This window comes from Phascolarctos cinereus, unplaced genomic scaffold (assembly GCF_003287225.1).
Source record: "Phascolarctos cinereus isolate Bilbo 61053 unplaced genomic scaffold, phaCin_HiC Scaffold_8;HRSCAF=390, whole genome shotgun sequence".
In the NCBI taxonomy this organism is placed as follows: domain Eukaryota; kingdom Metazoa; phylum Chordata; class Mammalia; order Diprotodontia; family Phascolarctidae; genus Phascolarctos; species Phascolarctos cinereus.
Genome location: NW_027556291.1, coordinates 74534575 through 74676167, shown reverse-complemented (window position 1 = coordinate 74676167; position 141593 = coordinate 74534575). Strand labels below are relative to the sequence as shown.

At 46.0% G+C, this 141593-nt stretch overlaps 3 protein-coding genes and 1 long non-coding RNA gene across 16 annotated transcripts; 2 read left to right on the top strand and 2 right to left on the bottom strand.

Moving 5' to 3' along the window:
- Positions 1 to 9894: 9894 nt before the first annotated feature.
- EMD (emerin) lies at positions 9895 to 15711 on the bottom strand. 2 transcript variants are annotated; one of them, XM_020975665.2, is made up of 7 exons: positions 15604 to 15711; positions 15397 to 15487; positions 14715 to 14813; positions 14541 to 14600; positions 13521 to 13693; positions 11623 to 11672; positions 9895 to 10971 (listed from the first exon to the last, which is right to left on the bottom strand). In XM_020975665.2, the coding sequence occupies exons 2-7, from the start codon at positions 15476 to 15478 to the stop codon at positions 10608 to 10610; spliced, it is 828 nt and encodes a 275-aa protein (XP_020831324.1). In that variant the 5' UTR covers positions 15479 to 15487; positions 15604 to 15711; the 3' UTR covers positions 9895 to 10607. The 2 variants fall into 2 exon arrangements, with proteins under 2 accessions (XP_020831324.1, XP_020831325.1); XM_020975666.2 differs by having other exon boundaries at positions 15397 to 15710.
- A 57879-nt stretch (positions 15712 to 73590) lies between these two features.
- LOC110200371 (uncharacterized) lies at positions 73591 to 80991 on the bottom strand. 6 transcript variants are annotated; one of them, XR_013483706.1, is made up of 5 exons: positions 80906 to 80991; positions 80049 to 80180; positions 79560 to 79656; positions 77051 to 78600; positions 73591 to 73986 (listed from the first exon to the last, which is right to left on the bottom strand). It is a non-coding gene; the product is annotated as an uncharacterized LOC110200371 (long non-coding RNA). The 6 variants fall into 6 exon arrangements; XR_013483701.1 differs by lacking the exon at positions 80906 to 80991 and having other exon boundaries at positions 80049 to 80822; XR_013483704.1 differs by lacking the exon at positions 80906 to 80991 and having other exon boundaries at positions 79563 to 79656; positions 80049 to 80822.
- Positions 73983 to 79221, top strand: LOC110200344 (uncharacterized). Of its 3 annotated transcripts, none has more exons than XM_020975626.2 (5): positions 73983 to 74686; positions 74770 to 74806; positions 75195 to 75270; positions 76478 to 76576; positions 79099 to 79221. In XM_020975626.2, the coding sequence occupies exons 1-4, from the start codon at positions 74012 to 74014 to the stop codon at positions 76545 to 76547; spliced, it is 858 nt and encodes a 285-aa protein (XP_020831285.1). In that variant the 5' UTR covers positions 73983 to 74011; the 3' UTR covers positions 76548 to 76576; positions 79099 to 79221. The 3 variants fall into 3 exon arrangements, with proteins under 3 accessions (XP_020831285.1, XP_020831283.1, XP_020831286.1); XM_020975624.2 differs by having other exon boundaries at positions 78658 to 79221; XM_020975627.2 differs by lacking the exons at positions 76478 to 76576; positions 79099 to 79221 and adding an exon at positions 76265 to 76320.
- Positions 80992 to 81161: 170 nt separating the features above from the next.
- On the top strand, positions 81162 to 137457 carry FLNA (filamin A). 5 transcript variants are annotated; one of them, XM_020975619.2, is made up of 48 exons: positions 81162 to 81253; positions 86990 to 87479; positions 94579 to 94827; positions 95265 to 95362; positions 95734 to 95881; positions 96339 to 96457; positions 96642 to 96719; positions 96820 to 96982; positions 97845 to 98045; positions 98877 to 99014; positions 100812 to 100935; positions 101473 to 101609; positions 102040 to 102233; positions 102915 to 103028; positions 103115 to 103258; positions 104419 to 104542; positions 104949 to 105109; positions 105582 to 105672; positions 105934 to 106103; positions 106685 to 106802; positions 107080 to 107342; positions 109579 to 110176; positions 112140 to 112313; positions 112460 to 112622; positions 112756 to 112916; positions 113533 to 113703; positions 114557 to 114680; positions 115127 to 115283; positions 116669 to 116858; positions 117136 to 117159; positions 119961 to 120208; positions 121177 to 121269; positions 121936 to 122035; positions 122166 to 122306; positions 122543 to 122671; positions 124505 to 124678; positions 125059 to 125220; positions 126551 to 126754; positions 126892 to 127044; positions 127423 to 127545; positions 128057 to 128323; positions 129208 to 129345; positions 130318 to 130433; positions 131225 to 131357; positions 132155 to 132331; positions 134372 to 134590; positions 134685 to 134888; positions 136642 to 137457. In XM_020975619.2, exons 2-48 carry the CDS (start codon positions 87083 to 87085, stop codon positions 136827 to 136829), a joined length of 7962 nt encoding a protein of 2653 aa, XP_020831278.1. In that variant the 5' UTR covers positions 81162 to 81253; positions 86990 to 87082; the 3' UTR covers positions 136830 to 137457. The 5 variants fall into 5 exon arrangements, with proteins under 5 accessions (XP_020831278.1, XP_020831281.1, XP_020831282.1 ...); XM_020975620.2 differs by lacking the exon at positions 81162 to 81253 and adding an exon at positions 86580 to 86701; XM_020975622.2 differs by lacking the exon at positions 117136 to 117159.
- Positions 137458 to 141593: the final 4136 nt, after the last annotated feature.

Genomic DNA, 141593 nt, shown 5'->3' with positions numbered 1-141593 from the left:
CCTAAAGGGCAGAACCCAGAATGGATACCTTGGTAGCTTTGATTGCATGAATACAGAGAAAAAAGAGAGATCAGATGATTATAGGGGTGAGGAATCTGAGAATGAGAGTAAACAAAAAGAGAAGATGGAAAATGAAGAGAATGAGAGAAACATGTTTTGGAAAAGGGCACACAAAAAATGAAATTTTAAAAAAACTATTGAACAAGACTAGCTGAAGGGGAGGGGAGGAAGGGGGAATCTACTTGACTAAGAGGAAAAAGGAGGAGGAAGAATTATATAACCAGATAAAAGCAGGAGAAAAAAAATGAACTAACAAAGAAAACACCAAAGGGAAAGAGGTAACAAAAATGAAGGGGGGATTGGGATGAGAGGAAGAGAGCCAGTGGGAATAAAGTAATTGAAGGAACATGATATTGTGTTTACAGCAGAAGAGGAAAGAAAATCATAAATCAAAAAAAATTTAGACAGATGGAGGAAAATATAAGCCTAACTCTTATAACTTTAAATGTGAATGGATTAAAAAATTAAGTAAATCCAAAAAAAAGTGACAGATTGGATGAGAAAACAAAACCCAACAATCCATTGCTTACAAGAAATATTTAAAAAAATAAAGACATACACAAAATAAAAGGGATGAAAAAAGTTTGTCATGTATCAAGTGAATCACAAAAAGCAGGAGTTGCTATCATACTAGCAGATAAAGCAAAAACAAACATTCGAAAACTTAAAAGTAATAAACAGGGGCAGCTAGGTGGTATAGTGGATAGAGCACCAGCCCTGGATTCAGGAGGACCTGAATTCAAATCCGGCCTCAGACACATAACACTTAACTAGCTGTGTGACCCTGGGCAAGTCATTTAACCCCATTGCCTAGCCAAAAAAAAAAAAGTAATAAACAAGGAGACTACATTTTGCTAAAATAGACAACAAATCAATATGAGCATATATATGTATGTGTGTATGTATATATATATAATATGTGTGTATATATATATATCATACATGTGTATGTATATATATCACATGTATATGTGTATATATATAATATATATTATATGTATATATATTATATATACACATATGTACTCCAAATGCCTTAGCATCCATATTCATAGAGGAAACATTACCTGTGCCATAAGAAGACATAGACAGTAATAAGACAATGACTGGCAACTTTAATATCCCTGAACAGCTCTGAATAAGTCTAACACAAAGATTAACAGAAGGGAAAATATGGACAAATTGCTGGAGAAACTAAAATTAAAAGACTTGAGGCATCTTCTAAATAAGACTGCAAAAAAAGTAAAAATTTCTCTGTACTACAAGGAACTGTCAAAAAATTTAAATATTTGTTCTTTTTCAAGTTCCAAATTGTCTTCCTCCTTAATTGTCTTCCTCCTTTCACTATCTTTCCCACCCATTGAGAAGGCAAGTAATATCATACCCATTATATAATCACATAGAATTTTTACAAAAATTGGCCATGTAATATGGCACAGAAATATTGCAAACAAATGAAAAAAGACAGAAATAGTCAATACATCCTTTACTGAAATAAGAATAGAAATTGGTTCAGGAACTACAAACAAAAATACAGACTCAAATTATTTAATAATATAATCTTAAATGATGAATAAGTCAAAGAGCAAATCATAGAAACAACAATGGAAAACAAAATGATAATGATGAAACAACATTCCAAAATTTCTGGGATGCAGCTAAAACAGTCCTCAGAGAGAAAATCATATCCTTACAATCATACATTAACGATACAGAAGAGAAGATTAATGAACTGAATATATATATATTTTTAAATTAGAAAATCAACAAATGAATCTAAAGTAAGTATAAAAGAGGAGGTATTAAAAAATAGAAGAGAAATAGAGAAATAGGAGACAAAAACCATAGAAATGCTCGATAAAACTAAAATCTGGCTCTTTGAAAAGATTAATAAAATTGATAAACTCCTTAGTTAATCAGATAAAAAAAGAAGAGAGCAGAAAATCTAATCAATAAAATAGCAAATGAGCTAAAACAGCAAGACCAGAATAAAAAAGAATAATCAGAACATATCATGCACAGTTATATGTTAACAAAACTGAGAACAGAAAAGAAATAGAGGAATACCTTCAAAAATATAAAACACCCAAACTATCAGAAGACCAGATGGAGATCTTAAATAACCTGATCTCAGAAAAGGAAATAGCTCTAGCTGTAAAGGAACTACCAAAGGAAAAAACTCCTGGTCCTGATGGATTCACAAGAGAATTCTATCAAATTTTTAAAGGACAGATAGTACTCATCCTTCACAAATCATTCTCAAAAGCTGAGAAAGAAAGAACCCTACCAGACTCCTTTTAGGAGACAAATGCAGTCCTAATACCTAAACTAGGGAAAAAGAAAACACAAAAATAAAACTCTAGGCTATCATTAATGAACATTGACTCCAAAATGTTAAACAAAATCCCCTCAAACAGACTACAGTGATTTATCCAAGAAATCATTCATTATGATCAAGTAGGATTTATACTGGAGATGCAGGGATGGTTCTACATTAAGAAAAGGATCATCATCATTAATCATATTAAAAACGAAAACATCTAAAACCACATGATCATCTCAATAGATGCAGAAGAAGTTGTTGACAAAGTACAACATTCTTTTATGCTAAAAGCCCTACAAAAGATAAGCATAGGGACCCTTCCCCCATCTTTTGTTAAACATAAAAAGCACCTATCTAAATTAGCCAAAAGCAAGTATTACATGCAATGGGGATACACTAGCACCTCTTCCACTAAATACGTGAATGAAGCAAGAATGCACACTCTTCCCAGTATTCTCTGATATAGTTCTAGAAATGCTAGCAAGAGCAATAAGACAAGAGAAAGGGATTAAAGGAACAAAGACAGGTAAGGAGGAGATAAAACTCTCCCTGTTGTTAATGATATGACAGCTTAGTTGAAAAATCTCAGGGAAAGAGCAAAGATACTAATTGAGACAATTAATAGTTTCAGCAAAGTTGCAGGCTACAAAATAATTTCTCAGAAATCAACAGCATTTTTATATAACAAAAAGACACAAGAAGCAAGTTACTCTCCTCTGAGCTTCAATTCCCTATCTGTAAAATGAGGACAATAAATCAATACTACCATTACCGTACAAAAGGGAGTTTCAGTAGATGACCTCTTCTTAGACTCACCCAATGACTTCCCAGACCAAAACTGGTGGCCCTTTAAACTCTACTCCTCTATATGAGCTTACAGTTTAAAGTCCTCAAGGACAGAAACTGTCTCACTTTTCTGTTTGTAAGCTTAGCATATAGTAAGCATGCAAAATGTACTTTTCAATATGCTTAATAGGAATGTATATGTATAGCCTATATCAGGTTGCCTGTCTTGGGGAGGGAGGTGGAGAAGGAGGGGGAGAAAATTTAAAACTCAAAAGCTTATGGAAGTGATTGTTGAAAACTAAAAATTAATTAATTAATTTTTAAAAAAGAAAAGAAAAAATGTACTTTTCATTAAGTCATTTATCCAATCATGCTGTGGGATTCTAATGAGATAATGGGTGGAAAGTGCTATAGAAATGTTAGTTATTTGTATTATATTGCATCTCCAAGCCTCCCCATCCCCACCCCATATGTTGTAAACTTGAGGGCAGGGACTTTTTGGTTTTTTTCTCAGCATTGGCACATAGTAGGCATTTAATAAACATTCATTGGAAGAGATTCTGACTAAGAAAAACCATTTTTTAAAGACTTGAAAACTGATCAGTGCAATGACCCATCCTGACTCCCCAGGTTTGTCCTGGCTGTCCACCTCCTTCCAAAAAGGCCATCAGGTCCTGGTACAAAATACAGCAGGCATGTCCAAGCTCAGCCAGTGTGCAGATTTATCTTGCTACTCTATGTTTATTGGTTAACAATGCTTTTGGTTTTGTTTTCTTTTTTTAGTGTGGGGATAATGATAGGTCTGTCAAATAAAAAGGAAAAAGGGTTATTGAATCTTTTTTAGTGTACAAGTGAGAACAGAAGAAAGGCTAGAAGGAAACACCGACAGACAGAACACGGTTAAAAGTTCCTTGTTGAATTTACCACTCACTCAGAAGGACCAGCTGTGATCTGCGGTATCTTGTGCAATCATTTTCCTATTCTGCTTTTTTTATGTGAAAATGCTTAGTGTTGTTATTTGTGGTGATTTGGGGAGGTGGCTTATTGGGTTCAAAATTTTTTTAAATGTTTTAAAAGAAAGCCCCTTGAAAAATTAGAAATTTTAGTCTTTTAAAAAATACTGTGAAATTAGAAATTTTAATCTTTTACATTTTAAATTTTAGTCTTTTAAAAAATACTGTGAACACAAATATAAAACACTTTTTATGCAAATAAAGTTAGATCTAAATAATTGAAGTAATAGTTATTGTTCATGGGTGGGTAAACCCAACATAATAAAAAAAAATGACAATTTTACCTAATCTATTTATTCAATGCCATCACAATTAAATTACTAAAAAAGTACCTTACTGAGTTAGAAAAAATAATAACAAAGTTCATTTGGAAGAACAAAAGGTCAGGAATTTAAAAGAAATCAGGAAAAAAGGATGTAAAGGAAGCAGATACAGCAGCATCAAACCTTAAACTATAAGGTGAGAACATTGTTGAAGTGCAAAATGGATAATTTCAATTATTTTAAATTAAAATTTTCTGGTATAAATAAAATGAATGTAGACAAGAATAGAAGGAATGCAAAAATTGGGGAAAAAACTTTCATTGACAATCTCTCAGATAGGATGTGATTGGGTTGGAATATTGCTGTGTTGTAGAAAATGAGGAGCTGGTTGACTTAGAAAAACATGAAAAGACTTGGACGAGGGGCAGCTAGGTGGTGAAGTGAATAGAGCTCTGGCCTTGGAGTCAGGAGGACCTGAGTTCAAATCCAGCCTCAGATGCTTAACACTTACTAGCTGTGTGACCTTGGGCAAGTCACTTAACCCTGACTGCCTCACCAAAAAAAAAAAAAAGGCAAAGACTTGGACATATGAAGGAAGATGTTATCTACCTTCAGAGAAAGAGATAAATGGAAATATGCATAGTATGGTCTTACATATATGTGTATGCATATATATGTGTATATATGCATATGTTTATATGTGTGTGTGTGTGTGTGTGTTTATCCATGTTTAATTGTAGTCTTCTTTTGGGAAGGAAGGGGAAAAAAAGCAAAAAGTGCACAGCAGAAAACAAAAGAAAACCTACAGGGAAGCAAAGAAAAGCTGGGCAGCTTTGAAAACAATGTGTAGTATTTATTATATAGGTTTTCATGAAACAGAAATTTATGGTCTACTGTGTACATGGCAGGCTTTTTTTCCTTTTCTCGTTTTGTTCTTAAGTTTAAAATAAATTTTAAAAGTTACCAAAAAAAATTAAAAATACTGATTGAATTGAATTGGACTGGCTTGGCTTTGCTCAGAGTGGCATGGCTGCATCTTCCTTGCCACCATTTATGTCATTTTCTTCCTTTCAGGGATGTGGTTCTCACATGTGGTCCGGCTGCCACTAAGGGACTGAGATGAGCAGCCAGCATAAGAAAGGAGGTGGCTGCCAGAGATAAACAAGGCCAAAGAATTGTGATGTCCTTTAGCTACCTAGGAGAGCTTTAGGTAGACACTAATTTGTTCAGTCACTTTTCAGTCCTGTCCGACTCTTTGTGACCCCATTAGGGTTTTCTTGTCAAAGATACTGGAGTGGTTTGCCATTTCCTTCTCCAGCTCATTTTTACAGATGAGGAAAATGAAAACAGGATGAAGTGACTTGTCCAGGGTCACACAACCAGTAAGTGTTCGAGACCATATTTGAGCTCAGGAAAATGAGTCTTTCTGACTCTAGACCAGGTGCTCTACCCACTGCAGCGCCACCTAGAAGACCTTTGGTAGACTACCAGACCCTTCAGGAACTCTCAGCAAAGTTTGCCCACTTGGTGGGCAATGTTGTAGAAGGGATTCTTATAGGACATGTTCGGATTAGATTGCTTCCAATCAATCAACGTGTGTGTGTGTGTGTGTGTGTACATATACATATACATATACATATACATATACATATACATATACATATACATATACATATACATATACATATACATATACATATAGTAAAGGCCTGATGAGGATCTTAAGGATAGCTAACATTTATAACAATGCACTCTACAAATATTACTTCATTTGATCCTCATGACTGTAGGAATAAGGTTCTATTATGATCCTCATTTTACAGCAGAGGAAACTGAGGCCGAGGTGAAGCGACTTGTCCGGTATTACAGAGCTGGGAAGTTACTGAGGTCAGATTTGAACTCAAGTCTTTCTGACTCCAGGCACTGTACAAAGTGTGCTAAGCCAGAAATGAAGCTGTCCTTGCCCTCTGGGAGCTGACAGTCTACTGGGGGAGCCAACATATCCATGAATAAGTTTTAGATGCCAAATAAATACAATGTAAGTTCTGGGGAGCAGGGAGCAGTCCCCAACAGCTAAGAGGATGGAGTTCCTAAAGGAGGCAGCAGCAGTACCATACTAGAGCCTAGCAGGACATTCTGGAGGAAGGCTAAGAAGCATTCCACACACAGAAAGAAGTTCCCTCCAACTCTGAGGTCTTGAGCTTTGGGGCTGGAGGTCCCTGAAAGGGCACACTCAATACCCCAAAGACAAACTGGTGATTTCCAGTTGTGTTTATGGCCATCCCTGGAACTGGTTATTCTTGGCCTGGGGCTGGGGGGCTTCTACCAAGTGAACCCTCCTCCCCCTATTTGCCCAGGTTTGGAAGCTTGCCTTTCCATGCAATAACCTTGCCTCCAGCTAGAGCTGCAGAGATGAGAGTGGGCTCCCCTCTCTCCACCCCCTCCCGCAGAGGAAGCTCCTGGAGGCAGCTCCTGTTACTGCCAGGTGGCCAGGAGTCACTTTCTCCCAGCTGTGACAGCCTCCTCTCCTCTTCCTGGGGCCACGTTGGATGCTTACTCCTCCAGGATGGAGAAGACTGTGAGACAGGCTGTCTGTCCACCGTCGCAGGGGAACCCCCAGCAGCCCAAGCTCACACAGCCTTCTCCCCACCAGGCACCTCAATCTGCAGCCAGGATGCAAGCAGTAGGTCCCTCAATCCCTAGAGCAAACAGGCCTATTGCACCCCCGCTGGGGGACAGGTAAGTGTTTGGATATCCCCACCCGCCCTCCAAATGGATAACAGGCTAGAGCCTCTTCCCTATTCCCAGTCTAAGGAGGGAAATGGGACTCAGAGACAAGGACCTAGTAAGGTCAGATGTACAGAGCTCTAGACCTTAAGGGGGGCAGAGATGGCTTCCTTAAGTAGGCTCCGTAGAGCCAAACTGAGATGAAGACTCAATTGAGTCAGGTATGAGAGAGGGTGCACGGGAGTTTGTGTGTGTGTGTGTGTGTATGTGTGTGTGTGTGTGTACGCGCGCGCGCACGTGTGTGTCTGTGACAGAGAGAATCATTCACACACACAGTCACACTCACATGCACACTCACAAGTAGTATGGGTGGCTCAACTGAGTGAAGGTCCCTTGCTCAGGGAGCCATGTGGGCAAGACCAGGATGCTCCTACCATTGTTCCCTTGACTCTCCTTTCTCAGGTTGGTCAACAAGGATATCCATCTCCAAGCATTTCCCAATCCGCATCTCCTCCCTCCTCCTAGCACAACACTGAGGTGAGCCAAGTAGGCTTCAGCTAGAGAAGCTGAAGTCCAGAATGGAGACCTTGACATTGTATTGGCCAGCCCCTGGACACTCACACTTCCTGGCTTTGGCCCCATTTCTTCCACCTTGAGAACTGATCTCAGCCCTTCCTGCTACCGGGATGGGGAAAGAGGCCAAGGGGTGCTGGACACATGAGAGAGAGGGTTGGGGAAAGCAGGGGAGAAGAGGGTATATACAGTCAAGTCTTACCTCCTTTCCCTTCGTTGCCTAGCTTCTCCCGGGCTCTGTGGATCTGGGCAAAAGGCCAAATCTTGGCTTCATTGAGACCTTTCCAGGGGCCAACTGAGACCCCATCGACTTCCTCCCATGGTGAGCACTACCCTTGCCCTCCCAAACTTGGAAGATGAGCATCCTGTCAATTGAGCAATCCTTTTGCTGTTCCACTCCCTCCTCTTTATAACCTCAACCGCCAGCCCAGTTCAAGGTTTCTACACCAATCAGTTGGATGACTGTAATTGTCTCCTAGTAGGTCTCCCTGCTTGGAGTCCCCTCTCGCCTGTCCCTCCATCCTGCACATACTCAGTGACCTGCCACATTTGGGCTCAGAAGTTCTCAGTGACTCTCTCTTGCCCTATGCCCTTTACTGGGCTAGAAATGTCAAAAGTGGATTTTCTTCTCTGTGATCGAGGAGACAATGCAAGTTCCACCTGGCCTACGTGGCCCTCCACAGTGTTGCCCCAACCATACCTCACATTGGGCCTCAGCTTGCCTTTATAGCAGTGGGCCAGTCTCCATCATCTCTGCTTCCTATGCTGCACTCCAAATGTCCTCTTGACTAGAATGCTTTCCCCCTTGTCTAATTTTTCTAGGCCCAGCCCAGGCGCCAGCTCCATAAAGCCCGCAGTGATACCAAAGGCCTCACTGAACCAATCTACCTTTGCTGGGTGTGAAGGTTCAATTTCTCAACCAGACTAGAGGGTTCCCAGGGCAGGGACTGGATCCTTCCCCTCTTGCTTACCTAACAGTGGAGTGAACCCCCAGGGACCTAAGTTAACTACATTCTGCCCCTCCATCAGGCTAGAAGCATTTAGACTAGTGCTTCTTAAACTATGGGTGGAGACAGTTTAAGAAGCGCTGATAGGGATCAGGAGTAGAAAAAGTTTGAGAAGTCCAGATTTAGACCAATGGTCCCTGCTTTGCCATCCAGCTGACAGGACTACATGGGAGGCCCATATCTACACCTGCTGCCTTCCAAGGACTCTGTTGCCTGCCTCCTAACCCCAGTCACACCCACCAAGCACTGCACAGGGAGTTGTTGCTGACCCACAGGAAGTAAAGGAGCTAAGGGCCCTTCCCACACAGGCAAATGGTGGGAGAGGGTGGCATAGGGTGGGACACAGAGGGTGGAAATCCTTCCGCTTTGGTCCCACTTGTGGATGAGTGAGAGAAATGGCCTGACCTCTAGGGAGCCCTCAGGCTGGGAAATGGGCCCAATTTGATGCCAAGTCAAGGGGCATCCAATACCAATTGCCAGAGCTCATCCCACTCCCAACTTCCCATGCCCCCTCTTCCCAGGGGCCTGAGCCTCCGGAGCAGGCCCGAACTCCTTCACGTACTAGAGAAGAGGCAAGGCCAACCAGGTACTGGGCCTGGACCTGAGCCCACCCCTCTGCAGGAGGCACTTCATCGTCGGCAACAGAGACAACAGAAGGTAGGGGATTCCAGGCTGATCTGAGGCTAGGTCTAGGGAGTGGACATTCAGCCCAGAGTGGTACGTGGATCTGGGTACTTAGAGAGAGCAGAAATATCCCAATTGGATCTGTATTAATGTGGAATCTCGGGCAAGTCACTGCCTTTTTGAGGGCCCATTTTCTCTTCTGTGAAATGATGCTGCGAGTGAGGGCCCACCCTCTCCCTGCTACCATCTCATATTGTGAAGGGCTATGTGGAAAAGCTTGGCCTTCTCCCTCTCTCTTTGCCAAGAAGCAGCAGGAAGAAACAAGGAGCAAGAGCCAAGATGAGCAGCTGGAGTTCCTGAGGATCCAAGAGCGCCTTCACCACCAGCCACCTCTCCAGCCCCCAAGCCTCTGATACTACCTGTGGTATCCTCCTCTGCCCCATCCCTCACCCTCCTCAGGTCTTGGGGATGGCTGCAGCTCCCTAGCCCGCTTCCCCCAAGAAAGAAACGCAATGGTGTTGAAAAATAAACAAATCCTTTAATTCATGAAGTATATGAGAACAAAGTCAAGGGCAGGATGGTTGGCACTTTTGTTGAAAATCTCACTTCTCCACCAGGTCTGAGAGATCCAAGAAGAGGAAGGGTCAGTCGTCCTGCCCTCATATGGAGGGCAGGGATTCAGGTGGAGGGATGGCACTGCTGCAGTGGGAGAAGGTCTACAGAGGCATTGGGTGAGATGGAGACTAAATAAGGTGCCAAAGAGGGAGGCCCTCGAGAACACTATAGTATTTGGATACCACTCCCCCTGACCTCAGGAGTGAGTTCCAAAGGGAAGTCTAGCCTGGGAGCTGTAGCACAGCTTTCTTCAAGGAAAGGATTCCTAGAATTCCTAGAAAGGATTCCTGATCTGTCTGCCCAAATGTGACTGGGGGCAGGGGACATATCTGTGCTGGGCCAGGGCAACTCCTTTTCCAGAAACAAACATTTGAACAAATATGAACACTCTTTTCCAATCAAATGCAGCCAAACAACAAGGCACTATGGGTAGGACCTGGAGAAACCAAATGGGCCATAGTGGCACTCTCAACAGAGTCTACAGCAAACAAGAACAGGAAGATATCCCTGTGCCCCCCAATCACCCCAGAAGGGAGGCTAGAAAGCAAGGGTGAGAGGCAGAAAAGGTCAAAATGGGACCAGGACTCCACCTCCTCCCAGAGCCCAGAAGGGGCCTTCAGTGGTGGAGACGGAAGGGGTTGTCATCATCTACCTGCATGAAATAGTACAAAAAGGCCAGAAAAAGAGCAAAACCAATGAAGAGAAGGAACTGGACCCAAAGGGGCACCATTCTACCATTCTTTCTGAGCTTAGCCCCAGGGCCTTGGTCAGGTCTAATAGCCTGGCGGGCTTCCACCTCCAGAGGGAGGGAATACCATCGGAAGTTTGGGGAAGTTGAGGAAACTGGGGTGGAGGAGGAAAAGGAAGAAGAAACCACTGGGCTGGAAGAGAAGGCTGAGTCAGGGCTTGAGCCAATACTGGATCGGTAGTGAGAAACACTCTGGTAGGCATTGCTGTCCCGGTTGAAGTAGGCTGAGTCACTATCAAGGGGGGAGATGTATCAGAAAGACTCAGCTTTGCCCCTAGCCCTTCCCCACACCTCCAATGCATGGCCTCCTTTCCATGAGCACTGCCCCTAGCCCAAGGCCCCAGCTGTCTCAGGAGCTGTTTCCTCAGCAACAGCCACCCCCAATGGACATGGTTCCCCAGTGCTGAGGTCCCATTCCTTGGCCCCTAGGACTCCATTTCCCCCTGAACACACATACCACCCCTCAGCCCACAGAGTCTTTTCCCTTGAAATCCCCTCTCCCCTGGCTTGGTCTGGCCAAATACTTCCTGGTCTTCAAGAGCCAGATCACAAGCCCCCTCCTCCAGGGAGCCACCCCCACCCCTATCCCCGGCTGGAAGTGAGTTTGCTTTCCTCTGAACCCAAGTGCTTTGCCTGTACCTCCCTCATGCCCCTCCTCTCATTCACTGTTGGGACTATGTCCCAGGACTGGCTGTTTTCACCTCTGCCAAGAAGCTGTGCACCCTTTTGGTGTTTGTTCCAGGAACATCTGCTGAATGAACACTGGGCAGCCCCACCCCCATCTCTCAACCTTGCTAGTGCCAATGGTGAGACATGAGATCAAAGCTACTACAGAGTGAGTGGCAGGGTAAAAGGAGGGCAGGGCACTGTCCCCTTCACTTACCTGTCTATGTTCTCCTCCTGGGCTAAGGGGTAGAGAATATTCTCTCTTATCTGTAACAAGGCAGAGAAACAAGGCAAGGTCAGTCTCCCTGGCACCAGGGCCATCACTGTACCTGCTGATGAGAATTCTGACTAGCCACCCACCCATCATGCCCTGCTATGGAGAGGACCAGCTGCCTCCTGGGTCAGACCTATCTGGTAACCAGCCACTTGCTAGCCTGTTGCTTGTGGGGGTGGAGGAACTGGTGCCCTGCCCCTCACAGACTCATTCTCTCTCTCCGTGGGCCCCCCGCCAATGGGACAGTGCTAACTGCTCTGCAGCTGTCCTATCTTCTGCTCAAATAAGGAGGCAGATGGCATTTCTATGCTGAGTTTTCCTCCAAGCCCCTGCCTCCTAAGAACAAAAACATATAGGGCCCCCCTGCCCCCCACCCTAAGCCGTGATTGGGCAGACAGGAAGCAAATAAGATAAGAGAGGCAGGGACCAGCATTCAGCACTGATCTACCAAAAGCAGGGGATGAATGGGGAAGGGCCTGACCTCCATCAGTGGTCTCCTTGGCCCTGTACTCAATGACCTTGGCATCAGGTATGGCACACCCATACTGCTTTCCAGGGCCAGCTATCCTGGTGTAGGCTAGAGTCTCAAGTCTCAGACTCCTTCCCTAGCCAGGCTGGGAGTCAGCTAATGGAAGGACTTAGCCAACTTGTTCTCTTTTCACAGCCTTCTGTTGAGGCCAGAGCCTCAGAGTGTGGAAAATCTAGATTCAGGAGTCCTGTCGGGGGTGGGGGGGTGCTCAGCAAATCCTAGATTAATTTAGGGTGATGTTCCTATTCCCTGAATCAGCTCTCTGCCCTGCCTTGGGCCCCTGGGAGAACTGGCAATGAGCAGTTCAAAATACCCAGAGGCAGAGAGGTAGACAGCAAAGAGCCCTGGAAGGGGATTTAAATCCAAGTTCTGTTGCTTATCATGCAACCTGGGGAGTCCCTTAGTCTCTCAAGGCCTCATATTCCTCTTCTGCAAAATAAGCAAGTTGGACTATGTCGTGTTCTATCTCCAAAGTGCTTCTGCCTCTAAATCTATAATTCCCCCAAACAGGGGGCTCTGTTCTTCTATGTGGTTGATTGGCTGAGAAATCGACCAAGAGCTGAGGTGAGGTGAGGGAGAGGACTGAAGGGGCCCCTGGCCAACCAGCCAGCACCTCTTGAAACTAGCCCCACTCTAAAACTTGTTTCATGCCTACATGCTACCCAGGGAAAGGGGACAGTGGCAATTAGAGTTAGGCCCTGTCTTAAGGGCCCTCTGGAGAATTCTAGCTAAAAAAAGATTATGTATGCATGATATCACGTGGCAAACTTGAACACGGCTTCAGAAACATCAGCTCCTCCTTGTCATCATCGTTCCTGTTATTATTAGAGAGGGGGCAGGGGGCAGTGCTTTGGGACCAAGTTCTAGAAATGGGTTCCTGCTGCAGCACTGACTTAGAAAACCACAAATTCACATTGCCTATGGTGTACTGGATTTTCATTCATTCTCTTCAAAGGTTCCCTGACGTTTTCATTGAGTTCAGAGCGCAATTATGAGTTTTGCTGACTGTCCACAGGCCTAAGCTGGATACCTCTGGTGTCATGGACAGCAAGCCAGCCTCAGAACAAGGAAAAGCTGGCTTCAAGTCCTACTACCTCTGACACATGGGACCTAGAGGGCTCTAGGCAACTTGCTAAAGCTATGGTGCCGGTGCGCAGTAGCATAGGGGGCTTCCTCATCTAAGAATTTGCTCCAATACCAATGGCATCACAGTCTAGCCCCTCATCATTTAATAGCGGGTATGGGAGGCTGATTGGTTAGCTGACTTTGGCACCAAGATGGGGGGGGGCCTGGGGCAGGGGCTGGCACTTACCCGCTGGCGCACATGGTAGGTAGGAGCCTTGACACTGTCACTGCTGTAGCTTGTGGAGGGCAGGGGCTCTTGGAAGTTGGTCCTGACCTTGGTTACTGGGATGGCTGCAGTATCAGCCTCCCCATAAGTCTTGGTAGTTGAGTAACTCTCTTCATAGTAATTGTCATAGTCAACTGGAAGAATCACAGAGGAAGGAAAAGACAGAGAGAGCCAGAGACCAAGGCTATGGTAGAAGCAGCTAGGTAGAGCAATACCCACCTGGGCACTGGAGGCAGGAAGACCTGAGATCAAATCTGGCCTCAAACACTCACTAGCTATGACCCTGGGCAAGTCACTTCACTACTGCCTGCCTTACTTTCTGTTCTGTAAAGTGGAGATAATAATAGCACCTATACTTCCAGGCTTGCTGTGAGGACCGAAGGATAATATTTGTAAAGTGCTGAGCACAGTGCCTGGCACACAGTAAGCACTATATAAACGTTGGAGGCCAAGGGCTCCAGGCCTGGGCTTAGAATAGCCACACAGGCTGCCAAGGTCAGGCCCCAAGTGAGTTGCCTCCAACTATGAAATAATTAGTCATCCTTGCCTCCCAGACTACCTGTTGGGGCTAATCCATGAAATGAGATCATGAATGAATGGGCAAGCAATTTGACTGGGAGGAAAGGATGTCCATGTGGACAATAAGGATTACAGAAGCCAACCCAGCCCAGATGGACATGCACACTAATACAGGGCTAAGCCAAAATCATAGGTCTCCTCCCTCACCTTTATCAAAGAGAGCCCTTGGGGCCTTTCTTGGGAGCAGGTCTAGCCCAAAAGTACTGGCTTCTAGATGCAGACAGTGGCAGGGGGTCAGAGATCAACCATGCCTTTTGCCTCCAAACAGCCCCATTCTGCTCCTGGACCCCACTCCACATGTACACTTCAAGCAACTGGGGAAAGGCAACAGCAAGCCAGGCCAGGCCCTACCACTCCCTAGGGTACGCCTGAACCCTCCTCGGATACAGGAACCACACTTACCTTCTTCCATGTCTTCGTCTTCATCCTGTCTGGAACTATAAGCTTCACCCTCAAAATCCTCTGTGGCACAACAGAAAAATACTCTGTGAGAGAGGTCACCTTTCTCGGCCACACTCCCCAACAACTGGAGGAGAGGTTCCTCTCTGCTAAATGGACCCCACCCTTCCTCCTCACCTGGATACTGGTAAGAAGAGCTGACAATCCCAGGGGAAAGCTTGGTTCTCTGACTTTCATATTCATAGATTTTCTTTTCATACAGTTTTCGGGTTGAACCTGGATTCATAGTCAGGTGAATGTTCCCAGATGTCCCAGTGAGCAGCCCCCAAGCTTTGAGGGGTTCTTCCTACCAGCACTAGTTAGTTAGCTCAGCCCTTGAGTGGCCTTCGGGGCTCAGGGGGCCTGGGTGGGGATGGTGGGGAGGTATGCCCACAGGCCCTGCCCCTCTACGTGGGAGGAGAATCACAGGACTCCCACCAATCCCCCAGGAGATCACAAGCTCTGACTATGTATGTGTCGACCACCACCCAATCCCGTTCGGCTTCAAAGGCTGAGGATTAGGGGGCTGGGTTCTTAGGCATGGTCACCGCTACAAAGGGCCTAGCGAGCCCTCATAGAGGGGAAGAGTGAGAGTTAATGGAGATGGAGGGGCGGGGCAGGCTGTACCAGGCCGGCTGCCTGGCTTCAATGCCTGCCTCACCTACTCAGTGCCCTACCACGCCCCCTAGGCTCAAGAAGGGATGGAGATGTTTCCCCCTCCCTCTCCCTGTTCCCTCCCCGATCTCCTCCCCTCCTCTTCCCTGCGCCCTCTTCCTCCGCCCTCCCCCCCCCCGCCCATCCCTCCCTTCTCCACACTCACCCACGATGGGCCCGTGGGGGATCTTGTAGAGCTTGAGCATGCGGACGAGCTCCTGGTCTGAGAGGCGGCGGTAGTCCTCCATTGGGGACACCTAAGGGGGAGGCCCGACGGGACGGAAGCGAGTGAGTCGCAGCACTTCGAGGAGCCTCTGGCAGCCCGGCCGCACGGCCCTCCCAGGCAAGAGAGGCCAGGGGCGGAGGCGCTTACCAGTCAGTACGGAGAACACCTCAGCGAGCGAGCAAAACGGCGACGGCAGGCGGCAGTGGGCGACGGCAACCGCGACGGGAAATGACCGCCGAGGCGTGGTCTGGGCGTGTCCCGGCAGCCGAGGGGGCGGGGCAGAGCTGGCTGGGGGCGACGGGGCCCAAGCCCAGGGGCGGCAGAGGGCGGAGCCGGCGGGCGGGGGGCGGGGCTTGGCGGCTTGAAGGGGCAGTCTGGGATGGGCGGGGGCGACGGGGCCTAAACCCAGGGGCTGTGGAGGGCGGGGCCGGCAGCCGAAGAGGCGGGGCCACGCCCCCAGGCGCTGTAGGCCCAAAAGAAAAGGGCCGCTAAATGTGCCTAAGGATCTCAGTGGTAGCTTAGTGCCTTAGAAAACCACATGTTTTCGTAGCCTGTGTTTTCTCATCTTTTTATTTACTTTGTGAGGCATTGCCCAATGACATTTTGGACGCCCTCTGGTGTGGGCCCCCGGGGTTTGACACCTGCAACGGGGCACCCAAGCCTTGATTTCCTCATTTCCAGTGAAAACCATGAGGCCTTGCTTTTTACGTACTTTTACCCTTCAGAACTTAAGCATCCAAAGAAAGGATGAACCTCACCGAAATACACAGCAAAATAAATAATGCTGAAAGACCCAGGGTTCTCCAACAGATTCTTCACGGGCCCCTTGGGGCCTCCTTCAAGTCTCAACCATGTGACTGCCTCCCACTGTCCCCAGGAAGCCAACGGCCTGGGCCTGTGGAACTGACAGCCACTCAGCCCCTAACCCATTGGTCATGTTTGACTACATGCCCCTGCAAGACAGAGCCCCGTGCCCCCACCTCTGGCCTTGTAGGTGCAGAAGCAGGAAGGGCTTCAAGGGTTGGGGGGGGATCTGCTCATTGCTCTGGTTGCTGACTCATCTTCAGCCCCTGTAACTGGAGAGCTTGCCAGTTCTATCAGGAACATCTACACAACGACACAGAAACTCTGGGTAGAAGTCTAGTGGGGCAGCCATCAAGATTGTTGTGTTATGGTTTGTCCTTTCTCAAAGAGAACCATGACATCAGGAAAATGATGACATGAATTGTATTGAATTGGATTTGAGTGACAACCAAAGGAATGTGCTAAATAGCCCCAGCCCCCTGAAGCTCCCTGCCATTTCTATACAAACAAGGCCACTGAAGGGGGCACAATGACTGGAACATACAAAATGGCCCTGACTCCCAAGAATGCCCTGCCATTTCTACATAAAGCCAGTGGCCAGAAAAGGGAAGTTCTTTTGCCAGGAGCATGTGAGCCCAAGACTAGATTGTACAGTGCTTTTTCTCATCCTCTACTCTGGGTAGCCCATGAAACAGGAAAATACCATGGGGCCCTCCAGCCTGCTGAGCTACTTGGCTTTGCTGCTGCAATTAAAGACACTCAACAAGAATTTATTTTCCTCTTCATTTTCCATCAGCAGCTTTGCTTAGTTTCCACTTGACAAAAATCAAGATACCCTACAAGATATCCTTGGTGGCCCCCAACTCCATTATAAGCTTCTTTTTGTGTATTGTGCTTCCCCAATTAGGTTGTCAACTCCTTGAGGGCAGAGGCTTTCTTTTTCTTTTTCTTTTTTATTTCTTTTTATTAATTTATTTTGATTTATCAATAATCACTTCCATATGCTTTTGAGTTTAAATTTTTTCTCCCCCTTCCTCCCCACTACCCTCCCCAAGACAGAACACAATCTGATATAGGCCATATATATACATTCTTATTAAACATATTTTCAGATTGGTGATGTTGTAAGTAAAAATTAGAACCAATAGGAGGAACCACAAGAAAGAGGAAACAAAACTCAACAGAAGAGGGAAAAAAATAGCAAATAGTATACTTTGATATGCATTCAACTTCCATAGTTCTTTCTTTGGATGTGGATAGCATTTTCCATCACAAGGCCTTTGGAGATGTCTTACATCCTTGTATTGCTGGGAAGGGTTAAGTTTATCAATATTAGTCATCGTACAAAATGGCTGTTCTCGTGTACAACATTCTCTTCATTCTGCTCACTTCATTCAGCATCAGACCATACAAGTCTTTCCAGGTTTTTCTGAAGTCAGCCTGTTCATCACTTCTTATAGCACAATAGTATTCCATTACATTCATATATCACAACTTGCTCAGCCATTCCCCAATTGATGGGCATCCTCTCAATTTCCAATTCTTTGCCACCACAAAAAGAGCTGCTATGAATATTTTTGTACATGTGGGTCCTTTTCCCATTTGTATGATCTCTTTGGGATATAGCCTTAGAAGTGCTATTGCTGGGTCAAAGGGTATGCACATTTTTATAGTACTTTGGGCATAGTTCCAAATTGTTCTCCAGAATGGTTGGATCATTTCACAACTCCACCGACAATGCATTAGTGTTCCAATTTTCCCACATCTTCTCCAACATTTATCATTTTCCTGTTTTGTCATGTTGCTGTGATGTGATACCTCAGAGTTGTTTTGATATGCACTTCTCTAATCAGTAGTGATTTAAAGCATTTTTTCATATGACTATAAGTGGCTTTAATTTCTTCGTCTGAGAACTGCCTGTTGATATCCTTTGACCATTTATCAATTGGGGAATGACTTGCATTCTTATAAATTTACTTAATTCTCTATATATTTTAGAAATGAGGCCCTTATCAGAGAGACTGGTTGTAAAAATTCTTTCCCAATTTTCTACCTTCCTTCTAATCTTAGTTGCATTGGCTTTGTTTGTGCAAAAACTTTTCAATTTAATGTAATCAAAATTATCCATTTTGCTTTTCATAATATTCTCTATCTCCTGTTTGGTCATGAATTCTCGTGTTCTCTATAGATCTGATAGGCAAACTATTCCTTGCTCTGCCAGTTTGCTTATGGTATCAACCTTTATATCTAAGTCATGAACCCATTTTGACTTTATTTTGGTATATGGTGTGAGATTTGGGTCTATGCCTAGTTTCTGCCATACTCTTTTCCAGATTTCCCAGCAGTTTTTTTCAAAGAGTGGGTTCTTATCCCAGAAGCTGGGGTCTTTGGGTTTATCAAATAATAGATTACTATAGTCATTGACTACTGTGTCTTGCATATTAACCTATTCCACTGATCCACTCCCTATTTCTTAGCCAGTGCCAAGCAGTTTTGCTGATTGCTGCTTTATAATACAATTTAAGATCTGGAATGGCTAGGCCACCTTCTCCTACATTTCTTTTCATTAGTTCCCTTGATATTCTGGACCTTTTGTTCTTCCAAATGAATCTTGTTATTATATTTTCTAACTCCGTAAAATAATTTTTTGGTAATTTGATTGGTATGGCACTGAATAAGTAAATTAGCTTAGGTAGAATTGTCATTTTTATTATATTCGCTCAACCTACCCATGAGCAATTGATTTTTTTCAGTTATTTAAATCTGACTTTATTTGTGTGAAAAGTGTTTTGTAATTGTCTAAATATAGTTCTTGGGTTTATTTCAGCAGGTAGACTCCTACATATTTTACAATGTCTACAGTAAGTTTAAATGGAATTTCTTTTTCTATCGCTTGCTGTTGGACTTTGTTGGTAAATATATAGAAATGCCGATGATTTGTGTGGGTTTATTTTATAGCCTGCAACTTTGCTAAAGTTGTTTATTATTTCAAGTAGTTTTTTACTTGATTCTCTAGGATTCTCTAAGTATATCATTGTGTCATCTGCAAAAAGTGATAGATTTGTTTCTTCTTTGCCTATTCTAATGCCTTCAATTTCTTTTTCTTCTCTTATTGCTAAAGCTAACGTTTCTAGTACGATATCTAACTAGAGTGGTAATAATGGACATACTTGTTTCAGCCCCAATCTTATTGGAAATGCTTCTAGCTTGTCCGCATTACATATAGTGCTTACTGAAGGTTTTAGGTAGATGCTATTTATTATTTTAAGGAAGACTCCATTTATTCCTATGCTCTCTAGTGTTTTGAATAGGAATGAGTGTTGTATTTTGTCAAAAGCTTTTTCTGCATCTATTGAGATGATCATGTGTTTTCTGTTAGTTTTGGTGTTGATATGATAGTTTTCCTAATATTGAACCAACCTGCATTCCAGGTATAAATCCTACCTGGTTATAGTGTATTATGCTTGTGATGAGTTGCTGTAATCTATTTGTTAATATTTTGTTTAAAATTTTTGCATCTATATTCATTAGAGAAATTGGTCTATAATTTTCTTTCTCTGTTTTGACTTCCTGGTTTAGTTATCAGCATCATATTTTGTATCATAAAAAGAATTTGGTAAGACTCCTTCTTCACCTATTTTCCCAAATAGTCTATATAGTATTAGAATTAATTGCTCTTTAAATGTTTGATACAATTCGCATGGAAATCCATCTGGCCCTGGAGTTTTTTTCCTAGGGAGTTCATCAATGGCTTGTTCAATTTCTTTTTCTGAGATGGGGTTATTTAAGTATTTTGCTTCCTCTTCTGTTAATCTGGGCAATCTATATTTTTGTAAATATGTATCCATTTCACTAAGATTATCAAATTTGTTGGCATACAGTTGGGCAAAATAGTTCCTAATCATTGTTTTAATTTCAATCTTGATACTAGTAATTTGGTTTTCTTTCTTTTTTAAAATTAAATTAACCAAAGGTTTATCTATTTTATTCTTTTGTTTTCATAAAACCAGCTCTTATTTTTATTTATTAGTTCAATAGTTTTCTTAATTTCAATTTTATTAATTTTTCCTTTGGTTTTCAATATTTCTAATTTGGTGTTTAATTGAGGATGTTTAGTTTGTTCTTTTTCTAGTTTTTTTAGTTGTATCCCCAATTCATTGATCTCCTCTTTTTCTATTTTATTCATGTAAGCATTTAGAGATATAAAACTTCCCCTAAAAACTCTTTCACTGCATCCCATAAGTTTTGGTATGTTGTCTTATTATTGTCATTCTCTTGAATGAAATTATTGATTGTGTCTATGATTTGTTGTTTGACCCAATCATTTTTTAGGATTAGATTATTTAGTTTCCAATTATTTTTTTTTAATTTTTATTTAAAAATTTTTTTTTCCATATGCTTTTGAGTTGAAAATTTTTCTCCCTTTTCTCCCCCCACCCGCCCCAAGACGGCGCACAATCTGACATAGGCTTTACATTTACATACCCATTAAACATATTTTCACATTACTGAAGTTGTAAGTAAAAATTAAAACCAATAGGAGGAATCATCAGAAAGGTGAAACAAAACTCAACAGAAGGTAAAAATAAGTGAGAGCGATTCGACTTCCATAGTTCTTTCTTTGGATGTGGACAGCATTTTCCATCCTGAGGCCTCTGGAGATGTCTTAGATCCTTGTAATGCTGAGAAGGGTTCAGTTTAACATTCTTAGTCATTGCATAACGTGGCTGTTATTGTGTACAAAGTCCTCTTGGTTCTGCTCACTTCACTCAGCATCAGACCATATAAGTCTTTCCAAGTTTTTCTGAAGTCAACCTGTTCATCATTTCTTATAGCACAATAGTATTCCATTACATTCATATACCACAACTTGCTCAGCCATTCCCCAATTGATGGGCATCCTCTCAATTTCCAATTCTTTGCCACCACAAAAAGAGCTGCTATGAATATTTTTGTACATGTGGGTCCTTTTCCCATTTGTTTGATCTCTTTGGGATATAGCCCTAGAAGTGCTATTGCTGGATCAAAGGGTATGCACATTTTTGTAGCCCTTTGGGCATAGTTCCAAATTGTTCTCCAAAATGGTTGGATCATTTCACAACTCCACCAACAATGTATTAGTGTTCCAATTTTCCCACATCTTCTCCAACATTTATCATTTTCCTGTTTTGTCATGTTGGCCAATCTGATAGGTGTGATGTGGTACCTCAGAGTTGTTTTGATTTGCATTTCTCTAATCAATAACGATTTAGAGCATTTTTTCATATGACTATAGATGGCTTTAATTTCTTCATCTGAGAACTGTCTGTTCATATCCTTTGACCATTTATCAATTGGGGAATGGCTTGTGTTCTTATAAATTTGTCTTAATTCTCTATATATTTTAGAAATGAGGCCTTTATCAGAGAGACTGGTTGTAAAAATTCTTTCCCAATTTTCTACCTTCCTTCTAATCTTAGTTGCATTGGCTTTGTTTGTGCAAAAACTTTTCAATTTAATGTAATCAAAATTATCCATTTTGCTTTTCATAATGTTCTCTATCTCCTGTTTGGTCATGAATTCTTCTGTTCTCCATAGATCTGATAGGTAAACTATTCCTTGTTCTCCCAGTTTACTTATGGTATCAGCCTTTATATCTAAGTCTGAACCCATTTTGACTTTATTTTGGTATATGGTGTGAGATTTGGGTCTATGCCTAGTTTCTGCCATACTCTTTTCCATTTTTCCCAGCAGTTTTTTTCAAAGAGTGGGTTCTTATCCCAGAAGCTGGGGTCTTTGGGTTTATCAAATAATAGATTACTATAGTCATTGACTACTGTGTCTTGCATACTTAACCTATTCCACCTCCCTATTTCTTAGCCAGTACCAAGCAGTTTTGATGATTGCTGCTTTATAATACAATTTAAGATCTGGAATTGCTAGGCCACCTTCCCCTGCATTTCTTTTCATTAGTTCCTTTGATATTCTGGACCTTTTGTTTTTCCAAATGAATCTTGTTATTATTTTTTCTAACTCTATAAAATAATTTTTGGTAGTTTGATTGGTATGGCACTGAATAAGTAAATTAGCTTAGGTAGAATTGCCATTTTTATTATATTAGCTCGTTCTACCCATGAGCAACTGATGTTTTTCCATTATTTAGATCTAATTTTATTTGTGTGAAAAGTGTTTTGTAATTGTGTTCATAGAGTTCCTGGGTTTGTTTCGGGAGGTAGACTCCTAAATATTTTATAATGTCTACAGTAAGTTTAAATGGGATTTCTCTTTCTATCTCTTGCTGTTGGGCTTTGTTGGTAATATGTAGAAATGCTGATGATTTATGTGGGTTTATTTTATAGCCTGCAACTTAGCTAAAGTTGCTTATTACTTCAAGTAGTTTTTTACTTGATTCTCTGGGATTATCTAAGTATATCATCACATCATCTGCAAAGAGTGATAGCTTTGTTTCTTCTTTGCCTATTCTAATGCCTTCAATTTCTTTTTCTTCTCTTATTGCTAAAGCTAAGGTTTCCAGTACAATATTGAATAACAGTGGTGATAATGGACATCCTTGTTTCACCCCGATCTTATTGGAAATGCTTCTAGCCTGTCCCCATTACATATAATGCTTGCTGAAGGTTTTAGATATATGCTATTTATTATTTTAAGGAAGACTCCATTTATACCTATGCTTTCTAGTGTTTTTAATAGGAATGGGTGTTGTATTTTATCAAAAGCTTTTTCTGCATCTATTGAGATGATCATGTGGTTTCTGTTGGTTTTGTTGTTGATATGCTCAATGATGCTGATAGTTTTCCTAATATTGAACCAACCCTGCATTCCTGGTATAAATCCTACCTGGTCATAGTGTATTATTCTTGTGATAAGTTGCTAATCTACTTGCTAGTATTTTGTTTAAAATTTTTGCATCTATATTCATTAGAGAAATTGGTCTATAATTTTCTTTCTCTATTTTGACTCTTCCTGGTTTAGGTATCAACACCATATTTGTATCATAAAAAGAATTTGGTAAGACTCCTTCTTCACCTATTTTCCCAAATAGTCTATATAGTATTGGAATTAATTGTTCTTTAAATGTTTGATAGAATTCACATGTAAATCCATCTGGCCCTGGAGATTTTTTCCTAGGGAGTTCATCAATGGCTTGTTCAATTTCTTTTTCTGAGATGGGGTTATTTAAGTATTTTACTTCCTCTTCAGTTAATCTGGGCAATTTATATTTTTGTAAATATGTATCCATTTCACTAAGATTGTCAAATTTGTTGGCATATAGTTGGGCAAAATAATTCCTAATTATTGTTTTAATTTCCTCTTCCTTGGTGGTAGCTTCGCCCTTTTCATTCTTGATACTAGTAATTTGGTTTTCTTCTTTCTTTTTTTTAATTAAATTAACCAAAGGCTTATCTATTTTATTGGTTTTTTCATAAAACCAGCTCTTAGTTTTATTTATTAGTTCAATAGTTTTCTTAATTTCAATTTTATTAATTTTTCCTTTGGTTTTCAATATTTCTAATTTGGTGTTTAGTTGAGGATTTTTAATTTGTTCTTTTTCTAGTTTTTTTAGTTGTATGCCCAATTCATTAATCTCCTCTTTTTCTATTTTATTTATGTAAGCATTTAGAGATATAAAACTTCCCCTAAGAACTGCTTTCACTGCATCCCATAGGTTTTGGTATGTTGTCTCATTATTGTCATTCTCTTGAATGAAATTATTGATTGTTTCTATGATTTGTTGTTTGACCCAATCATTTTTTAGGATTAGATTATTTAGTTTCCAATTATTTTTTAGTCTATCTTTCCATGGCCCTTTATTACATATAATTTTTATTGCATCATGATCTGAAGAGGATGCATTTGATATTTCTGCCTTTCTGCATTGGATTGTGAGGTTTTTATGCCCTAGTACATGGTCAATTTTTGTGTATGTGCCATGTACTGCAGAAAAAAGTATATTCCTTTCTATCCCCATTCAGTTTTCTCCAGAGGTCTATCATACCTAACTTTTCTAATGTTCTATTCACCTCCTTAACTTCTTTCTTGTTTTTTTGTGGTTAGATTTATCTAGTCAGAGAGGGGAGGTTCAGGTCCCCCACTAGTATAGTTTTGCTGTCTATTTCTTCCTGTAACTCCCTGAACTTCTCCTCTAAGAATTTGGATGCTATACCATTTGGTGCATATATGTTTAGTAATGATATTACTTCATTGTCTATGGTGCCTTTTAGCAGGATGTAGTTTCCTTCCTTATCTCTTTTGATTAGATCTATTTTTGCTTTTGCTTTGTCTGAGATCAGGATTGCTACCCCTGCTTTTTTTACTTCAGCTGAAGCATAATATATTCTGCTCCAGCCTTTTACCTTTACCCTGTATGTGTCACTCTTTTTCAAATGTGTTTCCTGTAAACAATAGATTGTAGGGTTATAGTTTTTAATCCATTCTGCTATCCGCTTCCATTTTATGGGAGAGTTCATCCTATTCACATTCACAGTTATGATTACTATCTGTGTGTTTTTCTCCATCCTTTCCCCCCATTTATGCTTTTCTTTCTCCTTTTCCTTTCCCCCTTCACTAGTTTTTGCTTTTGACCACTCCTTCAGTCTCTCCTCCCTTTATTATCCCTTTCCCTTTTCTTCCCCTTTACTTACTGCTTCTTCCCTCCCTTCTATCCCCCCTCCCTTTTCTTTCCCCTTTTCCCTCCTACTGTAGGGCAAGTTAGATTTCTATATTGAAGGGGTAATGTATAAGATCTTCCCTACACAGAGCCCAAGGCAAGGGACAAGGAACTTCCCTAACATATTGTTCTGGGATTTGTTTCAACCCAGACCCACACTGGGGAACTATTATTCCTCAAAAAACAAGTCTTGAGGTAAACATCCAGGGACTTGGCCAGTTCCTGGGTATTGATCTGAGACATTTTTTGACATAATAAAGATTGTTCTTGAGGATGGAGAGTTTCGGCCAAAACTCTCAGGTCCTTAGGATTAATCACCTATTCTTTGGCTCCCTGCCTTCTTTGTGTAAGAATGATAAAAAGGGTCTTTCTTAGGAAAGTGACTTTGGGAGTCTCCCTGGAGAGGACGCTCTGCCATAGGGACTTTCCCAACCAAGACCCTGACGGCTATGATACAGGACTCCCGCAGCCAGATGTTCAGGAGTTGGTGCTTCCACAGATTAGTGATGTATTTCTTCTTTATCTCTCTATCTTTCCGTTAATAGTCTTTGCTTTTAAGATTGTATAATCATATGTAACCACATTTATATGCATGTTTGTTTATGATTATTGCCATTATTAAATTATTTATAAACTAGGAAAAGTGTGAACGTTGTCTTTGTAGGTACAGATCCAAACCCGTGAAATAAATTATAAGTGCTGCGCAGCCCATGACACCTTACTGTTACATATACCTGATTATGTTATTCCCTTCTTGAGCCAAATCTGATGAGAGTAAGGTTCAAACAATGCTGACCCCCCCCCCTTCTTTTCCTCTGCTGTAATAGGTTTTTGTGTCTTTTCCTGTAGTGTAATATACCCTTGTCTGCCTCCTCCTTTCTCAGTACATTTTCTTAGATCAGACTAATCCACTTACTTGGATCCATTTAACCCACTTGATTAGATTTTTTTTTATCATTACATCAGAGTCAACTTAATATCCACCCTCTTTATGTATCCTTCTTTAACATGGTGTAATAACAATACAGTTCTCAAGAGTTGCAAGTGTCATCTTCCCTTGTAGGGATGTGAACAGTTTGCCCTTATTTACAACATATTGTATCTTTCTGTCCCATTTACCTTTTTATGTCTCTCTTGAATCTTGTACTTGAAGATCAAATTTTCTCTTGAGCTCTGGTCTTTTTATCAGAAAGGTTGGGAAGTCACGTATTTCATTGAATATCCATCTCCTCCCCTGAAAGATCATGCTCATTTTCACTGGGTAGTTAGTTGATCCTTGGTTGTAATCCAAGCTCCTTTGCCTTACAGAATATCATGTTCCATGCCCTACGGTCTTTTAATGTAGAAGCTACAAGGTCCTGTGTAATCCTCACTCTAGTTCCATGATATTTAAATTGTTTCTTTCTGGCTGCTTGCAATATTTTCTCTTTGATCTGGTAATTTTGGAATTTGGCTACTATTTTCCTTGGCATTTTCAATTTGGGATCTCTTTCAGGAGGTGATCGGTGGATTCTTTCTACGGCTATTTTACCTTCTGGTTCTAAGACTTCAGGGCAGTTTTCCTTTATAATTTCCTGAAAGATACTGTCCAGGCTCTTTTTTTCGTCATGATTTTCAGGTAGACCAATAATTTTAAAATTGTCTCTCCTGGATCTATTTTCCAGGTCAGTTGTTTTACCAATGAGGTATTTTACATTTTCATCTATTTTTTTTCATTTTTTTGTTTCTGTTTGACTGATTCTTGCTCTCTCATAGAGTCATTAGTTTCCATTTGGCCAATTCTAATTTTTAATAATTTGTTTTCTTCTATTAGATTTTGTACCTCCTTCCCCAATTGACCAATTGTATTTTTTAGGGACTTGTTTTCTTCAGTATACTTTTTTTTCCAGTTGGCCAATTATATTTTTTAAGGACTCTTCTACCTCTCTCATTTGACTTTTTAAATCCTTCTTGAGCTCTTCTCAGAAGGCTTTTTGGGCTTCAGACCAATTCATATTCCCTTTTGAGGTTGCAGATGTGGGTTTGTTGACAATGTTGTCCTCTTCAGTACTTCTGCCTTGATCTTCACTGTTCTCATGATATGAATCTATGGTATGTTTCTTTTTACTCATGGTGTTTCTTTATTCTCTGGCCTTTAAAGAGATTGAGCTCTCCTGCTGGGGAGCAGAGGGCACTGACCCAAGCTTCTTGTATTGGGAGCCTAGATCTTGGTCACTGGCTTTGTGTGCTGGGGCCTCTGATATTGGCAATTGGAGGCTGTAGGGTCCTGGTGTTGGGCTGGAATCAGCAAGGCTAGAACTTTCAGGCAACTATAGATTGCCTGCTTTTCCTTTCCTTTTGCTTTCTTCAGCTCCTTTCAGATGAATTTTGCAGGGTGTTTATCTGCCTGGGGCCCTTTGTAATGCTGCTTCCCTTATTTTTGCTGAGGCACTGGCAGACCTGTTTGCTGTAGAATGCCAAGGCACCAGGATCTCCTCCTGGTGTGCTAAAGTGGGGCTTTCTGCTAGCTGCCTAGGATACCTCCCATACTGTACTGCTCCCCTTCCCCCAGGGCAAGAGGGGCCTTTCCCATTAATCCCTCAAGCTACCTGGGCTACTGCAATGCTGCTCCCCCTCTTTCTTCTGGTTCAGCTGTCCCATGGTTTTTCCTGGGGCAATATTTTCTGGGCTTTCAGAGGTTGATAGGGGAGGGTGAGAGCGACTACCTTTTTACTCTGCCATCTTGGCTCCCAGAAGCGGAACTCTTTGTCTTTCTTTTTCTTATCTGTATACCTGGCACATAGGAGGCACTTAATAAATTTTTATTGACTATTTCTTAAGGGTTTGGGATATATGACCAGCAAGATGGCAGACTAGACGTTTTCACAGATCCTCAGGAACTCTCAAACCTCTCCAAAATGGGAATTGTGAGTGAGAGCTAAAGCAATTTTAGCTCTCTATAGGATATACGACATCAAAAATCCAAACAAGGTAAAAAACTAAATGAGCAAACAGAAAAAGCCAATATTCCCTACCCTCACTCAGCATCCTTTCCTCTACCATTCACTAAGCTCCATTCATTTGCAACAGAGCCGAACTCCATCCCCCCCTCCCCCACCCACAGTATGGTAAAGATCCAAACTCCAAACAGCAGAAATTTGCCCAGGCTATAATAGGGAATGGGCAAGAGGGAGAAGAAGAGGTAAGTAATGTGTGGCACTCCACTGAGCCTAAGAAAAAGAGCCTAGCATGTGGCTATGGCCAGTTCTATCCCCCCAAAAGTAATTTGGAACCTAGAGACCTAGGCTAGTAAACCAGCAATTGCCCCAGCAAAGGAGCCTGAGACACTTTAACATCCAGCACCTATGGAAACCTCCATCAAAGGGGAGGGAGTAAGGAAGTAAGCAATAAAGGAAGCTATTTTTAAAAAGACTAAAACTACCATAGGAAGAAGCAGATAAATCAACAGGAAAAACATTAACAGCAAAAGACCATATGGCCTCCAGATCTAGGAAGAGTTGAGGCATCTATAATTAAACCATTGTTGTGGAGTTGCTTCAGTCATGTCTTATTCTTTGTGACCCTCCTTTAGGATTTTCTTGGCAAAGATACTGGAGTGGTTTGCCATTTCCTTTTCCAGCTCATTTTATTTATTTTTTTAAATAATCATAAGATTAGTCTTTTTTTTAAATTTAAGTTTGTTTTTTTTTTTAGGCAACTGGCATTAAGTGACTTGCCCAGGGTCACATAGCTAGTAAGTGTCAAGTGTCTGAGCCCAGATTTGAATTCAAGTTCTCCTGATTCCAGTGCCAGTGCTCTATCCACTGTGCCGCCTAGCAGATAGATCTTTAAAAAGCACAGTGATCACAAGCCCCACCCAACCCTGCACATAGAAACCCATCAGCACAAGGCCCAAGGGAGTTGTGGCACCAACAGAGCCAGGCTGACCGTGGCCTTCAGTCTGAGGCTGCCCCTGCTTGCCATTTTTTTTTTCCTGAGGCAATCAGGGTTAAGTGACTTGCCGAGGGTCACACAGGTAGGAATTGTCAAGTGTCTGAGGCCAGATTTGAATTCAGATTCTCCTGACTTCAGGGCCGGTGCTCTATCCACTGTGCCACCTAGCTGCCCCTCTCCAGTTCATTTTACAAATGAGGAACTGAGGCAAACAGGGTGAAGTGATTTTCCCAGGGTCACACAACTGGTATCTGAGGCCAGATTTGAACTCAGGAAGATGAGTCTTCCTGACTCCAGAAGTGGTACTCTATCCATTGTGCCACCTAGTTGCCCCCTATAACTAAATACTGTAAAACAAAGGAAAATGAATCAACACCAGATGAGTCAGAGAACTCTGTGGATTTTAAAGAGAGCATGGAACTATAGCATATTGTTTCTGAATGGTTTAAAAGAGAAAAAAAATCAATATTTATTAAGCACCTACTATGTACCAGGCACTGTGTCAAGTGCAGAAGATACTAAAAGAGGCAAAAAACAGTCCCTGCCCTCAAGGAGCCCACAATCTAATGGGAGATACAACATGTGTGCAAAGTCAGCCCAAATGACTCCACGTTTAAACCTTGCTTAAATTTTGGGTACATGCACAACCAGCCGATGGCAATCCAGAAATATCTTTGGGCATGTGCATTTAGATGTGGGGGGAAAAGGCTGAAGTAGCACAAAACTCCTCCCTTCATGAGATGAGTATGAATAAGCATACTTTTGTCCTTATATGGTAGTTCTTTACTCCTGTCTATCAAAGCAGTTCACTGGTACCCAGCTACTTGCTGCCTTGGTATGCTAATAAAATCCATTTACCTTTCTTTTCCTGAATTTGCCTTATTGACCAGGGTGAAGCTGAAACAAGATTTCTTTTAACACATGCAAACAAATATATATAAAGCAAGTTACATGCAGGATCAATAGGAAATAATTGAAAAAGGAAAGGCATTGGAATTAAGAGGGGTTGGGGAAGGCTTCCTGGAGAAGCTATGATTTTGTTGTTGTTGTTGTCCTTTGTGGACTGAGGTCTTGACTTGCATGTGAATTGGATTTAAGTGAGGCAGAGTTGCAGTTGTCAGCCTCTCTCTCTCTCTCTCTCTCTCTCTCTCTCTCCCTCTCCCCCGCCCCCCGCCCCCCGGAGTCATCAAAGTCCAGTGACAAGACAAAAGTCAGGACAAATGGAGATGGCCTTGGCATCTTCAATGTCTGACCAAGTTCTAACTGCTCCACAGTACCTGCTTCAGCTGCCTTCATAGCCAATGGAACAAATTGTCCTCATCTACCCACTGGAGGGGGAGGGAGGAATTTTCACATGCTTGGGATAAACATCCCCCTAACTCATCAATGGGTTTGAGGTCCATTGGTTACCCCCAACTTGGGTTAGCCCATCTGCTGAGACAGTTTTACCAGGGTGTGGCCACTGTGCATGCTACAGCTTCTTGGAGCCGCAGGCAAGAGTTGAGTGAATCAGGTGGACACCAAAGGTGGATGAACAGCCTCCAGAGGGAATAGTCCTCCTTGAACACCTCATACACTCCTGTGGGATTTCAAATGGAACTTGAAGAAAGCCAGGGAGGTTAGTAGCTGTAGAAGAGAAGGGAGAACATTCCAGACATTGGGGGGGACAGCCAGAGAGAATGTCCAGAAGCAAGAGATGGAATGTCTTGCTAATGGAACAGCCAGAAGACCAGTGTCACTGGATAGAAGAGTATGTGTTGGGGAGTAAGGTGTAAAAAGAATGGAAAGTTAGGAGGGGACAGGTTATGAAGAGCTTTGAATGTCAAACAGAACATTTTGTATTTGATCTTGGAGGCCAAAGGAAGCAACTAGAGTTTACTGAGCACAGTAGGGGAGGAGGTAGAGGGTGACATGATCTTACCTGCACTTTAGGAAAATCACTTTAGTAGCTGAATGGAGAATGGACTGCAAAGGAGAGCGACTTGAGGCAGATAGACCCACCAGCAGGCTAGTGTAATAGGCCAGGAATGAGGAGATGAGGAGATGCACCAGGGGGGTGGCAGTGTCAGAGAAGAAAAAATGGTGTATTGGAGAAATGTTGCAGAGATAAGATGAACAGATCTTGGCAACAGCTTGGATATGGGGGGGGGTGAAAGATAATGAGGGATCCAGGATGACTCCTAAGTTGGGAGTCTGAGGGACTAGGAGGATGGTGATGACCTCTACAGTAATAAGGAAAGATAGGAGAAGAGAGAGAAGTTTTAGGGGGAGAGATAATGAGTTCTATTTTGGATATATTGAGTTTAAGATATCTTCAAATCTAGTTCCAGATGTCTGAAAGGTAATTGGAGATTAGAGATTGGAGACCAATGGAGAGATTGGGGCAGGAAAGGGAGGTGTAAGAATCATCAGCATAGAGATGGTAATTAAATCCATGGGATCTGATGAGATGAGCAAGTGAAGTAGTGTAGAGGGAGGAGACAAGAGGGCCAAGACAGAACTCTGAGGTACTGTAAATGTCCCTATAGTGGAGGGTGTGATTTGGAGGAAGGTCTAGCAAAGGAGACAGAAAAGGAGCAGTCAGAGAGGTAGGAGGAGAACCATGAGAGAGCAGTATCCCAAAAATCTGGAGAGAAGAGAGTATCAAGGAGGACAGGATGATCAGCAGTGTAGATAACAGGCTGTATAAAAGTCAAAGAGAATGAGGACTGAGGGGGAAAAAAAGGAATTATGAGAGCCAAATGTATAGCCCGCACAACAAAAATAATTGGCAAAATAGAAAATCTCAAGACCAAGGGTGCAAATACACAGAAGTGAAGGACAATCTGGAAGAAAAGAAGCAAAAAATAATAATATTAAAAGAAAGTATGCTCTCCATACAAGCAAAATAAAATGACAGAATGTATATAGACAATTTAAGAATTATAGGGCTCCCAAAAGAACACAAGTCAAAAAAATCTGAACACTGCAATGCAAAGAAATAATACAGAAAAACTGCCCAGAACAACTGAACATAGAAAACAAAAGTGCCAATCAAAATAATTATAGATCACCTCCACAAAAAAGAACCTGAGGCTATAAACTCCAAGACATATAGTGGTTAAATCTAACAATCACTTTGAGAAACAACTCATTCCACAAGTAACCAGGATAAAGACCTTCAAATATAAAGGAAAGGAAATTCAAACAGTACAAAACTATTCTGCAACCTACAACACCGAAGGGAATGGAAGTGTGTTCCAAAGAGCAATGGTGCTCAGGATGCAGGCCAATGTGCCCTGCCCTGTAAATCTGAACTTAACTATTAATGAAAAAAAGATGACTGTTCAACAGAAAGAGTCATTCAAAACATTTCTATAAAGAAAACCAAACCTGAGGAATCATTTGCCTTCCAAACATCTCAGACAACAGAAATACAAGAGAGTAAACCATAAGTTCCTAAAGTGGGCAATACCGCCCTTTAGGGGGAGCAGGAATAATCCAGGAGGCGGTAGTAGCCTCAGATGCAATTGGGGGGCATTAAATAAAAACAAAGGGGTGGTAGAAGCATAAGGAAAAAAGAGAAGATAAGAAAATTTTGAAAAACCACTCATACATGTTTTATCTGTTGTATAACAGAATTAGTCATCATGATTACATTATTTTCTAGATAAATACACAAAATACAAGTTATAATGGATCAGTGGTCAAGTCTCCCAAAAGGTCTTAACAAGCAAGTGTTGCCAGGCCAGCATGTTGCGCATTGTTGGAAAATCCAGCATACGTCAGCAGGAATATGTGCGTGTAATGGCTTGTTTATAATATGATACTATATGGTTACATGATGCAATATTGCATCATCAAAATTTCAATGCAGGGAAAAACACAAATTTACAATAAATTATTAAATTTAAGATGCATCATTTTTTTTAAAAAATTTTACATTTTTTGAAATGATACAATTTTTAAAAAACCATTGAAGAGTCAAAGAAAGTAGATTTCGGGGGGGGCAATGAGTAATTTTTTTTTTAAAAAGAGGTGGTAGGTCAAATAAGTTTGGGAACCTGTGGAGTAAACAAATAAAGCAATCGAGGATAAAAACAAGATAACAGGAGATACTATTAAGATAATTCTTTCTTGAGGCGACAAGGGTGAAAGCAGAAGTCAAATAGAACTGATGGTGAAGAAACAGATCAGAAACATAGTGGACTAAATCTCACAGCAGGTGAATCAATATTTTTTGGTGAGACTAAATTAAAGGTTTATTGGAAAGCTGGATGGCACAGTGAATAGAGCACTGGGCCTGGAGTCAGGAAGGCCTGAGTTCAAATCCAACCTTAGACACTTACTAGCTACGTGATCCTGGACAAGTCACTTAATCCTATTTTTCTCCATTCCCTCATCTATAAAATGAACTGGAGAAAGAAAGGCAGACCATTCCAATATCTTTGCCAAGAAAACCTCAAATGGGATCACAAAGAGTTGGACACTACTGAAATGAATGAACAATAACAAATTGAGGGAATAAGATAGAGGGGAATATGTGTTGCATCCTAATCAAGTCAAGGCTAAAAATGAAGGGAAAAAAAACTCCTATAGGCACTCAAGAAGAAGAGAGCCTACAGGAGAATGGGCAAGAAGGCAAAGAGAGGGATTGAAAAAGGGGAAAACCTTGTTTCAATGGTGGAAAGGGGTACCACTGATGATTCTCCTATAGGAGAAGAGAAATGTTCTATAAACAGAGATGGAAACCTTATAATAGCTATTATCTGCAGGAATGTGGTGCTTTGAGAGATGATTCATACTGCCTCAGAAGAAGGGGAATAGAAACTCCTGGAGCAACTGACACCCAAAAGAGGGGGAGAGCATGTGGTCAGGGAGGAAATTTTGAAGCAAATGAGGTGGGAAAATGGCTAAGGGGAAGGCAAAGGTCAATAATAAACAGCATAATCAGGGACATAAGAAGAATCTTACCATGGGGCAATATCCTGTCTATCACCTACAGGAATTAATATTTCTAAGAATGAGACATAATAGAAAAAAGGGTGTCAGCAAGATCTATAAGGCAACAACAGTGTTTAAAAGAAAGAACCCAAAATAGGTACCTCAAAAGGTTTAATTCCATGAAACATACAGAGAAAAAAGAATGACTAACTAAATGTGTGGGCCATGAATCAAAGGTCAACTAGACAGAAAGGAAAGATAAATAATGAAAAGAATGAAAGAAAGAACTTCTTTTTAGAAAAAAAGGCACAGAAAATGAAAAATTTAAAAACTAACAAACAATGTTCAGGAGGAAAAGAAAGAGAATCCTATTTGATTACTTAACCAAGAGGGGGGGGAAAAGGTAATAATTAAATAATCAAATAAAAACAAACAAACAAGAAAAAGAAACTAATAAGCAAAACTCCAAAACCCCCAGAAAAGGAGCAAAAAATAGGAGACAGGGCTTGAGGGTGAGGGGAAAAGAACCAGTGGGAATAGGGCCACCTTAAAAAAAAAAAAAGATTAAGGTAAAATAACTGAAGAGATGTCATACTGTGTTTACAATGGGGAAAAAACCATAATTTGGACAAAAAAAATCTTTAGAAATAAATGGAGGAAAATATAAACCCAGTTCATAACTTTAAATGTAATTGGACTAAACAATCCAATAAAATGAGAGTGACAGATTGAATAATACAACAAAATGCCACAATCTGTTTCTTACAAGAAACATTTTTAAAAAACAAAGATGTAAACAGAATAAAAATGAGGGGTTGGAAAAAATTTTTACTATGAATCAAATGAATCCAAAAAAACCAGGAGTTATAATCATGCTATCAGATAAAACCAACAACAAACATTCAAAACATAAAAAGGGATAAACAAGGAAACTACATTATGCTGAAAGGAACCATAGGCAAACCAATATCAATATTAAACTTATATGCTTCAAATGCTATAGCATCTAAATTCAAAGAGGAAAAATGAACTGAGCTATAAGAATACATAGACAGTAACACAGGAGGTAGAGACAGTAGATTTCAATGTCCTTCTCTCAGTTCTGGATAAGTCTAATAGAAAGATAAACAAAAAGGAAACCATGGAATTGAATAAATTGCCAGAGAAACTAGAACTAAAAGACTTATGCTGTCTTCTAAATGGGCCTGTAAAAGAATATAAATTATTTCTCTACACCACACGGAACTTTTATAAAAATTGCCCATGTATTACAGTACAGAGATATTGCAAATGTAAAAAGGCAATAAGTCTTTACATCCTTTACAAACCATAATACAATAAGAATAGAAAAATTGTAGGGACCACAAACAAAAGATACAGACCCAAATGGAGACTTAACAATGAAGTCTTAAATAATGAGTGGTCAAAGAACAAATCATAAAAACAATAACTATGTAAAAAATTATAATGATGAAACAACATATCAAAATTTCTCAGATGCAGCTAAAGCAGTCCTCAGAAGGAAAAGCATATCCTTTAAGTTATTAACAAAATAGAAAAAGAGAAGATTAATGAGTTGAATATGCATTTTTAAACAAATCTAAAATAAGCACAAAAGAGGAGATATTAAAATCAAAGAAATAGATACATTGGAAACCAAAATACTGTAGAAATGATCAATAAAATTCAAAGCTGATTCTTTGAAAAGATTTATAAAATTGATAAGCCTTTATCCAATCTGATTAGAAAGAATAGACCAGAAAGTCAAATCATTGATGTAGCAAATGAGTCAGGTGAAATGACAACAAAACCAGAAGAAATGTTAACAAAACTGAGAACACAAATTGCCCCTAGCAGTCTTTCTTCTGCAGCAAGAGGGGGAAAATGAGTAGTCAGAGGGAGGTAATGCCTCTTTTCACCTTAGGCTGAAAATCAGGTGGTGCAGCAGGAGGTAGAAGGCTGGTAGGCAGTGGAGATGAACTAGACATCTCTTTGCTGCCTTCCATCTAGGGATGCTCGGAGCTGGAGGGAGAAGGTGGACAAAAGTTGCTCCTCTTCTTGCCTGGATAACTGGTTCATAGAGTGCATGGAGGAAAGTAAATTGTAAGAAGACTGGAAAAACCAAAAGGGGGCAGTTGTGAAGAGCTTTAAATGCCAAAACATATCCTGGAGGTATTGAGAAACCACTGAAATGTATTAAAAAAGGGTGATGATGTGGTCAGAACTATGTTTTAGAAACATCACTTTGGAAACTATGGAGGATGAATTGGAGTGGGGTGAGACTTGAGGCAGAAATACCAATTGGAGGGCTATTATAATAGCCCAAGTAAAAGGTGATTTGGGCCTGAACTAGGCTGGTAGTTGTATGAGTAGAGAGAAAAGGACACATAGGGAAGATGGGAAGATAGAAATAACAGAATTTGACAACAGATTAGACTTGCAGAATGAGTACAAGTGAGAAATTGACGATGACAGCCTGGATAACCAACAGAATAAAGGATTCAAAGAGGTCAAGGGGGACCGTAGCTAAACATTAGAAAGAGAGGCAGAAGGTGTGCTATAAATCACACATTTTTAGAATGTTTATAAACTTGAATCTAGTTACTGATTCTCTGAGTGATAAGTCTTGGCCAATGATAGCCCATTTAGAGTTCATGAGATGAAAAGATGTCAGAGCCAGTAAGGAGCTTGAAGATAATAAGATCCTACCTAGAAAGTATCTTAGAACTTGTGTAGTTCAACCCCCTTATTTTATGAGAAAACTGATTGGTGCTCATATAGTTGCAAAGTGGCAAAGCTAGGATTCAAACCCAAGTCCTTATCCACACACCTTGCTGCCCCCACCACCACTAGGTCAATTCAACAAATACACATCTTTCAAAAAGCCTCTGACCATTAATTAAGTAATGTTTGTAGCTAGAAACAAATTTATGTGTCTAATGTTTGTAGAATGTCATTAAATTATGGGAGTATGATTGTAAAGTATAACACTTTGTTATACTAATTGGATTATTTTAAACCTATAGGAGCAATATAAAGACCCTCTAAGGTCAGCATGGCTCCCTTCTCTTCAACATTAGGGATTTTGTTTTAGATGAAAAGTCTTGAGTTCAGTCACAACTACTCTGAATCCCCAGGTAAGAAAATTTTCTAACATTTAGGCAGAGATCTTAATCTCTGCCTAACATTACTTTTATATCTATCTCCAGTCAAGCCCTGGTCTCATTGTGGTTGAGGCTAAATTCACTTTTCTGGAAAATTTGGAGTAATGAAACAGTAATGAAATATTACATGTTATGTATCATATCATATCATATATAATTTCCTGTATATTATATTAATTATATTGTCTGTGGATAGACAGGCACCAAGAAGAGAAAGTTGAGGAGTCAGCTTTTTCTCTGGACTTCTCTCAACCCAAGTCTTTTGTTCCTAGATGGATATAGATGATATAGATATAGACACACATACAACCCACACCCAGACCCAGACATGGTCACAGATAAAGATATAGATAGAAATACAAATACAGATATAAATAGATACGGATATAAATGCAGATACAGAAATAGACAGATACAGACACAGACACGGATATAGATATAGATAGCCACAAACACAAACACAGATATAGATACAAACCCACACCCAGACCCAGATACAGACAGATGCAGATATAGACACAGTTATAGATATAAATCTAGGCATAGATGTATATCTACATATGGACATCTATACGGATATGACAGACATAGATACAGATATTAATAGAACTGTCAATATCAATATTGATATAGAGCCAATGAACTTCCTCTATATTACCTACCTCTACCATCTCAGTTCTTCACCTTTCTCTTCAGGAGTGTGCTGGAGAGCCAAACTTGATCCAACATCTACAATAAAAGTGGTTCTAACTAGCTTGAAAATAACCCATATTCTCAGCCTATCAGAACAGGATTCTTATTCAACACCACTGCAGTTCTAAGGACTTTTTTACACTTAGTCTAAGCCCTCTGAGCAAGATTGATTGGGCATCTTATCACTTTTTTAAGTGGAATGGGGTTGAATAAATTGAGTCACCCCACCTTCACAAAAGGAATATTATTGAACAGAAGGATTGTATAGCATCTCTTCTGGACTCACTCTTTCAACCTGACTTGCACTGGCAGATTGGGTCTCTGAAGGACAATGACTATTTCTCTGCTCAAGGTTCAACAAGTAACCCCTGAGGTGTTGGGATATTTAATACTCTCATTCATGATCTCACTTCTGGTATGCTCCCTAGTGTCTATTAACCAAGTAATATTAGTCCAATACCAATCATTCAGTTCATAATTAGCTTTTACAAAAGGACACATGTGGAAAAGCTATGGAAAGGACAGCGGTTACTAAGGCATCCCCCAAAACTGGGGCCACACACTGTCCCCTCTAAATACCATCAGTATGTAGGGATAGTGGGTTCAATTTCAATTGGTAAGTACAAAATATTTCCCCTGTAGAAATGGAATGAATAATGAGTTTACTAATCATCTTGATTTGCTTATTATTAAGCTTCCTTGTTATCCAGGAGAGGCTGAAATAACGTAGGAATCAAAATCAGCCAATCAGGAGGCAGAATGAGTGTTGCTCAAGTTTGACATACCTACCAGTGATCCTTTTCGGTGTCCACTGGGTAAACCTGGAACACCTCTGTTGGGCCAGCGATCACAGGGCCAGCTCAAACTGCTTTATACTGGCCTTAGATGGACAGAGATTGCACAAACATCCTGGTTCCGGGTACTCTGTATTCCTCCTATTCTCCTGCCTCCCTCTGTTGTAAAATCATATAAATCACTCCCTAAACCCCCAATCTTTGAAGCAGCAGACTAGGTTCTGCTGTTTCCTGCATGCACACGTGCTGCACTCATCAATAAATGCTTCTGGGTTTTGCACTTGAACTATGCCTCCATTCTTCATGTTCAGGCAGATGCTGTATCCCAGTTAATCAAATTGCCAAGTAATCAATTGGTGTCAGAAGTGGGATTGGATTGTGGGTTCAGGATGATCACCCCCTACTACTGCAGAAACTGATCTTGGCCAGCTAGAACCCTTTGTGTTCTGTCCTCTGCGGATGATATGATGAGTCGCCTGTCCCAATTTCAATCCCAGGCTCCTGTCTCTTTCAGTTGAGTGAGAATTTGGTAAAGACCTCAGGAGGTGACTCACTAGGAGGAACCTAAAGGTAAGAGCTCTCTGTTCCTATGGCCAAAAGCCATTTGTTTTAGTTTTTAGTTCTATGGCCATCTGTCTTAGTTCTATGGCCCTAAAAACCATTTGTCTCACACCATGGGTAATAATAACAACAACAACAACAACAACAATAATAATAATAATAATAACAACAACAACAACAACAATAGCTCTGAGAAACCAGTTAATAATTGTCCTCTGATCTGGACAGCAACCTACTGCATATTTCAGCAATCTGGTCCTGATACTTGTAAGTTTACATCATGGGCTTAAAACCTGCAGGTATGTAACTAGTTGGCAGAAATTGACCCAAGACAACCCCCATCACCGTTGGCCAACTTGGGGTTCTTTTTATTGGGATAAAATGAATTGCCTTAAGAACCCACTTCAAGCTTTCTGTGGGACATTAGGTTACAAACAAAGAGAAAAATAAAAAAAGACGCTTATTTCCCGTCATTTCAGCTTTGGATATGTTGGAATTACAGAAATTAAGTCAGATAATCAAAATCTGTAGAACTGCTAAAAACATCTTGGCAGATTTTGAAGGTTTGGAGATTAATCATTAAGGAGTTTGAAGATTTATTATTTTTATGATTGCAAGGGAGAACTCCTGGGATTTTAGGTAATTCCAGGAACTTACTCCCTTCTGAAATATCTTAGTGAGTGGGGTACCACTCTGTAGAATTTGTTTTAAGGAAAAATAAGAATTAAATTCTATAAAAGTTAAAAGTTAAAAAAAAATTTCCCTGAAGATGGATAGCTTCATTGTTCTAGGGAAATGAAGGAAGTCAGCTAGTTTGGAAATAATTCCAGAGTGAAGAGAAAAAAAAAATAGGTATACAGTTTGCTCCTTAGAGCCAAAATGACAAATCAGCCTCATGATTAGACAAATGAGGGAGAAATGAGTAGACAAAATAATAAGAAAAAGATGTAATGTAAAAGTTTTCTAATTAAATGGAATAGTAAATTTTGAGAAAAGCAACAGGATTAGACTGTTGTGTCTAAGAATTAAATAAATATGTATATGATTGGCTTCCAAATTTATCTATCATGGAAATTCAGGCTTTGAGTATGTTTTAGTAATAAATTCTCAACATTGGATTAAGAATTTTACACATAAATTGTATTGATAATAGTAAAGAAAGTAAAATTATTCTCCCATTTTTAAAGTATCTGTGATCATATTAAAGGGCAGAAAAGTTCATTTTACAGTTAAACCCTCAGGAATTTTTAAAGATTCTTATGTCAGGTACAGGGTTTAGGTAAGGATAGAAATAGCAGTTGGTATATAAAATGAAATTCTCTGAAGTTTCAAATTTGGAATACCCAATTTAAGTAATTGTCAGAATTATTTAAGAGCTTCTAGATTTGGAACCAGAGCCTGATAATAAAGCCTATTGTCAAGAAAAGATATCTAGAGACAACTACATGAGACATTTAGGACTCAAAATGTGCTGGTTAAATGGACATTGAGAATGGGTCACTAGGAAACAAAGAGACCTGATGTTAGTTAATATTGATGATAATTATTGTATTGTTTTGATCTTTTATTCCATGATGTTTACGTTTAAGTTTCTTGGTTACTTCGGTGACATGTAAATCTCCCTTCTCAAAGCTAGTCCAGGAGCAGGTGGCGCAGTAAATAGAGCAGTGGGCTTGGAATCAGGAAGACTCATCTTCATGAGTTCAAATCTATCCTCAGATACTAGCTGTGCGACCCTGGGCAAGTCACTTAACCCTATTTGCCTTAGTTCCTCATCTGTAAAATGAGCTGGAGAAGAAGATGGCACACCACTCCAGTATCTTTGGGGCAGCTAGATGGCTCAGCTTCGGCCTTGAATCAGGAGGACTTGAGTTCAAATCCAGCCTCAGACACTTGACACTTACTAGCTGTTTGACCCTGAGCAAGTCACTTAACCTCACCAAAAAGCAAAAAACAAAACAAAACAAAAACCTAGTCCATTGTGAGCCTTCTAAGTAGTTTGATCTGTAACCTGATATTAATGTAACTTAATGTAATTATGATAATGAGTTTATGAAAAACCTTATTGCCTTGTTTGAAACTAGTCCTGTGTGGCTGCTTATAGATCTTTAACCAAGGACCTATGTTATGCTGACCAGAAACTCAGCTCTAAGGATCAATGCAAGGAATATTCTCACAATTGTCCATCATTGCTAAAGGGACAGATTAAGAAATTGGTGGATTTGTACCTCATAGTCACCAGAGACCCTCCCCCTCTGATCCCTTTAACTCCTCTCATCTCAGATCAGGTTCCCAAATAAAGGTGTTGGATAAAAATACTGGAAAAATGTAGGAAAACTTGAATTATGCTCCAGTTGCAGAAATTTATTAGCTGTATAAACTTAAGCAAGTTATCTTATCTCTGTTTGCCCCAGTTTCCTGATCTGTAAAGAGAAAATAATAATACTACCCACTCCCCAGGATTGTCGTAAGGATCAAAATAATATAATGATTATAAAGTGCTTAACACTAAGCACTATATTATTATTTTTTAATTGAATGTAATTGTAATCTAAAGTGCATATAAAATGCCATGGGTAATAAGATTAATTATTTTATATGGGATAATTTGGTAATGTAATTAACTGAATTGATGTCCTCTAAAATTTTGTTTCATGTTTAAAATACATGATATTATTTATGTTATATTTCTAAACTTTCTTACATTGTAAAATTTGAGGGACCATTGTAACAGAAATGCTGTTAGACAAAATAACTTTTAATCTGGATGTGTTAAGCTTTTAAAAGGATGTGATAAAAATAGATATTTGAAAACTGTTAAATATTTAATGAGGTATATTTTGTTATGAAACATAATAATTACTACTACTATTATTACTATAATAGCACATTTTTATTTGAAAATTTTGGGCTGTTATGAAAGTATATAGGGTGGTTTATGAGTCAACTATCAGGTATTTGCTGTATGTCTGAAACCCCAGAATAAATGAGGTAAAAATTCTTGGGCCTATAATTTACTATTGTTTTGAGCTTTGATTACAGGGATAGTTGTCTGAATTGTCATGAAGCCAGTGGTAGAAAATGGCATGTGCTACAGTCTGGCAACTGCTAAAGGTGGATGTCTGTGCCTGGGAAAAGTTTTAGGAATGACCTCAGCGTGGCCTAAGGTAGGATTCTCTTGACTAAAAGGAAATTTCCCCATCTAGTTAATCTTGAGACTTGCTTTTAACACCTTGTATGAGATGAACTATCCTCCATTAAGTTCCTTAGACTCCCGGTGGACTGTGTCTTGATGCTTGAAGGCCAGTCCCTCCAGGCATACACAAAGGAGGGAATGCACATAGCGTCCTGACCCAGAAACATGGGGGAAAATTCTACCATCTTGATTATGATAGCAAGACTTTTGATACTGCAGCCAAAGCACTCCCAAGGTGCGTGTGAGCAGTTGTGGCAGCAGCTGATTTGGTCAAGTCTGTTGCTGATGTGGGATTGGATTCCCTTTTGACTGTATTTGTACCCCATGCAGTAGATGCTTTATTCAACAGTCACCACATTCAGCATCTTTCAGCCAGCCACCTCACCAGGTTAGAAGCTGGTCTCCTCAATAAGCCCAGCATCACCACTGAGCCCATCTGAAGATGATTGAGCCCACTGGTGACCCAACTGCAGTCATCCAGAAGGGTCAGAAGCTGCTGACTGTAGTCATATACAGCTCCTCCCAAGAGATGAAGAAGATGACATCCAGTGTAGAGAATGGTCCCAAGACTCAAGATATGGGCTGAATAATGCCAAATATTTTATCTTGCTTTGCTACTGCATTTTTGTTAATGCCTTCTTGCATCTTTTGATGAGAATCTTTGGAGCTCCAGTGGCTGTCTTCTTCCTTATTACCTTGATTTCTTATTACTTTGTGGGGATCTCCATCTACCGGCCCTTACTATGATTCCCCTAATCAGGTTGTTCTTGGTTGCTCCCCACTGTCTTGCTAGGCCCTCACAAGCCCTAGCCCTCAGGGCCAACTTGACCTTATCCCTAAAGCTGTGATTTCTGTGGGTATGCCCCACACCCACTGATGCAGCCCCTTCAAGAGTCTGCCTGACAGCTTATCATTAGTTGGGTGCCCCATGTCAGGCACAACATCTCGATCTTGGAGCAAAATAATGGCTGGTGGACTGTCCTCTGCATGATGCTCCCAGGGTTTGGGATTTATTCCCTTGAAGCAGCAGTTTCCAATTTATCATGTGAGATCCTGGAATCCTTCAACATCACTTCCCAGGCCCTCCACAAGATTCAGGAAGAAATAGATTCCTTCTCTATCATGGTCCTTCAAAATGCCCTTACCACCATGCAGGGGAGTATTTCTGCCTATATGGATGAGGAATGTTGCTTCTATGTCAACCAATCTGGTTTTATTCATGATGATATGAGCCTATTCAGGAAGAAGGTCAACCTCTTTGATTCCTTGGGGCAATGGTATAGTGACATCTTTAATTGGCTCCCTGGAGGAATAGGCTCTCCGCTCTATTTTCTTTCACCTCCTTGCTGCCCTCATCATTATAAATATCAGTCTATGCTGCAGTCAAGTGCCTCTTTGTGCTTGCCACAGTAGTTGACAAAATCATGTTCCACTAAATTTTGACCCCTTGGTCTTTGGGTGGTCTTCAGACCACCTTGACCAAAAGGAGGGAATGAGAAAATTAAAGACCAATTTCCCTAATGAATATAGATGCAAAAATTTTAAACAAAATATTAGCAAGTAGATTACAGCAACTTATCACGAGAAGAATACACTATGACCAGGTAGGATTTATACCAGGAATGCAGGGCTGGTTCAATATTAGGAAAACTATCAGCATAATTGAGCATATCAACACCAAAACCAACAGAAACCACATGATCATCTCAATAGATGCAGAAAAAGCTTTTGACAAAATACAACACCCATTCCTATTCAAAACACTAGAGAGCATAGGAATAAATAGTCTTTCTTAAAATAAGTAGCATCTACATAAAACCTTCAGCAAGCATTATATGTAATGGGGATAAGCCAGAAGCATTTCCAGTAAGATCAGGGGTGAAACAGGGATGTCCATTATCACCACTGTTTTTCAATATGGTACTAGAAGCTTTAGCTTTAGCAATAAGAGAAGAAAAAGAAATTGAAAGTATTGGATTAGGCAAAGAAGAAACAAAGCTATAACTCTTTGCAGATGACATGATGATATACTTAGAGAATCCTAGAGAATCAAGTAAAAAACTACTTGAAATAAGAAACAACTTTAGCAAACTTGCAGGCTATAAAATAAACCCACTTAAATCATAGGCGTATCTATATATTACTAACAAAGCACAACAGCAAGCAATAGAAAAAGAAATTCCATTTAAAGTTACTGTAGACATTATAAAATATTTAGGAGTCTACCTGCTGAAATAAACCCAGAAACTATATGAACACAATTACAAAACACTTTTCATACTAATAAAGTCAGATCTAAATAACTGGAAAAACACCAGTTGCTCACAGGTAGTGAGAGATACAATGAAAATGTTTGTTCCCATAAATTTGGAGCAAATAGCTAGAGAAGTAACTAAGTAACGCAGGATACAGTAGGTCTCATGTTTTGCTGATAGAAGTTAGTGAGTAGGACAAGGTTAAACTTTGCTTAGAGTGCTCATGCTTAACAGACTTATAAATAATTAGCTTCTCCACCTCCAGGAGGGGCTAAGACACTATTTTCTGAACATGGGATGTATGAAGAAGGGATGACATGTCAAGGAGTAGATGTGTAATAGGCATACTGGAAAGTTGTACACTCTGGAGTACTCAGCCAATGAGGAAACAGAGGAAGGATTCTGCGGCCAAGATTAGAGATAAATAGTGAACTCCTGCTTTGGTACAATATGTCCTAGTCCATAGGACACCTGCGGTTGCAACTGCGTAACAAATTGGGCTTTTAACTTCATCCCTCCTGAGTCCAAATGAGTTATTTCTCACAGGTAGGCTGAGCTAATATAATAAAAAAAATATATATAAAAATATAAAAAAAATAATAAAAACAATTCTACCTAAATTAATTTACTTACTCAATGCCATACCAATCAAACTACCAAAAATTATTTTATGGAGCTAGAAAAAATATTTATCTGGATTTATCTGGAAGAACAAAAGGTCCAGAATATCAAGGGAACTAATGAAAAGAAATGTTAGGCAAGGTGGCCTAACCATACCAGATCTTAAATGGTATTATAAAGCAGCAATTATCAAAACTACTTTGTACTTGAGGCAGCTAAGTGGCGCAGTGGATAGACAACCGGCCCTGGATTCAGGAAGACCTGAGTTCAAATGTGACCTCAGACACTTGACACTTACTAGCTATGTGACTGTGGGCAAGTCACTTTACGCCATTGCCTCACAAAAAACAAACAAACAAACAAAAAACCTACTTGGTACTGGCTAAGAAATAGCGTGGTGGATCAGTGGAATTGGTTAGGTATGCAAGACATAGTAATCAATAACTATAGTAATCTACTGTTCGATAAACCCAAAGAATCCAGCTTCTGGGATAAAAACTCACTATTTGATAAATACTTCTGGGAAAACTGTAAAAGAGTATGGTAGAAACTAGGCATAGACCAAAATCTTAAACCATATACCAAAATAAAGTCAAAATGGGTCCATGATTTAGATATAAAGGCTGATACTATAAGCAAATCGAGAGAGCAAGGAATAGTTTACCTGTAAGATTTATGGAGAACAGAAGAATTTATGACCAAATAATAGATAGAGAACATTATGAAATGCAAAATGGATTAGCAAAAATCCCTACCTTGTGGATAGAGAAATGCATTTATTGTCCTAGGTAAGCAGAAGTGGTCATGACATTCCTAAAACATGACAGGAGTACATACTCAGGACAGAGAACACTTATTTCTACTCAGTGAATGTCTTAGATACTTGCATTGCTGAGAAGGGTTAAGTCTGTCAATATTAGTCATTGCACAATATGACTGTTACTGTGTATTAATATGCTTTTAATAAATGAGGTTGTCACTACTGCTTATGAATGTTATATATGATTTCCATAAAAATACAAATAATTTAGCACAACTTAACAAAACTTAATATTTCTCAGGTACAAAACATGTTATATGCTTCCAGAGGATGAGGAGAAGAGGGAAAATAGGCATTTATATAACACCTATTAGTGGAGGGGAAAATGAGGTGGGGTGGGGCAATGGTTGAACCTCACTGTCAACAGAATTGGTTCAAAGAGGGAAGATTATATATACACACACTCCTTTGGGTATAGAAATGTATTTTAGCTAATAGGGAAATAGGAGAGGAAGGAGAAAAGAGATATAAGGGGAAGAAAATAAATGGGAGGGCAGGTTAAGGAAGCAAAACAGACTTTTGAGGAGGGACAGGATAAAGAGAGAGGAGAAACAAGAAAATAGGATCAAGGGGAATATACTAATTATAAGTGTGACTATGAATGGAATAAGTAACGAATAAAACAGAAGAGGATAGCAGAATGGATTGCAAACCAGAATTTAATAATGTTATATTTATATATACACAAGAGACACCCACAGAAGACTTGAGTTAAAATAAAGGGCTAGAGCAGACTGATTATGTTTCAGCTGACATAAAAAAGGCAGGGGTACCAATCATAATCTTGGACAAAGCAAAAGCAAAAATAGATCTAATGAAGAGATGATCAGGGAAACTACATTTTGCTAAGCAGTTCCATAGACAATGAAGTAACAGCACCTATCTCCCAGGATTGCTGTAGGGAGAAAGTTAGTATTGGTAAACTCTTTGGCAAACCTTAAAGCTATAAAAGTGCTGGGTGTTAGTAGTATTACCTCTGAATCTGTCGCTAGTGACAAGAGTGTCTTCTTTGTTTCTGATCTGCTTCTAAGTGGCCTGCAGTGAAGGTATTCCAATTTCTCCATGAGCTAAGAACTCTTTTTGTAGTGAAGCTTCCTTGAGCAGTTTAACTTCCCAAATTATATTCATTATCACTATTAGTGTAAGATTAGCCAGTTTTTATAACACGTGCCTTCCAAAGACAGATAGTGCCCCACCTCAAGCTATAACAGAACCACAAAAACTGGATAAAATACTTGAAAATCAATAAAGCACCTTACACCATATTCCACAATATGTCTAAAGGAAAACATGACATTAAAATTAAAGATTGCAGTATTAAACAATGAGAAGAGAAACAGAAGAGATAGAGGCAATCACAAAAGAGAAAATAGATAATTTTGGTTATATATAACTGAAAAACTTGTACACAGACAAAATTTATGCACCTAGGATACAACAACAACAATAAAAAGGATAAGAAAGGAAGCAATTGAATGAGGGAAAATTCTTGGCATCAGATTTCTTTAACAAGGGTTTGGTATCTAAGATTTTGCAAATGCACGCACACTAGCACACACACGTGCACACACACACACCCCTAAAAGCCATTTCCTAATAAATAAGTCAAAGGATATAAACAAATAGATCTCAAAAGAATTGCAATATTCAGGGGCAGCTAGATGGCACAGTGGATAAAGCACCAGCCCTGAAGTCAGGAGGACCTGAGTTCAAATCTGGCCTCAGACCAAACACTTGACACTTACTAGCTGTGTGACCCTGGGCAAGTCACTTAACCCCAATTGCCTTAAAAAAAAATTGCAATATTCATAACCACATGAAAGAATGCTCCGAATTACTAATAAGGGAAATGAAAATCAAGACAACCTTGAGTTTTCACCTTATACCCTAAAAATTGGCAAGGATGACAAAACTTCTATATAAAGGCTTAACTCATGATAAGATAGAACAAGTTGAACTCAGCAAAGGGACTCTACCTGAGCAGCCAAGATTCTGAGATGTATGTAAAGTAAGTGGTGCAGGGGTGGAGAACCTGAAGCCTGGAAGCCACATGTGGCCTTCTAGGTCCTTGGGTGTAACCCTTTGACTGAGTCCAAATTTACAGAATAAATCCTTTTATTAGGTGGATTTGTTCTGTGAAGTTTAGATTCAGTCAAAGGGTGGCACTTGAGAACCTAGAGGGCCCACATGTGGCCTTGAAGCCACAGATTCCCTACCCCTGTGAGTCCCTTGGGGAGGGAGGGGCTGGTTTCACTGAGTGAAGGTGGTTGCTAGTACTATGTGAAGTTGAAGCAATTGGACTTTGAAGCGGAGTTTGAATATAGTCTGACATTACTGATCAGTCCAACATAGATTGTGGAAAAAACCATTTTACCACTTGTTTTCAGTCACCTGTAATTGAGTCTCTTGGACAATTATTATCATTATCAACTCTTCATTAGTCTTAGGCCTGAAGGCTTAGGTAAATGAACTTGCTAACAATTGGGGACACATGCGTAAATAACAAGAGATCTGGAGGTATTATCTTCATTTTGAAAGCAAGGAGAGAAGAAGACCAAAGAAGTCCTTGGAAGGCAATAGCTGATATACCATAGATAAGCAACCCATCTGTAACATTGTAAAATGATATATGTTCATTTTCATAATCAAGGAAAATGCCAATCTTTTGCAGGGGCTTCTTTATGTGAAAGTTATCCTCAATTTGTGAGTTTGCAAAGGAGAAGTTATCACCAACTTTGAAGGTTTTCAGGGCAATTAATTCTCCAGGTAACAATGGGGGATTCCCCTTCCTGTTAATGGAGTCCTTACAGATCCCTACTTCCCATTCAGTCATGCTGGCCACCTCCACTTCCCAGTAGTGTATACCTGAGGTGAAACTCTGAGCACTCAACACAGTGGCAGAATAGGTAAATCTCTTTGGGTGGTCAGGTACATTCTGGGGGACACATGAGTGTTTCACACTCTTCAGATCAGGAGACACAATGAGATAGGGACTGGCTGTTTCAGGATCCGATGTTATATCTCTCTAGAAGGTCATCATCATTTCCCTCAATCCAGTGACATGGCACATTGTCCATTTGGGGAAATCATCTCATGGATATTGAAGCAGCAGCACTTCACTCTTATTCAACATGTCTTTCACATCCAGGACCATTTTCAAATATAGCTTCTTAAAATCCATTCCTAGTTGTATGGCTATTCTTTGTAGGTCTTGAACTTGTTGGGACAGTTTTAACTCAATCTTCTTTAATTTTTCTGAGTTCTTTCTTTCTTTCTTGTCCAGTCTTTCTAGGTGCTGCTGTTCTTCCTTCCTCAAGAACTTGTACATTCTACTATATTTTGTTACAACAGCCTGTTTCATAATCTTCACATTTGTCTTACTCCACGTATACTTCTCTTTCTCCTCAGCTAGTACACTTTCAGTCTTATTTATTTTTTCCCATAAATCATTTAACATCTCTTGGAGTTTATCCAGATCATTCTCAGTAGCCATTTCCAAGGGAAGGACTTGGTGTTCCATGTGTTCCAAGAATGGCAAATAATTGCCAGAGTGGACTAAGTTGACCTGCACAGAACAGTTACTGTTCTTCTTGTATTTGTCACAGGTGATCATGCTGCTGATGTGCTCTCAGAAGCAGATTGTTCAATAAATCCAAAGACCTAAGTTAGTGAGGGATGTGATGAGGTCTAGAGGTTAGGGGTGCTGGAACCCCAAGATCATGACACATGGGTCCTGCCCAAAAGAATTTGACCCAAGCCTTCTTTCTTCCAGTCACAGCTGGTGAAGAGCTTGGTATAAAGCAATTTTTCCCAGTCAGGGAACCATATGATAAGGTCTAGAGGTTAGGGGTGCTGGAACCCCAAGGCTGCAACATACGGGTCCTGGTCAAAAGAATTTGACCCAGGCCTTCTTTCTGCCAAAACCAAGGTTTATTAAAGATCCGCCATATTGTCAGACCCTTGAGGAATCTAGAAGTTTGCAATTGTTGGCTAGATTCTAAAAATCTGAGCAGTGGCTAGATTATAAGAATCTGAGCCTTAACAATGAATTCTTAAGTAATGAGTAGGTCAAAGAACAAATCATAGAAAAATTAATAACTGTAAAAGAAAATGATAATGACTGAACAACATTCCAAAATTTCTGGGATACACCTAAAGTAGTCTTCAGGGGGAAAATCATATTTTACAGTCATACATTCACAAAATGCAAAAAGAGAAGATTAATGAACTGAGTATGCATTTTTAAAAATCAGGAAATAAAAAAACTAAAATAAGCACAGAAAAGGAGATTAAAAATTAGAGGGGAAATAAATTGGAAACAAAAAATCCACAGAAATGATAAATAAAACTAAAAGCTGGTTCTTCGAAAAGACTAATAAAATTAACAAACTCCTTAGGTAATCTGATTAAAAAGAAGAGGGCAGAAAATCAAATCAATAAAATAGCAAATGAGCAAGGTGAAATCACAGCAAGACCAGAAGAAATAAAAAGAATAATCAGAATATATCATGTATAGTTACATGCTAACAAAACTGAAAACACAAAAGAAATAGAGAAATGCTTTCAAAAATATAAAACACCCAAACTATCAAAATATCAGATAAAGATCTTAAATAATCTGATCTCAAAAAAAGATCTAGTTGTAAAGGAACTACCAAAGAAAAAGTCTCCTGGTCCTGATTGATTCACAGAAGAATTCTATTAAACTTTTAAAGAATAATTAGCACCAATACTTCACAAATTATTCTAAAAAATTAAGAAAGAAAGAACCCTACCACCACCCTTTTAGGAGACAAATGTAGTCGAAACACTTAAATCAGGGAAAAATAAAACACAGAAAAAAAGCTCCAGGCCAATATCATTAATGAACATTGACTCAAAATTTTTAAACAAAATCCTATCAGACCACAGCAATTTATCCAAGAAATCATTCATTATGATCAAGTAGGATTTATACTGGGGCTGCAGGGATAGCTCTACATTAGGAAAAGAATCATCATCATTAATCATATTAAAAACAAAAACATCCAAAACCATATGATCATCTCAATAGACACAGAAAAAGCCTTTGACAAAGTTCAACACTCCTTCATGCTAAAAACTCTACAAAGTATAGGCACAGAGAGACCCTTTTTAATATCATAAAAAGTGCCTACCTAAAACCAAAAGCAAGCATTATATGCAGTGGGGGCACACTAGAACATTTTCTAATAAACATAGGAGAGAAATAAGGATGGCCAATCTCTCTGCTGTTATTTGATATAGTTCTAGAAATACTAGAAAGGGCAATAAGATGAGAAAAAGCAATTAAAGGAATAAAAACAGGTAAGGCAGAGATAAAACTATCAGTATTTGCTGATTATATGATAGGTTACTTGGAAAACCCCAGGAAATCAGCAAAGATTCTTACTGAAACAGTAACTTCAGCAAAGTTGCAGGCTACAAAATAAATCCTCAAAACCCAACAGCATTTTATGTAATAATAACAAAAGAAGAAATAATAGAAAGGGAAATCCCATTTCAAAAAACTACAAAATGCACAAAATATCTGGTTATCGACCTCCCAAAGCATATAAAATACTTGTATAGATTCAATTATGAGGCACTTCTTAAAGAAATAAAGAACAACCTAAATATTCCTGCAGGAATATTCAGTGCTCATGGCTAATTGGTACCACTATAATAAAAATGACAATACTACCAAAGTTCATTTACACTGGGTACTTTACAGAGCTTGGCAAAATAATAACAAAATTCATTTGGAAAAAAAAAACCCAGAAGATCTAGAATATCAATGTAAATGATCAAAAGAAGTAAAGATGAAGTAGGAATAGCACTTCCAGACCTCAAACTATATTATAAAGCAGTAGTCATCAAAATTATCTGGTATTGGTTTAAAGAATACAGAAATAGATCAATGGAATGGACTAGAGAAGGGAAATTCAGAAACAATAGAATTCATTAACTCAGTATTTCATAAAGTGAAAAACATAAATTACCTAGGGAAAAATTCAACAAAAACTGCTGGGAAAACTGGAAAGCAGTCTGGCAGATATTAGGCTTAGACCAAGACCTGTCAGACTAGGAAGAGTTAAAAGGGCATAGTAGAGGTGAACCCTCCCAATATTCCCCTCCAAACAACTTTAAAATAATTATTCAAATTGAATTCTGAAGTGTCAGAGCCCAAAAGGTTGGGGTGAGGCATTTTTCCAGCCCAAGATAACTTAGGAGGTTGTGACACTAGGGTGGAAGCAGTGACAACAGCAGCAGTAGCTTCAGAAGCTCTCAGGCCAGAGACAGTAGGTAAGGCGATTGGACAACTGGTCAGAAAGAGAATACAGGGGACCCCTATGCTAGCACTGGGCATAGGCCCAGGCACTGTTTTGTAACTCCATTGCCCAGACACAGTTCAGGGTTATAGTTCCAAGGCAGAGATGAACACTTGCAGTCAGCAGGGGCCCTTCCTGGATGAAGACCAGAAAGCAGACCAGGAGAGCAGTGAACACACCTTTTCCCAGATAACACCACCTTGGAAACAACAAAAACTTGCAGACCTCCAGAACTATCTCTGAAAACAGTAGCACAAAAAAGCCTGAAACTTGGGACAGTGCCTCCCTATACTTAGGTGAACACAGCCCAACTTTAACATGAAGTTCAAAGTCAAGAAATAGGTTGGAAAAGTGAGCAAACAAACAAACAAACAAAAAAAGAATCTGACCATCTGACCATAAAAAGCTGCTATGGTGACAGGAAAGATCAAAACACAAACTTAGAAGAAGGGAACAATGTGAAAATGGCTACAAGCAAAGCCTCAAAGAAAAATGCAGATTGAAGACAAGCCCAACAAGAATTCCTGGAAGAGCTAAAGAAAGAACAGAAAAAAAAAATTTAGGATTTTAAAAATCAAGTAAGAGTGGCAGGGGTAAAAACTGAAAAAGAAATGAGAACAATGCAAGAAAATTATGAAAAGAGAATTAACAGCTTGGGGAGGGGAGGCACAAAAAAAACCACAGAAAAAATAATGCCTTAAAAAAACAGAATTGGCCAAATGATGGAAAAAAGAAGACAAAAAAACTCACTGGAGAAAAGAACTCCTTAAAAGGCAGAATTAGGGGGCAGCTAGACACCTAGCAGTGGATAGAGTACTGGCCCTGGAGTCAGGAGGACCTGAGTTCAAATTCTGCCTCAGACACAAAACACTAGCTGTGTGACTCTGGGCAAGTCACTTAACCCCAACTGCCTCACAAAAAAAGGCAGAATTAGTCAAATGGAAAATGAGGTACAAAAGCTCACTGAAGAAAATAATTCTCTCAAAATTAGAATTGGGCAAGTGGAAGCTAATGACTCCACAAGACAACAAGAAACAACAAAACAAAGTCAAAGGATTGAAAAAAAATAGAAGAGAATATGAAATATCTCATTAGAAAAACAAATAATTTGGAAATAGATTGAGGAGAGATAATGTAAGAATTATTGGACTACCTGAATGCCATGATCAAAGAAAGAGTCTAGATGTCATATTTCAAGAAATTATCAAGAAAAACTGCTCTGATATCCTAGAACCAGAGTATAAAATAGAAACTGAAAGAATCCACTAATCACCTCCTGGAAGAGATCTCAAAATCAAAACTCTCAGGAATACTCTAGCCAAATTCCAGAGCTCCCAGGTCAAAAAGAAAATAAGCAAGCCAAAAGAAACAATTCAAATATTGTGCAGCTAGAGTCAGGATCACACAATATTTAGTGGCTTCCACATTAAAGAAGTGGAGGGCTTGGAATATAATATTCTGTAAGGCAAGGGAACTAGGATTACAACTAATAATAATGTACCCACAAAAACTGCCCCTCCAGGGGAAAAAATGGATATTGAGTGAAATAGAGGACTTTCAAGCACTCTTGATGAAAAGATCAGAGCTGAATAAAAAATTTGGCTGTCAAGTACAAGACTCAATAGAAGTATGAAAATATAAAAATGCTTTCATAAAGGACTTAATAAGGTTAAACTGTTTACATTCCTATATGGGAAGATAAAGGTAAAGAAGATGTAACTCCTAGGAACTTTACCACTCTTACAACAGTTAGAAAGAGTATATATAAACAAAGGGCATAGATAAGAGTTGATTACGTTGGGATGCTCCAAAAAAAATGGAGGGTGAGAAAGAGAGATGCACTGAGAGAAGGGGAAAGGGAAAAGAAGAAGGGTTAAAATTATCTCACATAAAAAGCATGCAAGGAATAGTTTTTACACTGGAAGGAAAAATGTGGTAGGGGGAGAGGGCAACACTTAAACCTCAATGTCATCTGAATTGCTTCAAAGAGAGAAGAACACACAAACACATACACATACACACACACACACACATACACACAAAACTCAGTTGAATATAGAAATGTAACTTAACCAGTAGGGAAGTAAAAGGGGAAAGGAATGAGAGAAAGTACCCCCCCAAGAGGGTAATAAGAGGGAGGGGAAATAAAAGAAGGCAGTTGTCCGGATCAAAACAGACCTTAGAGGAAGGACTGGGTGGGGGGAAGAAAGGGAGAGAGAAACAGAGAGGGAAGATAAACAGGAAAAAAATAGGATAGAGTGAAATACACAATTAGTAATCATAGTTGTGAATGTGACTGGGGTGAACTTACCCATAAAATGGAAGCGGATAGCAGAATGGATTAGAATCCAGAATCCAAAAATATGTTGTTTAACAAAAAACACACTTGAAGCAGAGAGAGACACACACACAGTTAAAATAAGGTGCTGGAGCAGAATCTATTTTGCTTCAGCTGAAGTAAAAAAGACAGTGGTAGCAATCATGATCTCAGACAAAGCAAAGGCAAGAATAGACCTAATTAAAAGAGATAAGCAGGGAAATTATATTTTGCTAAAAGGTACCATAGACAATAAAATAATATCAATATTAAACAAATGTGCACCAAATGGCAGAGCCTCCAAATTCTTAAAGGAAAAGTTAAATGAATAAAAGGAGGGAATAGATGGTAAAACTATACTAGTGGGAGACCTCAACTTTACCCTCTCAGAGCTAGATAAATCTAACTACAAAATAAATAAGAAAGAAGTTAAGGAGATGAATAGAAGCTTTAAAAAGTTAGATATGATAAACATCTAGAGAAAGTTGGATGGGATGGAAAGGAATATACCTTTTTCTCAGCTATATATGGCACTTTCACAAAAATTGACCATGTATTAGGGTACAAAAACCTCACAAACCATTATACAAAAGCAGAAAAATATACCCTTTCAGATAATAATACAATAACAAATTACATTCAATAAAGGGCCTTGGAAGCTTAGATTAAAAATTAATTGGAAACTAAATGATTTAATCCTAAAGAATGAGGGAGTCAAAGAACAAGTTACAGAAACATCAATAATTTCATTAAAGATAATGATAACAATGAGACATCATATCAAAATTTGTGAGATGAAACCAAAGCAGGACTTAGAGGAAAATTTGTATTTCTAAATGCTTACATCAATAGAAGAGAGAAAGAGCAAATCAATGAATTGAGCATGCTACTAAAAAAAATAAACCAGTAAAAGAAACACATTAAAAATCTCCAATTAAATATCAGAATGGAAATTCTGAAAATTCAAGGACAGATTAATAAAATTGAAAGTAAAACAAAACAGAAAAAACCATTGAACTAATAAATAAAATTAGAAGCTGGTTTTATGGGAGGAAATAGATAAATCATTGTTTAATTTGACTAAAAAAAGAAAGAAGAAAAACAAATTATAAGTCTCAGAAATGAAAAGGGTGAATGCATAACCAATGAAGTTGTAATTAAAGCAATTTTAGGTGCTATTTTGCCCAATTAAAAGCTAATAAAACTAAGTGAAATGGATGAATATTTTCAAAAGATTAATCGCTGAGATTAAAAGAAAATAGAATATTTAAATAATCCTATTATAGAAAAACAAGCCACAAACCAGCTCCCTAAGAAAAAATACCCAGGACCAGATGGAGTTACAAGTGAATTCTATCAAATATTTAAAAAATAATTAATTAATTCCAATACTATATAAACAATTTCCAAAAAAAAATAGGTAAAGTAGGAATCCTACCAAGTGCCTTCTATGATACAAATATGGTTTTCATACTTAAACAGAGGAGAACAAAAAACAGAGAAAGAAAATTGTAGGCCAATTTCCCCAATGAATATTAGTACAATTTTTTAAAATAATATACTAGCAAGGAGATTTCAGAAATATTCAGTATTAGGAAAACTATCGGCATAATTGACTACATCAAGAACAAAAACAACAAAAATCATATAATCATCTCAATAGATGCAGAAAAAGCTTTTGACAAAATGCAACACTCACTCCTATTAAAAACACTATAAAAATAGGAATCAATGGAGGCTTCTTAAAATGATAATTAGTATCTACCTAAAACCAAGAACAAGCATGATCTTCAGTGGAGATAAACTAGAAGCATTACCAACATGATCAGGAGTGAAGCAAGGATCCATGATCACCATTTTTATTCAATATTAAAGGAAATAAAACTATCACTCTTTTTTTTTTTTTGAGGCAGAGTTAAGTGATTTGCCCAGGGTCACACAGCTAGGAAGTGTGAAGTGTCTGAGGCCATATTTGTCTCCAGACTCCAGAGGTCCTCCTGACTCTAGGGCCGGTGCTGTATCCACTGCACCACCTAGCCATCCCAAAACTATCACTCTTTAAAGATGATAGGATGACATACTTAGATAACTCTGGAGAATCATCTAAAAAACTAGTTGAAACAGTAAACAACTTCAGCAAAATTGCAGCGTATAAAATAAATCCACATAAATCAGCATCTCTGTACATTACCAACAAAACCCATCAGGAAGAGATAGAAAGAGAAATTCCATTTAAAATAACTGTAGACTATACAAATACTTGGGAGTCTGCCTGCCAATACACACCCAGGAACCACATGCACACAATTACCAATAATAATAAAAATGACAATCTACCTAAATTAATTTTCTTATTCAGTGCCACACCAATCAGCCTACCAAAAAATATTTTTTAGAGCTAGGAAAAATAATAAGAGAATTAATCTGGAAGAACAAAAGATCAAGAATAGCAAGGAAATCACTGAAAAAAAAATGAAGGAAGGTGGCCTAGCAGCACCAGATTTCAAACTATATTACAAAGCAATAACCATCAAAAGAATGCGCTGGGGCTGGAGTTAGAGAAGACTCATCTTACTGAGTTCAAATCTGGCCCCAGGCACTTACTAACTGTGTGCCTGTGGGCAAGTCACTTAACCCCGTTTGCCTCTCTTTCCTCATCTGTAAAATGATCTGAAGAAGGAAACAGCAAACCACTCCACTATCTTTGCCAAGAAAATCCCAAATGGGGTCACGAAGAGTTGGACACGACCAAACTAAACAACAATAACTAGCTAAGAAATAGAATGGTAGATTAGTGGAATAGGTTAGGTACATAATACATAGTAGTAAATAATCATAGTAATCTTGTGTTTAAGGGCAGCTAGATGGTACAGTGGATAGAAGGTCAGACACAACTAAACAACAACAAAATAGATAAATAATCAAAGGAAACAATTCTCTAAAGAAGAATTAAAATTATTCACAATCACATGAAAATGTATTCCAAATCTCTAAAACTAAAAATTCAAAGAAAAACAATTCTACAGTTTCACCATATACCCTGCAAATTGGCAAAAATGACCATTTGCCAAATGACAATGGTCAATTTTGATGGCTCTGTGGGAAGATAGACACACTAATACATTGTTGGTGGAGCTGTGAATTGGCACAACCATTTTGGAAAACAATTTGAAATTATGCCAACAAAGTGACTAAAATGTCCATATGTTCTGAACCATAGACCCCATTAGTAGGCATATACCCCAAGGAAGCCACTGATAAGAAAACAGTCCTAATGTACTCAATAATACTTATAGTAGCACTTTTTGTGACAGCTAAGAATTAGAAACAAATAGATGCCTATCAGTTAAGGAATGGCTAAACAAACTGTGGCACATGAATGTAAAGAAACATTGCTGTGCTGCAAGAAATTATGTACATGATGAATACAGAGAAGCATGGAAAGATCTATATGAACTGATGCAGAGTGAAGTCAGCCAAGCCAAGAAAACAATCTACGCACTAACTACAACAATGTAAACGGAAAGAACAACACACCAAAATATCAAATGTAAATGTAACAAAATTATAAAGATCAAATGGTATTTGAATGAAGACACGTGAGAAGACACCCCCAACCTACTCCTTCATGGAGGAGAGGTTCACAGGTATTAATCACTGCACATGTTTTTGAACTTTTTCAACATATCCAACAGTTGTGCTGACTCTTTTTTCCCCTCTAAAAAATACTATTTGTCAGGGCAGCTAGGTGGTGCAGTAGATAGAGCTCTGGCCTTGGAGTCAGGAGGATCTGAATTCAAATCTAGCCTCAGCTATTTGACACTTACTAGCTGTGTGATCCTGGGCAAGTCACTTAACCCCGATTGCATCACTAAAAAGAAAAAAAAATACTATTTATCCTGTGGGATGGCTTTTGGGGAGGGGGAGAGAGAAAAGGAGGGATTCTTGGGATAACTATGATGATGTAAGAAAAAAGAAATATCTATAAAAATTTATTTAAAAAAAAAAGACAGGTTGGGAAAGATTTCCGGCAAAAGATGGGACTTTAGTTGGGACTTAAAGGAAGCCAGGAAGGTCAGTAGGAAGAGTGGAGGAGTAAGAATATTCAAGGAATGCAGGATAGCCAGAGAAAATGCATGGAGCTGAGAGCTGGAGGGTCTTGTTGGTGGACCAGCCAGGACATCAGTGTCACTGGATCAAAGAATATATGTCAGGGGGCAGCTAGGTGGCACAATGGATAGAGCACCAGCCCTGGATTCAGGACCTGAGTTCAAATTCAGCCTCAGACACAACACTTACTAGCTGTGTGACCCTGGGCAAGTCATTTAACCCCATTGCCTAACCCCGCCTCAAAAAAAAAAAAAAGAATAAGTGTCAGGGAGTGAGGTGTAAGAATAGTGGAAAGGTAGGAGGGAGCTAGTTTATAAATGCCAAACAGCATTTTGTATTTGGTCTTGGAGACAATAGGGAATTAGTAGAGTTTATTGAGTAGGGGGGTGGAGTGACATCAGATCTGTGCTTTAGGACAAGCACTTTAGTGGCTAAATGAAGGATGAATTGGAGTGGAAGAGACTTGAGGCAGGCAGACCCACCAATAGTCTAGGCATGAGGTGATGAGGGCCTGTACCAGGGTGGACACAGTATCAGAGGAGAGAAGGGGACATATTTGAGAGATGCTACAAAGGTGAAGTTGACAGGCCTTGGGAATAGTTTGGATGGGGGCGGTGAGAGATAGTGAGGAGTCCAGGATGACTCCTAGGTTCTGAGTCTGAGGGACTGGGAGGATGGTGGTGCCCTCTCATTGTTGTTGTTGTTGTTGTTGTTGTTGTTATTTGTCCTTCATTCTCAAAGAAGACCATGACATCAGGAAGGTGATGCCATGACTTGAAAGTGAATTGGATCTAAGTGACAGAGTTCTGTGCAAAGTCACCAGCCTCACATTCTCCAGAACCATATGGGTTCAGTGGCAAGATGTAGATCAGGATGACTGGAGATGGTCCTGATGCAGTGGGAAACCCAAACAATGACCCTGTGGGCTTCGGCTGGGACGTGTTGTTGTCCAGTCAGTGAGAGCCAGACTGATTTGGGTTTAAGGTATGGTCCTTAAGAAAGAAATGTAGCCTTTAAACCCCAAGATATCTTTCAAGGTTTCAGAGATCAAAATTTGTATTCCTTTGGGCAGGGCACCCATAGGTAAGGGTATGACACCCTATGTGGACAGAGAGAGAGGAAGGAGGAAGAAGAAAGGAGGAGAAGGAGAAGGAAAGAAGGAGCTGCATTGCTCCTGGAACTGACCAACTGGGTCCCCAGTGGGGCATCCTGTTCTACTCACAGGTTGGTTGTTGTTTGTCCTTCTTTCTCAAAGAGGACCATGACATCAGGAAGGTGATACCATGATTTGCAAGTGAATTGGATCTAAGTGAGGGAGGGCTGTGCAAAGTCACCAGTCTCACTTTCTCTTCTGAAGCCATCTGGGTCTAGTGGCAAGATATAGATCAGGATGACTGGAGATGGCCCCAGTGCAGTGAAAGACCAGTGCCTTTTTAAGCTGAGGTCTTTTCCAGGTCTCAATTTGACTGAGGCAAAGCCCATTCAGTGATTAAGCCTAGGTAAGAAGTTGGTGCTCTCTTCCTTAATGAGGAAGGTGATGGGGATGGGGAGAAGGGTGTAGAGGGAAAGATAATGAGATCTGTTGTAGACATGTTGATTTTAATATGTCTACTAAATATCTAATTCAGGATGTCTGAGAGGCAGTTGGAAATGTGAGATTAAAGGTCAGTAGAAAGTTTGGGGTAGGATAGATAGATTTGGGAATCATCAGCATAGAGATGGTAATTAAATCCATGAGAAGTGATGAGATCACCAAGTGAAGGAGTATAGAGGGAGAAGAAAAGAGACCCCAAGACAGAACTCTGAAGGACATCTATAGTTACAGGGTGTGATCTGGAGAAGGATACAGCAAAGAAGAGAGAAAAGGAGCAGAAAGATAGGAGGAGAACCAGAAGAGAGGAATGTCCCCCAGACCTAGAAAGAAGAGAGTATCAAGGAAGAAAGAGTGATAGTGTCAGAGGATACAGAAGGGTCAAGAAGAATAAAAAGGCCATTGGATTTGGTAACCATTGGTAACTTTGAAGACAGCAGTTTCAGTAGAATGATGAGGTCAGAAGCTGTATTGAAAGGGGTTAAGAAGAGAGTGAGAGAAAGTGAAGGCTCCTATTGTAGATGACCTTTTCAAGGAGTTCAGCTACAAAGAGTGAAAGAGATATGTGATGATAGTTAGTGGAGATGGAAGGGTCAAGTGAGGATTTTTTTCAGAATAGAGGAAACATAAGAATGTTTGTAGGCAGTAGGGAATTAGCCAAAAGACAGAGAGAGACTGAAAATAAGTGAAAGAGTAGGGATGACAAAGGGATCAATCTCTTGGGAGGAAATGGGATAGAGAGAGAGAGAAGAGAGAGGTGAAGCCATGAGAGATTTGAGGAGGGATGAGATTTGGAAGAGCCTCTGTAGAGAGTAGGATAGTGAGTTGATAAGGCAGGTATAGTAGGATTGCCTAGCAACAGTGAGGGCCCAGGTGAGGTTGTATAACATAAATTTGTAGTGAATACAGTCAGAATGGTTGAGTGATTTTCTCCTTTGTCATTCAGCAGCACTTGTGTAAGAACGAAGGGAACAAATGATAAGAATGATCCAAAGACTGAGGCTTTGATGGGCATAATCAGCAAGGATAGGGATTTAAGAGAAGAGGACAGTGTAAAGTTGAATTGGTTCACCAAGGGATCAAGATGAGCATGTCTAGTGCCTGAAAGAGAATTGAGGGGTCAAGTAATGGGAGGTCATGGTGTGGATGAGGAGCAGGATTTGGTAAGGGAAGGCAGAAGGAGAGGTGAAAAGCCAGTAGATTATGGATGAATAAGGGGATTTCAGAATTCCTGAACAGAGAAGTGGTACATTTGTGGGTGATGGCAAGATCAAGGGCGTGATCATCTTTGTGTGTGGCTAAGGAAGGGTGGAGGTGATAGAAAGTGAATAGGTTGAGGAAATGAATGGTTATGGTGTTTGAGGGAGAGTCAATATATATGTGAAAGTCCCCTAATATGAAGGCAAGAGTTGGGGAGGAGAGAAAAACTGTGAGCCAGCTAGGCACTGACATACTCAGAGAATGGAGAAATATTTCATAATCTGTTTTCATAGACCACCATTTAATCTAAATCTTTTCCACTCTCCTCAAGTCACCATCTCCACTCCCACCCATCTCATTCCCTGCTTAAAACACAATCAAATATTTCCCTTCACATCCTAGTGCCTCCTGGAGCTCGTGCTCTGTAGTTTCCTTACATTTTCCTACCAAACTTCTAGCAAGAATCTTGGACACACAGTTGCCAGCTTCACTTCATTCACTGCTTAGCCACTACAGTCTGGCTCCCATTTGTCCTACACAACTGAAGCTACTCTGTCAAATGTTACTAGTAACTAATCAATCCCGAAGCCCAGTAGTCACTTAGGCCTCATCCTCTATGATATCTCTACATCATTTGACCCTGTTGACTATCCCTCCTCCTTGATTCTCTCTCCCATGAATTCAAACATCACGTTGACACTGATGATTCTCAGGACTGCGCATCTCTAATTACTTTTCAAACATTTCAGACTGGATATCCAGTAAACATCTTAAATTCAACATGTCCCAAGTTGAACTCATTATCTTTCCCCATCCAAATCCTTCCCTCCCTCCAAAAGGTCCCTATTATTGTCAAGGGTACCACCATCCTCAGAGTCCTTTAGACTTACAACTTAGGTGTCATCCTCAACTCCTCTCAAGTCCCTTGAGAGGCTCTCACCTCCCCCTCAGGCTGTTGCCCATTGATTTTATCTTTGTGACATCTCTCATATACATCTCCTTCGCTCTTCTGACACTGCCACCAACCTGGTACGGGTCTTCATCACTTGATACCTAGACTATATTATAGTAGCCTTTTGGTTGTTCTCCCTGCCATAAATCTCTCCCCACTCAAGTCCATTCTCCACTCAACTGTCAAAGTGATCTTCTTAAGTACAGGTCTGACTGCTGCAATCTAAGAGATTTAGACCCTCAAGGACTGGAGTACAGGACAGGAATGAATTCACAGACTTAAGATTGTTTAAGTCAAGGGAGCAAAGATTTATTGTTATGCTATACAGCAGGCAAGGATTCTCAAGGAAACTGCCGTGGTGGCAGAGCTCCTTAGGGAACCTGCAACCTAACAGAAATGATGATAAAGCTTATCTAGGAAAAGCAGTGGATTATGTGCCAAGCATGCTAATTAGGTAATAACATACAACTATGTCATTCACTACTGGAAACCGGGGAGAGGGGTTTCCTGAGAGGTGTGTTTTTGGCCTGTTATGTCTGTAACAAGACAGTTTCAGGAGTTGATACCTATAGCTTCACCTTTGGATTGTATATGGTAACTGTGGGCACCAGTACTTGATATTTCAGCTGATACAAGATAGTCCTGTTCATACAAGGGAAATTCTACAGCAGTCAGCTTGTTCTTGTTACAGAGAGAGATAGTTTGCCTCACTAGGCCCACTCATGAGTTATTGATAGAGATAAGGTCCTTGGGCTGGAGGGAAACTGCCAGGGATAGTGTTTCTGAGGCCAGGGAGAAATTGGGGTCCAAGAACAGGCACCCAGACACCCCATCATGACCATGTCACCCCCTACTCAACAAATCCCAGTGATTCCCTATTACTTCCAAAATTGAATATAAAATCCTCTGGAAGCCCTGTGCTTCCCCACCTGTCTAGTCTTCTTACATCCTATTCTTACCCACTCCACCCCCACATACATTTCAATCTAGTGAAACTGGCCTCTTTTCAGTTCTTCCCACAAGATGCTCCAATTCCAAGCATTTTCACTGGCTGGCCCTCATACCTGGAATGCTCTCTCTCTTCCTCTCTGCCTCCTGGCTTTCCTGGCTTCCTTCAAGTCTCAGCTAAAATCCTCCCTTCTACAGGAAGCCTTTGTTAATCCTCGATTCTAGTGTCTTCCTTCCCTTCATTGGTTATTTCTCATTTATCCTGTCTGGAGTCTGTTTGTCCATAGCTGTTTGCTTGTTGTCTCCTTCATTAGACTGTAAACTCCTTAAGAACAGAGACTGTCTTTTGCCTTTCTCTGCATTCCAAGTGCTTAGCACAGCATCTGACACACAGTATGTACTTAATAAATGGTTATTGACTGACTGCCTGAATTCTCTTGGTACTTTGCTTATCTCTCATTGTCTTCAGAGATATTGCCTTCTCAGTCTCCTGGATTTGTTGCTTACTATTGTGTGACCTTGCACAAGTCACCTCTTTGGGATTGTTTAACCTGTTATATAATGAGAGATGTGGAGGCAGCTAGGTAGTGCTGGCTAGAGCACTGGGCCTGAAATCAGTAAGACCAGAGTTCAAATCCAGCTTCAGACATTTACTAGCTGTGTGACCCTAGGCAGGTCACTTAACCTCAGTTTGTCTTAATCCACTGGAGAAGGAAATGGCAAACCACTCCAGTACCTTTGCCAAGAAAACCCCATGGACAGCATTGGCATGATATGATCCATGGGGTCACAAGGAGTTGGACATGAATAAACAAAAACAACATATTGAGAGACTAAATGGCTCCGAGGTTCCTTCCCAGCCCTAGCTCTACAATTTTATATGTGTGACTTGGGTAAATCATTTCAGGCTTCAGTTTTCCCCTTTGTAAAATAGGAGGGTAAGATGAAATAAATGACTTCCAAAGCCTCATCCTCCAGGTCTAGATTCAAGTCTATGATACCATCTGCTATCATACTTTCTTGTTTCCTCATCCTCCTTTTAGCCTTGTGAATGTGGGCATCTCTAAAACCACCCTTGGTCCTCTACTCTTCTCACCCTTTCTCTCTCTCTCTCTCTCTCTCTCTCTCTCTCTCTCTCTCTCTCTCTCTCTCTCTCTCTCTCTCTCTCTCTCCCCTGGCAATCACATGCATTATTAAGTCTTTGATGATCACTTCCCAGTTCATTATCTCCAGCCCTAACCTCTTTTGTACTTCAGACTCACATCTCCACCTAGAGGTCTTACTGGCACCTGAAGTCAAAAACAAGTAAAAAACCAAATTATTTTCTAACTGCATAGCAGAAATGGTTAATGAGTTTGGTGAATGGAACTGAATTTGAAAGTGATCAAGCCCACTTCAAACTAAAGGTGTTCCAGGAAGAGGGAATATAAGAGCAAGAAGTAGAAGTGAGAAAGGAGCAAAATGAGCTCAGACTCTCTGCTCAGCTACAATAGAGACAGTAGAAAAGAGAAGCTTGGGAAAAAGGACTGGAAAGGAACTTGGGCCTAGAATATGGCTCTGGTAATATGCTCAGCCTGCAGGAGAAAAGAGGCTAATGAATAAGTAAACATACGGGCTCCACACCTAAACCAGGAAGTGCCAAAACAGAGAATGAAAACTATAGGCCCATTTCCCTAATGATCATTGATGTAAAATTTTAAACAAACTACTAGCAAGGAGATTACAGAAATATATTGCAAAGATCATACACTATGACCATGGGGAATTTCTACCAGGAATGCACAGCTGATTCAATATTAGGAAAACTATCAGCATAATTTACATATCAATAACAAAATTAACAGAAATCATATGATTATCTCAGTAGATGCAGAAAAGGCTTTTGACAACATACAACATCCACTCCTATTGAAAAAAAAACACTAGAAAGCATAGGAATAAATGGAGGCTTTTAAAAAATAAGTAGTATCTATCTAAAACCAAGAGCAAGCATTATCTGTAATGCGGATAAGCTAAAGCCTTCCCAATAAGATCAGGGGTGAAGCAAAGATGTCCATTATCATCACTATCATCCAGTATCATACCAGCATCATCAATACTATGCTAGAAATGCTAGCTATAGCAATAAGAGAAGAAAAAGAAATTGAAGGAACAAGAATAGGCAACAAGAAAAAAAAATTCTTTGAAAACGATATGATGACATACTTAGAGAACCCTAGAGAATCACCTAAAAAACTAGTTGAAACAATTAATAACTTTAGCAAAGTTGCAGGATACAAAATAAACCCACATAAATCATCAGCACTTCTATATATCACCAACAAAACTCATCAAAAAGAGAAATTCTGTTTAAAATAACTGTAGAAATAAATATAAAATACTTGGGAGTTTGCCTGCCAACACACACCCAGGAACTACATGAACTCAATTACTAAACACTTTTCCACAAACAAAGACAAGTCTAAAACAATTGGAAAGAATATTAATTGCTCATGGGTAGGCTTAAGCCAATACAATAAAAATGACAATTCTATCTAAATTAACTTGTTCAGTGCCATACCAACTTACTCAATAATTCTTTTTTAGAGCTAGAAAAAAAAATTCATCTGGAAAAACAAAAAATCAAGACTATTAAGGGAATCAATGAAAAAAAAAATGAAGGAAAGTAGCCTAGCAGTACCAGATTTCAAACTGTATTACAAAGCAGCAATCATCAAAACAATCTGGTATTGGCTAGAAAATAGAGTGGCGGATCAGTGGAATACATTAGGTACATAATACACAGGAGAAAATAACCATAGTAATCTAGTGTTTGATTAAACCCAAAGATCTAAGCTTTGGTAGACAAGAACTCACAAAAACTGCTGAGAAAACTGGAAAGTGGTCTGGCAGAAATTAGGCACATAGACCAACATTTCACATTGTATACCAAGATAAGGTCAAAATGGGTTTAGACAAAATGGATTTAGACATAAAAGGTGACATCATAAATAAATTAGAGGAACATGGAACAAATTATCTGTCAGATCTAGGGAAAATGGAAGCGTTCATAACCAAATGAGATAGGAAGGATCACAAGATATAAACGGATAATTTTTTTTCTTTAACAATAATTTTATTTCAATTCAGGTTCCAACACATTAGAAAACCATCACTGTTAGGTAAGGATTTGGCCAACAGGCAATGATTTCTTTCCTTATAACCCATAAAACCACCATACTATCTCATGCCAGTCTCCTACACTTATCTCTTTCTTCCAACAGAAGATCCGTTAAAATGGATAATTTTGATTACATGAAATGAAAAAGATTTTGCACAAACAAGACCAATGCAGCCAAAATTAGAAGGAAAGCGGAGGACTGAGGAAATATTTTATAGCAAATTTTTCTGATAAAGATCTTGTTTCTCAAATATATAGGGAACTGAGCCAAATTTATAAGAATACAAGTCACTCCTCAACTGATAAATGATCAAAGGATATCAATGGGCAGTTTTCAGAAGAAGAAATCAAAGCTCCCAATCAACACGAAAAAATGCTCTAAATAATTAAGAATTGGAGAAGTACAAATTAAAACAACTCTGTGTTACCACCTCACATCCATCAGATTGGCTAACATGACAGCAAAGGAAAATGATAAATGTTGGAGGGGATGTTGAAAAACGGGTACACTAAATGCACAGTTGGTGGAGCTGTGAACTGATTCAACCATTTTGGAGAGCAATTTGGAACTCTGTCTAAAGGGCTATAAAACTGTGCTACCCTTTGATCCAGCAATACTAGGTCTGTGTCCCAAATAGATCATAAAAAAGGGAAAAGGACCCATGTGTACAAAAATATTTATAGCAGCTCTTTTTGTGGTGGCAAAGAAAGATGGAAATTGAGGGGATGCCCATCAAAGGGGGAATGGCTGAACAAATTGTATTATATGATTGTTATAGGTTTACTATTGTACTGTAAGAAATGATGAGGGAGATCTAAATAACTGGAAAAACATCAGTTGCTCATGGGTAGGCTGAGCTAATATAATAAAAATGACAATCCTACCTAAGCTAATTTACTTATTCAGTGCCATACCAATCAAACTACCAAAAAATTATTTTATAGAGTTAGAAAAAATAATAACAAGATTCATTTGGAAAAACAAAAGGTCCAGAATATCAAAGGAACTAATGAAAAGAAATGCAGGAGAAATGCAGGCCTAGCAATTCCAGATCTTAAATTGTATTATAAAGCAGCAATCATCAAAACTGCTTGGTACTGGCTAAGAAATAGGGAGGTGGATCAGTGGAATAGGTTAAATATGCAAGACACAGTAGTCAATGACTATAGTAATCTATTATTTGATAAACCCAAAGACCCAGCTTCTGGGATAAGAACCCACTCTTTGAAAAAAACTGCTGGGAAAACTGGAAAAGAGTATGGCAGAAACTAGGCATAGACCCAAATCTCACACCATATACCAAAATAAAGTCAAAATGGGTTCATGACTTAGATATAAAGGCTGATACCATAAGTAAACTGGGAGAACAAGGAATAGTTTACCTATCAGATCTATGGAGAACAGAAGAATTCATGACCAAACAGGAGATAGAGAACATTATGAAAAGCAAAATGGATAATTTTGATTACATTAAATTGAAAAGTTTTTGCACAAAGCCAATGCAACTAAGATTAGAAGGAAGGTAGAAAATTGGGAAAGAATTTTTACAACCAGTCTCTCTGATAAAGGCCTCATTTCTAAAATATATAGAGAATTAAGACAAATTTATAAGAACACAAGCCATTCCCCAATTGATAAATGGTCAAAGGATATGAACAGACAGTTCTCAGATGAAAAATTAAAGCCATCTATAGTCATATGAAAAAATGCTCTAAATCATTATTGATTAGAGAAATGCAAATCAAAACAACTCTGAGGTACCACATCACACCTATCAGATTGGCCAACATGACAAAACAGGAAAATGATAAATGTTGGAGAAGATGTGGGAAAATTGGAACACTAATACATTGCTGGTGGAGTTGTGAAATGATCCAACCATTTTGGAGAACAATTTGGAACTATGCCCAAAGGGCTACAAAAATGTGCATACCCTTTGATCCAGCAATAGCACTTCTAGGGCTATATCCCAAAGAGATCAAACAAATGGGAAAAGGACCCACATGTACAAAAATATTCATAGCAGCTCTTTTTGTGGTGGCAAAGAATTGGAAATTGAGAGGATGCCCATCAATTGGGGAATGGCTGAGCAAGTTGTGGTATATGAATGTAATGGAATACTATTGTGCTATAAGAAATGATGAGCAGGCTGACTTCAGAAAAACACGGAAAGACTTATATAGTTTGATGCTGAGTGAAGTGAGCAGAACCAAGAGGACTTTGTACACAATAACAGCCACGTTATGCAATGACTAAGATTGTTAAACTGAACCCTTCTCAGCATTAGGAGGATCTAAGACATCTCCAGAGGCCTTGGGATGGAAAATGCTGTCCACATCCAAAGAAAGAACTATGGAAGTCAAATCGCTATCACTTACTTTTACCTTCTGTTGAGTTGTGTTTCATCTTTCTGATGGTTCCTCCTATTGGTTTTAATTTTTACTTACAACTTCACTAATGTGAAAATATATTTAATGGGTATGTAAATGTAAAGCCTATATCAGATTGTGCACGTCTTGGGGAGGGTGGGGGGGAGGAAGGGGGAGAAAAATTTTCAACTCAAAAGCATATGGAAGTGATTGTTGATAAATCAAAATAAATTAATAAAATTTAAATAAAAAAGAAATGATGAGGGGAATGGTTTCAGAAAAATCTTGGAAGATTTACATGAGCTGATGTAAAGTGAAGTGGGCAAAACTAGAACACTGTACACAGTGATAATAATGTTGTATGAGGAGCACCTGTAAAAGCCCTAACTACTTTGATCAATACAATGATCTAAGCCAATTCTAAAGAACTAAATGAAAAATGGTGTCCACCTCCATAGAGGGAACTGACAGATTCTGAGTGCAGATTGAAGCATTTTTTTTCCTTTCTTTATTTTTCTTGCTTTTTTTTTTTTTTACAACATGGCTAATACAAAAACGTGCTCTGCATGACTTCATAGGTATAATGTGCTTGTCTTCTCAATGGGTGGGCAGAGGGAGCGAGATATTTTGGAACTCAAAATAAATTTAAAGAAAAAAAAAGGAAGGAAGCTAATGCACAGTCTATAAAAGATCAATAAAGGCCCAGACAGCGGTGGTAACTGAGGAAAGGGAAAAGAGGGAATAAGAATATAAATTTTACTTCCTTTACAATATTGGCAAGAGTGGCTCAGGACTCCTTCAAACATTCACAGGCAGTGTACCCAGTGGGAGAGTACTGGAATTGGAGGTAGGAAGACCTGGATTAGAATACCACCTCAAACACCTTCTAGCTTTGTGATCCTAGGCCTGCCATCTTTGAGCCTCAGTTTCTTCATATGTAAAATGGGAATGATAATAACAGCACTTACCTCATTGCAAGGACCAGATGAAAATATCTGTAAAGTGTTTTGCAAACTTTAAAGCCTATGTAAAAATGAACTATTCCTCTACTCCTCCTCTCCTTTCCCTAAAGAAACTTATTTGGGTGTTTTCCCTGCCCTGGGCTTGGCAGATGGTAGGCAGGGGGAGCTTAGAGCCCTAAGTAAATTCTTCCCTCTCCTCCCTTTCTTCCCTGTCTCTGTTCCCTTTTCTAAAGGCTCTGCATGATTTCCTAGCTTGTTGATATGCTTGTGGGGAAAGACTAGGATCTGTGGGTACCTGGTGACGTGTTTCAATGCCTTGGTTAGCCCCTACCTCACAAGCCCAGGAAATCTGAGTCACCCTGGCAAGTATGGTTGACATGCAATTCTGCCCTGATGCCAGGGGAAATACCCTTCTCTTTGGCCTGTTTTAACTCAGATTCTTCTAAGCCTGCCTCTCACCACTAAAGCCTTTCCTTCTGGGGCTTTCCTGAGGATAGGCAGGGATTCCTGTCTAGGAGGGGGTGACTGGGGTATCAAGGTATCACTGTTAGTCTAAACAGCTTGCCCTTGAGTAGGTATGAATTCTTATCCACACAGCCCATACCCCAGATATTTCATCTTGGGCACCTCCGATGGGCCAGCCTCAGAGAGGCTGGAGAACCAGAGAGGGAGGAAGGAAATGTGTGTGTGTGTGTGTGTGTGTGTGTGTGTGTGTGTGTGTGTGTGTGTGTGTGTGAGAGAGAGAGAGAGAGAGAGAGGGACAGACACAGAGACACACAGACAGACAGAGACGGAATGGAGGGAGGAGGAGGAACATTCAGGAGAATGTCCACACCTCCACATGGTCTTGCAATCCAGTGACCACAGTGCTGTTCTCTGAGCAAAATGCTTTAACTCCTGACATTTTCTAAGGACTTTCTGCCTCCTTTTCTCTATTTCTCTCCTTCCTCATCTTCCTGGCTTAAAGATCCAGCTAAAATTCAGCGTTCTACAGGAAGATTTTACGATCCCCTATATTAATAGCTCTGTTGATTATTTCCTCTTTATCCGGCTTATATCGTTTGTAAGTGGTTGTTTACATGTTGTCTCTCCCATTTGTGAGCAGGGACCCTGTTTTTGCCTTTCATTGTCTCCCTAAAACTTAGTACAATGTCGGGTACATAGTAGGTACTTAAATGATCACTGATTGAGAGGAAGGAAGAGAGAGAAGGGCCACGGCATGCCACCTGAGCCTGTGATGTATGTAAATACCCCCTCCTCCATATTCTGAGGCGCCACAAACTTGCGGACCCCTCCCAGCAAAGCAACCCTTTCATCTAGCCCCACGCCTTCCTTCTAGGTGCTTTCCCCCGTTTGGAGGGACAAAAGGGAAGAGCGAGGGGAGGGGTGGAGAAGAGGGCTAAGGGCGAGGACTAGCCCCTTTCCCAGTTCACAAAGCAGTCGGTCCCAGCCATGACCAGAAGCGGCGCTCTTTCCGTGTCTCTTCTCTCAACTGCCTTATCAGAGCCCAGCCAGTTCCTTATCTCGCTGGGTCCTTTTCTTGCCGCAGCAGCCGCAGCCGCAGCCGCAGCCGTAATCGCAGTGCCCTCATTTTCCCTCTCTCATCCTCTCTGTCAGTCTCATTCCCTCTCCCTCCCCCTTCTCTCTCCATCGAACCCTCTCTCTGTAACTATTATTGCCGCATTCGATTCTCTTGTTGGCTTTACTAGAGTGAGAGGACCCGGGTTTGGAGCCTGTCTCTGCCATTCGTGTGACCTTGGGTAAGTCACCTAACCTCGCTAGGCCTCAGTTTCCTCCTCTGTAAAATGAGGCCCTTCCAGTTCTCCAGGGGGGAGTCCGACAGCCCGCTTATGCGTCTGTACTAAGCTAAGGGTGGGAAGCGGGGGCGGCTGTGGGGGGCCTCCCGCAGCCCCTTTTCCCCTCCTAGCCATGCCCAATTTTTTTGTACCTCCCCCACTAGGGGTGCCATGGAGAACACTGGATCCCTCTTTCATCCCCTCCATTCTCAGCCCCCCTCCTCCCGCCGCTCTCGCCCCCCACCAAAAGCTTTCACTGAGGGCGATGACGTCACCCGATGGCATAATGAGCCTGGCAACTACCGAAAAGTTGAGCTGTGATTGGCTGAGAAATAAATGAGACGTGCTGATTGGCCCAGCTGAGAATGGCCAATAGCCTTTGGCCTCAGCTGGCAGGCGATTGGCTGAGAGCATGTTACCGGGCGGCCGCGGGGCGAGAGCCAAGTAGGGATCGTGAGGCCGGGTGGGGCTGGGCTGGACTGTCGGGGAGGGACGTGCGCCCCGCCGTTAAGCAACCTGGGGTGTGGGGGGGGGAGTGGGGGTGAGGGTGCTAGGATGGATCTGGTGGGAAGCATTGTATGATCCCCAAGGATGACCAGTGCACGGCCACGCCCCCCGAGAGAAGCAACTACCCTGATCCCATCATCCCAAACCCGCCAGGCCTCTCGGGTACCCCTGGCCAGCCAAGCCTCTGGCCTTCCGGGTCTTGGTCTGTACTCGTGCTACGCCTGCCCCTGTCGGCCAGGCCAGGGCCCCCAGGTGGGCAAGGCCAGGGCTCCCTGGTGCCCAGCCCACTGCTGGTCCACACCCAGCCTGCGAGCCCGGATTGGCCTGTGGAGTTTGGGTCCTGGTTTCCCCTAGACCTTTAGAGCCCCTTGCAGCTCTACCATGAGGAATAGAAGGCAAGGAGCCCCAACCTCCTTCACCCCAAAGCACCCTGCCCTCCTTTCTCACTGCTGTTGCCCAGTTGCAGCAGCACCCAGGCTTGTGGTTAGTAGAGCTGAGAAGGCTCTGGGACAGTTTGTTCATCTCACCCAGGCTGCTGCCTCCCTAGCAGGTTACCACCCAGAACCACAGGGTGGGGAAGGAGAAGAGCCATGTGGTTACTGTTATGACTCTGCTACCTCTTCCCCCAAGCAGTGGCTCTACTTTGGTGGAATAAGGCCAACTTCTGGCCCCTCCCCTCATCTCAGTCAGTCAGCAGGCATTTATCAAGCCTCTGATATATGCCAGGCCCTGTGCTAAGTGCTGAGGATACAAAGAGAGGCAAAAGACAGTCCCTGTCCTCAAGGAGCTTGCTGTGTAATAAGGGAGACAATGTGTGCAAACCCCTTTGTATGTACAAGATACAGTGTAAATTCTTCAGTCCAAGTGAGATCAAGTAGAGTCACTGATACTCAGGCCTCACAGTGGGATGACAAGATGGGAGTACAGAGGACAGAGACAGGGTCCTCACACTGGGGGAAAAGCCAGAAAACTAGCAAAGCAAGGAGACCTCAACAGGAGATGATCCAATGTAAAGACCTATGTTCCAGGCCCTGTCCTAGGTTCCAAGGATACATTGGAGAACCAATCAGTCTTTAATAAACATTAAGCACCTACTGTGTGCCAGGCTAAGCACTTTAGATACAAATATTGCTGAATAATGAAACACTTCCTGCCCTCAAGGAGTTTATGTTCTACTGGGACCAGGGCTTTGGCACTGGCTATTGACCAGTGACTTGCCATGTGACCTCCTAAGCCTTCTCTGAGTAGAAGCAGCTAGATAGAGCCCTGGGCCTGGAGTCAGGAGGATCTGAGTTCAAATGTAGCCTCAAATAATACTTACAATTTATTGGTCCCTGGGGAAGTCACTTCACCTCTGCCTGCCTCAGTTTCCTCAACTATAAAATGGGGCTAACAACAGCACCTACCTCTCAAAGTGGTTGTGGGAATCAAATGAGAGAATATTTGTAAAAAGCACTCTGTACAGTCCCTGGTACACAGTTTATTGTTGTTGTTCAGTTGTTTCAGTCATGTCTGACTCTTCGTGACTCCATTGGGGTTTTCTTGGCAGAGATACTAGAGTGGTTTGCCATTTCCTTCACCATCTCATTTTACAGATGAGGAAATTGAGACAAACAGGGTGAAGTGACTTGCCCAAAGTCACACAGTTAGGAAGTGTATGAGGCCAGATTTAAGTCTTCCTGACTCCAGGCCCAGCACTCTCTCCACTTTACCACCTAGTTGCCTCCTGGCACACAGTAGGCACCATATAAATGCTTATTCTCTTCCTTCCCATCTGATCCTCCAGGGATAGAAAAAACCCTTTTCAGTCCAGACTGGATTCCTGCAACTGTGAGCTTCTGAACTGGGCTTCTGAACTGTGAGGGAAAAAAAGAGGAGAAAATGGAGGAGGTGACCAAGAAGGAAGAAGGAAAAAAAGCAACGGAAAGGCCAATGGACTCAGCCTTTGGGAGGCAGCCTGTCCTGCTCTCCCAACAAGGGGAAACCAAAGACACTATCCCCCAGAAGGGAGCTTTCCAGGAGCCAAAAGTGTGGGGCCCTGGAGAGGCAGAAGCAGGGGCTTATTGCCTGCAGGATGAGGAGGCTCTGAGCATTCCTGGATCAGCAGAGGAGGATGAGGAGAGTGAGGCTGTCCAGGCCATGGCCCTAGGGCTGGAATTACAGTGCAGGCTTCAGCTCCACCTGGACCAGCTGGAGGCCAAGGCGAAGGCCAAGGCAGCAGCAGCAGCCAGGGGCAGCTCAGAACCTGCTCTGGGGGCCTGTGGAAGTCTCACAGCCCCAGACTGCCCTCAGCCCTTGGCCTGCCAGGGCAGTCATGGGGAGCCCCATGTCAGGGCCCAAGAGTTGGAGGCTGTCCTGGGGCAAGTCTCTGAAGAGGTTAATCTGGGTGAGAAGGGAGGCTCAGAGCCATCTGGGGGGCCCCTTTGGGGAACAGGATGGTGTCCCAGAGAGAAGGGGGAAATTGCTGCTGAAGCTTGGGGAGGCCTGCCAACCTCTAATCCTACTAGTGTCTGCCAAAGAAGGCAGCTCTACCCAAATCTGGAGCTAAAAGGCCAGGTGAGTATCTCTGCCCCATCTACTGTGGAGGGGAAGGGCATTGTCCTCCCTTCCCCAGGCTTGATCCCATGTCTACTCCCCAGGTCCCTGAAGGAGCCAGTACCCTGGGGCTAACACATGGTAAGACTGCTTAAGAGAGGGAGGGGGTGGGGGAGGAGGTGTGGAGGGGGTGGGGTGAGTGCGGGTGTGGGTGTGGGTGTGGGTGTGTGTGTCCGTGTCCCTCCATCTCCACCTCTATAGGCAAAGACTGAGTCACTGTTCACTGCTCCCCCGGGTAGTATAAACAAGTCCCTTCCCCCTAAGCCAAAATGAAGCTGTTTCCTTATGAGGAGAGGAATTCCAGCTTAGCTGTTCCCCAGGGGCTGCCAGGCCTGGGCACGTGTATGGGCACTGCTTTCTCTAAGACCCCCAGCCTTCTAGGGGGAAATGGAGGACTGCTTCTCCTGCCCCCCCACCCCCTCTCCCATTGAGCTCCCAATGAGCCCTATCCCTGCCCTCCCACCCACAGAGAACTGCAGCCTCAGGGACACCAGTAGCCAGAAGCCTGGAGAGGCCCTGACCCCACTTGGGGAGCAGCTGGAGAGGTGAGAGATTCCCCAATGCTTCTACCCTCTCCACCCAATCACCAAGTGCTTTCCTAGCTCACTCTTTCCTTCATTTCTCAATGAAAAGCCAGAGTTCTGGTTGAAAAAGATCTCAATTGAAAGCCCACCTTTGCCTCTCACTAACTGTAATCTTGGGGAAATCATTTTTCCCCCCTGGACCTCAGTTTCCCCTCTTTCAAAGAAGAAGGTTTGACTACATAATCTTTGAGACTCTTTCTAACCCAACTTCTCTGTTCCTCTTATCCTATGTCCTTGGCCCTCCTCTTTTCATCCCACTAATCCTTCAAACCCTAGCTGTGTGACCTTGGACAGGTCCCTTCTCTTGAGGCCTCTGTTTCCTCCTCCAAACCCCCTTCCTTTGGAATGATTGCCCTGACTGGCCTCCCTGACCTGCACTCTGAGCAGATTGCCCATATTTCTCCCTACCTTTCCCAGCTAGCCTCAGGGTTCTTCTCCCCTTGTCTCCAGCACAGTGCCTAGCCTAGGGCAGGGGCTCCTAACTGCTGCACCCCCTCCCAAGGAAGAGCAAGAGCATCCAGGGTCCCACGTCCTGAGGGCCCAAGTCACAGGGGTTTGGCCCCTGCCCCTATGTTCTCCTCTCTTTCCAGCCCCCTGCCTCTGGGTTCAAATGTGTTTGTGTATATGCTTATGTGACCTCAGGCAAGTCTCTTCTCATTAGGCCTCATTTTCCTCCTCTGGCTCTGGCAAACAGAGGGGGATGGGGATTCGATGATCTATAAGCTCTTCCAGTCCTCAGTTTGTGTGTGTCTGTGTGTGTGTCCACATTTATCCCCTGCTATTGCCACCACTACTGGTGCTGCCACCACCACCACCACCACCACCACCTTTGCTGCCTCCTCTGGCTGTGCTCTCCAGTCCCATATTTGCAGTTCCCCCACCCCCACCCCCAGAACCTAGTCTGGACTCCCCCAGAAGCAGAGGAGACCCTTGTCTACTCCTCTCCACCCTGTAGCCTGTCTGACCCAAAGACATTTGCCAGTGGAGGGAAAGAAGAGTCACAAGCTTGAGGTGAGTGACCCTGGGTGAGGGAAGGGAGAAAGCAAGGGGATGGGTGCCTTCAGAGATCCAGGTGCTAGGCCTCCACAGCTTCCTTGCCCACAACAGAGGTGTGGAGGATCATTAGAAACCTGTACTTCACTGACACCCTCCTCCATCCTTGCCACAGGCAAGACCCCAGCTCCAGGACCTTTGGCACGACAGTGGTCTTCAAAGAAAGAGCCTCTACATGGAACTGAGGGCCTGGTCCCCACAAGTCCCCAAACAGGTAAGGCTTTGACTTCCCTTTCATCTGGGGCAAAGTAGGGCCAAACAGAGACTGAGCTGGAAGGGGCCTCAGAGATTAGTCTTCCCTCCCTCCCCACTTCTATTTTATAGATGGAGAAACTGAGGCATAGAGCCGAGGATTAACTTGTTCCAGGTCGTACATCTTAGTCAGAGGCACAAGCAGAGCTAGAACGCAGGCTTCCTAACTTTCTAGCCCAAGTCAATAACAGCATGGAGACTCAGTATTAGGGGGGCAAGAACCCCCTAGGTGCTGTGCCTCAGCATTCTTATCCTGGTACACACATAAGTGTAGACATGAGGGCTGGGCTGACCCTGATCTGTCCATAAATGAAGTAGCACCAAGCAACACATGGGCAGATGCGTGTCCCCTGGGACCCACATGCACACTGGGCCCCCCCCCACACACACACACCCACACACACCCACCCACACACACACTGAAGGAAGGGCCTACCTTTTGTTCTGAGCCTGGATCAGAGAAGAGGGTCCTCATTCACTCTTGCTTGCCTTCTTGGCCCCTTCCAGCTTAGGGAGAGGGAGGAAGCTGGAACTGCAACCCACAGGCTCTATCCCCACCTCTTGAGATGAGATGTCATACATAGCCTTCAACAAAACAGAATCTTCCCCTGGAGTTGGGAGCATTAGGGACCTCTGAGCCCTACCCCCCATTTGTGACAGCAGGGTAACAGAGCCAAGCTTCCAGCCTAGGATTCACCCCACTGTACCCAAACCCAGAAAAAAAACAGAGAGGAAGAAAGTCATCTTTTCTTTGTGTGGATGATGAGGAGTAGTTCAGGTCAGGGAGGTTGGGGGGCCTAGGGAGAGGTGAAGTGAGCTTAGGAAAATTGGGGCCTGGTTAGGAGTTGGGAAGACACCCAGGAGCCTTCCCTGGCATGGCTGGTGCCACTCCCTACTCCCCCAGGCTTGGGCACAGGGGGCTGATCTGGATGGCAATATTGTGATGTAAAGCAGAAAGAGGAACTGAGCCAGAGCCAGAGAGAGAAACCAAGAGAAAACAGAGAGAGAAAGCAAGACAAGAGAGAGAGTATGAGAGAGAGAAAACAGGCAGGCTTTTGGACAGAATCCTCAGTGATTTCAGAAGCCAAGAATGAGGCCCATTTCCTTCCCTTCATTTCTTTTAGGATCCTTTTCCCAGGTCCTAGTTCAGAGAGGGACTGAGGCTGGTCAATACTTGGAGAATAGGCAGGCAAAGGTGGGGCCCATCTGGGACAGCTTCTTGTTATTATGAAAACACCTAGGATTGGGAGACTGTTGCCTGGACTAAGGAGAGGAAAGAGGAGGGATGAGGGAAAGAGATGGATGGGGACATTTTCCCCGAGTCCCCACTAGGCCTGCTGGGCTGGGCTTCTCAGTGGCTGTGGGAAGTGAACACTAGCCTAGTCTCTTCGCCTTTAGATAAGCTAGACTAGGAGTGCTCGAGAAACCTGCACTGATTTCCTCCCAGCCTCTGGCTCCTCCAAATGTAGCCAGAGCCAAAGTCTTCCTACACAGCAGGTGCTGGGAAATATTTTATCAAAGCATGGCCCATCAGGGCTAGAAAGGACTTTGTGGACCTTTGTTCTATAGAGCAGGATTGGGGGGGGGGGATCTGGAGAGACAAGGCCTAGAAAGGGGAAGGATCCAGCAGAGTTAGTGGCAGAACCCAGAAGAAAGAGCGGGCCTACTGATCATCCATTTGATTCAATAAGCTCCCATTAGGTGCTAGGCACTGGGCCTCAGTCTCTGTGAGGAGATGGAGCCAAAAATGAAGCAGTCCCTGCCCTCAGGGAGCTTATGTAGTGCTGAGGGAGAATGAAGGAGGAGTAAATATAAAATGTAAACCAAGAAACACTGGGTGCTGAGACAGGACCTGACAGCGGGCCAAATGGAGAATGGCTTCTTGGAAGAGGGAGGCCCAGAGGGGAGGGAGCCATTTGTAGCATGTGCAAACATTCTGCCTCAGATGAGTACACATTGGCTGCTCTGTGCAGATCCCCGAGGTGGCTGTGGAGAGCATGGGAGACACTTAGGGCTCTTTTCTCCTCCCTCTTCCCCCCCCAGCCCCCAGTTGACCTGTTAGGTCACAGCCTTGTGGCTACTCCTGGAATTGGGCCCTTCTGGTGGTTCACCAGGCAGCAGAGCTAAGCCTATGATGGACACCTGCCCGCTGTTGGAACTTGTGAGCCTCCTGAGGGAAGGGCCCCTACTTGTAGGCCCCGTTCACCTATTCTTGAATCCTTTGTCCCTGGCAGCTCCTTGGAAGGAATCTTGGGCTGGGGGAGGATGACAGCCCTCTGCCACCATGGGAGGATCTAAAGCTGTGGGGGTACAGTAAGGCTGGGATATGCCACCCCCTCACCCCAGCCCTTTAGGACCTTCCCCTGCCTTTTCAGCATCTGGAGAGAGCTCAGAGATCTCCTTCAGGCACATCCTCCCCCCTGCCCCCCGTGGCCATCTCCCCAGTTCTCTTCTCTCCTTTTCCTTTTTGCTCCCTCCTACAAGACATCCAGGAGACCAGAACCTTAGGAGCCAGGCCTGGCATCCATTGAAGGTGGCAACTTTTGAGAGAGTTCTCTTTGTATCTCCAGTGATAGAGACTTAATAAAAGTTTGTTGGTCAATTGAAGTCATGACTCTGTCACTGATTATCCTTCATTTTGGGGAAGTGCCTTCCCATCTCAGTGTAAAGTAGGGTGTGTGGGGGGGGAGTCTGGGGAGAACAGCGGGAATAAGACTAGATGATCTCAGAAGGCCTGTTCCATTCTAAGACTAGGCTTCTGCAAGCTCCAGCCCACCCCCATTGGTCCAGTTCTGGACCAGGCTGTGCTGAGGGCAAGAAAAGGAAGATTCTGGAGAAGCCTTTGGCCTCCCCACCCCCACTTTCATCCCACCTCTTTGCCCTGCTTCCCAGCCAGGGGACATGGTGAGGTTTTCACCAATAGGTGATAAAAACTGTTTACTTACTACCTTTGAGGGAGTCACAGCTCGATGATGCTCATGGTCCTCTGTCCAGTGAGGGGGTTAGACTCGATGAAGTCCAAGGGCCCTTCCAACTCCAAGGCTAGGATTCTGTGATCTCTCTCCCTTCCCCACCCTAACCCCTCCCCTGCTCACTGCCTCCCTACCCCAGGTCTCCTCCCTGCCCCGCATGCTCCAGCCCTGGACCCTGACACCTGGCTTTTGGGGAAGACCATCCTGGGGAGGCAAGGAGGGGCCCATGTTCCCCTAATATCCTAGACTGAGGATGAGTAGCTAGATGCTCCTAGAAGAGGTTGTCAGGATCCCTGGACCTATCTCCCACTGTCAGCCCCCTCCCCCCATGGCATTTTTTTTAATATTGCCTTATATTCTCATACACTATTAAAGCTGAGAGGGACCTTAGAGAATTTGTAATCCAATCCAATTCTATTTGCCGATGAAGAAACTGAGGCCCAGAGAGGGGCAGGGACTTACCCAAGGTCACACTGGGAGTGAGCCAGGAATCCCAGGCCAGGATTCTTTCCATTTTCTTTTCCATTGCTTCATTCACAAATAATTCTGTTGGGGGCCAACTATGAAGGAAGACTGTGGGCTAGGCTGGAGGGCCTTGGAGATTAGAGGGAGAGGAATGAACCTTGGACAAAGGAGGATGCTAGGCAGCTCTATACTTAGCAGGCTTCTATAAGAGCAGGAGGACCTTTCTATCCTGATGGGGCTTTAGGGAGAGGTGCAGCCACACTGGGGGGTGGGAGGGGGTCCCAGCTGGACTTATAGGAAAGCAGCAAACAGCATCAGGGTCCCTGTCCCAGTTATTTAAATAGAATTAATTTTGGAGAGGAAGGGAGAAAGTGGGGGAGAGGCCCCCCTCCCCTACCCGGAGTCTGCTCAGCTCTCTCCCTCTCTCATTCTGGTCTGCTCTATCGAGCAGTGTGATTGGGTTCAAGGTCCACCCAGGATCTGACCCCTGACCCTCAGCCTAAACGAGAGATAGGGGTGTGCCTCCTTTAATCCTACCAGTCAGCTTGAACTGGGGGGACGCATTGAGAAAAGAAGAGCACCCAAAGTAAAAGTTCTAAGAAACTAAGAGGGCACCCTAGAGCGATCCTCTCCACACCACCACCAACACCCCCCGCCTCCTTGCCCCTCTGGGGTGGGGGTGAGGGTGCCCTCCCTCTCTGGGCTGGAGGGCCGCTGGGCTGTGAGCTCATTCCCCTAGGGGCGGGGTCGCCGCCAGCAGTGCCATCACCCGTCCCCCCTCCTGCCCCCTCCCCCCCAGTTTCTCCTTCACTCTTCCTCTCGCTCCCTCATTCTGGGCTCCCCGGCGACTTTACCAATTAAGGCTTTCTCCGCCCGAGCCGGCTTGGACCCGGGGGGGTCTTACTGCTGACAAGAGGTGGCCCCGACCAGTGGGTGAGCTCCCACAGCCCAGCCCAGCCGAGCCCAGCCGCCAGGCAGTCAGTCTGCTGGCCCTTGCCCTTCTGGTCCTCGGCGCCCCGGGGGTTGAAGTGCACGCTCTTGGGACCGGGCTCCCAATTCTGTCAGTCCCGTCTCGGGCCAGACCTGAGCCGGGAAGCCAGCACAGCCTCCTCGCCGGCAGGTCGAGGTGCCCTCGGCTGCAGTCCCGGCTACCGACTCCCGGTTCCAGGCTCCCGGCTCCCAGCTCTGGCTCAGGGCTCCAGGTAAGACAGCTGCTCCCTGCAGCACCCTCTCACCCCACCCCACCCCCGTGCTGCTGACAGCTGGGACCCGGGAGGCGTAGAGGCAGACGGGCTTCTCTACCCTGGGCCTGCCCAGTCGTATCTAAGGCGCGCCCCACTCCCCACTATACCCCCCTTCCTAGTCACCACAGATTCTCTTGGCCCGGACATCCTCTATCTTGGGCAGGGAGAGGAGGCAGGGGGCAGAGCCAAGTGGGTAGGAAAGGGCAGGACCTGCTGAGTGGGCAAAGGGAAGAAAAAGGAAACCTATTCAGGAGATCGATGTGCTCAGAGCCAGTGGATGCCTGCCCTTCCATTGTGGAGAACTGCTGTGGATGTGTGCAGGCAGGCAGGCAGGCAAGGCTGAGGGATGGGGTGGGGCGGGACAGGACAGAGAGATGGACATGACTCCAGGTCACTCTGTGGATGGGTGTGTAGGATTCCAAGTCACTGTGTGTGTGTGTGTGTGTGTGTGTGTGTGTGTGTGTGTGTGTGTGGTTCCAGGTCACTTGATGGGTGGGTGTGTAAGATTGCAAGTCTGTGGGTGTATAAGATTTTAGATCATTCTGTGTGAGTGTATGTGTATAAGATTCCAGGTCATTCTGTGGGTAGGTATGTAAGATTCCAAGTCAATGTGTGTGTGTGTGTGTGTGTGTGTGTGTAAGATTCCAGGTCACTCTGTAGGGGTATGTGGGAGTTTATGAGGGTGTGTGGTGGGTGTGTATGTGTGTGTGTGTGTGTGTGTATAAGATTCCAGATTACTCTGTGTATATATAGATATAGATAGATATGTAAGATTCCGGGTTGCTCTGTGTGTGTGTGTGTGTGTGTGTGTGTGTGTGTGTGTGTGTGATTCCAGGTCACTGATGGGTGGGTGTGTAGGATTCCAAGTCAGTGTGGGGTGTGTGTGTGTGTGTGTGTGTGTGTGTTGTATGTGTTGATTCCAGGTCACTCTGTGGGTAGGTGTGTAAGATTCCAAGTCAGTGTGTGTGTTTGTGTGTGTGTGTGTGTGTATGTGTGTGTGTATAAGATTCCAGATTACTCTGTGTGTATATAGATATAGATATATATGTAAGATTCCGGGTTACTTGTGTGTGTGTGTGTGTGTGTGTGTGGTGTGTGTGTGTGTGCACGAGTGGCTATGCTTTCAGCCACTTCATAGCCATGTGTTGGGAAAACCAAAGAGCCCAGTAGCCTCCCACCAGGCACCTGTGGGAGCATGTGGCATCCCTTGCCAGGCCCTGGTCCTGTGCTCCTTGGTACACAGCTCCACTTCAGCTGCTCTGTGGACAGTGCCATCAGGGTGTCTGGATGGGGTGTGTTAGGGTGGCATGGGCAGGGAGCCTCCTGGCGAAGTCTGGATTGGATTTGTCTTCAATTCAGTTAAACAATGCTAAGTCCTTAGCTTCCTCCGTGGGGCAGACTGAACCTCCAAACAGGAGGATGCTTGGAGACTAGGTATGTGTGGCCCTGGGTGGTGGATGGGTGAGGCCCCACACCTGACACAGCTGGTATGCCCTCTGATTGTCGTTCCTCCCATGCCCTCAGCCTTTCAGTCTTCCTTTCTTTGGGGAGGGGGTGCTCCACCAGAGCCCCAGGCTGTCAGGCCAGCATGAATTTGGAGTTAGGGTTAGGTGAGGTGTAGGACTTCTTGCTCTGCCCCACTTTGAGCTCTGGAAGAAGCATCCTGGGGCCTTGCTCTAGCTCTGCCGTGGGCTTCAAGTCACAGTCTGAGACTGTCAGCAAGGCCCTTAGGGACCATGAGGCTCTGGGGAAACTGAGAACCCAGGAAAGGAAAGTGAGAGGAAGGAGTGACCCATTGCCTTAGCTAGCCCATCCAAAAGGAGACAGCCTTCAAGTCTGGGCAGCAGGCAATACTGAGTGTCCTGGGCAGGGCAATCAGGAAGGCAGCACGCCAGGAGAGGGGCGTGGCTCTGAGGCTATGTCTGACTCCTCAGTCTCATTCCAAATAAGGGAAAATATGAACGGGAGGAATTTCAGCTTCCTCGGACAGGGGAGCTACTGGGGTGTGGGATGGGGCGTCCCCTAGTGTCCAGATATCCACATTGCAATCCCAGGTGGAGCTGGGGTCTGCAGAAGAATCCTACCTAGGATTCATCAAAACTGAAGAGACATCAGAGGCTGTTCAACCCGACCCCTTCTTTTTACAGAAGTCTTGGGAGCCTGAGGCCTTGAAAGCAAAGTGACTCATTAGCAAGGGACAGAGCAGGGTTTGAACCAGATCCTCAGATTCTAAACCTAGTGCTCAGTGTACTCACTGCTCACTGTCCTCAGGACCCAAAGGTGCAAATCCAAGTCCAGCTCAGGGAGCAAAATCTAGTGGGTTTGGGTGGATTTCTCTGGGAATTGGGGGCCTGGGGCTGGAAATAAAAATGCCCGAGGTTAGCTGCCCCAAACAGGAGTTGATTGATAGAAAATCCCCTACCTCAGTTCTCCCTTCCTGGAAAGCAACAGGGCTTCTTCCACGGGCACCTGCATAAATAGCAGCTCAAATGCCAAACTCAGATTTTCAGGCATTTGTGTTCACTGCATTCTGGGTTCTTTTCCATTGGACCCCGAGCTCATTGAAGTGGCAGGGAGGGGAGCACTACTGAATGTAAGAAAAAGGTTGTATCAGAGCTGGAAATCCAACCCTCCCCGCCTCCCCCCCCCATAGATGGACATTAAAAAGATCAGGGAGACTGAAATAAACCCAGAAATGCATTGGCATGGGAATGAGGCCAGTCTGGAATTAAAAATAGGCCTCAGGTAATTCATAAAGTGATCTAAGTGAGAGTTGACCGTATTTGGATGGGTCATGCTGCAAAGACCATGGCCTCCTCCTTTCTACTCTCCCCTCCCCCTCTCAGCAGGAAAGCAGAGAGTGGTGAGGAAAGGGAGGGGAGATGAGTTGGGAAGAGGCCCAGTACTGACGCAGGATTTCCTGGCAGATGGATCAATGACTTAGGTCTTAAGGTTCATTCAATGAAGTGAGCCAGGCACTGTTCCCGGGGCCCAGAGCTGGAGATAGGAACATTAGGGCTGAAATGAGAAAAGCCAGGCCCATTTGGGGGACAGAAACCGGAGTAAATTGGAAGTGACACTTGTCTTTCTCAGCTCCTTGCTCCTTACATGGAGAAACCCCTCCCCCCAAATCCCAGAACAATAAACACATTGGCTCTTCCTGCTCCCATCTTCCCTTCACTCTGCCTGTTCCTCCTCCTATCCTCTCTAACTTCTTTATTACCCTTCTCTGTCTACTGACCTCTTCCTTTCTCCCTTTCTAACCCTGGCCTCTCTTCTCTGCCCCCTGACCCCTTCCTCCTCTCTTCCCTATCCCCTTACTTCTCTGTCCCTTCCTCTTCCCTTTCCTAACCTTGACCTCCTTTCCCTGACCCCTTCTAACCCTGACCTCTCTTCTCTGTCCCCTTGAACCTTCCTTGTCCCTTCCCTGCCCCCCCAACCTTTCTAATCCTGACCTCCCTTCCCTGCCCCCCCCACCCTTTCTAATCCTGACCTCCCTTCCCTGTCCCCCACACCCCTTCCTCTTTTCTCCCGTTCTAACCCTGGTCTATTTTCTGTCCACTCTTTTCTCCTCCCTTTCTTCCCCTCCCCTCCCTTCCCTGACCACCTATGACACGCTCCCTTTTCTTCCCCTCTCAGTACTTTCCCTAGCTCCCCTACTACAGGTTCTGCCCTCTGCTGACTTCCTTTGGTTCTTCTTTACCTAAAAAAGTTGTGGCCAACTAACTGGGACAAAGTAAGGGCTTTTTTCCCCTGGTTTGGCCAATAGAGGTCAGCAGGGCCCCGGCCTCTGGTGGTGTGACTCAGTTCCCCAAGAGTTGGGTGTGGTTCTCTCCTTCCCCCACCCCCCAGATTTCTGCCTTGGGGTTTGGATTTGTCTGGCTGATGGCTACCCTTAGGGGTGGGGCAGGGCAATCAGTCACTACCACAAAGGCTGGGCCAGATTGGGCCCACTGAGGCTGGGAGGGAGGAGACCCTGGAATCTGGGCCCTGGTACTCCTGGTCTTGTGCTCCAGGGTACTGTCTGCCCCACCTCACTGCCCCTACGTGAATGCTCCAGTCTTCAGGCAGTGGTGACACCGTGCATCCAGTTCTCTGGGGGTGCTCTGGGGGCTCTGCCACTGAAGTCTGGGAGTTTCAATTGCCTCCCCAGTAAAATGGGGCTAAAAACACCAGCCCTGCCTATCTCCCCAGGTGATTGTGAAGGGCTTTGCAGACCCCACCCCCTTTTACTCCCTCCTCCTCACGCCACCCCGAGACTTCGATTTAACTGCCTTCTGAGAGGATGCTGAAAAGTGGAGGAGGGGCAGGTTTCTAAAATCTGGGAGTGCCCCTTGGGGGTGCAAGGCTGGCTGGGAACTGCAGGGTGTGGCAGAGGCCTTGGGTAGGGGCTGAGAGCTCAGAATTGAACCAAATATGGAAGGGAAGAGACCCTCAGGTCCCTTCTCCAGAAGCCTGAGTAGCCCTCTTTCTAGACAAGCTTCTGGTGGTGGGGGGATGTCTTGATCTTTCCTGATCTGGAAGTGGGGAGCAGTATTTTCCTAGGTAGAATAGAATGGAGGGTGTCCTTTTCTCCTTCAGCACCCGTTCCCTCTTTAGGGGGTCAGGGGAGAAGGGAGAGGTCAATTAATCTCCTCCCTCTTCATTCCTTGGCCAAATAGGGAGTGCTAGGGTTGGGTTGGGGGGCAGGCCCGAGCATCGAACGGGTAGCTGAAAATACAAGGGCTCGCCCCAGGTTTGCAGGGAGGATAAAGTCTAGTATCATTCTAGGCAGATAATGAACGGATTCAGTAACATGGGTAACATGCCTGGGCCCAGCGGGCAGCTGCAGTTATAGGGGGAGGGAGGAACAGGGACCCAGGATTTTCCCAGAGAAGAGCCCTAGTGTCCTGGGAAAGCCTTCCTCCCTTTAACAAATGGAGAAACTGAGCCTCTCCATCTCAAAGCAGAAGAAGGAAAGCTTTTACTGCCCAGGCTATTGGATGACTGGGCCGGCACTGGTGTACATAGAAACCATGAACATGTGGGGGAGAGAAGAGGAAGGGGAAACAAAGATTTGGCTCTTGGGAGGCGCTGCGTGGGACGACTGCTAGCCCTGAGAGCCCAGCTACAATGTAACGGCAGGGGTGACCTTGATCCAGTTCTTTCTCTTCCCTGGCCTTGAGTTTCCTCCAACAAGGAGGCAGGGAGAGATGAACTAGGTTCCTCAGGCTCATTCCACCAGTAAAACTGCTGGGTCATTGGAGGGGTGGGGTTTGGACGGAGGAAGCCCACAGAAGTGGGGAGTGGGATCGGAGAAGGAAGGTTCTCTCTTCTCTGCTTCCCTTCACCCGGCTGGAGGTGACTTCTCCTGCTTCATCAAACCCCAGGGACAGGGAAAGGGGATACGTTTAAAGAGTCATCAGGGTAAGGCTAAGCTTGGGAATGAGTTGGAATTGGGGCGGCTGGGGTGGGGGTAGAGGCCGAATGAAAGCTTTTCAGTGGTTCTGTGCTGGATGGAGTAGGGAATGGGGGCCTGGAGGGAAGGGGGGGTTAGAGGAAGGGGGGTTGGGGAAGAGAAGGGGAAAAGGGTGGAGGGGAGGGGACCCAGCCTCACCCCCCACCCCCCTTTCTCCCTCTCCGGCCCGCCCCCGGCCCTTCCCATTTAAAGGGACTGATTGCACAGCCGCCCCAAGGCTGTGTCTCTTCCCCCAGCTCGTCTGGCTCTAGGTGCCTGCGTCTTTAATTAAGGAGGGCCGCCCCCTAGCCGGGCTCCAGCACCGCCCCCAGCCTCTACAGGCTCTCAAAATGAGTAGCTCCCACCCGCGGCCCGGCCACAGCCACAGCCCTAGCAGCGCGGCTTCAGCTTCGGCAGCAGCAGCGGGCGGCGGCGAGAAGGACAAGGACGCCGAGATGCCGGCCACCGAGAAGGACCTGGCGGAGGATGCGCCGTGGAAGAAGATCCAGCAGAACACGTTCACGCGCTGGTGCAACGAGCACCTCAAGTGCGTGAGCAAGCGCATCGGCAACCTGCAGACGGATCTGAGCGACGGGCTGCGTCTCATCGCGCTGCTCGAGGTGCTCAGCCAGAAGAAGATGCACCGCAAGCACAACCAGCGGCCCACCTTCCGCCAGATGCAGCTTGAGAACGTGTCCGTGGCGCTCGAGTTCCTCGACCGGGAGAGCATCAAGCTCGTGTCCATCGGTGAGTGGCAGGGGCACCACGGGCTGGGCACCGCAAGTGCGGAGCAGGGCAGGGCTGGGCATCCGAGGCGCGGGCCATGTCGCCAGCCCTCCGTAGGGGCGCCCTCGGAGCCGTGACTCAATCAGTCTCAGACCTCTTTGCCCACACATGTTCCCCAGGCCTGGCATGGGCCAAAATAGCGGTGCCAAGGCCCACAGCTGGTCTAACCTGTTGGAGTACGGGCCCAGGATATCACCCAGCTAGTTCCCTTCCCTTTGGACCCACGTTGGGGAGGGGTGGCACATTAAAGGGCAGAGCCTGCTGGAGGAGGGGTGCTGTTTCGACATTTGTGTCGGAGGAGGCAGCCTTGGGGCTGCGGAGCTCCCGAAACAAAGGAGGAGTCCTGCCTGAGCCTGCCGCTTTTCTAGAGCTGAAGGAATGTTGCTGGAGCTGTTAACTGTTTGTGGATCAGGGGCATCTGGTGGGGTCAGGGAGTGTGTATGACTGTGTGTGTGATTGAGGGGAGGAGGGCCTCTTCCGGGCATTGCCTGGGGCTGGACCCCTGTGCTCAGCCGCCGCCCCGTCCTCTAGCACCTTCTTGATGGTGAAGGGCTGGGTGCTTCCGTGGGTAGGGGTGGGTGTGGCAGGGTAGAGCTGCCGCTGCCAGCCCAGGGAGGGACTTCCCCAAGCCGTTGAACCAAACTTTTTCTTCCCGTCCTTTAGTGGGCTGCTGGGCAATAGTGGCTTGTACTGGGGCTAGAGAGAAAATGATGCTGACCTCTCTGCCCAACAATGATCCTGACAGGGTACATGGACATGTACCCTGTACCACTGCAGACAAACTTGCCTCTGCTTTCCATCTCCTGCCCTTGTAGACCTGGAACACCCACCCTCCTCAGCTCTGACTCTTTGAATCCTTTGGTTTTTTCAGGGAGCAATTCAGGGGCCACCTCCAAGAAACCCTCCCTGATTTCCTCCAGCCCTAGATTTCCAGAGAGCCCTCGGGCCACCTTTTGCCCATCATACTTGCCTTGTATTATTGCTTATTATGCTTATCCGAGGGCAAGCCCTGACATCTACTTTACCTAGCAGGGCCTTGATTAAAGTTGACTTGTATAGGTTTAGATGGAAGGAGAGGTCCAGGTGAAAGGCATGTGAGACATCTCAGCAGAGGGAACTCACATGCAGCCTTGGAAGGAGGGGGTGAGAGTGGAGTGAGTAATCTTGGAAGATGTCCTGGTATAGGTGAGCTGAGCCAGGATGGGGAAGTATTTCAAACAACCAGGATGTGGAAGGCTGGGGCAGAGGGGTGGAAGTAAGGCCTGTGCCATAGCAGGAGAAGATGGGACTGGATCCGAATAATGGAGAAACAGGAGTAAACGTGCCTGTGGGCTGTAGTAGACTGGCAGCACTTCTTAAACTGTGGGTCAAGATATGGGGTCTCAACCCACAGTTTAAGAAGTGTTGAAGGGGTTTCCAGTGGAAAAAGTTTAAGAAGCCCTGCAGTAGAGAACTTCACAGCTGGGAAGAGACCCCACCCCCACCCCAGTTTGTGTGGCCAGGGGTAGCAGCCTAGCTGTGTGGGTCTGTCTCCTCCTACTCAGTCTCTCTCTTCCCACTGTTCCCAGCTCCTGACTCTGAGAAGGCACAAGTAATCTGGCTGAAGAGTGCAGGGGAGGAGTACCTGTGGCTGGGCTGAGAGTGCGGACAGATAGGCTTGGTGCCTGTATAAGGGGAGGCACCCAGAAAATGTTTGAGGGAGAGTGCCAGTTGCTGAGCACCATTTGATGCTCTGGGTAGAGGCAGATTCTGATTCAGTGACCATCTAGTCCAACCTCATCATTTTGCAGATAGGGAAACTGAGGCCTCAAAGAAGGGATGGGACCTGCTGGAGATTAAGCTGTTGCACAGATTGGGGCTGGATTTAGTTCCCCACCCTTCCTAATGATTAGAACATCTCTGAGCTGGTGTTTCCCTCCCCTGAATTTCTCCTTCTAGGGCCTGGGGGCTGATTACTCACCTAGTAGGCTGTTTCTGAAAGTGCTGCCCCCTCCTCCCCTTCCAACTCCCAACTAGGGCCTATTGTGGTTCTGGGAGCCCAGCAGGGTTGGGCACCAGGCCCCACCCTGTTTCCTGTGTTGAAGGGGGAAAGAAACAGATTGGTAAAGACTGGGCCTGGGCACCCACCCAAATCGTCCACCTCCTGTTTTTTGTTGGGTTTTTTTTTTTGCTCTTGACCCCTCATGTTTCCAGCCTCTATATTTTCTCTCTGTGTCTGGAGTTTGATTGGGCCCCAGGGCTGCCTGGCAGGCCTTCCCTCCCCCATGCTTTAGGCCTCCATAGGGTTTTTAGGCCTCTAGGGTTTTCTGCAGTCTTGGGCTCTGGAGGGCTGAGAAAGGAGCTGCTTTGGGGTTACTTCCCTCCCTGGAAAGCCTTCCATTCTGGTTACAGGAATGTCTTAGTCACCAGGCCCAGACCTTGGAGGCCCACACCCCCTTCTGCCAGCCAACCTTCGGGGTCTCTGGGGCTTTCCCCCAGTCCCTTCCCAGACATTCCCCTGTGCTCCAAGAAGTCTGAATTTCTGGGGCAGGAAGGGACTGACTCCCCTTCCCTCCCCCCCCAACCCCACATTGTATCTGGGCCTGAAGGGGGTGGGGTGGGGCAGTTGTGCCCTGAAGCTAGGGAAGAAAGGAGGGTGGGTGGAGAGAGTGGGTAGATGGAGGAAGGAAGGCAGGATATGGGGGGGGGGTGTGGGCCCTGCCCCAGCAGGGGGGTTTGCTCTTCCTTCTCCCGCCCCTGATTCCTAGAGCTTTGCCCATATATGGCTAAAAAATGTTGGAAAGCAGTGTGATTAGCAGGCTGGGGCCCAGCGGCTGAGGGGGAGGGGTGTGTCACCCCAGCAGAGGGGGGCGGGGCCCAGCTGGGAGATGGGGGGGAGAGGGGAGGGCCTGGGCCCCAGACAGGGCCTGGGCTGGTAGCTAGGCCGTGGGAAAGGCCCCTTTGGTAAGGCCCTGGGGTTTGGGCTTGGTGGGGCAGGGATAAGCTCTGTGTGTGTGTGTATGTGAGAGAGATTCCTAAATACTTACTGCCTTAGGCATTCCAAGGGAGTCTGTGCCAGCCTGCACAGAATAGATGGGAAAGAGCCTTGCTCTGGACTTCACTGTGGGCAAATCTTATATTTTCTCTGGGGGCCTCAGTCCTCTTTTGGATCTCTTCAGTGGATATGAAGAGATAAGCACTTTGTAAAATACTACACAACACACACACACCACACACACACACACACACACACACACACACACGTGCGCGCGCGCGAGAATGACCATTGTTGTGACTGGAACTGAGGGTGTGTCTCAGGCACTCCCTAAGATAGGGCCTGGCCTGGAAGCTGGGTGGGCCTCCCTGTGTATGAGGAATGGCTGGTGGTGGCCCATAACCTGGCCTTACACAGCCCCTCTTCCTCAGTGTTATTTATCTACCTACCTAACTCTTGGCACATCCAGGCCCACAAGGCCAACAAAGGGTATGGTAGAAGAGGTACCCAGCTTGAGCTCTTACCAATGCCAGCTGGAGGCTTGGCAGATCTTGTTTATATTTGGCATTCTAGCTGTCAGTGAATAGTCTTTTCTACCTTCTCCTGTCCCTATCAACTACTTTGAAATAGATGAGATGTAATCAGGGAAATAGGGTTGAATTTGAAAAGTGGAGAGACAAAAAAAAAAAAGTGGAGAGACCAATTGAGGTGGGCCCATCAGGGCAGGCTTCTTCTACCCGGGAAGAATCTCCTAGCTTTCTAAGCTATCTAGAGCTCTCAGATATTGATGGGTAGGGCTATTCCACTTGGTCATGTTTGGGTGTGTTAGGGTTCTCTTGCTTCTGGAAAACAGCTTAGCAAGGGCTGAGGTAGAGAACTCTGGGGCTGGAGAAGACTAGATTGAGTGTTTCTGGCCTGGGGAACAAACTGAAGGCCTGGGATAGAAAGGAAAGAATCCTGAGTTCTAGTCCCAGCTTTGCCTCAGAGCTGGCACCTTCCTTTCTGGGCCTAGTTGAATGCATCTATAAAATAAGGGGGCCCGAAGTGATCTCTAAGGCTTGTCCAGCCTCGATATTTCGTAAGCCCCTTATATGGAAAAGTCTTATTCCAGACTTTCTTCTCTCCTTTTTGGTACCCTCCCCACCCCTTTTCCAGCTGACTCAGAAGACAAACATTTTTTTCTGCATTTTTTTTTTAACTTTGGAGAGGAATCTTACAGATAAGGACTAAGAGGATCTGTCTTCTTCATAGATAGGCGTGGGGAGGTCTGCTGTGACCCCATTTGCTGAGCCCTGTAGAAAAGAATGTTTCTGCATTGGGTAAAGTTGGCATCATCCCTGCCTTTGTGGAAGTCATTTGGGGGCTCCTGGTAGGTAGACCAAGGCACTCCCCTCAAGGGTAGAAGCAGCAGAGAATCACATTTCAGTTCCATGTAAAGAGAAACTTCCTACAATTAGGGCTGTTCACAAGAGGAGAGGGCTACCTTAGGAGGTCATGAATTTGTCATTCCTGGTAGTCTTCAGATTGACCACTTCTCACACCTGTTGTAGAAGGGTTTCCTGGGTAGGTACGGTGAAATTGGTGATCTGAAATCCTTCCAACTCAGAGTCTGATTCTCCCACGCCCACCCAAAGCCCCTTTCTTATCTCATGGAAACACAAGAATGTGTTGGCAGGGACTTTGAGTTTCATCTCATCTGATCTTTACTTTATAGATGGGCACATTGAGGTCCAGAGACAGGAAGGGACTTACCCGAGGTTTCAGGGGCAGAGCTGGGACAAAAATCACAGGATCTCAGAGTTGGCAGGAACCTCTAGGGCCACCTCATCCTTTAACCCTAACTTCCTGAAACTGGGAGGCATACTACTTCTGCATGCCTGATACATGGCTGCCCCAACTGCTGGAGCAGGAACCCATTCATTCCCCTTGGAGACCATTCTCCAGACTTTTTGTCATATGAAGCCTAAAATGAAATCCTTTTGACATTTCTACCCCCCACCCCCATTGTTGTTCCTGTTTCTGCCTTCTGGGGCCTAGCAGAACATGTGTAAGCCAGGACATGGGATTTCTTTTCTGATTTTTCTTGGTGAGATGGCCTTTCTGGCTCAAACTTTTCCTTCTCAGCCTTCCTGCTGTTTCCTTTCTTAGACCTCTCTACCACTTCCACCCTCACCCCCCTGTTGCAGGCTTGGGTCAGCTATTCAGGGCAAGGCCCCCTGAAAGGCGGAGTATGTGTCGGGGCTAGTTGTCTCCTGAGGCTAGCTGAGAACTCTGCTGATTGGGGCTGAGGGGGTTGCCGTGGTGATTTGGGGTGGCTGCTAGCCAGACCCTTCGGGTGGGTCTCAGAATATCCTGGACCATTTCCCCAGGCCAGGCTAGCCAGGTTTTCCTGGGCCTGTTCCTTCTCCTGGCTTTCGGCCTGCTGTTCAGTTTGCTTTCTGTGGTTTGGGGTGGGGTGGGCCTGTCTTTTTATTCCAGTCCCCCAGATCAGAGGAGATTTTTGACATGTTCTTCCCTGAGCTCTTTAGGATGCACTCTGATCAGGACCATTCCTTTTATTCCCTGCCCCCCTTCCCTTCATTTTTTCCCTGGCCCTCAGGGCTGGCCTGGGCCTCCTGAGCCCAAAATAGAGCAGCAGCAGGGAGGAAGCAGCCCTTGGCAACCTCAGCCTTTTCTTACTCCCTTCCCAAGGCGAGCTGGGACTTGTTCTAGGGGCTGTAGAGCTATCTAGGGAAACACAGGGCCTGTTTCCTGACTAAGCCCCTACCTGTGGAAGCTTCCCCTTCCCCTTTCTGGTGGAATGTCTTAATATTGTGGTTCAAAGGCAGAGCTAGAGCCTGCTGATCTACATAAGCCTATACTACACTAAAAGTGGAGGGGAGGGGAAGACTAGCAACAAGAAAGGCTTTCTAGCCTTTGGGAATAGGCATTCTTTCCCCTCAGCATTGCCTGTATGAGAAAGGGGGAATGAAACCCCCACAGTTAAGAGATTTCGAGTCAGCAGACCTGAGTTGAATCCTTGCTCTGCCAGGACCTAAATGTGGCCTGGGGCATGTTCTGCTGCCTGCTCTGGGCCTCCTTTTCTCCTTCTGTAAAATAAAGGGCTTGTGCTTTCTCTGAGGGGTTTCTTCCAACTCAGATATTCTGTGGTCCTATGTCTAGGCCTCAGGAATGTAGAACTCTATCTCCTCAGTGGTCCTACCCCCAGGCTGAGGTGACTCAGGGCTTATTAGTTATGCCCACATAGTCTTGGCTCCCTTGTCTTTCAACCTCCCCCCCCCCAATTAATTTCTGCTGACTTTTGCAAGCTCTCTATCTCTCTGTTCCTCCCCCATGGAGCCGTAAATCTGCCTGGCTGACAGCCAGCTCACTGAGGACTTTGGGGGTAGAGAGTTGGGGAAGAGGAATTCTGTTTCTTTTTTATATACATGTGCACACATATATATTCACATGTACATATTCTTTCTTTCTTTACTCCTCTGTCCCCCCTTTCTTTCATTTGATCCTTATAACCTTGTGAAGTAAATTGTTTAGATGAAGAAACTGAGGCCCAGAGGTTAAATGACTTGCCCAGGGTCATTTAGCTAATAAAAGTCAAGGAGGATTTGACCTCATGTGTTTTGTAATTGCTGGTCTAGTGTTCTAGCCACTGCCCCCTGCTCAAGCACCCTCTCCCCTGAGTCACTGGCATTCAGAGCTAACGGAGCCCCTGGAGAGGGGCTGAGGTACTGGTGAGTGCTAGAACCTTAGAGGACATTTTCAAGACTTATAGTCTAATCCTGAGTGTCTTCCTCACCTACTGGGAGACCTTTGCCAAGTTCTTTCCCTCATCTGCCCTGGATGTTTCCTTCCTTCCTTCTAGGCTGGATAGATCTTACATTTGGCAAAGACCTCTGGGGACCATCATTTTGTGTCTCCCCAGCACTTAGCCTGGTGCCTGGCACCCAGGAGGTACTTAATCGGTGCTTGTTGACAGATCCTTGAGGGTTCTAGCCTTAGCTAGAGGCTACCATAGCCCTGTGTGCACCCAAGGCTCTGGAAAGAGGCTGAGCAAACATCCCTCTCTTCCTACCCCATGCCCTGCAGACAGCAAGGCCATTGTTGATGGCAACCTGAAGCTCATCTTGGGTCTGATTTGGACGCTGATTCTGCACTACTCCATCTCGATGCCAATGTGGGACGAGGAAGAGGACGAAGAGGCCAAGAAGCAGACGCCCAAGCAGCGGCTCCTGGGTTGGATCCAGAACAAACTCCCTCAGCTGCCCATCACCAACTTCAGTAGGGACTGGCAGAGTGGCCGTGCCCTTGGGGCCCTAGTGGACAGCTGTGCTCCAGGTGAGAGCCGAGCCCTGCTGCCTCTTCTGCCCCCAAGCTTCCCCAATTAGGATCAGGGCAGGGAGAATGCTGGGAGGGGCCAGATTTCAAGATCCTCTGTGCAGAAGAAGGACCAAGGAGCCACCCCCCACCTCTTGCCATTGTGTATTGGCACAGGTTGACCCCCTTGCCTTGAACGCTCTTCTTCCTCATCTCCACCTCTTGGAGTCCCTACCTCCCTTCAAGGCTTGATTCAACCCCTACCTTCTACAGAGGAGGCTTTAGCTGACATCCCCATACCCGAATAGAAGGTATTCTGAGGCAGGGACTGATATTCACTGTGTCCCTATCACTGTCCACTATTGGCTCCTTGATACTGGACCACTATGGTATGAACTACTTCCAGGGGTCGGGGGGGAGGACTGGTTCATGCCATGGGGCTTCTCTGTCTGCTGCAGGCCTGTGCCCTGACTTGGATTCCTGGGATGCCAGTAAACCTGTGAACAATGCCAGAGAAGCCATGCAGCAGGCCGATGACTGGCTGGGCATTCCTCAGGTACGAGCTTTGCCAATATTTGTATCTGATTCAACCTACTGTCTCTTCCCTGTCCCAAAAGAGCTATGTGATTGACCTAGAGCTGGAAAGGACCTCAGAGGCTATCTAATCTAACCCCCTCAATTTACAGAGGAGGAAACTGAGGCACAGAGTAGGAAAGTAAGAGTTGGAGGGATCTAACCATAGGTCCTGTGACTCCAGGTCAAGTGCCCTTTCTGCTGGGCCTCTGGTCCCTTGTCCCAGTTTCCCCTCATGAGTCCCCAACTCCGGGCTCTCCCTTGCTCTTTGACTGTAAGTGGGGATAGCTGGAGCATGGTGCCAAGTTGGCTTGGCCTCCTCTCATCCTAAAAACAACCTCCAATCTTCTATAGGTGATCACTCCCGAGGAGATTGTGGACCCCAACGTTGATGAGCACTCAGTCATGACCTACCTGTCCCAGTTCCCTAAAGCCAAGCTGAAGCCTGGGGCCCCACTGCGTCCCAAGCTCAATCCAAAGAAAGCCAGAGCCTATGGGCCAGGTGAGGAGTTTTTGCCTTAATGTAGTGGCCAGTTGGAGACAGGAGAGTGGACCTTAGGGAGATTGGCACTTTGGTGGGAGGCAGGAGGGCAGATGTTCTGAGGTCCAAGAAGAAGGAGCGGGTACCAGCTGTCCAGGCAGGTGAGAACTTGAGTCTTGATGCTGGCCTGCTCCTGCCAAACCCCTCTGTACTGAAGCGGTCTGGGCACTGGCCACAGTGAAGCTTAACACTGAGACCAAGCTAGAGGCAGCCAGCAAATATCCTCCCCAGAACCCTGAAGGAAACCAGTTAGGCCACCGGATTGGAGAGAACGGGAGTCGGTAGGGGATTGGGCAAGGGCCCCACACAGGCAAGTGGTAGGCATCTGTGTGGGGACCTTTTGCTTGGCGATGATGTAGGGGAGAGTTGGGAGCTCGCCTTGTGCCATCCTGACTTCACCTTGGTATCTCCCTCATAGGAATAGAGCCCACTGGTAATATGGTGAAGAAACGGGCAGAGTTTACTGTGGAGACAATAAGCGCTGGCCAGGGGGAAGTCCTGGTGTATGTGGAGGACCCCGCTGGGCACCGGGAAGAGGTAGGTGCTAACCCTTCCCCTGCTCACCTGTGGGCTCAGGAGGGATGAGACTGGAGACCTGTATGGGGAATAGAAGGAATCTAGGACTAGCTACCAAAGAGAAGATTGGCCCAGGAGAAGTAGGTGAACTGTGTCCTGTCTTATGCCTAGCAAGCTAACCAAGGCCCACTGTCCAACATTACAGGCCAAGGTGATTGCCAATAATGACAAGAATCACACCTTCTCTGTCTGGTACATCCCTGAGGTCACAGGGACGCATAAGGTGAGACTGAGGGTTGGGCCAGAGGAAGGGGAGGGAGAGTAGAATGCTGCCAGCCTCACTTTTTTATACTCCATCTCTCCCTGCATCCTACCTTGTCTAGGTCACAGTCCTCTTTGCTGGACAGCACATTGCTAAGAGCCCCTTTGAGGTGTATGTGGACAAGTCCCAGGGAGATTCCAGCAAGGTTACAGCCCAAGGCCCTGGCCTGGAACCCAGTGGTAACATTGCCAACAAGACCACTTACTTTGAGATCTTCACTGCTGGTGAGGCTGACCTCCTTCCTATCCTTTTTCCCCCCAATCTTCCCCCTCACAAAATCCAAGAGGCCTAGAGCCAGACCTGTAAGGGGCCTTAGAGGTCACCAAGGCCACGTCTCTTGTTTTATGGAGAGATGGTTGGACAGGTATTTGATCCCAAAGTCAGTGCTCCTTCCACTGCCATACTCTGTCTCTCTACTGACAACCCTCTGTGGGGTATGAGATTCAGGCCTGAGCTTAGAAAGAGCCAATAACTAAGGCAGCTGTGGCCTCGGGGCACATCCTTGGCCCTTTGCAGCCTGTAAGTGGCAGAGGCCCCTTTGAACTAGTTAAGCACTAACCAGAGGTGGGAAACTTGTGGCCTCGAAGGCCACGTGTGGCCTTCCAGGTCGTTGGGTGCGCTTTCGACTGAGTCGAAGTTTTACAGAACACATTCTTTTATTAAGGGGATGTGTTCTGAGAAGTTTGGATTCAGTCAGAGGGCCGCACTTGAGGACCTAGAGGGCCATGGGTTTCCCACCCCTGCATGAAACTCTTGACCTTTTGCCCTAATATCTGGAGCTTTACCTGCTCCCAGGAGCTTTCCTTAGTTAGTTGGCAGATGTGACCACAGATTGCATGCCTGTTTCGATATGCATTCACTACTCTCATCTTTTCAGAGGTAGAAGAGACCCAAGAAAATGAGAAGGAAAAGCATGCTTTTCAGTTTGCTTTCAGATATTTGTTCTGAATCAATGATTCTATGGTGTATGCGGCCCCTCCCTACCCAGAGCAGTTTCCCATCTTGGATGGGGGTGGGGTGGCAGAGTAACCAGTGGAAGAGTGGTTGGGGGCAACTGGGGATCCTATAGTTTTGTTTTCCTATCAGGTGCTGGTGTTGGAGAGGTGGAGGTGGTGATCCAAGATCCCACAGGGAAAAAGGGTACCGTAGAGCAACAGCTGGAGGACAAGGGCAACAGCACATATCGATGTAGCTACAAGCCTACCCTGGAGGGAATCTATACCATCTATGTCACCTTTGCTGGGGTACCCATTCCCCGGAGCCCCTACACTGTTGCTGTTGGGCAAGGTGAGCTCCTCTGATGCATGTTATGCTCCCCACGAGGCCAGCCATCCTGTGCCAGGGACCCCCTGGGGCTGACTACTGTCTCAGCCACTGCTGCTCTGGCTGCCCTCATCCATCCCTCATCCTCTGGCTGCCCTGTCCTGGAGAAGTTGAGCCCATGGTGGGGGGACCACAAGACCACTTTTCTTCTCATCTTAATTCACGGCCGCCTTGAGTCCCCCCTCTTTCCCTCTCTCCTTTTTTCATCACCTCTCTTTTCACTGTTCTTGGCAAACTTGCTCTCCCTTCGTGGTTTGTTTCCCTTCTTCTGTCTGTCTCTTCTTCATGCTTTCGTCTTTTCTGAAGACCTGGCTCCGGCTGCCTGGGAATCTCTGCTGAGCTCTGATCTCACCAAAGGGTGGACGGTACTTGAGCCCAATTATTTTGGAGGGAGGGGGTTATGTTGGAAGGGAGTAGGGGAGGGAAGGGAGGGAGGGAGGGAGGTCCCAGCATGTTCCTGTAGCCTCCCAGCTCTGGTAGCACAATAAGTAGCTGGAGCTCACAAGTGCCCTGGATCCTGGTCACTGGGCTAGTTCGGCCTGGTCACTCCCCTTCAGTGGGGCCCTCTGTGCCATGAGGGTATTGCACGTGATTATTGGCTGCTTTGGCATAATGATTAGTGCCTCCTCTGTTGCCCAATTCTTTGAGAAAAGATGATCCTGGGTCCAGGTTTTGGCAGGCAAGAATGTAACATCAGAACAGAGGCCTCACCCTTGGCCTTGGGCTACTTAGACCCAGAGTATCCTTGGGGTTCCTCCATTTCTCCAAATAATGAGACCTCCCTTCTCTCCCCAGCCTGTAACCCCAGTGCCTGCCGGGCTGTGGGCCGAGGTTTGCAGCCCAAAGGCGTTCGAGTGAAAGAGACGGCTGACTTCAAAGTCTACACGAAGGGGGCAGGCAGTGGCGAGCTCAAGGTTGTCGTGAAGGGTCCCAGTAAGTCAACTGCCAGACATGAGAACATGTGGGGTACAGAGCTGGGAGGCCCCACAGACAAAGAGAGGAAGATATGTCTAACCCCAGAATGTGGCCTCTGGAGGCTCAGAGTAGGCCAAAGGAGGAGGGGAGATGGAGGTGAAGCGGTGGGGGCAGCAGCCTAGGAATTCATGGAACGTTTGTGCTCAACCTGATGAGATGAAATTAAGAAATACAAAGTTTGGAATGTAAATACCATGGGGAGAGGTTTATTGAGATAGCAGGTTGTCCACAAAAGCTCCATGGGTACTGAGTGGAATCAGCAAAGATATGAGAGCTGAGGAAGGGAGTGTCATCTCCATGTGCTTTAAGGGAGGTCCAGGGATTACTTCCTGAGATGTCAGCTGCACTGGGAATACTGCATGGGTTAGGAAGGTGTTGGGAAAGTGGGAAAGTGCCAGCTGTCCTGAGGAGGGCATACATAATGAAGAAGAACCTTGGGGTGATGTCATTGAGGATTGGTTGAAGGAACATGAGATGTTTAGGTTGGAGAAGAAAAGACTTGAGGTGAGGTGAGGGCATAATCTCTGCCTTGCAGTATTTTTGAAAGGCTGTCCTGGGGAAGACAGACTAGTTTTGTTTGGTCCTGAAGGGCAGGGCCCCTTTGCAGTAAGGGCCAGCTCAGGGCCTATGGTGGCTGCACAGAGCCATTTCAAAAGAGAATGGGCTCCCCCTCACAGAAGCTGCAGTCACTGGGTGGCTGGGTCACTGCAGGGCAGGGGTGGGCCCATCCAGAGTGGAAGACCTCAGGCCACTGTTCAGATGGATACGGAATTTATGAAGTCCCTTCCTTGCCCCTGGATGGGGCACCCTCCCAGGGGTGCACATTTGCTGCAGTTGAGACTAGGAAAACTCCCTTCTCTTTCCCTGCCTGTTCCCCTCCATCTTCTGCAAATGCTACCATGTTCAAGAGGCGTTTTCTGGTCCCAGTCGCTTTGTATTTGAAGTTTACTTCCAGCCCCTCCTGTTGTTCTCCTCACCCCTGCTGGGAGCTGGGGCAGCTCCTGTCCAGTGGATGCTTCTGAGAGCCAGGACTGATTTTTGAATCTGTGTCCCCTCTGCCTGGCACTGAGTGCCCCTGGACCTCTATGTGTTGGTTGATGACTCTGGACTAAGTGTTATAGGAGGTCCTGGGGAAATTAAGGCATCTCCTTAGCCCTATAGGGAGCTTACAGTCATGTTGCGGGGAGGGGGCTGGGGGAAGAGGTCAAGACATCAGCCTAGATAATTCTGATGTCCAACATTGCCTGATGCCCACCTCTGAGAGATAGATGCAAAACCATTTGCCATGTGAGGCCTGAGGCTGCTTTGGGCTGGAAGGTTATAGAACGATTGGTTTCGTTTTCCAGAGAAAGTAGCATTTGAGTTAGGGGTGTTTTAAGAATAAAAGGAATGAGACAAAGATTGCTGGTGGCAGTAGGGCGATATAAGGAAAGGCCTTTCCCAGTGTGTACAGATCTGGAGGGCAAAGTGCAGTCTAGCTTGGCCAGAATGGAAGCAGGGAGAACAGTGGTAGGAAAGAAGGCTGAGACAGATTGGGGAGTCTTTGATGACAAACAGTTTTGTAAAAACATCTTCTGGAGGCATCAGAAATGGAAACCTCTGGACAGCTAGTAAGAAGCCACTCAGCAATTTTCCCAGGCGCCAACTGGGGCCTCTTCAGAGTGGCCAGTGTGGATGGATGCTGGGGATTGGGGTTCTTGGAATACTTTGGGATTGACTCTGTTTCACCTACTCTTCTTCCCCCCCCCCCAATAGAGGGTGAAGAACGGGTGAAACAGAAGGATCTCGGAGATGGCGTCTATGGCTTTGAGTATTATCCTCCCGTCCCTGGCAACTATACAGTCACCATCACCTGGGGCGGTCAGAACATCTCCCGGAGGTGAGGAGGCTGGGGACAATGACCAGGCACTGATGTCTATCCCCTCTGGACTTCCTTGTTTGAACAAAATGGAAATCAGGTCACATGGTAGAACCCCCACAGCCCAAGAAATGATCCCCATGTGACAGTGCTGTGTATCAATAACATTTTATATACATTTATATACATACATATCTCTCCTTTGAGCCTCAGTACAATCCTGGCAGTTGTATTTCCCCATTTGATATATAAGGAAGCTGAGGTTTGGAATGACAAAGTGACTTTGCCCAAGTCACAGAGCTAGCAAGTGTCAGAGGTGGGATTCAAACCCAGGGTTTCCTAACTCAGAGAGCAGTAGACTGTCTCTTACATCCTACTGTGTCAGTCAGATCCGGCCATGGTTCCTACGCTTGCCACCTGATGGCAAGGCCATTCCCCAACTTGAGCTTTAGACGCCTCATATGTAAAATGGATAGTCTTCCTTCTCATCTAGGGGGATGGAGTGGGGCAGGAGTTCAGCTTTCCTCACAGCTGTGTGTATGTGTGTCCTCTTGGTAGCCCCTTTGAAGTAAAGGTGGGCACAGAGTGCGGCAACCAGAAGGTTCGAGCCTGGGGCCCTGGTCTGGAGGGTGGCGTGGTCGGCAAGTCGGCTGACTTCGTGGTCGAGGCCATTGGGGATGATGTTGGCACCTTGGGTATGTCAGAAGGCACCTTCTTTGGGAAGATTTGCCCTAATTGGGGTGTGGGCAAGAGGCCAGAGAAATGGCATGAAGCCCCATTACAGGATGCCCCCTAGCCTAGCGGAGAAATCAGGAATATACAGTGAAGGGATCCTCTATTCAGTCAGATGGTTCCTGAGTAGAATGGTACTAGATTCAGAGAAAGAGGAATTATTGGGGTGGCAGGGTGGTAGAAGACATGGGTTCAAACCCTGGCTCGCTTATTGTGTGTCTGAGCAAGAGACTTGCCCTCCCTCAAACTCAGGGCTCTCTAAGACCCTTTCAGACAGTGGGAGTTCAGAAATCGTCTCTGCCTTGGAAGGCTTTTTGGTAAGAGAGGCAGGCCCACTGCCACTTGATCCGGGCTCTCAGACGATTGCCTTGCCATGAATCCCCCCCTACCCAGGATTCTCAGTGGAAGGCCCCTCACAGGCAAAGATTGAGTGTGATGACCGGGGCGATGGTTCCTGTGATGTGCGCTACTGGCCGCAGGAGGCTGGGGAGTACGCTGTCCATGTGCTCTGCAACAACGAAGACATCAAACTCAGCCCGTTTATGGCTGACATCAAGGCGGCCCCCAAGGACTTTTACCCAGAAAAGGTGAGGGAGGGCTGGGCCCTAGGAAGATGATGCCCAAGGCCAGTGCTGGGGACCGGGCTGGCCAGCCTTGCCTTACTACAGTGGGCATGGCCTGTGACCTCTCAGGCTCCTGCCTCACTTATCACCCCCTCCTGAAAACATGCATGTGGCCCAGTCCTTTTTACCGTGTTTGCCTCAGGTTCATCGTGGGGCCTGGGCAGAGGCCAAAGCTGGAGAGAAAGGCAGCGGATAGCTTTTGGGAGAGTCCCAGAGTGGGAGCCAGTCTCAGTGGTCAGCCAGCAGTGCTCTGAAGCTGCCCCAATTGCCTTCTTTGATCGTATTGCCCCTTTCCCTTCAGGAGAGAGGCACGGCTCCCATTGAGTTGCTGCCAAGGCATGGGGAGCTCAGTGCCAGGGATGTGGGGTTCAATCCAAGAAGCATTTTGTTAGACCCACACTACATGCAAATTATGAACCCTGGCTTACCCGCTCTGGGTCCCTGAGGAGCTTTTGGAGGTTCCTGGGCCAGGCTGGTGGAGAAGGGATGGATTTCAGTGGGCACTTTCATGGCTTCCTTGGAAAGCCTCATGCTTTAGCTCTGCTAGCTGTCTCAGGGCTGAGGTCAAGGGGAATTGACTGCTCCAGACACTCAGCCTGTTCAGGGAAGGGCCTCTGAGTCTGATGCTTTTTGGACTTATTTTAGGTGAAAGCTCGGGGCCCAGGACTGGAGAAGACTGGTGTGGCCATCAACAAACCAGCTGAGTTCACTGTGGATGCCAAGAACGGTGGCAAGGCCCCTCTCAAAGTCCAAGTGCAGGTGAGATGGGGCCGAGTAGCAAGGGGCTGGCATTGGAGCCCTAAAAAGAAACTGTCTGAGCTCAGTTGCTTCTCCTCCCCTTTCAGGACAGTGAAGGTTCCCCCGTGGATGTCATCGTAAAGGACAATGGTAACAACACCTTCAGCTGCTCCTATGTCCCAAAGAAAGCAGTCAAGCACACAGCTGTGGTCTCTTGGGGAGGGGTCAATATCCCCAACAGCCCCTACCGGGTGAGCCTCCCTTCTCCCATCTCTGCACGAGCTGAAATTGGGGACCCTGGGTAATAGAAGAGGAGACAGGCCTAGAAAGATTTGGTGACTTGGCTAAGATCATGCAGGGAGTCAGCCATGTTGGGTCACAAAAATCTGAGTTTAGAGCCAGAGGAGATTCGGGTCCAGCCCTCTCCTATTTAAGCATTAGAATGAAGATTTGAGCTAGGGCCTCCCCTGCCCAGTACAACTCACTCTGCTCCTGTTCTGCTATGGTTCCCATTTCACAGATAGGAAGCTGAGGCCCAGAAAACCAACCATTTCCTCAGCTTTGTCTGCCATTGTAGACATTGTTCTCCAGCCATGGCACGCCAGTTGCTCTTGGGGCCAAGCCAACTCGTTTTTTTTTATCTTAGCAGTGGTCACGTCACTGGTTCCCATTGAACTTATGCTTGTTCAGGAGTCCTGGGGAGCTCTTTTCTTCCCCCTGATCCTCATCTTATATTGGAATTCAATCCAGTGAACATTGATTGAGCTCTTACTTGGTGCTAGGCCCTTAGCCTGGAGGAGAAAGGAGCATCCTCCCTCTGGAGTGGTGTAGGGGTAGGGGTGGTAACAAGATATAAGCAAATGAGTGAATGTAAGATAATTTGGGGAGGGAGGGAGGGAGCACCAGAATGGGGGTGAGAAGGACCAGAAAAGGCCCTTCAGAAGCATCAGCTCAGGCAAAGGAAGACTGTTAAGGGTTTGAAGGAGAGTGGCCTGAATGAAGGGACTTTGCTGCCTGTGTCTCTCCTTTCTCTCACCCCATCTCCACCCAGCTGCCAAAACAGTTTTCCTAAATAAGGAACAAACAAGCCTGACCCCTTCTTTCCCCAGCTCAAAAACCCTCCATCAGTGGCTGCCTCCTACCTCCTGGAGGTTGGGCCACCAATCTGGTCAGGTTGGCAATTCCAAACCCCCCTTGGGATGAATCCCCCGGCCTACCTTTCAAGATTGATTTTCCGTGACTCCCCTCACTGATTACATTCTGACCAGACTGTCCTAGTGCCTGGAGGAGATGGTCACCTCCCACCTTTGTGTGTGTACAAATATTTCCCCCTGCCTACCCCATACATGGAATGCACCCTGTCTTTCTTCCCTGTCATCTTCCCCCTTTGTCTCCCCTTCTGTCTTTGTAGGTAAATGTGGGAGCAGGAAGCCATCCTAACAAGGTAAAAGTCTATGGGCCAGGAGTGGCCAAGACTGGTCTCAAGGCCCACGAGCCAACTTACTTCACTGTGGACTGTACTGAAGCTGGGCAGGGTGAGTGACCCTGGGGGGTGGGGTAGGGTGGAGGTAGCTTGTAGATTGGGAGGCTTGTTGGAGAGCTGATATAAAGATGAAGCAGATGGGAGTGGGGTGGAGTAGATGGGCTTCTTCCCCTTCTTAGACTTCCTTGTTCATCACTATAACCTTCTATTGGCCCCTTCAGGGAGAAAAGTAAGGGGCCCAAGGAAATGGCATTAGAAGCTTCTGTTCTCCAAGGCCCCATATTTCTATAGGCCCCCAAAATAAGCCTGAAGTGAAAACCCTGGCTTCCATCTCCTCGGCCCATGTTACTGAACAAGAAGGAATTCAAAGTTGGCTCTAGTGTGGCCTTGGCCTAGCTAGGGGCCAGGGAAGACATCTAGCCAATATTGTTCTAAGCTTTGCCCTTGCCCTGTTCCAGGTGATGTCAGCATTGGCATCAAGTGTGCCCCAGGAGTAGTAGGGCCAGCTGAGGCGGATATTGACTTTGACATCATCCGGAATGACAATGACACCTTCACAGTCAAGTACACCCCTCGGGGGGCAGGCAGTTATACCATCATGGTTCTCTTTGCCAACCAGGTGAGAGTTACCCACAGCCTCTTGAACTCAAATCTAAGAAGCCTTTCCATATTTTCTCTACCTTTCCCCCCCTTTCTGGCCCCATTCTTGAATGTATTGGTGTTTTCTCCTTTTTAAAAATGACTTTTTTTTAACATTCTAGAATTTCTTCACATACCCCACCCCAAAGCAAACCTCCAAATACAAAGCAACCCCCCTGACATTGTATGCACTAATAGTCCTCTCCCCCACCAAGAGAAAAGCATGTATTTCTGTTCTCCAGAAACCATCCTTTTCTCCTCCATTTTTGTAAGAGGCAGATTTCAGTTAATACCTACCTCTGTCTAGCCTCTGTTCTTGAAACTCCTCAGAGTGGCTACTGGCTTCTTTTTCCTTTCCTAAATCTGAACCCCTGGGCAGAGGAGACAGAGACTTGTGGCCCCCTGGAGACCTGAGGGAGCTTCTTGCTGCTTAACATCTCATTTCTTTCTAGGCCACACCTACTAGCCCCATTCGAATCAAGGTTGACCCTGCCCACGATGCCAGTAAAGTGAAGGCTGAGGGCCCCGGGCTGAGCAGGAATGGTAAGTGGCTGGAGTAGGAGGGATTTGGCAGCTCAGGAAGAGAGGGGCCTATCCCATCAGCCTCTGCCTCGTGCCCCCTTGGCTGTGCCACCTGGGAAGTGGGTCTGCCAGTATGTCCACCCAGCTTTCAGGAAGGGAAGGAGGGAAGGTGGCACTGAGAGGCAAGAGAGGGGACTATGTCCCCAAGAGTCCCATCTGAGGGGTAATGCCAAAGGAAATGCAGCTGCTCCAGCTGTCCCATGGCATCGCTTCTCTCATCAGGTGTGGAGCTTGGCAAACCCACTCACTTTACCGTCAATGCCAAGCCAGCAGGAAAAGCCAAGCTAGATGTCCAGTTCACAGGCCCAGCCAAGGGGGAGGCTGTTCGGGATCTTGATGTCATTGATCACCATGACAATACCTACACCGTTAAATATGTCCCCTTGCAGCAGGTAAGCCCTGTGGCTCTGGCCCAGGGGCCTCTAGGGATGGCAGGGCCAGCTCTCCATCCCTACTGCAGACACCTTAACCAACTTGTAGGATGTACCACTCAACCTAACCCTAAGCAATCGCTTTATTGTTTTCAAATTTGCTTTTGGATTTTGAACTCGACAAATTTCAGCAAACATGAATGAGGACCATAAGCAATTAATTGTTTAAGCACTTGGTTCAATGCATTTATTAATTTATTAATTGCAGTGCTATGCAATGAGGAGATATGGGCAACAGAGCGATCCTTGCCTCAGAGCCAAGAATCCCAAGATTGTACAAGAAAGGAGCCCCTTAAGTACCTCCTACTTCATTTTATCTAAGAGAGGATAGGAGGCCAAGAGAAAGAAAATAATTGGCCCAAGGTCACCTCATGAGTTATAGGCAGAGCTGGGACCAACAGGCAGGCCTCTTGGTTTCTTGCAATGTTACAACTAGGTTCTAAGGGTTCTGGCATAGGGTGTGAAGAAGTCCTCTTTCTACTAGGAACTTAGCAGATGTTAACTAAGGGCTGAGTATTGCTGCCTCCTTCCCCCCAATCCAGGGCAACATGGGTGTGAACGTGACCTATGGAGGGGATCATATCCCCAAGAGTCCCTTCTCTGTGGGTGTGGCCCAGACCCTGGACCTCAGCAAGATCAAGGTGTCCGGCTTAGGAGACAGTGAGTACTTGAGAGGAGGGCTATGTGACTCTTCATCCCATGGAAACCCCTCCCCCTTTCCAGAGGATTGACATTCTCCAAGACCCTGTCCTCCTAAGAGACTGCATACATGTGGTTTAGGGGAGGCTGAGATCCTTTCCCCACCACATTGATCACAAATCAGCATTTGGAGGGAGGGAGTCACATATCTGCTCCTGAGACTTGTTTGGGGTGTGCACATGTGCACACACAAACCTCAATTGCACACACGCACACACGTATCCCACTGTCCCCACAGAAGTGGAAGTTGGCAAAGACCAGGAATTCACAGTCAAGGCCAAGGGTGCAGGGGGCCAGGGCAAGGTGGCATCTAAGATCACAAGCCCCTCTGGCAAGGTGGTGCCCTGCAAGGTGGAGCCAGGCCTGAATGCAGACAACAGTGTGGTCAAGTTCATCCCCCGAGAAGAGGGCCCCTATGAAGTGGAGGTGACCTATGACAGCATTCCTGTCCCTGGAAGCCCCTTCCCAGTGGAGGCTGTGCCACCTACCAACCCCACCAAGGTACTAAGCTAGCCAATAGCTACCCAGCTCTCGGGCCTGATGAAAGGGCCTTTAGGAAGCTACGTGTCACCCTGGTTTACTGGCCTAGTAGCACTCAAACTTCCAGGACACTAAGGTGTCAGTAGATATTCATTTAGTAATCTCCTACTGTGTGCCAGGCTGTTTTAGCTAAGCTCTGGAGAGACAAAGAAAGGCAAAAACCAGTCCCCTCCCTGAAGGAGGTCACATTCTAACGAGAGAGACAACATGTAATTAGTTACATACAGAGTAAAGGAAAGATCATCTCAGAGGGGAAAGGCAAGGTCTCCTGTAGAAGGTGGGATTTGAGCTGAGTCTTAAGGCAAGCCAAAGAGCCTAGGGAAAAGAGGCAGAGGATCCTGGAGATAACTGTCCTGTACGAGGGCCAGCAAGAACAGGGTTGTCTTTGTGGGGAGTACAAGGGTAGTTACATGTAAGGAGACTGGAGAGGTAGAAAAGGGTCAGGTAGTAAATACCCAATAGAAGCATTTCTATCTGATCCTGGAGGTAATAGAGCACCACTGGAATTTTGAGTGCCCCAGGCAGCTGAATGGAGAATGGACTGGAGTGGGGAGATACTAGAGGCAGATAGACCTCACCCTCACCCAGGAGGCCATCTGCCACAATCCGGGCGTGAGGTGATGGTAAGGGCCTGCACCAGGGGGTGGCAGTGTCAGGGGAGAGAAGGGGATGTATTCACGATTGCTGCAGAGGTGAGATGGACAGGCCCTGGCAACAACTTGGATCTGAGGGATGGATTTGAGTGGGGAGTCCAAGGTGACACTGAGGTTTCAAGCCTGGATGACTAGAGGATGATTTCCTTTGACAGTAATAAGAGAGGGTTCTGGGGGAAAGATAAGTGAGTCCAGTTTTGGACATGTTGATTTTGAGGTGGCTATATGACAGCTAGGTGGCACTGCAGTGCACAGAGCATTAGGCCTGGAGTCAGGAACACTTGCCTTCCCTGAGTTCAAATCCAGCCCCCGATAATTCCTAGCTATGTGACCCAAAGCAAGTCACTTTACCCTTTTTACCTCAGTTCCTTATCTGTAAAATGATCTGGAGAAGGAAATGGCAAACCATTCCAGTATCTTTTCTAAGAAAACCCCAACTGGGGTCATGAAGAGTCAGACACAACTCGACAGCAACAACAACATGACATCCACTTCAAGATGCCCAATAGGAAGTTGGCGATAGAGGACCAGTGCTTAGGAGAGAGATTGGGTCAGGAAAGGTAGATCTGAGAATCATCGACATAGAGATTAAATCTGTGGGAGCCAATGAGATCCTCAAGTGAAGTAGGATAGAGGGAAGAGAGAAGAGGGCCCAGAACAGAACCTGAGGGACACCTCTGGTTAAAGGATGTGATCTGGAGGAGGACCCAGCAAAAGAGATAGAAGGTGGCTCAGAGGGGTGGGAGGAGAACTAGGAGAGAGGGGTGTCCCCAAGACCTAGAAAGAAGAGAGTGTCCAGGAGGAGAAAGTGATCAACAGTGTCCAAGGCTGCAGAGAGGTCAAGCATGAGGATTGAGGAAAGGCAAAGGATTTGGCAACAAAGAGATCATCAATAACTTTGGAGAGGGCAGTTTTGATGGAATGAGGAGGCTAGAGATTGTAGAGTTAACAGGAGAGAAGTAGTGGCATTGATTGTAGACAGCGTTCTCGAAGAGTTTAACTGCTAAAGAGAAAAGAGATACAAGATGAGAGTTAGCGAGGAAGGTTCAGTTCAAGTGAGGGGTTTTTGAGGGTGCATTTGTAGGCAGTGCTATGCCCAGCTGCTTCTAGTCTCCACAGATGTCAGCTAATGGTCATACCTAGCCAGAGTCATTGCTAAACAAAAGCAACCCTTCCCCCCAACATCTCCAATGTTTCTGGTCGGTTTTTAGAGAATAGAGATTACCAAGTGTATTTGAGTAAAAAAGCAAGCACTGTCTCTCACAATATGTGGTGGGGGTGGGGGTGGTTCATTTGAGACTCCTGCAGGCCCTGTGCGAGAGCCTTATGAGTCCCTAGCTGTGCTTAATCCTGTTTACAGCTGAGGAGGTAGGTGAGTCCACAGCTCACCCATGTTAGGACCAGAACTAGAAGCAGGGTCTTCTCACTCTCAGGCCATATTCTCCTTGCTGGAGAAGTTCTTGGAGTCCTCTGGGGTCTGTTAGTCACCCACCTGCCTCAGCCTTACCTGCCTCACTTCCCTTTTCCTGTTTTCTTCCCTGCAGGTGAAAGCCTTTGGGCCTGGGTTGAAGGGGGGCAGTGCTGGCTCCCCAGCTCCCTTCACAATTGACACCAAGGGAGCAGGCACAGGAGGTCTTGGCCTGACAGTAGAGGGGCCGTGTGAAGCCAAGATAGAGTGCCTGGACAATGGGGATGGCACCTGTTCTGTATCCTACCTGCCCACGGAACCCGGGGATTACAACATCAACATCCTCTTTGCTGACACTCACATCCCAGGCTCCCCCTTCAAGGCCCATGTGGCCCCCTGTTTTGATCCCTCTAAGGTCAAGTGCTCAGGCCCTGGGCTGGAGCGGGCCACAGCAGGTGAAGCAGGTCAGTTTCGCGTGGACTGCTCCAATGCTGGTAGTGCCGAGCTTACCATCGAAATCAGCTCTGATGCGGGCATGCAAGCAGAGGTGCACATCCAAGACAATGGGGACGGCACCTACACCATCACCTACATCCCTCTCTATCCTGGGGTCTACACCATCACCATCAAGTATGGAGGCCAGATGGTCCCCAACTTTCCCAGCAAGCTCCTGGTAGAACCAGCAGTTGACACCACTGGTGTCAAGTGCTATGGGCCTGGTGTGGAGGGCAAAGGTAAGCCCCCATGTCCCTGGGCAGCTTTTTTCCCTCCTTTCTAGGGTTATGGGAAGCTGATTTTCTTTTGTCTCTCAGGCATGCTGTAAGAGCAAGCTGAGGTCAGTCTAGGGTTGCTTTCTGGGAGGCCCAGCCAACTTCTAGGACAAGGGAGGTGCTGGACTTTCTTTGCTTACACTCCCTTGGGAATCTCATATACCCTTCTGGGGGCCTCAGGTTAGAGTCAGCTGGAAAGTGTCCAGAAGAGAGTAGCCAGAAGGACAAAGTGTAACAGGAGGAAGGCTTGAAGGAAGCCAGTGTATTTAAGCTGTTGAGTACAGAGCCTAAGGGATTAGGGGTAGAGGGGAGGTTGAGGGCACTTGAAGTCTGTTTTTGAAGACAAGGTCCTTTGAAGAAAAGATTTGGGCCCCCAGGGCAGAGCAGATGATCTAGGAGGGAGTGAAGCCCCAGCAATATCAGGACACTCCCAGAGTGGGCTGGTCTCCCCTTCGCAACATGTTTCACCCCTTGGGCCTGTTCTGGTGTTGAAGCAGGAATGGGGGGTGGGGTGGAGCGAAGGTTAGGTCAGCCTAGAAAATGGTTGACGAGGTCCCTTTCTACAATTCTGGTCACCTAAGCTGGCCCTCACCTACTGTGGGATCAGCTCTTGGTTTGTGGAGCTGGCAGAGACCTCAGCCATCAGCTAGTCCAAGGTAGGTGAGGGCCACCTTCGGGGCACCAAGTCATACGTCAGAGCCAGGGCCTCTGACTCCAAATCTTTTGTTTTTCCTTTTTTTTTTTAGTACTATTTTTTTTCCCCAATTATATGCAAGATAATTTTTAACATTCATTTTTACAAAATTTTGAGTTCCAAATTTTTCTCCCTCCCCTCTACTTAAAATGGTAAGCAGTTCAATATAGGTTATGTTTGTGCAACCATGTAATAAAACATATTTCCATATAAGTCATGTTGGGAAAGAAGAAACAGACCAGAAGGGGAAAACCATGAAAAAATGAAAGTGAAAATGGTATGCTTCCATCTACATTCAGAGTCCATCTGTTCTTTCTTTCAATGTGGATAGCATTTTCCATTGTATCTGACTCCAAATCTAGCTTCAGCCATTGGCAAGTTGGGAATATAGACTCTAAATCCCCCTGGGATCCACAGTTTCTGCCTATTTTCTCATCTTGGGGAACCCTTGGATTAGCTTTAGTGGCTTGTAGTCTCTCTTCCTGTTTGTTCCATTACTGTTGGTAATCAAGTTAGGTGAGGGGAAGGGACTTAGTCAATAACTTCGTCCCTCCCAGTGAGGAAACCACAGCTTCCAGAGGGAAACCAGTTGACCTGTGTTGGTTGGTGGGTTGACCTGAGCAACTGGGGCCCTACCTCCCTACTCTCTCTTGCCATCTCAATGGAGCCAGGCTGTCAGTGGCCTAGAGCTCCTAGCCTAGGCCTGGAAACCTTGCTTCTTTTAATATTGCCCCTGACCCTTGATTAGGGCAAGCTATATAACTGAATTTTTGCCCATTTGTAAGACAAAGGTTAGTAGTGAGGGCGTTTTCTGCAGCCCTGTCTCAGGTGCCAGATGCTACTGGGGGTGCTCAGGCCATAAGGTGGACCTGCATACTTAAAAGAGCGGACTTCCCCACCACAACTGCTCTCCCCATTCCTGGGCAGTGGACAGAGGTGGGCGGCCTGTAGCATTGGGCCTGCGCCTCCCTCCCCCTTCTCAGCCAGACTTTCCACCTCCCTTTACATATTCCACTTATGTCTCCGTCGTGTCTGTGGCAGGGGTGGTGGGGCCAGCTCCAGCTGTTTTTAGCAATGCTGAAAGGCAGCCAGCCACTTGTGGGGAGCTCCAGGCAAGGCAAGGGATGGCAGCTTCCTAGCTTTCAGCTCCACTTCTGACATAGATAGAGCCTGAGGGTTGCTATAAGGTCCCTGGCCAGAACCCTCCCCTTACAGTTCCTTACACCTTTGCAGGGGTGTTCCGAGAAGCCACCACAGAGTTCAATGTGGACGCTCGAGCCCTCACCAAAGCTGGGGGTCCCCACATCAAGACACGAGTTGCTAATCCCTCAGGCAACCTGACTGATGCTTATATCCAAGACAATGGAGATGGAACCTATAAAGTTGAATATACACCTTATGAGGAAGGTAAAGTGAGAGGGCATGGACCTCTAGGAAGGAGAGAGGAGGAGGCAGTGAGGCTTTCTGGGAGAGGGCCTAGGGCCTGAGGAGTGGAAGGTGGGGGCCTAGCTTTCTCCAGGGTCAACCACTGCTTTCCTCTTCCCTTGGCTCAGGGGTCCACTCAGTAGATGTGACCTATGATGGCAGCCCTGTGCCCAGCAGCCCTTTCCGAGTGCCTGTGACTGAGGGCTGTGACCCGTCCCGAGTACGTGTTCATGGACCAGGCATCCAAAGCGGTACCACCAACCAGCCCAACAAATTCACTGTGGAGACCAGGTACAGGAGACAGCTGGGGTCAGCTGCCTACTGGTAGCCTTGATATACCTGGAGGATGGGGGTGGAGGGAGACCATGGCATAGCAGAAGTTTTTCAGCTAGGTAGACACTGTTTGTTTCCTTGGGGCCTCCAGGGGTGCAGGCACGGGAGGCCTTGGTCTGGCTGTGGAAGGCCCATCAGAAGCCAAGATGTCTTGCATGGACAACAAGGATGGCAGCTGCTCCGTGGAGTATGTGCCCTATGAGCCGGGCACCTACAACCTCAATGTGACCTATGGCGGCCACCAGGTGCCAGGTAATGGGACCTGTGTTTAATGTGTGTGCCTGAAAAAATCTGGGGGTTTAGGGTCTCACAAGTACAGTGTGAGTGGGCAGGGCTTCCAGGCCTGGGAAGGTCTTGCTGTCCTCTGCCCTGGTCAGAGCCTCATGGGGAGTAGGCAGTTTAGTTTTGAGCACCATGGCTTAAGAAGGGCATGGATAAGCTGGTGAGCAAGCATCTAGAGGGGGGCAGTCAGGACAGAGAAGGGCCACAGGTCTGTGCCATATGCAAGAAAATGGGGTAGAAGAACAGGGAAAAGAAGATTTGGGTGGAAGTGTGATTGCTGTCTAAAAGTTGTTTGAAGGGCTGTCTTAAGGGACAGAACCCAAGCCAGTAACTAGAAGCTTGAAAGGTAAATTTAGGCCTTTCTAATATTTTAAGTTAGAATGAGGAGCACTCTTGAGGCAGCCTCGCCCTAGAGGCCTTCCATGCAGAGATTCTAGGTTTCTGCTGCCACTCTCTGGCCACATGGGAGAGAGAGGGAAGCCAGCTGGGGCATGGAAGTGAGTGGCCTTGCCCCATCTGGCCCTAGGGCCTGGTGTCTCATGCTCCCTCACCCTTTCCTGGGCCTCTCCTCACTGTGCCCCCACAGGTAGCCCATTCAAGGTTCCTGTGCATGATGTGACCGACTCATCCAAGGTGAAGTGCTCAGGGCCTGGGCTGAGCCCTGGAGTGGTCCGTGCCAATGTTCCTCAGTCCTTCCAGGTTGACACCAGTAAGGCCGGCGTGGCCCCACTCCAGGTCAAGGTTCAGGGGCCTAAGGGTAAGTACATAGGCAGCTGACTTGGGAACGAGGAAGGGGTTGCATAGTAGCCATTGCATGGTACAGGAGGGCCTCCAAAGCATGGGCTCAAGTGACCAAGTGCTATAAGGAAGGAAATAAGCATTTATTAAGTTCCTACTGTGTGCTAGGCATTGTGCTAAGTGCTTTATAAATATTACCTCATTTGATCCCCACAACTCTGAGAGGTAGGGGCTATTATGATCCCCATTTTGTAGGTGAGGAAACTGAAGCAGAGAGGGGTTAAGTGACTTGCCCAGTGTCCCAGCTAGTGTCTGAGGTTCATTTGAATTCAGATCTGACTCCAGGCCCAGCACTCTATCGACCATACCACCCCACTGCCTCAAAAATGCATGGGTGGCTCCATTGTAAGAGTTTGAAGAGTACAGTTATGAAAGGCTTAGTGTAGAGTCATTGGATTAGCAAATGGACAGCACTTGGAGGGGAGAGAAGAACTAATGCTTCCAGTGAAGGTGCCAACGTATGGCTTTTATAAAAGTCCTTTGGGATAAGGCTGGAAGGGGAATTTGGGGGCAGAATTGACTAGACTTGCAGATTTGGCTAAATGGAGATGGTTTCAGCGTCAGGAAGGGAGAAGGAGGCCTGTACAAGCCAGGCAGGCTTTGAGGCCTGGTGACAAAGATAGGAAGGTTATTTTTGGCCCAATGGCCTGAGCAGGGGCCAGTTGCTGGCCCCACTGCCTAGTTGGCATTTGGCCCCAAGTTGGAGCAGAAGTAATGCTGAGAGAGTTTGGGGAGGGTGGGGTGTAAAAAGCAGCCTGGCCCATTTTCTTCACCCAGCCTTATGCCCAATATATTCTCTTCTGATCCCACAGGAATAGTAGAGCCTGTGGATGTGGTGGACAATGCAGATGGTACAAAGACAGTCAACTATGTGCCCAGCCGGGAGGGCCCGTACAGCATCTCAGTGCTCTATGGAGATGAGGAGGTTCCTAGGAGGTAAATATGCCCTAGGTTGGGGAGGGAGCCAGCCCGCTTTAGAAAGCAAGGAGGCCAGCGTTGGCATATGGGAGGGGGGGATGGACGGACGGACAGAGTCTCCATGCTGAAGGAATGCTACCCTCCCTACGAGGGGCTCTTGGGGACAAGGAGGTATGGAGCACAGTTAGCAATAGGGAGAATAATCAGGAAGGGTTATCTGGAAAGTGTGCTCCAGAAGGGCATGGGAAATGCTTGCCTCTCCATTCTGTGTGGCCCTGGGGATGAGATTCTGTGAGTTGGGGGTGGTCATTGGGTACTGTTGTCCAGACCTGAAGGTCATTGGATGTAGGCAAAGGGAGGGCTCCTGTAGCTGGTGAGTTTATACAGGTCAGGATGGTAGCCCTTCTAGGAGATTGTGCATCTTCACGGGAGTTTTGTTTTGTTTCTCTACCTCAACTCCCTAGTCCCTTCAAGGTCAAGGTTCTACCCACCCATGATGCCAGCAAGGTGAAGGCCAGTGGCCCTGGGCTCAACACCACGGGTGTGCCTGCCAGCCTGCCTGTAGAATTCACTATTGATGCCAAGGATGCAGGCGAAGGCCTGCTGGCTGTCCAGATCACGGTGGGTTGGTCAGCTTGGGGGGAGGTGGGGTTCACCCAGCTGATTACAAAAGCTACAAAGCCAGCCTGCAAAATGAGGGGTGGGGAGAGTCCTTCCTAGATTAATGGGAGGCAGTGGGGCTGGCCAGGGTTAGGAAGCAGGGGGCCTCTGTGTGTGTGAGGGGTCAGCTCACATAGTCACTAGCCCCACCTTGGGATTCATTCAACAAGTGTTGATTATTAAGTTCCATGAACTGGGTCCCAGACCAAAAGAAAGTGCCCCACTAGTGGGGGAGCGGGACAGATGTTTCACCTCTGATGTCGTTGCCTTGCTTACAAAAAAGGGCTAACAATACACCCCTGCCTGGTTGGGGGATTATTTATGAGGAAAGTGCTTTTGAAGTAGGTGAACAAATGATAGCTAAACGTGCCATTAATGTGGTGGGAAAGACCTCTGTGCCAAGAGTCCACTGAGGGGTTGCGGCAGTGAGGAGGGCCTGTAGGGCCTCAAGTGAGAGAGAGCATAGGGGTACAGTAGGGGTTGGACGTGGACCCTGTCCTCAGGGAACTCTTCCTGGGGAGTCAAAAATGGTGCATGAAGGGCAGCCTGGGTGGTACAGAACCAAGCCTGGGAGGAGAAGGCCTCTCATCTGTGATCTGCCTCATCAGTCTAGCCTTTCTCTAAAGTTCTTTGCTTTGCTGCTCTCAATTAAGGGCTCTTTGACTGCTGGCTTGGTTGGGATGGTCATGTCCCAGAAGGCCTCAGAGCTGGCTTCTCCAGTGGGGCCCTCTGTGGCCTGAATGGGAGTGTGGAGCAGTTGTAATAGAGCTGGGTTTAGGGCAGGAAGGTTTCTTGGGCCAAGGGGCGTGTCCTAGCTCCTCCCTTGGCCCTGTTGTCTGAGGTTTGAGAGAGCCTTCCCTTCAGAGAATCAGGATTTGTAAAGGGATAGGATCAGAAAGGAACTCACTTAAGTTGAGATACAGTCATCAAAATATTTGTTAAAAATCAATTCATGGGCCTTGGGTTAAGAGTGACTTAGAGTGGAGAAGTCCAAAATCTGGTTCTGTCTGAACTTGAGCACATCAGCCTCTCTGACCTTCAATTTCCTCATCTGTAAAATAAAGGGGTTGGGGTCTGATCTCTGAAGTCCTTTTCAGCTCTACATCTAGGTTTCTCTGGCTTGTGTTCAAATCCTGCCTCAACTGCTTTCTTACCTATGGGACCTTGGGCAACTTCCCCAAGGCTTAAGTTTCTTCCTCTGTAAAATGAAAGGATTGGATTGGCTGAGCTAAAATCCCGGTTCTCAATCTCTGACATTGACATTTTGGGGAGTTGCATCCTGAATGGTGGACAGGGCAGGGTTCAGGGAGCACCCCCTCATGCTCTGGCTTCCTTCTTCATGGCAGGACCCTGAAGGGAAACCCAAGAAGGCAACGATCCAGGACAATCAGGATGGCACTTATACCGTGTCCTACGTCCCTGACATGACAGGCAGATACACAATTCTCATCAAGTATGGGGGTGACGAGATTCCCTTGTCCCCATACCGCGTCCGGGCCCTGCCCATGGGGGACGCCAGCAAGTGCACAGTGACAGGTGAGAGAACTGGCAGGTATGGGGCCTTGTGCCCCCGGGGGGAGGGGTTGGCGGGCCCTCTCCCCCCAAGCCGAGGTCGGGTCAGCAGCCCCGCAGACACTCGCTTTCTTACAGACACCCCTTGTTTCACCGCTGCTCACCGCCCGCCCCAGTTGTCTGTGTGTGCAGATGTGTGTGTGCGCGCGCGCGTGTGTGGGTATGCAGGTGGCATTGGCACCTTGTGTGACCTGGTTTTCTCACTTGACCTTTCTCCTTGCTCTCTGCCCTTTCACCTCAGTGTCAATCGGAGGTCACGGGCTAGGTAAGCTGCTTGCTGGTGCATACCCCAAATTCATCCCTGTCCAGAGGGACAGGTTCCTTTCCTGCTTGTCCCAGCTCCCCTCAAACCGTTCACAGCTGCAGCCACTCTGGGCAATGTTGGGGGGGCAAAGAGAGGGTAGACTCTGGGTTGGGGGGAAAAGCTCTCTGAGCCCTAGCTCAGCTCAACCTCTGCACGGCCTCAGGCAAGTCGCTTCCCTTTCAAGGCCAGGAGTGGAAGTATACGCTCCCCCCTTGGCCCTAGGGTTCTCTAGGGAGCGGCTGTGAGCTGTTTGGGTTGGGGGCATCCAGAGGGACCATCCTTGCCAGGGAGCCTTGGGGTCTGGGGATCTCGGCACAAACGCTGCCCCTTTTCCCAGGGAAGCTGGGCCTGGCACCTGGCTCTCTGTCTTCCCTGACCCTTGTCACCTCCTCCTGTTCTCCCTTCCCCTCCAAGGGCAGCTGTCTCCCTCTCATCCCTCCCTTCCTCCCTCTCTTCCTTGCTAGCTGGGGAAACCCTGCCTTACCCTCCCCAAGGGCTATGATCCAAAGGACTGAGGGAGTATTGGTTTGACCTGCCCCTGGTCCAAAGCAGTCCTTCTTCCCCTTCCCAGCCTTGGCCGGATCCGCAGACTCCTATTCCCACCTCCGGGGGTGCCTGGGTCCTTATCCTGGGTGTGCATGGCAGGGGAGGTGGGTGTTGCTGGGGAGGTGGCTCCGCCAGCATGGCAGGAGATGGTGCTCTGCATCTTCTTGCACTCCCCTGCTCCCACCCCACTAACCCCTTGCTCCTCAAAGCCCAAGCAGTGACGTTGCTTCATGTGACCCAAGGGCCCTGAGAGTTTGGGGAGGTCAGAAAGGAATAAGGCTTAGGCCGCACCTGAGAAAAGCTGTGAGGCTATGGGCACCACCCTAGGGGAGTGAATGGCTTACAAGGGAAGAGGTCTGCAGTTGGGCTTTGAAGGCTAGGCCAGATGGGGAGCCCACGTTCATGCACATTCCAGCTTCTCTGCTGGGGGAGGAAAAAACCCTTGAGGACAGCAACCATCTCCCATTCGTACTCCCAGGGCCCAGCACCTCCCTTGGGATGGGTATCACATACATGGCCCTGTACCTCCATTGGGATGGGTGTCAAATAGGTGGCCCTGTGCCTCCATTGGGATGGGTGTCAAATGGGTGAATCTGCGCCTCCGTTGGAATGGCAAAATACACATTTGGTGTATTGCTTTGAATGGATTAATTACAGAAGAGGAGGCAAGCAGGGCCAGGAGAATGGCCCTAACAAGGGAGAGGTAGTTCAGAGCGCAGGTATAAAAGGAAGCTGGAGAGGCCAAGGTCAGGCCGCTGAGGGAGGGCCTCATCCTGCTTGTCACTCACCTCAGGAGCCCACAAGCCTGAGAGTGCTGCTAAGAAAACCCCAGGGGTTTGAACAGTGGGCATGGAGAGGAGGACAGCTGCTGTAGGCTGGGCCACCCCCAGTGCGTTGAGCTGTCAGTACCCAGGAGCATTTAGAGGTAGACATATATTAGCTACAAGTGGGCTGGGGCAGAATGAAGCCAGGGTACCTGGAAAAGCAATGGAACCATTGCAGGAGACAGGTGAGGGGAGCAAAAAGGAGCTCGACCTCCCCAGAGCTGCCTGCTCACCCTGTGGGTTGGACAGGTACCCTAAGTTGTTGCCTGTCCCCAAGCAGAGTTGAGGCAAGGCCAAATGACCCCCTCAGTGGCCCTTTGCCTGTGAGCACAGTGGGTGCTTGCTCATAAATTATAGGTCTAGTAAGATCTCACGAGCCATTCTTGGGCCCTCAGTAAAAGGGCCAGGAGTTCAGCCTTACCTTCCCAGCCAGGGGTCCCGCTGACCACCCACCCATGCAGTTGTCCAGATGCTCTTCAACACTGATTTCTCAATCCCATTCAGCAATTGCTGGGGGTGGGGAGGTGGGGGGAAGGTACCTTCCAGGTGGAGGGATGGCACAGAGATTGCTCAGCTCTAGACCTTCCCATTTAACAAGGAGATGAGCCCTGGAGTGCCCCCAGCACTTGGTCCTTTGCTCTCAAACGTCACTGCCAGGCCCTTGTCCATTAGGCTGCAGGGCCGCCCCCCCCCGCCCCCCCACTAGGCAGCTGCTACTACTGCTGCTTTGCCCCTTTCTCAGTGCGTGTTCTTTCCCTCCCTGCAACCATCACCACTACTGCTGCGCTAACCCCGCTGAGCCTTGCAAATCTCACTGAACCCCTCCTCTTATTGCACACTTCACCCGGGCCCTGCCTGGCTCCCCTGCCCTGCTCCATGCCTGGCTGTGCTGGCATCTCCCATGGGGTGAGCATTCTCAGTCGTCAGGAAACTCAAAACTTCACTTGGAACCTCAGCGCCCCACACACTGCTGTTGAGGCAAGGGTTTCTCTTCAAGTCCTTCTGCAAATCCTGAGAGGAGGGAGAAGGCAGCTGTGTTGCCAGGGCATGTGCCCATCTTTATGTGGAGAGGGGCTGATGATGCACACTCACTGCTACCACTGGGCTGGAGACTGCCCCTCACACAGCCCCCCAGGCACCCCAGAGTGCTCCCCCAACCTTTTGGAGACTCTGATTAACAGCTAGGCCTTGCCCACTCCGAGGAAGGCAGGTCTGCTGGATCAGGGTTGCCCCAACATTATGGAGAAGGAGCTACTTTCCTGCCCACTGAGAAACTCCTCCCCCTCTCCCCTTGGGGGCTCCCTTGGCTGTGCTTGGGGAGTCATGGAGGGGGGGAAACCACAGGATCAGCCAAAGGCCCAGGCTCATTGTCCTGCCCCTGCCCCACACCAGGCACTGGCATCGGCCCCACCATCCAGATTGGCGAGGAGACGGTGATTACTGTGGATGCCAAGGCTGCTGGCAAAGGCAAGGTCACGTGCACAGTGTGTACCCCCGATGGCACAGAAGTAGACGTGGACGTAGTAGAGAACGAAGATGGGACTTTTGACATCTTCTACACGGCCCCCCAGCCAGGCAAATACATCATCTGTGTCCGCTTCGGGGGCGAGCACATTCCCAATAGCCCCTTCCAGGTCATGGTGAGTTGGGCCTTGAGGGAGTAGTCAAAGGATGTGGGGCTTCCTCTGCTGGGCTCCCCTGGTTCCCAACAGTGTGCATGTTTGGGATTTGGGGGTCTTTGGTCATTCCTGGGACAACACTCCCCCTGCTTCAGTGGACAAAGGCCCCAGCCTCTGGGGGTGGGTGTTCACACTGTCCTACCCTCATCCCTTCATTGGCTTCAAGAAGGTGTGAGAGGTAGAACAATGATGCAGTGGAATGGAGGACTTTGGGTTGAGGCTCTAAAGACTTGGGCTCCTCACTACCTCTTAGTATCTATGGCTTTGGATAAGACCGTTCCTTAATCTGGGCTTCATTTTCCTTAATCTTCAAGTGACAGGGGTGGCCATGAGGACCACACTGGTCTGCCTCTACAGCTGTGATCCTGTGTGTGTTACATGTCTGTCTGTCTCTTCCCAAAGTTGTTGGCTGGGCTCTTTTCATATGGTGTATCCAGAAGGCATAAGTCTTTCTTCTTTCTCCTGGGCTCCAAGCTGGGGATTCAGTGCTGTGGCCTCCTTTGTCCTGGAATAGGTCTCCCCATGTGAGAGTGCGGTAGATAGACCCTTTGTCACTGGGTTGTCCCAGAGCCCCTTTTACCTGGACTTTGGAGACCCCAGGGACAGGAATCCAGGTCAGGTGTAACAAACCACTCCCTTTGGTTTCCAAGGGGAGGCCCTGCCTGGCACTTTCTGACATCCTGTGCTGCATCCTTTCCAGCTTCCAGGTAGCCAGGTGCTTTCCAGCTGAGGCCTAGCTCTGGGGCAGGCTGAAAATGAGGCTGCTTCCTGTTTTCCCTCCCCTCCCTTTTTCTCCTCTAGTTGAACATGGTGAGGCCCTGTGCATCAGTGGCCTGTCTCTTGGTCCAGGGTTCAGGTGTTCCAGATGGAGGGCATCCCAGGTGGTTCCAGCTGGCCTGTCTACTAATGGCCTTCTTTTCTCCCACCAGGCCTTGGATGGAGACCAGCCCACCACTCAACAGATGCATACCCAGCAGTTGTCAGCCCCATACTCATATGCACCAGGTGTCCAGCAACCTTGGGTACGAGTCCATTTGCTCTCCTCAAAAACAGAACCAGGGCTGCTCTCAGCCAAGGGCCTGGACCATTTAGCATATGGGCCTTTGGTTCTGCTGACCCTTCTTCCCCAGCAGAACAGTCAGACTGTAGGAGCTCAGTCTGCAGGATGGTGAGCAGGAAGGACCTGCAGCTTCCTCAGTGGACTGGGGAGAGGTCACTTAGCCACCTTCAGTGGGCCCTCAGTTTTCCTACTGGAAAGACATTCAGTCATAAGGAGTCTGGTATAAATGCTGGGCTGAGGGTATAAAGACCAAAACTAAAATGGTCCTTGGCCTCAAAAAGCTTATAGTCTACTAGACCAAACATCTGGGATCTGTGGAACTCCTGAGGCAAATGAGCAAGACAGGGGTCACTGGGCATCTGTTCAAAGCATTTGGGCTTGAGCTAGGATGGTATGTGGCCAGCCAGAAGGCTAGTCTGTCCTCCATGGGCCTAACTTCAGCTTCTGGCCAAGGACTAGGACAAGAAGAAATCCCAATTTGGGGGAAGAAGGAGAGAGACATTGTCTCTTTCCATGGGCCCCACTGAATCTGATTCTACTTCATCCCTCCTCTTCCTAGCACAGCCCTGCTTCTCTCATGGCTGCCACCCGTAACCTGGGACATTTTATCTCTATTTTCACTTCATAGGCAGCAGAGCCGTTGGTGGGGGTGAATGGGCTCGACGTCACTGGCTTGCGGCCTTTTGACCTGGTCATCCCCTTTACCATCAAGAAAGGAGAGATCACAGGTGAGGAGGAATGCAAGGGAAGAGGAGGGCCAGAGCCTGGCTGTGGGCCTTTGGGCCAACTGCCAGCTCCTCCTCATGGGGGATGAGTGAGGCCCTCTCTAGCCATCTCTAAGGTTTCTGGTCCCTGCAGGGGAGGTTCGTATGCCGTCAGGCCAGGTGGCAAAGCCGTCCATCACGGACAACAAGGACGGCACTGTGACTGTGCGCTACGCCCCCACCGAGGCAGGCCTGCATGAGATGGACATACGCTATGACAGCATGCACATCCCAGGTGGGCCTGACTGCTAATGCGTTTGGTGCTGAGTGGTCCAGTGGCCTTTGGCATTATGGGCAGACAGAACCTGTGAAGCTTTGGAGAAGCCTGGCTAAGACAGGTTTCACCACTTGGATAGGGGCAGAAGGCAGCTAAGTGAGCCCACCTCCTAGGTTGGCGAAAGCAGCAGGGTGGGCTCCAGCTTCTAGGGCAACAAAGATCCAGCCTTGCTGAGCCCCTAACCCTACCCACAGGAAGCCCATTGCAGTTCTACGTGGACTATGTCAACAGTGGTCATGTCACTGCATATGGACCAGGCCTAACTCATGGACTAGTGAACAAACCAGCCATCTTCACTGTCAACACCAAGGATGCAGGGGAAGGTAAGAAGCAGTAGGGGCAAGGAGGGCTGCCCTCTGGCTGGTTTTGGTTTGCACAGTACCTTTTCATCTTGGTCTTCGGGGTTGTAGGGCAGATGTTCTCTGAAGTTACAGATAGTGGTCAAAGTGGATAGGGGGGCCAGGTCCAGCCTCCAATTCAGGAAGACCCTGCTTCAGGCCCTACTTCTGATACAAATTGGAGCAAGTTCCAGTTGGGGGGGGTGGGGATCCACACTGATGAAATTACAGGTTCCTATAGATATAAGAAACTCAGGCCCTGTAATGAACCTGTGTTGAGGTCCCCCAGTGAGTTAGTGGCAGAGCTGGGAGTGGGCCCTAGAGTTGTCTATTAGGCCAGATCATAAGACTTTACAGGTATAGGAGGCAATGGTCCTTGGTGGGGCCAGAGAGACTGAATCAATTCCTTAAGTTTAGAGTCAACTTGGGGCCCTGTCTTCTTCTGCCTTCCACTTTGAGTAGAAATTTTCAGACAACACATGAACCAAAGGGAGGCCTGAGGGATGGGAAGGGTGACTGCTGAATAGGAGGGGAAAAGCAGCCCTCTAAGAATTGAGAACTGCCAGGTGTGGACCTGTCTAATCTCTCCTCCCCATCTAGTTACCATTTTGTAGTGAGGCCTGTTGCCTAGTTCCAGCTTTTGTGGCTCCTATTGCCAATGGGATGGAGTCTAAGCTTGACCAGGATCTCCACCCAAACTACCTTTCTGGCATTCCTAGGTGACTGCGCCACCTAGCTGCCCCTGTAAATGGTTTTTGATTGTAGCTATTCTTGTTAATCCCTGTAGACCTTGTAAATCAGCCCCTTGTCAGACACATTTGGCACAAAGATTTTTCCCCAGTCACCCATCCCCCTCTTGCCCTAGTCATGTTAACTCAAAGGTTTTTTGATTGCATTTAATTGAAATGACATCTTTTTTTTTATTATTGCCACCTTCCCTTGTTTATTTGCATTCACTTCCCAACCATAGCTGTGAAAGGTCCCAGATCTCCTTTTGTCTTTTGTCATTGTTTTTATGCTATCCTCTTTAATGGAGTGGTAGTGTGGCCTAATGGATAGAGAGCTGGTCTTGGAACAGGAAGACCTAGGATCAAATTGTACTTCTGGCACATACTGACTATGTAAACTTGGGCAAGCCTCTCAGCACTCTAAATCGCAGAGGAGGTGGCGGCCTGCTTTCACCCAAGAAGCTTCTTGCTTCACTGATACCATTATGAGCCCAGCCTCTGACCTGAGGTCTCTAACATTCAGGTCACAATTAGTGTATGGTGTAAGGTGAAAGTTTGACCATAGTAGTCTGTCAAGCTGCTTTCTGGTTTTCCCGGAAATTCTTACCAAATGGAGGACTCCTCCCTAACAGCACAGGGCTGTTTCTTGAAATCTCCACAGTGTGACTGAGCCCTATAGACATGTGTCATGATGAGACAGTGGGCCCTAGCCCCATTTCTTCTTCCTAGATAGTAGCATGCTCTCCTCACATATTATAATATAATGTATTCCCTGCCGCCTCCTCCTCCTCCTCGTTAGAATGTAAGCTCCAAAGGGCAGGGACTGTTTTATTTCCCCAGTACTGGATTCCGTGTGTGTGTGTGTGTGTGTGTGTGTGTGTGTGTGTGTGTGTGTGTGTGAGTGAGTGTATACACGCATGCATGCACATGCACACGTAAGTGCATGACACATAGGTGCTTAACAAAGGCTCGTTGGATTGGATTGGGCCTTCAGGTCATCCCTGAAAGACTCAGGGCTCTGTCCAGCCAGTATGGCACAAGATCTCTCCTCCTCCCTGGACCCTCTGGGCTTATGGTATGTCTTCTCTAGGGGGCTTGTCTTTGGCCATTGAGGGTCCTTCAAAGGCTGACATCAGCTGTACAGACAACCAGGATGGCACCTGCACTGTCTCATACCTCCCAGTCCTCCCAGGGGACTACAGTATCCTGGTGAAGTATAATGACAAGCACATTCCTGGCAGCCCCTTCACGGCCAAGATCACAGGTATTGGTCCAGGATGGGCAGGGCAGGGCTGAACTGAACTAGGAAGAGAAGAGGCCTAAATGAGGCCATCCTTTGTTGGGGAGGACAAGGGAACCTCCATGCTCCTAGACCAGTCAGAGGACTCTTAGTCATTAAATCCCATATTAAAGATGTGGGAAACTAAGGTCAAGGGAAAGGAATTGACTTGCTGTGAGTCATGTGACAGTGCATATGAACACTTATCACACCACCCCTGGGCCAGTTCTCCCCTGGAAAGTAGCAAAATGTGGAATTTCAAGTTGAACGTATATCCCCTTCATATCTAATCAAGGAAAATGTCCTCGATGAAGAGATGGGCCAAGGCTTTGTTTTACTTCTAGCTCTGTCATTCTTCCCCACAGGTGATGATTCCATGCGCATGTCTCACCTGAAGGTGGGCTCTGCTGCTGACATTCCCCTCAACATCACTGAGACAGACATCAGCCAGCTCACTGCAACTGTTGTGCCCCCATCAGGCCGAGAGGAGCCCTGCCTGCTCAAGAGACTGCGCAACGGCCATGTTGGTTAGGAAGCTCCCATTTGCTCTCCTATCCCTACGAACACTGGGGAGAAAGTCCCAGGGTAGCAGTTTACAGCCAAGTATAAGGAAGGACTTGCTGGTAACTGGATCTGTCCCAAAGCCAAATAAACTGCCCAGTGGAGGTAGTGAGTGCCCTGATGCCGCTAGTGTTCAAGAAGAGGTTAGATGACCGCTTGTCAGAGATGGAATGCTCGATGATATATGTCTGTCAGCACCAGACCTCGATGGTGGTGAAAGAGTCAGAGTCCGAAAAGAGCTTCATAGGCAGGCCTAAAACATAAGGCTAAATCAAACAGAATGAAATGAAAGAGGGTCTTCCCTTCCCCTTCCCAAAAGTCTTGGCTTGGGTTCCAACCAATCAACCACGGGTGTATAGGGTGGAGGGCAGGGTTAGACAGAAAGGGAAGACGAGGGGTGGGTAGTGATTCACAGGGAAAAGATTAGGGCCTCTGCCAGCTTAATATGAGTCAGCAGGCAGTATAATAGGGCAGCCAGATGGGATTGTGGGTTACATTTACTAAAGATGTGAGTACTTGGGAGTGAGGGCAGCCATGCCTCCTTGGTCTGTCCTGGCTGGACCCCATCGGAAGTTTAGCTAAGAGGGAGATTGATAAGCTGGAGTCTAGAAGATGACAGCCAGGATGATTAGGCCTTGGTCTGTGGCATCTAAGGAATGGTTAAAGGAATTGGGAATGTTTTGTCAGGAAAAAGAAAGATCGGGGGTGATTCACTCATTCCCTTTAATCTGCAAGGCTCTCATGTGGCTGAGGGGGTAGGCTTATTCTCTTTGGTCCCCAGTGGCAGAACCAGAAGAACTGGGGGGCAGGCACAGTGAGGCTGTCCCAACCAGAGAGCAGTCTCAGAGTGGGACAGTCCCTCAGGAGGTGGTGGCTCCCTTTGAGAGATCAGTTTCTTAGGTCCAGCTTGGCCAATGAATTTCCTTCTGGCTGTGGGATTCTGGGATTCCTCCATGGGGAATTGAGTGATCCCCTCTAAGAGCCTTCCCTACATGGACATGAGTGATGCTAGGAATTGTTGTATTCCCTAACCCATGAACATGGGCCCTGCCTCAAGAGCCTCAGGGCTTCTAATGAGCCATGCTTCTCGAGAGAGGGTACTAGCCCAGGGGTGAGGATGAGACACCTGGGCCACTGAGATACAACCAGATGTTCTAGACAGCTGGAGAAGCAGGGGTGGGAAGCTAGAGGGAGCTTGCCTGCCAGAACGCCATGGTGACTTTCAACCTAATGGGACTTAGTCTTCCTCTCTAGATGCCCAACCTTGTTCAGTGGGCTCTGTTCTCCCCGTCCCAGGGATCTCATTCGTTCCCAAGGAGATAGGAGAACATCTCGTGAATGTCAAGAAGCATGGGCAGCATGTCCCCAACAGCCCTATCACAGTGATGATCAGTCAGTCAGAGATTGGGGATGCCAGTCGTGTACGTGTCTCTGGCCAAGGCCTCCACGAAGGCCGTACCTTTGAACCAGCAGAGTTCATCATTGACACCCGGGATGCAGGTGACTGTGACTATCTGGACTGGGAGGGTGGGGAAGGGAACCCCCAAGGAGCTTAAGAAACGCAGCATCCTCATTGGACTGCAAGTTCAAGGGGAGGGGAGCACAAGTGGGCTGGACCTTGTCTTTGTCTGGTCTAGGCTATGGAGGGCTCAGCCTGTCCATCGAGGGTCCCAGCAAAGTTGATATCAATACTGAGGACTTGGAAGATGGTACCTGCAAGGTCACCTACTGCCCCACAGAACCTGGAAACTACATCATCAACATTAAATTTGCTGACCAGCATGTCCCAGGTGAGCAGCAGGCCCCAGCCTAAGCTGCCTAGGGAAGTAATTTGTGTGTGTGTGTGTGTGTGTGTGTGTGTGTGTGTGTGTGTGTGTGTGTGTGTGTGCGTGTGTGTGTGTGTGTGTGAGAGAGAGAGAGAAAGAGAGAGATATCCAAGGCATTTCTGATGTCAGCTATGAGTATGTATGCACACATGCCACTCCAGGACAGACCAGCCAAGGGAGGCAGGCTGACTAGCAACTTCCTGGTGTGTTGGCATGATTATGCCCATAATATACCCAGTGTGCCTACCCCTTTTCCCTAGCCACTGGCCAAAAGGGTAGGAGCAGGCAATGGGCAGGGTAGGAGATAGGATGTAATACATGAATGAATTCTGCCTTCTGCAGGCAGCCCTTTCTCTGTCAAAGTGACTGGTGAGGGCCGAGTAAAGGAAAGTATCACCCGGCGACGAAGAGCCCCCTCAGTTGCCAATGTTGGCACTCACTGTGACCTCAGCCTGAAAATCCCCGGTAAGAACACCCGTGGTAGCATGGCATTAGGCAAGTCACCTCCCTAACTGGGCACTTTGGGCCCTTTCATGCTCTGTAGTCCCTAAGTCACTCCAAAGTTAGACGAATCCAATTCAAAATAGAAGCTTTAGGTCCTTCTGGCCCAGGAGGCAAGGCTGGGACAAGGAAGGAATTCATTTCCTCTGACATTGTAGAGTATGGCAACAAGGGAATGGGGTTCCTGAATCTCAGGGAAGGCAGTGAGGGACAGGACAAAGCCCTATCCCTTCTATCCCTTCCCCTGCCCCCCCTTTCTGTTTCCATTCTGGTCCAGGTGCAGATCAGATGGCTGTGAATTTCCAGGGCCAAGAGGGCAGCAGATAGAAAGGAAGGGAGGGCACAGGCCCCTGAAGCCAAGGGGTTAGAAGAGTTTGGGCCTCTTGAAGTAACTGCCTGGCCTGCATACTATTTTCCTTCCTTGCCCACTGTGTGTCTCTGTCTCTCTGTGATCTCTCTTCTCTTCCTCTCACAGAAATCAGTGTCCGAGATATGACGGCCCAGGTAACCAGCCCTTCGGGCAAGCCCCATGAGGCTGAGATCCTGGAGGGCGAGAACAACACCTACTGTATCCGTTTTGTACCTACTGAGATGGGTGTACACACGGTCATTGTCAAGTACAAGGGGCAACACGTGCCTGGCAGCCCCTTCCAATTTACAGTGGGGCCCCTGGGAGAAGGGGGTGCCCACAAAGTCCGTGCTGGTGGGCCTGGCCTAGAGAGGGCAGAAGCTGGAGTGCCAGGTAAGCCATACCCTTGCCCACACAACCTCCTTCTTCCTTTGGTCGGTGTGAGAATCTGGGGCCACTTCCTTCATGTGGGTTGTTAGCCGTCCCTGGGCTAAGAGGGAGACTTAGCTGTGCTCCTTTGCCTTCAGGAAGCCTGCTGTGCACTCCTAGGAGAGGGTGGAAAGAAAGGAGCAAGACCAAATTGGAGCATCTGTAGTGGGATGGAGAGTGGGGGAAACCGGTTCATTCCAACTTGCTGAGCATATATTGAATGCCCAGGTCAGGTGGGAGCCAGGCAACAGCCTAGAACAAAGGTCATTGCCAGCTGGGAGACCAGCCTGACACACTCAGAGGTAGAAGGTTGTTGTAGAGGTAGCCTGGGGCCATGGTAAATGGAAGCCTATAATTGTAGTCACCTAGACCTGGGCCTGAATCCCAGATCTGCCACAGCTTTCTATGCCCTGTGGTCCTGGGCCAATCATTTTGCCTCTCATCTGTATAGTAAGGGTCTGCCTTACTGCTGTAATGCCTGCTTCAAAGGGTTGTTGCGAGGACCCACTGAGATGGCACACATCAAGGCACCTGGCAGACCTCAAGACACTACTATGTAAATGTCAGCTCTTATTGGTCCAGGCCTGCTGTGCTGTCCAGTGTGGTGACTCCTCTGTAACTTAGGCTGAGACACTAAGGAAATCACCAAGAGGCAAATGGCCTGGGTGTGACAAAGGCAGGGTTTGAACCCAGGACTTTGCCAAATCTGAGCCCAGCTTTTTGTCAATTATCTATTGACACCATTCTAGAAAGTGCACAGGTGCTGAGCCAGAGCTGAGCTTGGCATCAGCTGCAGCCCCCTGCCCCCACCCACGCACACACACATGCTTCCCCCCCTCCTTCTGCAGCGGAATTCAGCATCTGGACAAGGGAGGCTGGTGCTGGGGGCCTGGCCATCGCTGTTGAAGGCCCTAGCAAGGCTGAGATCTCCTTCGAGGACCGCAAGGATGGCTCCTGTGGCGTCTCCTATGTGGTCCAAGAGCCCGGTAGGTGGGGGGTAGGAGGGCAGGCCACGCCACGGTGGGCCACATGCCACGGCGGACTGTGCCTCGTGTAGAGCTTGATGGGGGCTGGAGTCTGACCTGTGCTCCCCACAGAGAATTCCCCACAGGAGCAGTTGGCCTGGCCCAGGTTGCTGTTGGACAGACACATAACTGATTCTTGAGCAGCTGGAGAGGCATACTGCCCATCTCGGCCACCATACTCTTCAGTGGTTGGGGCCTATGGAGGAGGGGCCAGGGACCCCTGGGGAAAGATATAGCCCATGCCCTTAGGAGCCCCTTGATGTAAAGGGCCCCCACCTTTGGGGAGCCCCTGGTCTGAGGGGAAAGACATGGCCCCTATCCTTGGGGGAACCCCCCGATCTGAGGGGGGGGACGTGGCCCCTACTGTTGGGGAGCCCCCAATCTGAAGGGGGAGACAAGAAACCCCATATGTGAAGGGGATAACAAGGCCCCCTCTTGGCTCTGGGGAGCCCCCTCCATCTGAAGAGGGTGACAAGGCTCCCTCTTGGCTCTGGGGAGCCCCCCATCTGAAGGGGAAACAAAACCCCCCCTGATTCTGGGGAGCCCCCACATCTGAAGAGGGAGACAAAGCTCTTTGCTCAGCTCTGGGGAGCCCCACATTTCAAGGGGGAGACAAAAATGTGTTAGAGATGGCAGTTAGACAAAAGGCTTGGTGTCCAGGGAGCTGCTGCTGCATGGCCCCCTAATCTGCCTGTTTCCTTGTGCTATATTGCTGCCCTGTGCCCTTTGCAAGCCAACCTCTGCTTCTGAGACTGGAGAGGAGCAAATAATAGCTGGTTCCCCAGCTAGCCTGGTTAAAGGAGGCTCCTACATTTACAGAGGGGCTCCTATGGGCACTAGTGCCACCAGCCTCCCTGGAGCTGGGTTTGGGAACTAGATTGCCAGGCTGCTCTGGAGTTTCACACCTAATACCTTGTCATTTTTCCTGCCCAGGCGACTACGAGGTCTCGGTGAAGTTCAACGATGACCACATCCCCGACAGCCCCTTCGTGGTGCCTGTGGCTTCCCCGTCTGGTGATGCCCGGCGCCTTACTGTTTCTAGCCTTCAGGTGAGGCACTGAGAGAAACCATCCCCCAGCAGGGCCCAGCCCCCCTGGGCAGGACATGGGCAGCGCCAGGCCGGACCCTGCCCAGGAGGAGAGCCAGGGACTTTGGAGCAAAGACCTGGAGCCTGGGCCCCAGGCCCGGACAGGGGGGTTTAGAGAGCTGATTGCCTCAGCCAGGCTAGTGGGGACAGATGCAGGAGTCCCTGGTCTGGCCACGCCTTCCCCTGCCCAGGGCTGGCGCCAGCCCCTGCACACCACTGGGGGTTTTTCTCGTGTCTCAGATCTAAAGGCTTTTAACAGATCTTGGTGCCTTTTGTGTACCAGGGCTGAGGTTTAAAGAGGGAGAGCCTGGCAAGGCTGCATGGTGGTACTGAAAGTCTCCTTCCCTCCCTTCCTCTGCTCACCCCCGCCCCCCCCCCACAATGTGAGAATATGTGGCAGGTGTGGGTATGTGGGGGGGGGGATGGGGGTGGCATGTGTGTGAACTATGTGGACATGTGTGGATGTGGCTTCTGCTACCTCTCCCAGGGCCCCTTGCTCTCCCTCTTTAAACTGAATTTGCTGCCAACTGGGTAAGTTGGACAAGGCCTTGGGGCTGCTCTTCCTATGACTCTTTGCTCTCCCCCCACCTCCTCCTACTTTTCTTCCTCAGTTTCTCCCTTCCCTTTCTGCCCCTCCCTGATGGAAGGGGTGGGGGTCCTCTGTGCATCTCCTTCTGTACCAAGGCTCCCCATCTCCCCCCCAAATCAGCCTAATCCCCTGAGGGTTTCTAACCACCTGTGCTGTGATTCCAGGAGTCAGGTTTAAAGGTCAACCAGCCAGCCTCTTTTGCAGTCAGCCTGAATGGCGCCACAGGTGTCATCGATGCCAAGGTCCATAGCCCCTCAGGGGCCCTGGAGGAATGCTATGTCACAGAGATCGACCAAGGTGAGGCCAGGCTGTGCTGCCAGCAACCTGTTGGCACTTGGCAGGGGAGGGCAGAGAGTCACTTATCTAGTGACCTGGGTGCCAGAGAAGTGTGCCACTCAGGAGCCACTGATAAAGTGGTGGTTGTTGAGAAGCAGGAGGGGCGAGTTTTCCTATCTGCTTTTTCTAGTGCCTTCACATGTTGGAGCTTCTGAGGGCTCCACTAGATTGTGAAACACTAGAGACCTTGTTTTCCAAAGGATGAGGCTGAAGCCCAGAAAGGGGGTCATCCCCATATCCAGCTGTTTGTTATGCTGTCCTGGCAGCCAGTGTCATCTCTGAAGACAGAGTGGCATGGCCACCACTTTAGAAAGACTCCCCTCCAAAACAGCACAAACGCCAAGGCCACTACCCTTGTGCGTAACTGCTTGCTCCGTGTCTGATGTCGCTGCCACTACTGCTGCTGTAGCTCAGTGCTGCAGTTACTGTGGTAGGGATGAGGGGGCCCATGTCCCCACCACAGGCTTCCCAAGCAGAATAGCAATGAATATGTGATCATGGGGTACCAGGCAAATTTGGTGGTGCAGGACAGACCTAGGAGCAAGGCACCACAGGCAGGCACCACCTCTAGGAAGCCCCTGGAGACCTGGAGGATGCAGGGAGGGGCTTAGACTTTGGCTGTTGGGTGAGCTGGGCAGGGGGCCATGGCTGCCCCTCAGGCAGCATCTTTGATTAGCTCTCACATACATAAGAGAGTTCCTGGAGGGAAGGGTTGGTGGTATCTCCTCCTTGTTCTCTCATCCCCCTCTCCCTATCAGATAAGTATGCTGTGCGCTTCATTCCCCGGGAGAATGGTATCTACCTGATCGATGTCAAATTCAATGGCTCCCATATCCCCGGCAGCCCCTTCAAGATCCGCGTGGGAGAGCCTGGGCAAGGAGGGGATCCAGGCATGGTGTCTGCCTATGGGGCAGGCCTCGAAGGCGGGGTCACAGGTAGGTCTGGGGTGAGGAAGGGAAGAAGGAAGGTGATGGCTGTGGTGGAAGTAGGCAGAGCTGGCCAGTAATGGTACAACATGGCCCTACACAGCCCAGCAGTTGCTGTCCTAAACTGTAGTCTCTTCTGGTCCTGTGCATCTCACTACCATAACAATAGCTATGAGGGAAAGCCAAGTCTCCTTTTTGAGAAGAAACCACACTTGGCCCTCTGCTGCTGAGTAGTCACCAGTGACTCGTTTCAAGGTATGCTCACCCTAGATGGGAGGAATCACTCACGCCCTGGCAAAAGCTCTCACCAGGCCCTGGGCTCGGTTGAACAAGGTGACATTCAACAGGAATCAATGTTTATACTTGGCCTGAAGGTAGAGCCTCAACCAGGTTGAGATTGCTTCACAAGTCTGACCAAGCTCATGACAGGGCAACTTGGGAATGCCTGAGCTCTGGGAAGAGGAGTCCCAGCCCAAGGTCAGCCAGGTGCTAAATGTCAAAGAAAGCTCTGGGCCACATCAGCTTACCAGGAACAAGTTGGCACCCTGCTGAGATGACATCTGGATCTACTTTGACATCCTAGAGGACACCGATAAGCTGAAGGGCTTGAGGCCTTGTCATTAAACTCGGGATTGGTCCCCAAAGGCAGCACCAGGAGCAGCAATGGCGGGGAGGTGGGGGGAATGTGCCAAGGGGCCAGTTTGGGGGTGATAGCAAGGATCAATAGTCTAACAAGGAAAACTGCCTCAAGGTGGCCTGGGGAGGTAGTGGGCTCCCCATCACTGAAGGGCTTGCAATTAGCAGCTGAGGCTGGATGGCTATTTGGCCTAGACGTCATAGAGGACCTTTGTGATAAGGTACAGGCTAGGCCATGTTGGCCTCCCAGTTTCTCTCCAGTATAGTGCTTCAGGGACCTGGTGAAGCTCTGGGGATAGTGGCTCTTTCCCCTCACTCTCCTGGGATCCCTAGGCAGTCAGGTAGGCTTCTTACTAGTCACTGACCTGGGCCAGTATGGCTTTATTTGTAGTTAACTACAGGCTGACTCCTGCTTTAAGACCCAAACAGCAGCAAACAAGAAAGCTTTCCTAGCCTATAGCACTTGACAAGCCATTTTTTCACAACAACTCTAGGAGGTAGGTGCCCCATAGTGGGGAGACTGAGCAGGGCCTCAAGACCCAACCTCTTCTGAGGCCAAGCTCTGTGCTGTGCCTACTTACTATATCTTTCTGCCTCTGCCACCGTAGCCTCCATGAAGCACATGGACACTTTCCAACCAGCTTCAGACCTCTTGCTGCTGTCTGTGACTGGGGAAGGAACGGGGCCACACAGAAAAGTACCAATCCAATCATAGCTTGTTCCAGGTCAGATCCCAGGCAGGGAACCCATCAGCCTCCCAGGAAGTTATCTTCTGTCACCAATCTGCTTTGCTGTCACATGTTTAGCCATGTCACCCAGGCCTCAGTGTCCACCACAGGCAGAAGTCCCTGTTCTTCCTCCAGACTGGCCTTACCTCATGGCTGTGACCTTGTTTTCAGAGGGTGGATTACATCACCTGAGTGTCTGCTCCAGCTCTCTTGAAAGCTGCTTCTGTCTTCTGGAGAGCTTGAGCCCAGCCTTACCTGTTCTTTGCTCTGAAACCCTGTGGCTGCCTTCCTACAGATAGATACAACTGAGAAGAAGGCCTGTCTCTGTTCCTCTGTTCTTGAGCCCTTAACATCACTGGGCCAGAGCCATCTTGGGCATACCCAGGTCTTCTTTCATTCACTCTGAAAGCTCAAAGGGAAAAATAATCTTTGTGTTCAGGATCATCTCCTTTGCTTTGTAAACCCCTCCCCCCCCATTCCTCCCTTGGTCACAAAGCTCAGCAGAAGTGCTAAGGCCCTCTGACAGACAGCACTGTCACCTGCCATAGCTGCAGGCCTATTACTCTTCCTTAGTATTGCCTCATGTATCTGAGTCAACTAGGGTGGAGGACAAGGTTCAGGGATCAGTAAAAACCTTCTTTGCCCCTTTCCCTTTGAGATTACCTTCTTCTTCCCTCAACACTAGGGAGCCCAGCAGAATTCATTGTCAACACCAGCAGTGCTGGAGCTGGTGCCTTGTCTGTCACCATCGATGGCCCTTCCAAGGTGAAAATGGATTGTCAGGAGTGTTCCGAGGGCTACCGGGTAACCTACACGCCCATGGCACCTGGCAGTTACCTCATCTCTATCAAGTATGGAGGCCCTTACCACATCGTGGGCAGCCCTTTTAAGGCCAAAGTCACAGGTGTGGACTCTTAATTCCCCCCCCCTCACCCCCAACCCCACCTTGGCCTTGGATTCCTTCTTTCTAGCTTTCTCACATTCTGTCTGCCCCGTAGGTCCCCGACTGGTCAGCAGTCACAGTCTCCACGAGACCTCGTCGGTGTTTGTGGACTCAGTAACCAAAGGCGAGGCTCCTCTGCAGCCTCGAGCCCTGCCCAAGCTCCATTCTGATGCCAGCAAGGTGGTGGCCAAGGGCCTGGGGCTCAGCAAGGCCTTTGTGGGCCAGAAGAATTCTTTCACTGTGGACTGCAGCAAAGCAGGCAGGCATAGGGGCCTCTTGGGGCTGCCAGAGGGGGCAGGCCTGGGGAGCGAGCCAGCTGCTTTTAGAAAAGGGATTCCTGGGCTGGAACAGATTCTGAATTGGGAGTGGAGCCCAGGGTCCAAGCTGGCTCTGCCACTTACTCCCTAGGCAAGGCACTTACTGCTCTTGTGGGGCCCAGAAAGTATAAGAACTTTGGGAGGAAGTGGGGGATCAGACCTGAGCCACAATTTAGTCTACCAGAGTTGTCAAGAAGCATTTATTAAGCACCTACTGTGTAGTGCTAAACACTGATCCAAGGCAAAAGATAGCCCCTGCCCTCAAGGAGCTTACAGTCTAACGAGGGAGACCACATGCAAACAGATACAAAGCAACCCACTCCCACTTCCATAGGATAAATAGATAATTAGCAGAGGGAAGGCACTAAAATTAAGAGGAGTTGGAGAAGACCTCTTATGGAAGGTGGAATTATAGTTGAGACTTAAAGCTAGGGAGGTCAACAGTCAGAGTGGAGGAGGTAGAGCATTCCAGGCATGTGGGTCAGCTAGAGAGAATGCCTGGAGCTGAGAGATGGAGGGTCTTGGTTGTTGGTGGAACAGCCAGGAGGCCATTGTTACTGGGTCAAAGAGTACATGAGGGGAGTAAGGTGTAAAAAGACTAGGAGGGTAGAAGGGAGCTAGGTTATGAAGAGCTTTGAATGCCAAACAGAGCATTTGCTATTTGATTCTGGAGATGATAGGGAGCCACTGGGGTTTATTGAGTAGGGGAGTGACATATAGTCAGACCTGCACTTTAGGAAAATCACTTTAGTGGCTGAATGGAGGATGGACTAGAAGAGACAGACTTGGCAGTCAGGACCTCCCTTCCCCCCAATAGCTGTTGCCATAATCTAGGCATGAGGTGCTAAGGGACTGCATCAGTGTCAGAGGAGAGAAAGGAATGTATTTGAGATATGCTGCAGAGGTGGCATCAGGCCTTGGCACCATATTTGGATATGGTGGGGGGAGAGAGAGTAAGGAGTCCAGGATGACTCCTAGGTTGGGAATCTTAGGGAATGGGAGGATGGTGGTGACCTCTCCATCAATGAGGAAGGTGGGAGGTGGGGAGGGTTTAGGGGGGAATATGAGTTCAGTTGTAGACATGTTGAGTTTAAGATGTTTACTGGACATCCAGTCCGAGATGTGTGCCAGACACTATGCTAAAAGTTTTATAATTATTATCTGACCCACCCAACAACCCTGAGAGGGAGGTTCTGTAGTCAGCTGTGAAATGACCTGCCCAGGATTACACAGCTAGCAAGTACTAAGGCCAGATTTGAACTCAGATCTTCTGATTCCACCCCCAGAAATTCTGTGGCACCCCCTAACTGCCCCCACCCCCAGATTTCTAGAGCAAGTGTTTGGTGTTGGGAACAGAACAGGCCTTTGGAAAAGTCACTTGTTAGCAAGAGTCCCCGGATGTCTGTACAGGGCCAGACGTATCTCATATGTCTCTTGTACACACACAGCCACCAGCCAAGCAGTGTTGAGTGAATTCTGCTGATTTCTCTGGACATTGTGTCCAGCAGTCTTACTTTCTCTCTGCCTTTCTCCATTGCAGCCAGATTGACCTATTCTCTGTGCTTTCTGGTTTGGAAAGCCAGCTCCTTGAGGATGGGCCCTTTTGTCTTGGTAGCCCCCTAGTGCCTAGCACCAGGACTCAATGAGTGTTGGTAGGCTAGAAGAGATGCCTGAGCTCTTCTCTCCTGTTCTTAGGTAATAACATCCTCATGGTGGGGGTCCAGGGCCCCAAGACCCCCTGCGAGGAGATCTTGGTGAAGCACGTCAGTGGCGGCCTCTACACTATCACCTACCTGCTCAAGGAGAAGGGCGACTACACCCTCATGGTCATGTGGGGCGAGGAGCATATCCCAGGGAGCCCCTATCACATCACCATGCCCTGATTTTCACCTCTTCCCCCTCCTATTCCACGCCACTTGCCTACCACTTGCTCCTGACCCTCTTCCCTACCCCAGTATTGACCTGTGGATCAGTTTACAAGGAGGAGAATTTACCCTCTTCCCACCCCACCACCCCCATCACCATTTTTCTGGCCTTGTGTCCTCCCCAGGCAAAAAGATCCAAGACCCACCATTGATTTGGTGTGGATGGGGAGGCGTGTGCGCATTTAGGGTTATGCCTGCAGAACCCCCATAGGGGGGGTTCCCACCCCCATAGGCCGTGGATGTCTCCTTACTTCCACATTCACCCTTCCTGGCTGGGGGTGGGAGAGGGATGGCAGCTCTGTCCTTAGAACATAGGCCCCCAGCGCCCCCACTGTACTACTGGCATGGGCTAGGCCGCCAGCCTATTGCTGTGCAGAGGTGTCCCCAGCTGGCTGCTTCCTGCTCCCTGCTCTAGGCACATCTCTGGTCCTTAGGCTCAGAAAACAGTTGGGTATTTTTTTCGTTTTGTTTTTGTTCTTTTTTTTTTTTGGTTTTATTTTGTTCAAAAAACTTTTTTTGGGGGGGGGTCATGCAGCTGCCACTCCCTTTTCTACCTGAAGGGGAATAAAGTTCTGCTCCAACTCTCCTCTTGGTCTGCGGGGGTCCTACTTTCTATGACGGGCTGGGGCTTAGCAGCCTGATGGAGGGAGTGGGGCAGTAAAACAACACGGAACCCATCACAGTTACAACTTTCTGAGCCTTTTGGGTTTGGAACCTAAGCTTGAAGCCAACAGCTCAACCACTGTAAGTTTGAGCAAGTCACTGTACCCCAAGGTGCCAGTCATTTTGCTCAACTGTGAGTCTGAAGGCCCCTTCCAGCTACAATGTCTTAGACCTTCAGACTTTGAGAGGCAGGGGGACTCTGGGAAGGCCTCTAGTGGGTGTCCAGGGAGATCTAGGGTGAATATTCAGGAAGTAAGGAACAGGGCTCTGATCCATAGGAGTCACTTCATCCTTTCCACACATTTGTCAACTTGCTGGTGGACTAGCTTGGAAAGCTGGGGCAGTGGAGTAGACTGGTAAGTGATGGAAGCAGGGGCCTTCCCTCAGGACTAGGAGTGGGCCATACCAACTGGTCTGGTCTTGTGTTGAAGTAGAACTCTGGACAAGCATGATGCAGCCACCACCCTTAGTTGATAACTGCTCTTATTATTCAGTCATGCCTGATTCCTTATGAGCCCATGGACCACAGCATGCCAGTGCTGTCCGTGGGGTTTTCTTGGCAAAGATACTGGAGTGGTTTGCCATTTCCTTCTGCTAGTAAGTGTCTGAGGCGTCAGGTCTTCCTGACTCTAGGCCCAGCACTGTATCTGTTGAGCCACCTAGCTGCCTCAGTAACTGCCTTTAGGCTTCTCAAATCTAGGCTGCTTGATAGCCTTTCTCATTTCCATCTCCTCCCTGACTGGGACCATAGAGCAGAGCACTACCTCAACCAGGAGGCTGGGGGGGGGGGTGAGAAAGGTGGGAAATTAGCCCATAGATAGATAGATAGATATAGATATAGATATATATAGATATATGTATATGTATAAATACACACACACACACACACCCCCTTCGATTCAACAAACATGAAGTGCCTACTATCAAACCAAAAGGGTCCCTGGTCCCTGCTGTTGAGGATTTTATCTAATTGTTACACAGCCATTCAACGAGAATTTTCCGAAGTGGGAATTATACCACCATCTTAATCCATAGACCCCCCCAAAAGCTCCCAAATGGTATATGTTGTGGATCAAAAACTTCATATCAACAAGAAGAGGGGCAAGGAAGGAGAGAACACCTTTTATAACTTGATACAAGTGTTCGTGACCAGGCAAGGGATGAAGAAAGATCACAGGGGAGAAAATGGATGATTTTGAAGATAAAATGAACATGTCTTTTACACAAAGTCAATGAAGCTAACTGACATCCCAGATACACAGGAATTAATTCAACTCTGTTAAAGCCATTCTCCGAAAGATAAGTGGACAAAAAGTCCAGGCAGGTCTCAAAGTAAGAAATTTACACTATTAACAACCAGATGAAAAAAATGCTCCAAATCATTGATCATATGAGAAATGCAAATGAACGTAACTGAGGTTCGACCTCACACCCTCAAATTGGCAAAGATGACATAAAGGAAAATGACAGATGTTGGAAGGGCTGTCCCCATGGCCTCATTTGGCCTAGTCAAGATGCCATCAGTGAAGTGGTGTACACCAATACCCAGGAAGAGAGTCCTCTTTCAGGATTCTGCCCCTCCCCAGTATGTGGTAGTAGGAAGGAGCATTCAGGTAGCTCTGAATGGGGTAGGATGGCCAAGGTAGACCTGACTCCTTGCTAGATGAAAGACGCAGAAATAGAGAAATGAGCAGTGCAGAGGCTGATAAGCACACTGCCATTCAGTCCAGGCCTGGCTGACTGATCCACCCCACTGTTAAGGACAGGAATGGGTATGACTATAAAACTTGCCATAAGACACCAAGGAGGCCAGTGCCATCTGACCTCTTCACAAGCCACACAGGGTTGTTATGTGAATAAACAACAGATAAGGGAGTAGATACACCAAAGTACTCCAATTTACTTCATCTCTATCCCAGAGATGAAACATCTACCTCCATCCTGGGGACCCAATAACACCCAGTGTTGGGGTTAACTACACTTGATGGTTTAGGCAACTCCAAGGATTTCCATGTGGACCTACCCACAATAACCAGTGTAAGGTGCAAATACTGACTCCCAAGAACTCATGACACCCATTTCCTCAGCTGTCTGCCCTCTGTACTCTCCTTCCCCTCCCCCATGGAACCCAAGGTGCTCCAATGGGCCTACTGGGGGAAAATCTTGTTATAGTGGTAGCCTGGCTTCCAGCAGCCAGTAACTTGTTATATCTAGATGGGATGAGGGGCTTAGACGCGAGTGAGGCTGAAGATGGCCTCCTGACCCAGTGCTGGATCTCACACAGAACAGTTTTATTTGGTATCACCCCACTTGTCATAAGCTGTTAATGATTGCATTCTTCCCAACTCTATTTTTCTTTTCTTTTTTTTCATATTTCAGTAATTCTTTTTTCTTTATTTAGTATTTTATTTTTCTCCTGTTACATGAAAAAACAATTTTAACATTCCTGTTTAAAACTTTGAGTTCCAAATTCTCTCACTTTGAGAAGGCAAGCAATTTGATATAGGTTATACATGTATAGTCATGCAAAACATTTCCATAATAGTCATGTTGTAAAAGAAAACAGACAAGAAAAAAAAACTCAAGAAAAATAAAGTTAAAAAAAGGGTATGCTTCAATTTGTATTCAGACACCATCTTTCTCTGGGGATGGATATCATTTTTCATCATAAGTCCTTCAGAGAGTTCTCTCAGATCATTGTATTGCCGAGAATAGCACAGTTGATTATCTTAAAATATTGCTGTTGCTTTGTACATTTCATTTTGCATCAGCCCATGCTAGTCTCTCCAGGTTTTTCTGAGACCATCCTGCTTATCATTTCTTATAGTATTCCATCATAATCACATACCACAACTTGTTCAGCCATTCCACAATGGGTGGGCATCCCTTCAACTTCTAATTCTTTACCCCAAGAAAAGAACTGTTATAAATATTTTTGTATATATAGGCCCTTTTCCTTTTCGTTTTTAAACTCTTTCGGGATACAGACCTAGCAGTGGTATTGCTAGGTCAAAGGGCATGTATAGTTTTGTAGCCCTTTGAGCATAGTTCCAAATTGCGCTACAGAATGGTTGAATCAGTTCACAACTCCACCAACAATGCATTAATATCTCATTTTCCCCACATCCCCTCCAACATTTCTCATTTACCTTTTCTGTCCTATTAGCCAATGTGATAGGTATGAGGTAGTACCTCAGAATTGTTTTAATTTGCATTTCTTCAGTCAATAGTGAGTGAGAGTATTTTTTCATATTTTTTCATAGCTTTGATGACTTCATCAGAAAACTGATCAATTTCTAATTCTTTGCCCCCAGAAATGATCTGCTATACATATTTTTAGCTTTCAACATTCACTTCCATAAGATTTTGAGTTTTAAATTTTCTCCCCCCCTCTCTACTCCCCCCTTCCCAAGATGGCATGTAATCTGACATAGGCTCTACTAATACATACATATTAAGCATATTTTCACATCAGTCATGATGTATAGAAGAATAAGAATCAATGGGAAGAACCACAAGAAAGAAGAAATAAAACAAAACAACAAAAGAAAAGGAGAGCAACTAGTGTGCTTCCATCTGCATTTAGACTCCATGCTTCTTTCTCTGGATGTGGATAGCAATTTCCATCATGAGTCTTTTGAAGTTGTCTTAGATCCTTGCATTGCTGAAAAGAGCTAAGTCTATCAAAGTCAGTCATCGCACAATGTGGCTCTTACTGTGTACATTCTTCTCCTGGTTCTGCTCATTTCACTCAGCATCAGTCCATACAAGTCTTTCCAGGTTTTTCTGAAGTCCTCCAGCTTATCATTTCTTATAGCATAACAGTATTCCATTACATTCATATACCACAACTTGTTTAGCCATTCCTGAATTGATGGGCATCTCCTCAATCTCTAATTCTTGGCCACCACAAAAAGAGCTGCTATAAATATTTTAGTACATGTGGGCCCTTTTCCCATTTTTATGATCTCTTTGGGACACAGACCTAGAAGTGGTATTGCTGGGTCAAAGGGTATGCACATTTTTATAGCCCTTTGGGCATAGTTCCAAATTACTCTC

What these genes read in the sequence shown, in the direction of transcription:
- FLNA (XM_020975619.2), top strand. Translation starts at nt 87,083, where the DNA reads ATGAGTAGCTCCCACCCGCGGCCCGGCCACAGCCACAGCCCTAGCAGC. An exon ending in AGGACTTTTACCCAGAAAAG is followed by an intron (nt 102,234 to 102,914) that starts GTGAGGGAGGGC and finishes GACTTATTTTAG; the next exon opens with GTGAAAGCTCGGGGCCCAGG. An exon ending in CTGTACTGAAGCTGGGCAGG is followed by an intron (nt 104,543 to 104,948) that starts GTGAGTGACCCT and finishes GCCCTGTTCCAG; the next exon opens with GTGATGTCAGCATTGGCATC.
- LOC110200344 (XM_020975626.2), top strand. Translation starts at nt 74,012, where the DNA reads ATGGAGGAGGTGACCAAGAAGGAAGAAGGAAAAAAAGCAACGGAAAGG. An exon ending in ATCTGGAGCTAAAAGGCCAG is followed by an intron (nt 74,687 to 74,769) that starts GTGAGTATCTCT and finishes TCTACTCCCCAG; the next exon opens with GTCCCTGAAGGAGCCAGTAC. An exon ending in CTTGGGGAGCAGCTGGAGAG is followed by an intron (nt 75,271 to 76,477) that starts GTGAGAGATTCC and finishes TCCTTGCCACAG; the next exon opens with GCAAGACCCCAGCTCCAGGA.
- EMD (XM_020975665.2), bottom strand. Translation starts at nt 15,478, where the DNA reads ATGGAGGACTACCGCCGCCTCTCAGACCAGGAGCTCGTCCGCATGCTC. An exon ending in CTCTTCTTACCAGTATCCAG is followed by an intron (nt 14,601 to 14,714) that starts GTGAGGAGGAAG and finishes GTTGTGCCACAG; the next exon opens with AGGATTTTGAGGGTGAAGCT. An exon ending in CAGGAGGAGAACATAGACAG is followed by an intron (nt 10,972 to 11,622) that starts GTAAGTGAAGGG and finishes CCCCCTTGATAG; the next exon opens with TGACTCAGCCTACTTCAACC.